Genomic DNA, 108,505 nt, shown 5'->3' with positions numbered 1-108,505 from the left:
AGCCACTACAGTCATCCACGTGCGTAATGTCGTTGCCTTTGCCAACGTGTTGGCCGTGAAGGTGAAGTGGTCAGATCGGGTCTACAGCGTTTGGAAGGTAGCACCTATAGAGGTTTTTCTTAGACCAGTTTTAGGTTCGAAGCAAAGATACAGAGGAGTGTGTCCCCTGCCCCCACTCATGCACAGCCTGCCTCTCCCATCCTCAACATCCCCTGCCAGAGGGTACATTTGTTACCACCGATGAGCCCACACAACACGTCATCAGCACCGAGGCCGTAAACATCAGGGGTCACTCGTGGTGCTGTGCCTTCTGCGGGTTTGGACAGATAATGATATATATCCAACATTTTGGTCTCACAGAGTAGTTTCACGGGCCTAAAATTTCTCTTTGCTTCCCCTGTTCATCCCTCCTCCCCAACCCATCAGCCACTCATCTTTTCAGTCTCCAGTTTTGTCTTCTCCACAAAGTCATACAGTTGGAATCGTATGGCATGCAGCCGTTTCAGGCTGGCTTCTCTCACTTAGGAGTGTGCATTTAAGGGTCCTCCATGGGAGCGCCTTGGGGGGCTCAGTCACTTAAGCCTCCGACTCTTGATTTCAGCTCAGGTCGTGATCTCACAGTTTGTGAGCTCGCTGAGAGCACAGAGCCTGCTTTGGGTCTCTTTCCGTCTCTCTCTCCCTCTCCCAAAATAAATAAACTTAAAAAAGAAAAAAGGATCCTCTATGTATTTTTGTGGCTTGACATTCCGGCTCTCTTTAGCACTGAATAGCATTCCATCATCTGGAGGGACCACAGTGTATTTTTCATTCATCTACAAAGGACCTTGGTTGCGCCCGAGTGTCGGCAATTGTGAATAACGCTGCACTAAAAACATGCACGTGCAGGTTTTGTGGGGTCATAAATGTCGGACTCCTCTAGGTAAATCCAAGGAGCATCACTGCTGGGGACAGTGGCACCCACTGCGGATGGTGAGGGTACACTCAAGCTTTGCGAAAACTCTCCACACCATTCTCCCAAGTGGCTGTGCCACCCTGTCCCTACCAGCCAGCTGTGAACCAGAGGTCCTGGCGCTCCACGCCTCGTCAGCACTCGGTGGCGTCGCTGTTCTGGATTTCCGCCCTTCACGCAGGCATGTAGCGGTATCTCATTGTTGCTTGACTCTGCACGGCTCTGAAGGCACAGGGCGCGGGGCACCTTCTCACGTGCTTGCTTGCCAGCTGCGGGATGCCTTCAGCGAGGTGTCCGTTAGGGCCTCCGATCGATTTGTTTTTTGGGCAGATTGTTTCTCATTGTTGACTTGTAAGAGCTACAAAATATTTTGGACGACAGTCCTTTATCAGCTGTCTTGGACAGGACTTTCTCCGTTTTTCATTGTAATGAAGTCCAGCTTACCAATTCTTTCATCGGGCACACCTTTGGTGTTGTGTCTGGAATATCACTGCCACACCCACGGTCATCTACGTTTTCTCATTACCTCCCACAAGTGGTCTAGCTCTGCATTTTATGTTGAGGTCTATGATCTATTTTGAGTTAATGTCTATAAAGGGTATGAGGTCCATATCTGGATTTTTTGTTTGTTTGGTTTTTACATGTGGATGTCCTTACAAATTTTGTTTAAGCAAGCTCCAGGCCCAACATGGGGCTCAAACTCACGACCCTGAGATCAAGAGTCTACCGAATGGGCCAGCCAGGCATCCATATGTTTTTTAGTGAGGAATTTTTGAGAGAAGACATAGGTACTGAGCACTGAGTCAACTAAGTACTTTGTTGGAGAGAAGAGAGAGCCTGGAGAAGATATTTACAAGCCAGTTACCAAAGAGGCACAAAGAACAAAGTGTTAACCAGGCTGGGGTTAGTGTCCTGTTTTAAATTAATCTAAGATTACTGGCAGTTGTGGTTCTAGCAAATGTGTTTACTGGGAAGGGTAGGAGAGAAAGAAGAAACTGGGGGCACTGAGAAACTAGAGAAACAGACTTCCAGCCCCAGAATCATTAACCATGTGACTAGACTTCAGTAACGAAATCTATTGGACAAACCTATACATTTAAAATATACCTAGGGGCACCTGGGGTGGCTCAGTTGGTTGAGTGACCGACTTTGTCTCAGGTCATGATCTCACGGTCTGTGAGTTCAAGCCCCGTGTTGGGCTCTGTGCTGACAGCTCAGAGCCTGGAGCCTGCTTCAGATTCTGTGCCTCCCCCTCTCTCTGCCCCAACCCACTTACATTCTGTCTCTGTCTCTCTCAAAAATAAAGATTAAAAACAAAATTTTTTTTTAATAAAAAAAATAAAAAAGAATTTGGGAGCACCTGGGTGGCTTAGTCAGTTGGGCATCTGACTCTTGAATTTGGCTCAACTCACGGTCCCAGGGTCATGGAGTCAAGCCCCACGTCAGGCTCTGCGCCGAGTGTGGAGCCTGCTTAGGATTCTCTGTCTCTCTCTGCTTCTCCTCCCCCAACAATTGCACACACACTCTCTCTAAAATTAGAAGAAAACAGGCACCTGGGTGGCTCAGTTGGTTAAGTGTCCAGCTTCGACTCAGGTCACGATCTCGCGGTTTATGAGTTCAAGCCCCATGTCCGGCTCTGTGCTGACGACTCAGAGCCTGCTTCAGATTCTACGTCTCCCTTTCTCTCTGTCCCTCCCATGCTCATGCTCTGTCTCTCTCTGTTTCTCAATAATAAATAAACGTTAAGGGGCGCCTGGGTGGCGCAGTCGGTTAAGCGTCCGACTTCAGCCAGGTCACGATCTCGCGGTCCGGGAGTTCGAGCCCCGCGTCGGGCTCTGGGCTGATGGCTCAGAGCCCGGAGCCTGTTTCCGATTCTGTGTCTCCCTCTCTCTCTGCCCCTCCCCCGTTCATGCTCTGTCTCTCTCTGTCCCAAAAATAAATAAATGTTGAAAAAAAAAATTTTTTTAAATAATAAATAAATAAACGTTAAAATTAGGGGAAAAAAAGAGGGGGGGGGTCCCTGAGTGGCTCAGTGGGTTAAGCATCCGACTTCAGCTCAGACCATGATCTCATGGCTTCTGGGTTTGAACCCCACCTTGGGCTCTGTACTGACAGCTCAGAACCTGGAGCTGTTTCGGATTCTGTGTCTCCCTCTTTCTCTGCCCCTCCCTGGCTCGTGATCTGTCTGTCTCTCTTAAAAATAAGTATTTAAAAAAATTTTTTTTAAATTAAAAAAAAAAAAAAGTATAGGTGTAGGGTAAAAATAATTCTATACACCTGAATAAACACCACCCAGGTCAAGAAAAAGACCACCTCCAGCATTCCCCAAGCCTCAAGTGCCCTTCTGGACACTCCCCTTCCTTCCCCTAACTCCTGTCATGAAATTGCAAACTCACGTCCTTCTTTTCTGCAGGTGTATAGACATTATTTCATTTATGCCTTTGTACGCATCCGTAATGTTCCGTGACAATCTTTTCAAAAGGAGGTTCAGTGCGGTGGACAGAGTTCAGACTCTGCAATCAGCAGGACCAAGTTTTAAATGTCAGCCTGCTGGATACCTCCTAGATGTGTGACCTCCTTCAGGCCTTTCCCTCGCCGGCTTAAACAAATGCAAAGGCCCACGCTTCCCAGAATTGCCGTCGGGATTGAAATCACAGACTCCATGTTTATTCAACAAGTTTACTGGGACCTGTTGGGACCTGTGCCCGGTAGAAAACAGACATGAATCAAACCCAGTCTTCACCCTCAAGAAGCTCACAGTTTGGAAACAGGTAACTACAAAAATATCGCAGCCAATAAGTGCTTTGAAACAGGGAGGGAAGTAAGAAGGTGTAGTGTTTATAAATCCGGACTCAAAACTTAACCGCAGAGAGAGGGAGGAGGGTGTTGAGGCCTCCCGCGCAGATGTGAGCATGGGACCATCTAGAAAGGCTCTTTCCACAGATGCAGCCACGTCCCCCTAGGTCTCTGGAGTTCACTGCAGGCTGGCCCACTGCAGTGAGGTGTAGACCACCTTACCGTCAGGCTGAGGAGAACATAGGAGCAGCGTCTTTTTGACGCTGGTTCCCAGGCGGCCGGCAGAAACCAGGTCCTGGAGTGGAATGGGGTCCCCAGGAGCCCAGCACTGAGCAATGTAATGGGCGTGGAAACGAAGTGGGTCACCTGGGTGAGAGAGAGAGACATGTGGCAATTTCCAGGGGCAGAGGGCCGGAAGATGCTGGAATGTCCATAGGTAGGACATGGGAACCATCTTCGTAATCGCTATGAATATTTAAAAATAACTATTCTTGGACCCAGCAATTCCACTCGTGGAATTTTTTTCTTACAAGGATAGCACCCCTAAAATGCAGAATAAAACTCTTCACCCTGTTATCATTTACAACCGCTAAGAAACAGAAATAACCAAGCCACAGACTTGTTAAATTCAGGGTCTCTCAGTAAGACTGGATAGCATACAGCCTTTAAAATCGAAATGGTGTACCAACTTGGAAAAGCCAATGATACAGTGGGACAGGGGCAGGAAGCTGCCACACACCAACAGCATAATCGTCCTTAAACGACAAACCGAACAAGTAACTGAATATGTCACTGTAGTGATGTAAGAACCAGGATCACAAAGTCAGGGAAAGCCGTGAGGAACACATAGGACATCACGTCAATGTCCAGGGAGAAGTGACTCCAAGAGACTAAAAGAAAAAAAGAATTTACAACGGGACGGAGTAATGAATAGATGGGGTAACAGAGTTAATACAGCAAAGGGCCACACAGTAAATATTGTTTTGTGGGTCATGTTACAAGTACACACCTCGCTCCTGTAGCACAGCAGAAGCCACAGACCATATGTAAATAAGTGCATCGGCCTGCGTCCCAGTAACTTTCTCTTTAAAAACTGGTGGGCCGCATTTGATGGGGGCTGCAGTGTGCCCCTGGATTAGATAAATGTGATCGAGCAGAGTAGGAACCAGTGGGGCACGACACAGAAGATTAAGTGGTAGGTAATGGAAGTCTCCAAGAGCAAGGCTACGAGACATCCCATCTGACAGGGGAGTGTCATGGCAACAGGAAAACAAGGCCCAGGCTGGCAGCTGGGCCTCCAGCAAGAACCCGGCCAGGAGCCAGGCATCTCTCTGGCTGGTATGACACCTGCTGAGAAGGAAGCATCAAAGACTTGAGAAGTTACCCCAAAACTGTTCTTAGAGGCTTACTGTCTTTAAAGTTCAGGAGGATTTACTGTTAGAAATATTTAAGGGGCACCTCGGTGGCTCAGTTGGGCAAACGTCCAACTTCGCCTCAGGTCACGATCTCGCGGTTCGTGGGTTTGAGCCCCACGTCAGGCTCTGTGCTCAGAGCCTGGAGCCTGCTTCAGATTCTGTGCGTCTCTCTCTACCCCTCATCTGCTCGCGCTCTGTCTCTCTCAAGATAAATAAATGTTTAAATATATTTCAGGGATCCAGACCTTGACTATTAATCTTCAGGGGACAAGGATTCCACGTATATTTCATATACTGAGTATGTATCGTTTTAGAAATATTGATCCACTAGAGCTAACAGGCCAGTCTTGTGATTCAGTTTCAAATGTGTGATCGAGTTATTGGTGGAGTCAAACTTTTTTTAACCTGAAATTTTGTAAGTGTATTAACAGCATTAGAACATATAAACTTAAAAAGCACCCCATTTGTAGTTTTTTAGATCTGAGTTAGCGGCAAGTTCTATAACCAGGAAAACCATTTCCCTTAAAAAGGAAAATATATTAAAATTTAAAATGCAGCTTATCACATTGAAAATTACTTAACTCCTTTTGCAAGTGGGATCAAACTTAGACTAAGAGTCCCCTTAAAATCTGCTAGACTGAAAAGATTTATAAATTGAACTGGAAGCTTCAAAAAGAACTGGATATTAGCATTCATATGATTAGTAAACTGACTATTCATTTTCAAAACCAAAATAATCTCTTACATACGGGAGTCTCACACACACACACACACACACACACACACACACACACAGCAGCAGCAGCAGCAAAGTAATCAAAGTGTGGTTATCTGCAGAGCACAGGGCAGGCACACTGTCCTGGGTTCCTAAGCCAGTCCCTTAGTTACGTGTTCAGTCTCAGAAGAGACGCAGGCCCTCGCCTCACCTCAGACACCCCAGTCGGTCTCCAGTGAACAGCTAAGACCTGACTACTTATCAGGTGCTTCTATCTTTCTACATTCTCAGGAGGAACAAAGAGGTTGATTTTCCTGCAGACTGATTTTTCTTAACCTTTCAGTTACACAATAAAGGCACTCTTACTACAAATTCAAAAATTAACTGATACAGCAAAAGGCTCGTGTTCCTACACCTGATGCAAATTCCCTCCCAGAGGAAACCACTGTACTTGGGCTGGAGTCCGTGTTTTCACACCTTTTCCCACTTGTTTGATAGGATTCTCTTCATCTACTCACACCATTTTATCTTAAGTTCTGTCCACGTTCTTTCACTGGAGCCGTAATTTTTAATGCTACTTAAATAACGTGCATAAGACTGCACGGTAACATAAAATATTTACCATACACGTTTTTGACAAGTGGTTCTTTTCCTCCCCCTTTGGTCATCTTTTCATAAATGTACACGGACCTACATTACTCTGACGACTAGCACCAGTGTTTAACTGCTAACCCATTCATAATCATCCTGGGGGCACCTGGGTGGCTCAGTCGGTTAAGCGTCCAACTTCAGCTCAGGTCATAATCTCGAGGTTCGTGGGTTCCAGCCCCACGTCGAGCTCTGTACTGACAGCTCAGGGCCTGGAGCCTGCTTCGGACTCCGTGTCTCCCTCTCTGCCCTGCCCCCGCTTGCACGCGGTCTCTCAAAAATGAACATTAAAAACAATTTTTTTTGGGGGGGTGCCTGGGTGGCACAGTCGGTTGAGCGTCCGACTTCAGCCAGGTCACGATCTCGCGGTCCGTGAGTTCGAGCCCCGCGTCAGGCTCTGGGCTGATGGCTCAGAGCCTGGAGCCTGTTTCCGATTCTGTGTCTCCCTCTCTCTCTGCCCCTCCCCCGTTCATGCTCTGTCTCTCTCTGTCCCACAAATAAATAAACGTTGAAAAAAAAAATTTAAAAACAAACAATTTTTTTTAATTCTGCTTGTTTTCTAACATTTCACTACTTTAAAGGATCCTGTGATGATTTCTTGTATGTTCTGTGCACATATCTAAGTGTCTCTAAGTGAAATTTGGGGGTCAAAGTAAGTGCTTAATGAAATTTACTAAACTGCCCTCCAAATGAGCTTGGGTTCCCAAGTGTCTCCTGTCCTTCCACGGGTTTCAGACGCTGAGAAAAGGCAAAAAGGAAACATGCGGACTGTGGAGGGGTTCTGAAAAAAGGGGCCACAACTGGAGGTCCCCACCCAAACTCACCAGGATAGACCAGGAAGTCACCCCCAAACTTGCCAGCAGCACTGAGGAAGAAGCCTCGCTCCCACAGGTCTCTGTAGATGCTGTAGCGAAGTTCATGGAGAGGACGGCCAGCATGGGGCCAGTCTTTGGACTGGACGCGCCAATCCAGGGGTCTAGCCTTGATGGGTCGGGGCCTAGCAGTGGCCAACTGGACCAGCAGGGCGGACCTGGGCAAGGGGGCCACCCCATCTGAAGGCCCTGGCTGGGGAGAAGAGGAACCTGGGGGAGGTGAATCCAAGAGAACTGGGTGAATTCAAGGACGACGTCTTTTCATCCCCCAGGGAGTCCCAGGCCGGGATTCCAGCCAGGATTCCCAAAAGACCTCTCCCTCCCTTCCCCTGGTCCCTGGACTCCAAGTCTCAGCCTCACCTGCTTCCTCGTGCTCTCCAGAAGCCTGGCTGGCACTGGCCTCATTCTCCGCGGGAGCCTGGTTCGCACCCGCCTCCTGGCTCCCACCGGCCTCCTGGCTCCCGCTGCTCCCTGATTCCTGTTCCAGCCTCTGCTTCTTCGCAGCCTGGCCCTCGGCAATCTTCTCTAGGAGCTCCTGACGACGAGTCTCACGGGCCTCGGCTGCCAGGGCGCTTTGCTCCTGGAAGTCTTGCTCTTGCTGGCGTTTGAAGGATGCCAGAGCCTGACAAGTAAGTCAGCGAGAATCCCAGGATCCAAGTATATCCCGCTTTAGAAAGCCAGGTATCCTGACCCCCTGACCCCTCCCAACCTCAAAGCCCGAACTCGGGGATGCCAATCTCCTGCACCCACATTCTTCCAGAATCGAGGACGCCCTGACCCCTCCCACCTTAGGGACCGAACCCGCGGAGTCCAGGTGTCCTGCCTGTACTTCCGCAGGTCCAGGGCGTTCGCGCCCCCGGCCCGCCCCTTACCAGGCTGTGTTGGCGTGGATCCGGGCGCGGGGCGCTGACCAGGGTCACGGCACCGATCTCGGCCAGGAGCCGCGCCTCCTCCGGCATCAGCAGCAGCGGGAGGCCCAGGCGCGAGTTCTGGCGGGGCCCGCGGGGCAGGGCGCCCACCGTGCGGCCCCCCACTCCCAGACGCTCCCGCAGTGCCTGCACCGCTTCGGCCCCCCATACCAGGGAGCGGCCGTTCGCCACCTCCACCACCAGCATCCTCCTGCGGGAGCCAGGGGGACACAAAGGTCACCGACTTAGCGCTCCCACCGCTTAGGGGTGGGGAGTGAGGGGGCGGGGGTTCAGCGGGGCCCCGCCCCTGAGCCTCGGGGGTGGGGCCTCGTCAAGGCAGCCTTTGCCACCTGCTGAGTCTCCAGGCCGAGCCCCGCCCCCTCAGCGATCCCGCCAGGCCCCGGGGCCGCCGAGACAAGACCCCGCCCTCCGCCGAGTCGCCGGGGCCCCCAGGACCCCGCGGTCGGCGTCCCGGCCATCTCGCCTTCTGGCTCCGAGACAAGCCTCCGCTAGTGCAGGGCCACGCCCCCTTCGGGTGGCTCGGAACTCGAGCCCGCCCCCTTCCGAAGCCCCGAGGCGCGGCCTCCGGGCCCCCTCGCACTGGGTCGGACGCCCACGACAGAAGGCCCGCCCCCGCCCGGCGCCAGATTTCGGGCATTCGGACCGCCTCGACGCGGCCGAACTCGCAGCCCCGCCCCCTCCCGAACGCAGCGGTCCCGCGATCGGGCATCCTCGGCTCCCGTCAACCCCGCGGCCAGGCCCCGCCCCCTCCGGCCTCAAGCACTCCCAGTTGGGGAGTACCCGCCCCACTGAGCAAACCCCGCGGCCGGAAGCCCCTCCCCCTGGGCACCACGGTCCGTTCTCCGTCCGGGCGGGCTCACCCCCTCGTCAGCGCTCCCCTCAGAATGCGGCACCGTCCTCTGACAGAACCAGTTAGTCACCTCGTAAACACCAACTCGCAGTCCCGGCGGAGCCACCCCCTACGTAGCGCGCCACGCGCTGCTTCCTCCACCCCTCCGCATCCCGACCCCCTGCGTCAATTTCGTCACACCGCCACCTCAGCGAAGCGGGAAGTCTGGGATCCGCCCCCAGCGGCGCCGTAGCCCCGCCTTCCTCGTAGAGTGGAACACCTTGGCCCCGCCCTCGCGAAGGGAACGTCCCGCCGCTAGGGTTCCGCCACTGGAGAAAGTGAGGCTTATTACCCTGGCCCCGCCCTATGGTGACGTCATCCCCGGGCCCCGCCCCCTCCGGCCGGGATGCTGTTCGTTCCGCCCCTTGAAATGTTCCAGATCGCTGCCTCCTTCGTGTTGCCTAAGTCTGTGGCCCCGCCTCCTTCTCAAAGAACGAGACTTCGCCTATCTCCTAACCTGGGTCACTGGTACCCAAGTATGCTCGAAGGAAACCAACGATATGACCCCGCCCACATCCGGTCGAGGCTCTTGGCCCCGCCTGCACCCGAACGGAGACCTCCGAACGGAGACCGAAGCTTGTGGCCCCGCCTCCAAACTGCCGCCGATTCTGCCCGAAGGAACCCGAAGCGGAGACCCCGGCTTCTCCCGGCTCCGAAGCGTCCGTCCGAGCCCGAAGCTCCGGGCCCCGCCTCTTTACGTGCACTGGGCTCGGCTGCCGAGGCGTAAAGGTGCAGCCACGGGCTGGAGCTGTCGGGTGCCGGTTGCCGGCCGCTTCCCTGCCCGGCCCGCAGCCTGACGGGGCAGCACATCCGGCCCGGGACCACGACAGAGCAGCGCGCGCTGGGCCGGGGAGGCGTGGCCACAGCCGGGGCGCCCGTGGGCCCGGACCGCTGGGCCGCCTCCCGCCCGGCGGGCGGCGCGGAGCCAGGCCCAGGTGGGCGAGGGCACGGGCGACCTGGGGTGAGGCGGGGGCTGCGGACCGGCCGGCGGACGGGGGCGGACTCGGCGCCGGGAGCGCGGCCGAGCAGGGGGTGGTGTAACCGCCTGTGGCTCTGCCGGAGCCGGTCTGACCTGCGCTGGGGGAGTGGGGACGTACGGGGTGGGGGGGCGCCCTCCAGGCTTTAGGTGGAAGAAACGTCTGCACCTTGGATGGAGGTGGAGGCTGGAGTCTGGGTGCTCAGAGAGGGAGGGCCCGAGTCCCTGGATCCTTCCAGGAGGAAGGGGCTGGGAGCTCTGGAATCCTGGGCTCTGCAAGGGAAAGGCCTGGGACAAGGGTTGTTGCTGGGTTCTCAGCGAGCGATGACTGAATCCGTGGGTCCCCAATGGGGGTTGGGGGATTAGCTTCGATTTCTGCGATCGCAGGGGGAGGGGCCGGATTCCTGGATCCTCGGAGGAGGGGCCGAGAGGTCTGGATTCCTGGGTTCTCGGAGGAGGACTGGAGGCCTGGGTTCTCCAAAAAGCGGGGTTGGGGGTGTATTGCTTTATCCTTGAAGGAGGAAGGTCCTGGAGGTCCGGATTCCTCTGTTCTCAGAGGAGAGGGGCTGAGGGTAGGGCTCCACGATCCTCCACACTGGGGACTAGAGGGGGTGGGTTCCTGAATCCTGTAAGGGTGAGGCGCTGATGGCCCGGATCCCTGGGTTCTCACAAACCCTCTGCCCCTCCCCCAGACCATGTCGCCTGAAGAATGGACTTATCTAGTGGTTCTTCTTATCTCCATCCCCATCGGCTTCCTCTTTAAGAAAGCTGGTGAGTCAGGTTCCCTCCCTAGTGGAAAATTGGGGGGTGGGGGGCACCTGGCAGGGGACTCCCTGGAAGGGTCCAGGCTTATGCTGTCCCTTCTCCCCGCAGGACCTGGGCTGAAGAGATGGGGGGCAGCAGCTGTGGGCCTGGGGCTCACCTTGTTCACCTGTGGCCCCCACACTTTGCATTCTCTGATCACCATCCTTGGGACCTGGGCCCTCATTCAGGCGCAGCCCTGGTGAGGATTTGGGGGGGGGGCGGTGTGGAGGGAGAACAGAGGGGGAGGAAGCAACCTGTTTCCTTTTTGGGTCTATCTCCCTTTCTGCCTTTGTCTCTGGGTGTCTCTTTTTATCTCTGGATTCTCCGTGTGGTTTGGTCTGTGTTTCTTCCTGTCCGGCCTTTTTTTCTGGGTCTTGTCCCTGCGTGTTTGTCCTGGTTCTTAATATCCGTATCATGTATTCGGGAGAACGGGGGACCGGTGGGCCGGCCCTGCCACCATTCATATTTGTATTACGTCTCCCTTTCTTTCTCCGTGTTTCTCGCCTCCCTCGGAAAAAAATGGAGGCCTGAAGGGTTTTCACCCTAAAGCTTATCTTAACCCCTCCTCATTCTCTTCTCGGTTGTGGCGCATTTCTGTGGGGCTGAGCCCCCTCTTGCACTGGTTCGGTCTGGCTCCTCCCGTCCTTCCCCCCCTTATCTGTTGGGGGGGGGTGAGGGAGGGCTTGTAGCTAGAATCTGGGGGAGGCGGAGTCGAGGTCCCTGTACCCAGCACGCTCGTCCTCCTGCTCTGCCCCAGCTCCTGCCACGCCCTGGCCCTCGCCTGGACCTTCTCCTACCTCCTGTTCTTCCGCGCACTCAGCCTGCTGGGCCTGCCCACTCCCACGCCCTTCACCAATGCCGTCCAGCTGCTGCTGACACTGAAGGTCAGACGCCCCTCCACCCCTCTCTTGGTGCCAGGGAAAGGCCCGTCTTCTCGTCCTCCTCCACACCCACTCTCGGGGGCAGGAGGCAGGAGGGGAGGTGGGATTTTTATCTCCGGAGCACCCCCAGGGGCAGGACTTCACCTCTCAACTGTTCCCCGGGGGGGGGGGGGGGAAGAAGTAGTCCCTCCTTTCCCCGCGCCAAGTAGGGTAACCGCGGCCAAGTGGTGCAGGTGTCGTTTGGTCTTTGCCGTGTGCCAAAGGTTGAGCTAAGTGCTTTACGGATCAGTTCTCTAGGAGTGCATCTTGGTAGCAAGCCATTTAGCCAAGGAGGGGGAAACAGCTTTGGAGAGAAGGCGCTTCTCTGAGGGTACAAAAACAGGACACCCGTGTCTGGCTCGAAAGCACCTGGGGAGATGGGTGAAAGCAGGTTCCCAGGCCCCACCCCAGACCGAAAAGTCCCGAGTTCCTGTGTGCTGGGCTCCGGCGACATGTCACACAGGACACAGGACAGTCACGTGAGGTAGCGAACCAGGTCTCCCGAGCATCTTGTGTTCTCGGTGGCCCGGGATGCAAGGGCAGGCCGGAGTTGGTTGGCTGAGAGTTGGAGGAAGAGCCTTTCGGCCTGTAGGAACAGCAGGTGGAAGGGAGCAGGCTGAGCCCGGTGACTGGGCGCCAGCCACAGCGAGCGTTCATCGAGAGACGGAAGGGGAAGGGGAGCGGGGCCAAGGTGAGGGGTTTAGGCTTCCCAGGGGGCCCAGGACCCACCGGAAGCGGTTTTGGGGTTTGTCGCCAGAGGAGGTAAGGTGACCACACTGACGTGTTTGGAACTGCGCCCTGGATGCCCACAGAGTTGCCGCGGGGAGCGCGAGAAGGGGTGAGGGCAGCCTCCTTGATCAGAGTCCCGCTGACCAGCAGTGGTGGCCTGACCCAGGCCATCGGTAGGCCAGTCAGAGCCCCCGCAGCAAGTGCCGCGTCGGGGATACTTTGAGGAGTCCTTCTTGACAACAGTGTGGGTGGGCGGGGGGCGGAGGAGCCAGAGGGGACAGTGAGGATGCTGGGCCAGCCACGGGGAGCCGGTACCAACCCTGGGGACGAGAGCGGGGCCGGTAGTCGAACAGAAAGGAGAGTGTCGTGTGGAGTCCTCCCTCCGCCTTGAGAGGATGGACCAAGGGACACGGCCCAGCCCTCACACCTGCCTTCCCCCCTCTGGTCCTGGGGCTCCCTTCTGGCAGAACCCAGGGGGAAGCCGGAAGGCCGGCTGAGGCCTGTGGCTGCCGTGTCGGCCTTGGGCCTGCGGAGAAGGTGGAGAACAGGCCTGCAGGGGCAGGCCCGTCACGTTCGGCCTGGGGGCTGGGCAGCAGAACGGAGGCCAAAAGCTACAGACTCAGAGACCTACGGTAGATTTGGGGAGTAAGGAAGGTTCCCCGCCTGAGCAGTTAATTGCCTGACGGTGGCATTTGCCGAGGGGAGAGCGCCGCCTCTGGGGAACGGTAACGTGTTCCGCTCTCGAGGCCGTGAGTTTGAGGAACGCGGTAGGCTTGTATTACTGACAAGAGGCACTTTGAATGGTTTTGGGGATGGAGGGAGGAGCCCAGACAGGGTACAGCTTGGAGATCATGAGAGCGTGTGTGGTATGAAGCCACGGCCCGCGGGAGAACACAGAAGGGGGAACGAAGAGACGGAAAGGCCCAGGAGGCAGTGCTAGGGAGCACCTGTGGCCAGAAGCCGCCACCCTGCGACTCTTGACTCTGGACGCCGAGAGCCGCCCGTGGACTAGAACCTCAGCTCCCCGTGGCTTCCCTTGGCTGCAGGAAGGTGAGGGTGAGGAAGGCCCGGGGTCTGATCTGTCCCCCACCCGTGCCCCTTCCTCCCAGCTGGTGAGTCTCGCCAGTGAAGTTCAGGACCTGCACTTGGCCCAGAGGAAGGAAATGGCCACGGGCTTCAGCAAGGGGCCCAGCCTGGGGCTTCTGCCTGATGTCCCCTCTCTGATGGAGACGCTCAGCTACAGCTACTGCTACGTGGGAATCATGACAGGTGAGTGTGGCTGCGTACCCATTCCTGCCTCCCTGCATCTCGTCACCACTGCCTGTCCCCATTCTCCACCCGGACTTTGGTGCCTGTTCTGTGATCCTGCCTCTGTTCCAACATCTGCTCCTTTTTTTTTTTTTTTTTTAATATTTATTTATTTTTGAGAGAGAGAGACTGAGTGCCAGTGGGAGAGGGGCAGAGAGAGAGGGAGGCACAGAATCTGAAGCAGGCTCCGGGCTCCGAGCTGTCAGCACAGAGCTCGAGGTGGGGCTCAAACTCACGAACTGTGAGATCATGACCTGAGCCAAAGTCAGATGCCGTGCAGGTGCCCCAGCATGTGCTCCTCTTGAGGGCGAGCATCTCTGCCTGGGTCTACATCAGACTCTCCCGCTGGCCCTCCAGAGCAGAGACAGACTGTTCTTGGCCTCAGTGGTTCCTTGTGGCTTCTTGGGAGCAATCAGGAGACAAAGGAGCAAGGTCTATGCAACCCTGATGTTTCTATCACCCAAGGAACAAATACATTGACATTATGCTCCCATTTTTAGCGTCCGAAAATATTTTCCATTAATGTTGATGTCCTAGGAGGTTTTCTGTCCTTTTTTCCTAAGATTTTTTTTAAGTTTATTTATTTACTTTGAGAGAGAAAAAGAGCACAAGCAGAGGAAAGGCAGAGAGAGAGAGAGAAAGAATCCCAAGTAGTCAGCACAGAGCCTGATGCGGGGCTCAAACTCACAAAGTGAGATTGTGACCTGAGCTGAAATGAAGAGTCGGACGCTCAACCGACTGAGCCACCCGGGTGCCCCTAGGAGGTTTTCTTTTTTATGACAGCTTTATGGAACCGTAACTGATATGTTCACCCACTTAAAGCTACATGCAGCTCAGTAGTTGTTAGCATAGTTACAGACTTGTGCGGCCATCACCACCATGTCATTGTAGACATTGCATCGCCCCAGAAGGAAACTCTGGGCCCTGTGGCCATCGTCCCTCAAACCGCATCTGCCCCCAATCCCTGGGAACCACTGACTGACTCTCTGTCTCTATAGATGTCCCGGTGCTGGTCATTTATGAATGGAATCCTACTCTCTTCTCTCTGTTCTTTGTGACACGTAAGGCTGTCACTTCCGTTAATCCGCACCTGCTCCCTCCCTGGGCCAGGCCGCCAGTTTATCTCCAGCGCTACCACTGTCTCCTGTTTTCCACCGGTGACCCTCTGCAGCCCCCGCCCTGCTCAGGGGCCAGGGTAAATGGCATCCCAGCACCTCTCTGTTGGAAGAGCCTACAGCGGTTTCCTGGCTCTTAGAACAAAACCCTGAGTCCTCCCTGCCTGCAACCCTCTGACCTTTTCTCAAACCACTCTGTTCCTCTCCAGTTGCACTGCCCTACTTCCTCCTTCTTCATGCAGAGGTCACCCCCCACCCCCCACCCCTCGGGTCCCGCCTATCTGCCCCTGTGTTTGCCTATCTGCCCCTGTGTTTCTTGGGGACTTGTCTCCATACCCCCCACTCTCCAGCTCTTTGTTCCTCGCTACTTAGCGGTCTGTCCTTTATCTTTTTCTCTGAGTCCTTGAACTCCCCCTCTCTGGTTTCTTTCTTTGCTTTCTTTCTTTCTTTTATTTTTAATGTTTATTTATTTTTGAGAAAGAGAGCGCAAGCGGAGGAGGGGCAGAGGGAAAGGGAGACACAGAATCCAAAGCAGGCTCCAGGCTCTGAGCTGTCAGCACAGAGGGGCTTGAACTCACAAACTGTGGGATCGTGACCTGAGCCGAAGTCGAACACTTTAAGGACTGAACCACCCAGGCGCCCCTACTTTATTTTTAAGTAATCTCTACACCCAAAGCCCCACGTGGGGCTTGAACCACGACCCCCAAGATCAAGAGTCTAAGACTCGCTGGTTTCTTGTCCCTTTCTCTCAGAGTCTCCCTCCTCTTGTTCCCGGTTACCTAGCCCCACCCCCTCCCCCACTCCTCAGCGCCCAGTCTCAGCCCCCACCCCCCCACCCCCCCCCACCTCCAGACCAGTCTCTGACGGCTGCCCCTCCCTCCCGCCACAGGCCCGTTCTTCCGCTACCGCACGTACCTGGACTGGCTGGAGCAGCCCTTCCCGGGGGCCGTGCCCAGCCTGCGGCCCCTCCTGCGCCGAGCCTGGCCGGCCCCGCTCTTTGGCCTGCTCTTCCTGCTGTCCTCACACCTCTTCCCGCTGGAGGCCGTGCGTGAGGACGCCTTCTACGCCCGCCCGCTGCCTGCCCGCCTCTTCTACATGATCCCCGTCTTCTTCGCCTTCCGCATGCGCTTCTACGTGGCCTGGATTGCCGCCGAGTGCGGCTGCATTGCTGCCGGCTTCGGGGCCTACCCCGTGGCCGCCAAAGCCCGGGCCGGGGGCGGCCCCACCCTCCAATGCCCACCCCCCAGCAGGTCAGGCGGCGGGAGGGAGGCTTCCCAAGACCCGGCAGGCCCCGTCAGCACAGGCTGGCCCTGCCCCTAGCAGGGAGGAGAGCGGGGGAGCAGGGGGTGCAGCTTCGCCCCCTGCTGTCAGTGGAATGTCGCCCCTTGGCCACCACCGCCCACCTACCCCTGCCCTAGGGAGCAGTACTCTTCATACCTGCCACTGCCCCCTGTTGCCAACGCTTGTCACCTCGTGGGATGGTGAATTGCTCTCTGTTGCTAGGAAAAGGTGGTATCTCAGCAACCGTGTGCCTCCCCTCTGTTGCCATGGAAGTGTCACCCCGGTAACCCGGTTGTTCCTGGTTACTTGGGATACCATCTTTGGGCTGTGATGGGGCCCACCCTTTGTCGCTAGGGAGATGGTTACCTAGCAACTGGACTGCCCCTCTTTGTTAGGGGGGCGCTTCCCTAGCAACCAGGACCTGCCCCTTCCTGCTACAAGACTCGCTTTTCATTGCTATGTAAATGGCGCCCCCTAACCTGCCCTTGGTTACTAGACGCCAGCGCACAGGCCCCCAACCATGTGATGTCCTCACGTAACAGCCTGCACTTTCTGAGGACATGGCGTCCCTGACCATGCTGTCCTCTGGCAGACAGGACACCGCTCCCAGCAACCGCGGGTGGCTTTCCTACCACTGCTGAGGAAGTACCCCAGTAACCGTGGACTGACCTTGTTCCTAGTGCCACCCCCCCCTCCTCGTTCTTGAATTGCTAGCCTGGAACTAGGGGCTATCTTGTTGCTAAGGAAGTGTTGCTCTCAGGTTGCTAGGGAAATGATGCTTCTAACCACTGGGACTGGACTCCACCTCCCCACCCCACCCCCCACTTCCCCCCTCCCCCATCCGCGGTTCCTAGCAACCGTCGGTAGACCTCCGGTTACTGGTGAGGGCGTCCGCCAGAAAATGGCAAGCAGGAATTGAAGGCTTTTGTAATAGATGGCTCCCCTCCCATTCTCAGAAGCCACCTACCCTGGGGTGGGTGAAAGATGTTCGCCGCCACTGGGACTGTTGGCACCAGTGATCCAGGAGCCACTGTAGTGCTGAAGGTGACACTTAATAATCATAAAGACCAGGAGGGGCCCTTTCTGGAAGCGTTTCTAAACATCCTAGGCCTTGTTCCTAAGGAATACCCTTTCCCTAGCAACAGAGACCATCAGGTGTCACGTGGGCCTCAAACATCTCCCTAGCAATCATAGACCACCGCGTTGTTAGGGATGCTACTTCCCTAGCAACCACAGTGTCTTGACAACTTAGGACCACACTGGGCGGCTGCTCTGAATACAGTGAGCTTGTTTGCCCTCCCCTAGCATCTGAGATCCCTGAAGGGTCAGGTTGCTGAGGACTCGTAGCTTAGCAACTGTAGCCCCTCAAGGCTTTTCGTTGCCGTTGTAGCCCTGAGACCAAGAGAAGGAGGACCCGTTGTCAGTGAACTGTTGTGCCCCCGCCCCCAGTCTTCGTCCGGGAAAAGGCTCCCTCTGGGCTACCCTCCCCGGTTGCCCTAGCAAATGTGACAGCCAGAGCTCTGGCCTGGCCGCGATCCCCTCCTTAGCATCCGGGGCTGGGACAGTAGCCAGCGTCGGGAGGGGGCCTGGCTGAGCTGCATGTCTGTCCCCCACCCTCATCCTCCACCCCCCCCAGTCCGGAGAAGGCGGCCTCCCTGGAGTACGACTATGAGACCATCCGCAACATCGACTGCTACGGCACTGACTTCTGCGTGCGGGTGCGGGATGGCATGCGGTACTGGAACATGACGGTGCAGTGGTGGCTGGCGCAGTACGTCTACAAGAGCGCACCTGCTCGCTCCTATGTCCTGAGGTGAGCGCGCCTGCCCTGGGAAAACACGGAACTACACCTCCCAGTAGCGCCTGGGGCTGCTTGTGGGCTCCCGGCCGGGCCTCCGCCCCAGAGGGTCATGGGAGTTGTAGTTTCCTGAGCCGGTTCCCAGCCCCTGATTTGCATTGCTCTGGGGTAAATCGTTCCCTTTCTCTGGGCCTCAGTTTCTACTTGTGGAAAGTCAACATCTTCGGACAGAAGCAGTGTACTGAATCCTGTGGACTCTGGCCAGACTTTCTGGGATCCTGGCCCAGCCAGACACAGAGAACCTTAAGTAGCTAGTTGACCTGTGTTTCCTCAACTCTTAAATGGGGGTGATGCTGTTATCTTACTTCAGAGATTGATGAGAGGTTTAAGCGATGTGAACATACCTAACGTGAGGCCCGCCAGGTGAGTAGTCACCGTATAGTAGCTTTTATTCATTATTCATCCAATACTTCTTGAGTGGAAACTTGAGTGTGCCAGACATCGTTATGTTTACAACCTTAGGACGTAGAGCTTACTACCCTGGTTTCAAAAAAAATTTTTTTTTTTTAATTTTTTTTTTTTTTCAACGTTTATTTATTTTTGGGACAGAGAGAGACAGAGCATGAACGGACGAGGGGCAGAGAGAGAGGGAGACACAGAATCGGAAACAGGCTCCAGGCTCTGAGCCATCAGCCCAGAGCCCGACGCGGGGCTCGAACTCACGGACCGCGAGATCGTGACCTGGCTGAAGTCGGACGCTTAACCGACTGCGCCACCCAGGCGCCCCTCAAAAAAAATTTTTTTAATGTTTATTTGTTTTGAGAGAGAGAGAGTGTGAGTAGGGGAGGGGCAGAGAGAGAGGAAGACACAGAATCCGAAGCAGGCTCCGGGCTCCGAGCTGTCCACAAAGAGCCTGATGCAGGGCTCGAACTTGTGAGATGATGACCTGAGCCGAAGTCAGACACTTAACCGACTGAGCCACCCAGGCTCCCCGCCTTCATTTTAGAGATGAGGGAACTGAGGCTCAGAGAGGTTAGGTAACCTGCCGAGTGTCACTCCGCCTTCCCAGAGCCACCAGATGAGGTCAGGACACAGCTGCAGAGATAGGAGCTAAACCTACCTGGGTGTCCGGACTGGGCACAGCCTGGGTGTGGGGATGAGAACGTGAGGAAGTGAAGCGTGATGCCAGGTGATGGCTGTGAGTGACTGAGCTGGGAAGACTGGGCAGGAGGAAGTTTCCGGAGTGGCTCGGGTGAGGGAATGAAACTTGGGTGGAGCCCCACGGACTCCCAGGTGACTGTCAGGCTTCAGTTGGGGTTACTGGATAGGCGGTCAGTTACGGGACTCTGGCGCAGAAGGAGGAGACGGTGTGAGAAGCGGGCGCTCAGGTGCCTTCAGGTAGCGGTACCTAACGCTCGGGCTGAGCAGCAGGTCAAAGCAGCGGGCGCTCCAGTGTTTCGGTTAGAGGTTCTCGGCTGGGGGCAACTGTGCCACACTCCCCGGGGGCATTCGGCAACGCCTAGGAGCCCTTTGTGCCGTAACTGGGAGATGCTACTGGCAGCCAGTGGTTACAGGCCCCAGACGCTCTTCAACACCCTGCGCGGCACGGGACGGCCCCCGCTCCAGCACAGAATGATCTGGCCCCAAATGTCAGTAGCGCTGAGATTGAGAAACCCCGGTGTAGACGAGGGACGAGGAGGAGCCGGCCTAGATGGAGCCGATGAGCTAGGAGGACGGTCAGGAAAGCAGAGAGGGATCATTTGTGTCGGGTGATGTCAGGAGCTTCAGTACAACAAAGGCTCGGGCTTGGGTGTGACGGGAGGGTGCGGGGGAGTCTCCAGCAACCTTGACGGGAGCAGTTTGGAGGGTGGAAGGGAAAGCCAGCTGGAGTGGGTTCCAGGGAGGACGGAAGCGGGGAAAGGCTGAGGGGGAGCACGGACTGTTCTTGGGAGAGTGTGCAGGTGGGGAGAGCAGGTAGGGACCACAGCTCAGAGTTCAGGTGCCTGTGTGGAGTTCAAGGTGCCTGGTGGGCCGTTTATGTGCCTCCCTTCCACCCTGTTTCTCCCTGTCGGAGAACGTCTCTTGAAATGCTCCCGACCCGGGGAATTCTGTCTCCACCATTGGCAGAAAAGAAAGAACACGGTTTTGTTACTAAAGAGCTAGCGTTGAGCCAGCCTGTGTACCCCGTAACCCGCTAACGAGATTACCAAAACGAAAAGAAAGCTCGCCTTGTCGTCGGAGCCACCTGTCACAGTCCCCTGCACAGCATGCTCCCGAGAGAAACGATAACCTGTCCTCAAGTAAGAGGAGCCACGACTGCCATGATGCACGGTCTCCTGTTCTGCCCAAGTTCAGTTGGTAATGGGGTAGCCACCTGTGCTGATCGTCTGTACCTGAAGGAAGAATGCAACTAGGTGTCCAGCAGGCGGTAGCGTGATGCCAGGTGCCTAGGATGAACCCTCACAGTGGCGGGGAGACAGGGGCTCCAACTCCCATGACATTTATAGTTCAAAGACTGGGTACCACCACCCTCCAGAAAAACATTCGTGGACTGTGTTTTCTTAAGGCTTATTTCCAAGCCTTTCCGAACGTTTCCATCTATATCCGAAGGACGGAGAAAAGTTTCTGAAGCACTATGTTTTTTTCGTGGAAGTGGCTGAAGAAGAGAGAGAGGGGAAAAGGTCTCCCTTTGGGGCAAGAGTGAAAATTCAGCCTTTTTACGGACTCTATGCCTCCAAGGATGGGGGGCAGCATTATTGTGTCCTTAGGTTCAAGCACCCTGATGTGCCCCAGGGAAAGGCTGATGCCCACAGACAAGGAACAACCCACATCTCCATTCCAGGCGGAGTCCTCTGTGGTGATTTCTGTGTCTCTGAGGAAGGAGGGGCCGGAGCCTGAATTTATAGCATTTTGGGGTCCAGAGAGAGAGGACACCGTGGCTAGAGATGACTGAGTCTTCGTGAATCAGGAATTCCACTCTTAGATCCCCAAGACGAAGTGGCTAGGGGCTCAGGTTCATGGGTCTTGAGGGAAGCTGTGATAAGAGGGCATTAACTGGGTTCCTGAAAAGAGAATAGTGATTCCTGAGTCTGAGGGAGGAGGGGGCCGGGGGCCTGGACTCCTGGGTCTGAGGGAGGAGAGTGGAGTTCAGGACTCCTGGGTCTGGGGGAGGAGAGGCTGGGGGGGTCAGGACTCCTGGTCTGAGGGAGGAGGGGCTGGGTTTCTGGGCTCCTTGGTCTGAGGGAGGAGGGGGCTGGGGGCCTGGACTCCTGGTCCGAGGGAGGAGGGTCTGAGGAGTCAGGACTCCTGGGTCTGAGGGAGGAAGGAGATGGGGGCCTGGACTCCCGAGTCTCACGGAGGCGGGGCTGGGGGTCTGGGCTCCTGGGTCTGGGGGAGGAGGGGCTGGGGGTCTGGACTCCCGGGTCTGAGGGAGGAGGGGTTGGGGGCCTGATCCTAGGTCTGAGGGAGGAGGGGCGGGGCTGGGGTTCAGGACTCCTGGGTCTTAGGGAGGAAAGCCTGGGGTCTGGACTCCTGGATCTGAGGGAGGAGGGCCTGGGGAGTCAGGACTCTTGGGTCTCAGGGGTCTGTGGTCCTGGGTCTGAAGGAGGAAGGAGATGGGGGCCTGGACTCCTGGGCTGGGGGTCTGGGCTCCAGGGTCCTGAATCCGAGCCCCTCCCCCAGGAGCGCCTGGACCATGTTGCTGAGCGCCTACTGGCACGGCCTCCACCCTGGCTACTACCTAAGCTTCCTGACCATCCCGCTGTGCCTGGCGGCGGAGGGCCGACTGGAGTCGGCCCTGCGGGGGCGGCTCAGTCCCGGGGGCCAGAAGGCCTGGGACTGGGTGCACTGGTTCCTGAAGATGCGCGCCTACGACTACATGTGTATGGGCTTCGTGCTGCTGTCCCTGGGAGACACCGTCCGGTACTGGGCCTCCATCTACTTCTGCGTCCACATCCTGGCCTTGGCCGCCCTGCTGCTGGGGCTGGCTTTGGGCGGGGGCGGTCCGGGCCGGAGGAAGACCGCGCCCTCGGCCGCCGGCCTGGCCCCAGAAAAGCTCCGGGAGGAATAGGCTGCCGCGGCACCCCTTGCCAGTCGGCCCGCCCACCAAGCTTCTTGCTTGGGAATCCTGTGACCCCGGCCGCCGTCTCCTTTCCCAGAAAGATCGCTGGAGCGGCCAGGAACCTGGCGAGGATTCCCGTCTCCGCTCCGTACCCTGCGTCCGACGGAGCCGGGCTGCAGCTCTCGCTGCTTCCCCGCCCTCTGCCCTCTGCCCTCTGCCCTCTGCCCCGAGGGCTCAGGACAACCCTCGACCACCCAGGTGTCCCTGCCCCAGCTTCCGGAGAGAGCCGCACTCCCCCACCCCGCCAGCAGGGGCCGCCAGGCACACGGCTTCTTGGGCACACGTCCTTTTCCTGGCACAGGGTGTGGGGTAGGAGCTTCGGGGCAGGTTCTGGGAGTGGGGAACATCCTCCCGGGGCTTTCGTCCCACTTGTACCAGGATTTCAGACCCGGAAGGGAACATAACCCTCCCGTTTCATAAGGGGGAAACTGAGGCACGGAGGAGCAGGCCTGCGGACATGGTTCTTGCAGCTTCCATCTGAGCCACCTCAGGGTCCCAGCGCACCTGTCACCCTCCTGTCATTCTCTGGCCTGAGACACGGTCAGAATGTGTGAGCCTCCGCCAATAAAATGTTTCGCAAAGACCGTACGTGTCCCTGTGGGTGATCGACGGGCGTGGGGCTCGTGGCGCCGCACTTCCAGGGACCGCGCTGGCGTCCGTGGGCCTGTTCCCAGGACGTTTCCCGGCAGCCGCCCTGACGCTGAAGTGCTTGCTGTCCTCCCACCACCGCCACCTGGTGGCCAGGTGCGGACCTGCCCGGGGTCCCTTCCTTACCTGGGGCAGTCCCCGCCCAGCCGGCCGCTAGAGACGGAAACAGTCGCACCTGGGGCCATGGAAGCGGGCCCGACGTGGGAACCGGAGGCCTGGGGCTCCTCCGGAGGCTGGCCGGCACCCCGGGGGGCCAGGGCAGGTGGGGGGGGGCGTCCTGAGGGTAGCAAGGAACGGAGGCCTGGACTCCAGGGTCCAGAGGGCAGAAGGGGGATGGTTTCGATTCCCGGCTTTCTGGGTGGGGGAAGGGAACCAGGGCGTGGGACTCCTGCGTCCTGGGGAGGGGTCTGGAGGTCCAGATTCCAGTCTCGGGGGAGGGGGGGGGTGAGGGTTGCAAACTCCTGAATAAGAGAAAAGGAAGTTGAAGAATGGGCTCCTCAGCCCTGGGAGGCCCACATTTGGGTGCTTGCAGAGGGGCTCTGGGTCCTGCACTCCCAGATCTGAGGGAGGAGGGGCTGGGGGCCTGGACTCCAGGGTCTGAGGGAGGAGGGCGTGGAGTTCAGGATTCCTGGGTCTGAGGGAGGAGGGCATGGGGTTCAGGGCTCCTGGGTCTGAGGGAGGAGGGGCGGGGGGGGGGGTCAGGACTCCTGAGTCTGAGGGAGGAGGGGCTGGGGGCCCAGACTCCAAGGCCTGAGGGAGGAGGCCCTGTGGTTCAAGACTCCTGGGTCTGAGGGAGGAGGGGCTGGGGGCCTGGACTCCCGGGTCTGAGGGAGGAGGGCGTGGAGTTCAGGATTCCTGGGTCTGAGGGAGGAGGGCATGGGGTTCAGGGCTCCTGGGTCTGAGGGAGGAGGGGCCAGGGGGGGGTCAGGACTCCTGGGTCTGAGGGAGGAGGGGCGGGGGGGGGTCAGGACTCCTGGGTCTGAGGGAGGAGGGCATGGGGTTCAGGGCTCCTGGGTCTGAGGAAGGAGGGGCTGGGGGCTGCGAGTCCTGCACCCTCCCAGCCCCCGCTCCCCTGCCCCAGGCCCCTCGCTCTCCTCTGTGCTGAATGAGCTCCCCAGTGCCGCCACCCTTCGGTACCGAGGACCCGGGGTTCTCCCCTGGGGGGCATCGGGGGAGGAGGAAGAAGATGGAGAGAACAACATCCAGGCCATGGCCGAAGCCGCCCAAAAGGAGCTGGGAGAACCCATCCCCTCCAGGGAACTCCCCTGGCCCATGCAGGCCCGCCGGACCCACAGGTGAAGCTCACCTCCCGCTTCCTACCCAGCTGTGGGCCGAGTCTACGCGGTGTCCTCTGTCTCCCCCTGCCTGTGTCCCTGCTTCTCTGACTCCGGGGAGTCCTGCCTCCCCGACCCTGGGACTCCCTTCTCTAGCCTCCGGGCTCACGTTCTCTGTCTCCGCTCTCGCTCTTTCTCTCTGTGTGTTCCTCTCTGCTTGATGTGTGTGTCTCTGTGTCTGTCTCCTGCCTACTGACGCTTGTCACTGCTCCTCCTTTCCCTGCCGCCACAGAGCTGGCCGGGCTGGGGGACGATGCCTGGTCAACAAGGGGCTCCCGGCGCTGTCCGGAGTACAGCCTTCCCAGGAAACCTTTCCTAAGCCCGCTTGGCGTAAAGCTCAGACCATGTGGCTCTTTCCTCAAAGCAAAGTGCGGCGCTGGAACTTTCGGAAGGCGCGGGAGCGTCGTGCATTCCTAGCCCCGAGCTGCACGACGTCAGAAGCAAGTGCCAGGGCCGTCTGAGGACGGGGCCCCGCGTCCTGAAATTGTTCTCTGCACCCCTTCCTTTCGGCTGTTTGTGGAGGTTCCCCTACACGGGCGGGCTTGATTAAATCTTGGGCCAAGGGCCATCGAACCCCGCCTCCAGCCCCGTTGCTCCCCCGGGAGGTCGGGGGTGGGGCTGCAGGTTCCAAGCCCCTCCCCCCTCCACACCTGCGGGTGGTTTCCCTGGCAAGCCCCCCCCCCACTCTTACCTGGAGTCCAAAAGTCACCTCGTTTCCGCCGCAGACGACACCAGGATCTCTTCACTTGGTCTCCCAAGGGTTTTTATCGCTCCGCGCCAGGAACAGGGACGAACGCCAAACCAAACCTTCTTTCCTTTTCACTTTTCCTTTATGATACCTGCCTCCAGACAAGTGCAGGAGGCACCCTGCGCAGCCCGGGAGTACTCCCACGGCGAGCGCCCGGGCAGGCTGCACCCGGAGCAGGAGACTCCGCCCTGGGGAGCACCCCCACGTGCCCCTGTCACCCCCCTCTCCCCACACAGGTCCTGTGTGACGATCACTTCCCTGCCTTCCACCCGGGGCGCATCCCTAAAGAGCACGGCGTGAGCGTGCTTGTTCTGGAACTCCCAGTAGACCCCTGCACCCTCTGATTTCCGCCTGGCTTCTTACGTGTCTGCTCCTATCGCTGGAGAGCATCCCAGCCCGGTCCCACTGGTGGGGTGCTTCGCCGTTTGGGGGTGCCCACTCGGGGCTGCCAGGCCCTTCATTTTCTGTCTCTGAATCTGTTTCTGTACCAGGCAGAGCCATGCCAGGGACAAAGTGGCCCAGAGATCGGGTTCCAGGGTGGCCCAGTGGGCCCTGCGGCTTCGGCGGTCCAAGGAGAAGACCCAGGAACGCCTGCACACCTTGCAGCCCTGGGCGTGGACGCTGAAAAGGATCGGGGGTGCGGCAGGGCTGAGGCTGCTGGGGCGGGCCCACTCCTGGGTCTGAGGGAGGAGGGGCTGAGGGGTCTGGACTCCTGGGTCTGAGGGAGGAGGGGCTGAGGGGTCTGGACTCCTGGGTCTGAGGGAGGAGGGCTGGGGGTCTGGACTCCTGGGTCTGAGGGAGGAGGGGCTGGGGGTCTGGACTCCAGGGTCTGAGGGAGGAGGGGGCTGGGGGCTGGACTCCTGGGTCTGAGGGAGGAGGGGGCTGGGGGCTGGACTCCTGGGTCTGAGGGAGGAGGGGGCTAGGGTCTGGACTCCAGGCTCTGAGGGAGGAGGGTTGGGGTCTGGACTCCTGGGTCTGAGGGAGGAGGGGCTGAGGGGTCTGGACTCCTGGGTCTGAGGGAGGAGGGGCTGGGGACCAGGACTCCTGGGTCTGAGGGAGGAGGGGGCTGGGGGTCTGGACTCCTGGGTCTGAGGGAGGAGGGGCTGGGGGCCAGGACTCCTGGGTCTGAGGGAGGAGGGGGCTGGGGTCTGGACTCCAGGGTCTGAGGGAGGAGGGCTGGGGGTCTGGACTCCTGGGTCTGAGGGAGGAGGGGCTGGGGGCAGGACTCCTGGGTCTGAGGGAGGAGGGGGCTGGGGAACTGGGCTCCTCAAGGTCTGAGGGAGGAGGGGCTGGGGCCTGGACTCCTGGGTCTGAGGGAGGAGGGGGCTGGGGAACTGGGCTCCTCAAGGTCTGAGGGAGGAGGGGCTGGGGACCAGGACTCCTGGGTCTGAGGGAGGAGGGGGCTGGGGGCTGGACTCCTGGGTCTGAGGGAGGAGGGGCTGGCGGCCTGGACTCCTGGGTCTGAGGGAGGAGGTCTTAGAGGACCGTGACTTCTGGGTCTGAGGAAGGAGGGGGCTAAGGGCCTGGACCCCTGGGTGTGGGGCAGGGGCTGGGGGCCAGGACTCCTGGGTCTCAGGGAGGAGGGGCTGGGGGCCAGGACTCCTAGGTCTGAGGAAGGAGGTTCTGGGGGACCATGACTCCTGGGTCTGAGAGAGGAGGTCTTAGAGAACCATGACTTCTGGGTTTGAGAGAGGAGGGGGCTGGGGGCCAGGACCCCTGGGTCTGAGGGAGGAGGGGCTGGGGCCTGGACTCCTGGGTCTGAGGGAGGAGGTCTTAGAGGACCGTGACTTCTGGGTCTGAGGAAGGAGGGGGCTAAGGGCCTGGACCCCTGGGTGTGGGGCAGGGGCTGGGGGCCAGGACTCCTGGGTCTGAGGGAGGAGGGGCTGGGGGTCTGGACTCCTGGTCTGAGGGAGGCAGGGCTGGGGGTCTGGGCTCTTGGGTCTGAGGGAGGAGGGTCTGGGGACCAGGACTCCTGGGTCTGAGAGAGGAGGGGGCTGGGGGTCTGGACTCCTGGGTCTGAGGGAGGAGGTCTTAGAGGACCGTGACTTCTGGGTCTGAGGAAGGAGGGGGCTAAGGGCCTGGACCCCTGGGTGTGGGGCAGGGGCTGGGGGCCAGGACTCCTGGGTCTCAGGGAGGAGTGGCTGGGGGCCAGGACTTTAGGTCTGAGGAGGGAGGTTCTGGGGGACCATGACTCCTGGGTCTGAGAGAGGAGGGGGCTGGGGGTCAGGACCCCTGGGTCTGAGGGAGGAGGGGCTGGGGAGCAGGACTCCCGGTTCTGAGGGAGGAGGGCCGGGACTCCAGACTCAGGAAGCAGCCCCCCGCCTCTGTGGCGCCCCCTGCAGGCCAGTTTGGCGCCGGCACCGAGTCCTACTTCTCGCTACTCCGCTTCCTGCTGCTTCTCAACGTGCTGGCGTCCGTGCTGAAGGCCTGCATGACACTGCTGCCCACCTGGCTGGAGGGGACGCCCCCGGGTCCCCCTGGCCCTGACACCTCCTCACCCTGCGGCTTCTACAACCCCGACCCCCAAGGCCTGGTCACCTTCCCCACCCACCTCTTCAGCTTGCTCTCGGGCGTGGTGAGTGCCTGGGTCCCTGGGAGACCCACCCCCCCCACCCCCCCCACCCCCCCCCACCCCCCCCCACCCCCCCCACCCCCCGAGCCTGGGTGCCCCACCCCCCATTGCCTAGCCCCACGGTGACCTTTCCCTCGGCAGGGTTTTCTAGAATGGTCTCCTCTCTTCTATGGGTTCTACCCACCCCGCCGACACCTAGCGGTCGCCTACCTGTGCTCCGTCTTTGTCATTGGCCTTCTGCACCTGGTGCTCATCCTCCACCGGTCAGTGACACCTGGGACCCCGGGGAGGGAGTCGTGGTGCTAGCAGACCCCTCCCCCAGAATCCGGAGTCTCCCTCCGTGATCCTTTTCTCTCAGTTGGAGTTGAAATCACACTTAAAAACGTTTCATTCGTGCTAAAGACCAGTGACAAATTGGGAAGCTTCTCCTTCCCGTGGCTTCAGAGTCTAGAGCGGGAAGGTAAGATCTTAACCACACAAATTTAACGACATCTTTTCTGGAGGGGAGCATGCTTTGTAGGAAACAAACGGGTGATTCACTCGTTCCGGCAACAGCTGTTTATTAAGCACCTACTACGTGTCGGCCGCCGTGGTTCTAGACACAAACAGAAACCAGACAGAGTCCTGTCCTGGGGAGCTGACGGTTTACCAGGGGGAGACAGGTGATAAGTAATAAGCCGTAAATGAGTCAACGACACGGTGCGTTAGAAGGTGAGGGGGGCTCCGGACACAGATGCAGCAGGTGAGGCGGGCCGTCGGTGAGAATGCGCCAGGCTGCTGCATTTAGGGGTCCCCCAGGGATGCCTGGATGAGACGAGATGTTTAAATAAAGGCGTTGAGGGGGTGAGGGGTCTGGTCAGAGAACTACCCGGGGAATGAGCACTGCAGGCAGAGAGCACAGCCAGAGCAAGGCAGGAGCAGGGATGCGTGGCGGAGGGTGCACGGGGAGGTGGGGAGAGCCACGGGGGATGCGCCCCACTCCGTAAACGATGTGGCTGCTCTCCAAGCGCCAGGGGACTCGTTGCAGGCTCTTGAGCAGATCACCCCGATCTGATTTAGGTTTCAAAAGGCTTCCTCTCTGGCTCTGTGGTGGACGGAGGAGGGAGAAGGGGGGGCAAGAAGGAGAGAAGGGAGGAGAGTCGGGGATGCGCAAGTAGCAGGTGCAACAGTGACGGGGGTGTGGCGATAATCCAGGCAAGAGACAGTGGTGGTTTGCTCCGGGCCGGGGTGGTGGCAGGAGTCAATTTCGGATCTCTTTCTCCCCTCCCCTCCCCTCCCCTCCCCTCCCCTCCCCTCCCCTCCCTTCCCCTCCCTTCCCCTCCCTTCCCTTCCCTTCCCCTCCCTTCCCTTCCCTTCCCTTCCCGTTGAATTTCTAGCCTCCCCCCTCAGCTTTCTTGAGATATCATTGACCTAAATCACACTGCCTAAGTTTAAGGTGTTCAAGGTGCTGATTTGATACATTTATGTGTTGCAACGTGAGTCCCACCCTGGCATCAGGTGACGCCTGCACGTCTTTACATTATCATGTCTTTATTTATCTTGAGAGAGAGTGCGCGCTCGCAGGCCGCAGTGGGCCAGAGGCAGAGAGACGGTGGGGGGCGAAGGATCTGAAGGGGGCTCTGAGCTGTCAGCACAGAAAACGTGGGGCTCGAACCCACAGACCGTGAGATCATGACCTGAGCCAAAATCAAGAGTCGGGGGATCAAACGACTGAGCCACCCAGGCACCCCTCTACATTTTTCACTTTAAAAATATCACACATATCCAGAAACATGCAGAAACCAGAGGGTAGGGCTTGGTATGTTCCCATGAATATCAAGAAATGGAACATGGGGTGCCCGGGTGGCTCAGTCGGTTGAGCGTCCGGCTTCGGCTCAGGTCACGATCTCATGGTTCGTGGGTTCGAGCCCCGCGTCGGGCTCGAGCCTGGAGCCTGTTTTGGATTCTGTGTCTCCTTCTCCCTCTGCCCCCCCTCCCCTGCTCACTCTCTCTCTTTCTCTCAAAAATAAACATTAAAAGTTTTTTTAACTTGAAACAAAAAGAAAAGGAAACTGACCAGCCTCCAGAAGCCCCTCAAGATCTCTTCAAGCTCCCACGTTTCTCCCCCAACTCCCCCCCCACCATGCTTTGTGTCAACACCGTGGACTGCTTTCACCTGTTCAGCATACAAGAGGGAGGTTCTCCATGCCTGTTGAGCAGGGCCCAGAGGATTCCCAACGACTGGTGGGTTGGGGGTGGGGAGGTGGGAAGTTAGGAATCACTCCAGGTGTTGAGCCTCTGGAAGGGGCAGCGCCGTGGTCGGTCGGACGGGGAGAGCTGTGGAAAGGGCAGCACCCGCGGGGGGTGTGGTTTCGGCCGCTGATTCTGAGATGGCTTTGGATGCACGAGGGGAATGATGACTAGGCAGTCACATGTGGGCTCTGGAGTCCGGTCTGCACTGGAGACGCAAACGTGGGACTCGCTGGCATTCAGGCAAGCCTGGGGGTTCTCTCAGGGGAGGAGAAAATAAAGTGGAGTGCCGTCTAAACTCCAGGCACTGTGCCAGGGCCCAGGGATACCAGATGAAGGTCCCCCACCTTTGTGCGGCTCACAGTTCAGGAGGGGAGATAAACTGCGAGATAAATAAAAAGCCAATTTTCTGCTGAAAAGCAAATCAGCTAGGGGCACCTGGGCGGTTCAGTCGGTTAAGCGTCTGACTTTGGCTCAGGTCACGATCTCACGGGAAGTTCAAGCCCCGTGTGCTGACAGCTCAGAGCCTGGAGCCTGCTTCGGATTCTGTGTCTCCCTCTCTCTCTGCCCCTCTCCTGCTCACACTCTGTCTCTCTCACTTTCAAAAATAAATATTTAAAAAAAATTTAAAAAGCCAATCAGCTACTTCAGTTTGGGAGCCTCATCTAGAAACCAGATGGGATGCTATGATCGAGGTGATAGGACAGGGAGCTGCAATTTTTTCTCGATAAAGGCCAGATAGGAAATATTTTCATCTTTTCCGGCCACACAGTCTCCGTGTGAATTAAACTCCGCTGTTGTCCGGCTAAACAGCTGTCGACAGTAAGTAAATGAGTGCACGTGGCCGTGCTCCAATAAAGCTTTGTTTACAAAAACTGGCGCCGTAGTTCGCCACCACCCCGTGATAGAGAATGGGCGGGGACCCTCGTTAAATGGAGCGGTCAGTTAAGGACTATCTGAGGAGGCGACCCGTACAGAGAGCCCAGAAAGATGAGGAGGAATGGGCCAGGTGAGCGGCTAAGACCTGGACATTCCGGGCACTGGAAACTGCAAGGGCAAAGGCCCTGTGGTGAGAAGAGGTTGGAGTGTTCTGAGACTCGAAAGGCAGGGGTGGGGGGGAGTGGAGGGGGAGGGACAGGATTTGAGCTTCAACAAGTAGGTGGGGGCTGGGTCAGGTGCGCGCTGGCTGGCTGCGCGATGAAGGGGCCTAAACGTCAGAACAAGGAGAAGCTGTGGAATAGGTTTTAAAGGGCAGTAATGTCTCATCTGCATAAAAAGAGGGTTCCACGGGCACAACAGAATGGATTCAAAAGGGCACGGGTGGAGGTAGAGACCAGGTGTCAGTCCTTCCATAGGTGTCCACGGAAGGGGAGCTGGGGGCTCACGCCAGGCCGGTGAATGTGGAGACGGAGCCTCCTGGTCCGCTTTTTTCTGCGTGTCTGTCCCCCCTCTGGGTCTTTGCCCCACTTCTCCGAGTCTCTGTCCTCCTTTCTCTGGGTCTTTCTCCCCCAACCCCCTTCTCTGGACATCTGTCCTTCTGAGTCTCTGACTCCTTTCTCTAGATTTCCTCTTCCTTGTTTCACTGTTTGTCCCCCTTCCTGTGAATCTGTCCCCTTTGGGGTCTCGTCCCCTCTAAATTTCTGTCCCTCCCCAGGGTCTTTTTCTGTCTCACTCTGGGTCCTGTCCCCTTCTCTCTGGAGCTCTGTCCCTCTCTACTGGGTTTCTTTCTCTGTCTCTTTGGTGTCTGTGTTCCCGAGTCTGCCCCTGAATCTCTCTCTTGGTCTCTGACTCCTACTCTGCTAGGTAGCAGCTCGCCAGATGCCCGAGGCCCTAGGGTTCGTCTTCCGTTTGTCCCATAGGAGGGGGCTGACCTTCCACATCCTGTCTCCTGGCCCTTCCCTCCCTTAGCTCCGTGTCAGGACTGAAACAGACGTTGTTGGCTGAGTCCGGGGCCCTGACCAGCTACAGCCACCGCGTGTTCAGCGCCTGGGACTTCGGGCTCCGTGGGGATGTCCACGTGCGGCTGCGCCATCGCATCATCCTGTACGAGCTGCAGGTGAGCGTGGGGGTCTACACTCACACAGGGACCGGAGGGGGCGGGGCCTCGACCAGGGATGCGGCTCGCAGAGATGCCGGCTGGAGCTTTCTTCTAAGGAGGCGGGCCTTGGGAAAGGAGGGGGCTGGGAAGAGGCCACAGTAGAAATGCCTGAGGTCAAAGGGCACAGGGAAAAGCCAGCAGCAGGAAGGCTGCGGGGCCTGCAGCTCCTCGGGGTAAGATCCAGGCCAGCAACCGGGAACTGGGCGCGGGGCGGGGCCTCGGAGGGGCGGGGCGTGGGGTCTGGGGGCGTGGCCCGTGGTGCTGGGTGGGCCTCTGGAGGGGCGGGGCCGGGAGATCTAAATGGTGACCTAGAGGACCATGGAGGGGCTGGGACAAGGATTACAGCAGTCCTCAGAGGGACGGTGCTGTATCAGTTCAAGTTGAGCAGGGGCTCTGGACCACCGGCCGGGCCTGGGGGGGACTGAGCCCAAATGCCCGTCTTTCTCGGCTTCAGGTGGAGCTGGAGGAGGCCGTGGTACGGCGCCAGGCGGCAGTGCGGACCCTGAGCCAGCAAGCCAAGGTGTGGTCGGTGCGGGTTCTGCTCAATCTGCTGGTGATTGCACTCCTGGGAGCAGCCTTCTACGGGGTCTACTGGGCTACAGGGGCCACTGTGAAGCTGCAGGTGCGGAGGGTCCTGGGGGAGGGGAGTCCTGCGGGCCTGGGCTCACCTTTCCAAGGTTGCAGGGCCTGAAGTCTAGAGTTCCTGCGATCTTGGAGAGGAGGGAGGGGGGTGTATGTTCGGACCTCGGCCTTCGGGGCGCTGAAGGAAGAAGAGGCTGGGGGAGGGCGCTCCTCCAGAGCCCCAGAGCCTCTCTGCTTGGTCCACCTTCTCTCGCAGGAGATGCCCCTTGTCCAGCAGATGCCACTGGTGAAGCTTGGGGTGGATTACCTTCCGTCCATCTTCATCTCTGGGGTCAACTTCTTGCTGCCACCTGTGTTCAAGCTCATCGCCCCGCTGGAGGGCTATACCAGGAGCCGCCAGATTGTTTTTATCCTGCTCAGGTTCTAGCCTTTGCAGGGTGGGCGGGGGGGATGATGGCAGGGCTGGTCTGAAGGGCGCTGGCTGTAGTTCATAAGGCACGGAAGTCCCCAGGATATGGGGCCCAGTGAGCTCTGTATTCAGATCCTGACGCTTACAGAGCCTCAATTTCTTCATCTGTGAAATGGGGAGAGTGGTGAGTGTGTCCCGCACAGGAGGGGCCCAGCACATGGTGAGCACTAGTCAGTGCTGATTCCCCTTCCTCTCCCTTCCCTCCATCGGCTCCGCCAGGACCGTGTTTCTCCGCCTGGCCTCCCTGCTGGTCTTGCTCTTCTCTCTTTGGAATCAGATCACTTGCGGGGGCAACGCTGAGGCTGAGGAGTGCAAAACCTGTGGCTACAAGTACAAAGAGCTACCGGTGAGAAGGAAAGAGAGGGGCCCCAAACCCTGGGCCCCCCTGAAGGAGAGGAGGAGCTGGGTGGGTCCAGACTCCGGGTTTAAAGTGCTAGAACACCCCTCCTCTTGAGGACATGGGTAGGGATGTTCGAGAAAACTGAGGATCCCCAGAGAAAGGATTGCGAGGATCTCATAGGCTTGCGATGTGGAGACTTGGATGCTTGGCCCTTAGCTTCCTGGGTCCTGAGGTCTTTCTGACCCGTGACTTCTTTCCTCAGTGCTGGGAGACTCGGCTGGGGCAGGAGATGTACAAACTCCTGATCTTTGATCTGCTAACTGGGCTGGCTGTCATGCTGCTCATCCAGTTTCCTCGGAAGTGAGAGCCCCGCCCCTCGCGGTAGCTCCGCCCCTTTCACAATCCCGCCCAGACACGCAGACCCCGCCCCCTTGTCACCTAGTTCCTTCTGGCCCCGCCCCCACCCCGCCCTGGGCCCCCGCCTCTGGGCACACCCCCTCCGGGACTTTGAAAGCTCCTCCCCCCCTTCCCTTCTGATTGGTGGGTGGGGCGGTGGAGGCGCCTCTGACTCGGCCCGGCCCCGCCCCTCAGGCTGCTCTGTGGCCTCTGTCCCGGGCCGCTGGGACGCACGGTGGGAACCCAGGAGTTCCAGGTGCCCGACGAGGTGCTGGGACTCATCTACGCGCAGACGGTGGTCTGGGTAGGGAGTTTTTTCTGCCCTTTACTACCTATGCTCAACACGGTCAAGTTCCTGCTACTTTTCTATTTCAAGAAGGTGAGGAGTGTGATGGACTTCTGAGTCCTGGGGGAGGCGGGTTGCGAGGGTCCCCAACCACTAGATCCTGAGAGAGGAGGGGTCTGGAGGACAGACTTCTGGATGTGGGAGGAGGGGTCTAGGGCGTCTTTTCGGTCCGAGGAAAGAAGGGCGCGGAATCCTGGGTCTGATAGCAGCAAAGGTCTAGGGACTTATGGGGGCACCAGGGACCCAGACTCCTGGATGGTGAGAAAGGACAGGCTAGGGCTCAGATTCTTGTGTCTCCGATTTCCCCCTTCTCCCCCCAGTTCACCCTTTTCTCCACCTGCTCTCCGGCCTCCCGCACCTTTCGGGCCTCCACGGTGAACTTCTTTTTCCCCTTGGTCCTTCTTCTGGGTCTGACCATCTCTGCTGTTCCCGTCCTTTATAGCATCTTCTTGTAAGTGTGAGAGGCGCCTGCCTCTTCCTCCCTCCATCCCTTCGCTGTCATCCAGGATTCTGAATCTTGACCATCCTTGAGCACTGTCTCTGACTTCTTCAGGATCCCACCTTCTAAGCTGTGTGGCCCCTTCCGAGGTCAGTCGTCCATCTGGGCCAAGATCCCTGAGTCAATTTCCAGTCTCCCTCGGATCACCCAGAACTTTCTCTTTTTCCTGGGGACCCAGGCTTTTGCTGTGCCTCTTCTGCTAATCTCCAGGTGAGCGGGCCCAGACTCCTAGGTCTGAGTTTGTGTATTCTGGGGCCCCCGCTGCCTGTTTCTAAGAGAGGAAGGGGCTGGGGACCCAAATTCCTGAGTCTCAGGAGGAGAGGATGGGGCGTGGACTTGTGGGTCTGAGGGAGGAGGAGGAGGAGGCGGCGGCTGGGGTCCCGGACTCCTGGGTCTGAGGAAGGAGGAGGCTGGGGGTCCAGGTCTCTGGTTTCTAAGGTGCCATGCATTGAAGATAGTCTAAGAGCGTTTCGGGTGTGGCTTCCATTGCTGTCTCCTCCAGCATCCTGATGGTGTATACCTTGGTCTTGGCTAACTCATATGGACGTCTCATCTCTGAGCTCAAACGCCAGATAGAGACGGTGAGCCAGATCGGGTTCCTGGGAATGGGTCCTGGATATGGAAAGAAACAGTGGGGAGAGGCGTCTCACCTCTACCTCCCTTTACCCTTTACGTAGGAGGCGCAGAATAAGGTCTTCCTGGCACAGCGCGCTGTGGCACTGAGCTCGGCCAGCGGGGCTCTTTGACCTCCCCTACCCTTGCTCAGGACGATGTCCCACTTTCTGACCCAGACCTGCCCCCCCAGACCCTTTGTAAGCCTCCGGCACATCATCTGTAAAATGGAGGAAGTGGAGAAAACCCATGCCCTTAACAGCCTTGGGATTCGGGGATTCCCAGGACTCTGAAGCTCCCCCACCCTTGGACTCCAGTGAACGTCTCTCTTTTATCAATAAAGATGGCCCAGCTTGCAAAGAGTTGTTTGTAAATCGCGTCCTGCAGCGGGGCGGGGGAGGAGTCGGGCACAAGCCAATCAAGTGAATTGGCCTCGACAAGACTTGACAGACGTGCCAGCCAATTAGCGGCCGCGTCCGGTAAGCTTCAGCGCGGGGACACGCGATTGGCTCAGAACCCTGGTAGGAGGCGGTCGCTAGGCTACACCAACCCAAATTCGGGCATCTCAGCTAGTCAGCTCTCCTTACGGACTTGGGGGCGTGGCAATCAGCCCAGGCCCAATCCGTAGCTAAAACAGGAACAACAGGGAGGGGCACTCTCTCGCCAATAGGAAGTGGTTGGAGGCGGGCCTGCCAGTGGGTGACCGGCTACGACGCCATGAATATCTTGCCCAAGAAGAGCTGGCACGTCCGGAACAAAGACAATGTCGCCCGTGTGCGGCGTGACGAGGCTCAGGCCCGGGAGGAGGAGAAAGAGCGTGAGCGGAGAGTGCTGCTCGCTCAGCAGGAGGTAAGCCCCGAGCGCGGCCGGAGGGGAGTCCCGGGCCGATCGCGCAGGCGCTTTGGGATTGGCCGGAAGTGGGGGTGGCGCGCAGGCGCGGTGCATCCCGTGAGGTAGGAGGGGTTGGGCGCCGCTGGAGGCGCGTGTCCACCTGTGCCTGTGTCCACCGTGCGGGGCCCGCCTAGGCCTCCGCTTTGTCTTGGTGTCCCCCACTTGTGTCTTTCGCGAGGCTGAAGAGTGCCTGGTACAGAGTAGCGGCCTGTGAAAAGTGAACCCCTGAGCAGTTCAAGGAAACTCGGACTAGTTTGCCTGCACAACCTCCCTGTTGAGCGTCTACTGTATGCTCGCCCGGTGCAGAGCATTTGACCTGCAGTCTCTCAAGCTGTGGGGCGAGCCCTCTCCCTGCCCTCCCCGCTCCAGGGGCTTTCCGTGTAACTCCTAACCTCCTGCTTATACGTAGTTTTGTTCTTTCGTGAATCTGATCCTCAAAGCTGACTGCACCTCGAGATGGGCTGGGCTTTTAAAGTTAACCTATTGGTAGAGATTGCACGCCGTGGTGGATGGAGCCCTGCCTGTAATCCAGATCGCCTGTTGGCATACTTTGGGCTGTTTGTCTCCACCCGAGATTGGGAACCCTGCTGGTTGACTGTTGGGGAAGGAGGCAGCTTACAAACCAGGTGTCCCGCATTCCCCCACGCCCTCCGCGGGCTGGGACAGGTGCCTCTTCTGAACCCCCAGCACTAAGGACCGCGTTTTCTGTGGTCCAGCGTCACACCTATGTGAATCGCATCGAGGTTCTCAATGTTGTGCCTGTGACTGACTCTTCCCCAGGCCCGCACAGAATTCCTACGGAAGAAAGCCAGGCGTCAGAACTCACTACCTGAGCTGGAAGCAGCAGAGGCAGGAGCCCCGACTCCCGGCCCTGTGGACCTATTCCGGGAGCTGCTAGAGGAAGGGAAAGGGGTGACCAGAGGCAACAAAGAGTACGAGGAAGAAAAGCGACAGGAGAAAGTAAGTTGGGCTCCCACCTCATGAGTGATGGGTGGGGCTGGGGGCGTCTGTCCTCCCGTGTGACTAACAGGAGTATGGAGTGAGGGTGGGGATTAAGTGAGCTGATAAAGAGGACCCAGAGGGGTCCCGGAACCTAGCACTCAGAAGTGCTGTTTATTGCCATCCGAGCCTGCAGCCACTTGGAAGTGGCTGCTAGTTGCAGACCCATTGGCCTGGCGTCCAGGCCCTGTTGGGGTTTGGGAAGTGTCCAGGAGCTTTGTCGGCCTAAAGCGGATCCTGTCGGTCACCTACTCGGGGATTCCCACCCAACTCTGAACTTGCCTCCCTCCTTTGCGCCTTGCTTGCTGCTTTGTCTTCAAATTGTATCCTCAAAGATGCCTGCCTTTGAACCCTACAGGAGCACCACCTGTCCTTCCCTTCTGTGCTTTTTGTTACCGAACCTGCACTTGTGCCCAGGGCTGGAGGCTCACCTGTGCTGGTCTTTTGTGTCCCTAGAACATAGCAGAGCTGGCTCGTGACCTCTCTCCAGCACCTGTTGGCTGAACTGGTTCTGCCTCGCCCGGGAGCCGTGGGCGTCCTGGTATCCCCTGTAGGCCTCCCTGCGGGAGCCATTCTTGACATCCGCACCTCCCTATTTTCTGTCCTCTCAGGAGAGGCAGGAGAAAGCTCTGGGGATCCTCACATACCTGGGCCAGAGTGCTGCGGAAGCCCAGACTCAACCGCCTTGGTACCAGCTCCCCCCAGGGCGGGGGGCGCCCCCACCTGGCCCAGGTCCAGATGAAAAGATCAAGCAGCGCCTGGACCCTCTGCGGGAGATGCAGAAGCACTTGAAGAAGAAGAGGCGGCACAGTGGTGATGGTGGTCACAGCAGAAAGGGAAAGGAGGGGCCGGACAAGCAGCGGCCGGAAGCGTAAGGAAGCTGGGCGCGCGGCGTCGGGGGCTGGCTGGGCAGAGGGGTGGCCTGGGCACCGTGTCTGGGGGTCTGCAGAGCAGTGAACTTTCAGTCTTGAGTGTGCAGTGGCTTCCAGACACTGCTGTGGTAAATCGAGGGATGTTGCCTCGTTTTCAAGATTTTGCTCCTTCTATGCTAAATAGTAACAGATAAAACCCACAGGCACACAAAGCTCTCGGGGGTCCTTGAGACCAGTTTGAGAACTACGGGGTCACTAAGAGCAGGTTTGTGTCCCTGGAGGACAAAGCCCTGAGCAGAACTGGCATACAGTCTCCTGTCTTCTACAGAAGGGGAAACTGAGGCCCCAGCTGTGCTCATCGTCACAGCTGATTGCTGCTGGGTGCCCCTCCAGATCGAGAGCGCTGTTCTTAAAGATGGGGGTGGTAGGAGCCCACACAGGGGGAGGCTGAGGTCTTAACGCACTGCATGAAGCCAGCTTCCGGCCCGCAGGCACGGGGTCCAGGTGGCAGCTCCTTGGGGGGGGTGGGGGGGGGGAAGGGGCACTCTGGGGCCTATGAGCTTTTTAACCAGACTCCTGTGCCCCCAGACGCCCATCCCTGGACCAGCTTCGAGCTGAACGTCTCCGGCGGGAAGCAACAGAGCGTGCTCGGGCAGAGGCCCTGCTGGCCCGAGTGAGGGGCACGGCCCCCCCGGAGGAACAGCCTGTGGAGATGGACGAACGGCGGGGGCGGTACAACTCCCAGTTCAACCCCCAGTGGGCCCGGCGCCCTGCCAACAAGACCCCAGCGCTTACGGACTCCTGGGGGGATAGGAGAGGCCGCAGCTCCCAGCCGTCATATAAAACTATTTATTCATAAATATTTTCCAAAATGAAAATAGGTTTACCAAAAAATGTCCCTCACTGGGGAGGGGAGGAGGGGGCAGCCCTCGCCCCCGGGCCCCCAGGGTGGGGCTGCTTCCTGGGGATGAGGGCTGCCCCACGGCCTGGGGCCTCCCCCAGTCTCCCAGGGCAAGGCCCTCACCTGGGCAGGGGGATCAGCATGCGGGGGGGAGGGGAGGGTGGAGGGGGGGGGCCGGTGTCACTGGAGGTCCCGGTCCTCCAGGTAGCGGTACTCAAAGGTGAAGCCTTCCTTCTTCCGCTGGCCCCACTTCTCGTAGTCAAAGTAGATGTAGGTGCCCTGGCCAGGGGAGAAGGTGGTCAGTGAGTGGACGCAGAGGTGGCTGGGGACCTGGGCTGGACCGACAGACCTAGGGGACAGATCTCAGGGCCAAGGAGGGGCCAGGCACGGGGCCCAGGGCCCTGCATGCACCAGCTGACTCCCTCCACCCTCACCAACCTCTTCTTGGGCAGGAAAGGTCATCCTGCCCACTTTAGAAGAAACGGAGGCACAGAGAGGACGTGCGCTAGAGGCTCGGCCTCATTTACAAAGTGAACTAGGACTTCTCACGACGGCTGCAGCTTGAGCACTGAGCTGGTGCTTGGTGCTCGAAGTCGGGCCTAGCCTCTAGTCTTCGCAAAACCCTGTGACCGTTCCCCCGTCCTAGAGAATGGAACAGGCTGAGTCCATATCCAGGCACGCCGTCGGGACAGACGTTTTATTGGTGACAGTGCTGGGGTGGGTATTGCTGAAGGATCGATGCCTTGAAAGGTACTTGGAAGGTTACTTGGGACCAAACCAGGATGGGACAGTAAGTCTGGTCAGTGTCAGAGACGCAGTTGGGGGTGGGGGGGGGGAAGCGGGGGACTGGTTCTGAATGAAGGTCTGAACTGCTCAAAGAACCTGAAAGAACCGGGGGGGGGGGGAGGGAGGGGAACCGAGTTCTGAGGACAAGGACCCTGTCAATACTTGGCATCAGGCAAAGATTTGGAAGAAAGCACTGGAACATGGCCTTTAAGTTATTTGAAACAAAGTACACCAGTGATACTTACTAGGGAGCAGGCACCATTAGGTACTTACAGGTCATTAACTCATTTAATCCTTGTAACAACTGTGTAACGAGGGTGTGTTAACCCCATTTTTACACGTAAGGAAATGGAGACTGGTTCAAATGACTTGCCCAAGGTCACCTAGCTAGAGCCATGTAGTCTGGCCCCAGTGGTGTGCAAGTGGGGGTTTCCAGTTATCAGAACATAGGAAAGTCGTTAAATAAAACGGTTTCCCCATCCGTGTTTGCTAGTGAGTCCCCCGCTCTGCCCGGTGTGGGGGGACAGGAGGGGAAGGAGACCGACCGCCGAGCGCCCTGTGTGAAGCGACCTGTGCTCAGAGGTGGGAGAAGCCACACGTGCCACCGTGCCTGAGCAGGTGCCCGGCAGAGGCATGGACCTTGGGGCTGGGAAAGGCTCCCCTCCGGGCAGACGGTTAGGCTGGGCCCCGAGGGGTGACGAGCCAGTGGCGGGCAGGATGAAGAGGACAGTGGTCCAGGTGGAGGTGAGGGCCCCCGGGACAGAGCTGGCTGCAGGTGAGGGTGTGGGAGGGGGGCCGGCCCGCAGGCAGGGCGGGGCACAGGGAGGGGCCCTCACCTGCTCAAACTCATCAGTGATGGTCTTGGGCTCCTCGTGCCTCTGGAACCACATCATGTACTTGGTGTGGAATCGCCAGGACTGCTTCTTCAGGGCCTTGGCTGCCAGGTACTGTGCCTTCGTGCCCTGGGGGAGGAAGGGTGCGGCCGGGGATCAGGGGGCCCCCAAGCCGGTGGGGGCGAGGGGCACAGAGCATCGGGGCTGACCCCGGGCCCCGCCGAAGACCGAAGTTGGGCTGGATGGGGCGGACGGGGATGGGCTGGGGCACGGAACATACCAATGCTGGTCAGGAGGAGGAAATGGCTTTCAGAGAGGCTTTGAGAAGGAAGAGAAACTAATGCGTGAGGAGCTGAGAGGAGGCGGTCTGGAAAGGTCCCCCAGGAGGGATGCAGGGGGGGTTATGGCAACTCCCTGGGGTCATGCAAAGTGGCCTCCAGGGAGCAGTGTGAGGCCGGGAGACTGAACTGGGGGCCCCCCTGCAGTGGCCCAACCTAGCCCCCCACCCCAAGGCGGACATATCTGTGCTGCAGTGGGAGCGGGGACAGGTTTGCCTCGGGGAGGGACAGGACTGAGGGATGGGGAGGGGGTGCGGTCCCAGGGGCCGCAGAGGGGCACCCACCTCACCCCTCCAGCCCGAGGGGGGGACGGCGGCGGTGGCGGCGAAGCCGGGGGGCCCGAGGCTGCCCCGGGGGCCCTGCTGTACCTCCAGATAGTAGAAGATGAAGAAGAGGGTCTCGGTGGACAGGCGCTGGTAGAACTCCACGGTGTCCGAATGTGGGGGTGGCATCTGGTGGTGGTAGGGGGGCGTCGGGCAGGGGTTCCGAGGGAGGTACTGCCTGTGGAGGAGCAGGAGGACTAGTTGCAGTGCCCAGCAGTCCCTGCCATCTCAGGGGTGGTGGGTGCAAACCCAGACCCCCCCCCCCCCACCTCAGGTGAATGGGAGCTTCTTGGGCACCTGGTCACCCCAACAGTGAACTCAGCCCCGCCCCCCACAGTGGACAGCCCCAAGTTGGGTGCCCAGTAGTGAGGAGGACCACCAGCAAGCTTTACTCGACCTCTCAGGACCGGGGAACCTGATCCCCACCATGGCCGCCGCCCTCACACTCGGTGCTGGGTGCCAGCCCCTCACCGGATGCGCTCGGAGTCTGAGGGGTGGGGCATGTGATGCCAGGCGGCCTCCTCCATGGCCTGCTGGTACAGCTGCTCCTTGGTGAGGGGTACGGGCCCCAGTGGACACACCCCCAGTGACAGTGGGATGTTCACTTCCGACAGCTGGAGGGGTGGTTGGGCTGAGGCTGGAGGCGCAGACGTGCTGCTCAAGATGATGTCTGTGGGGAAGGGAGGGGAGGGCAGGGTGAAGCCGGTGTGGGGCCTGCCCTTCCTCACCACACCACCCCTACCTCGCCCAGACCCTCACCTCGCTCGGTTAAGTGCAGCGTTGGCACGGGGTCCTCGATGCCGGAGCTGATGGCTGCCCGCTCTGCCATGGACTTAAGAGAGCTCAGAGGCTCGGGAGCCTGGGGAGAGGGGAGAGCTGGTACTCCCCTTGCCAACTCTGCAGGAGGCTCGCTCGCCGAGCAAAGGCCCCCCGCCGCCCCTAGCCCTGAGGTGGGGATCCACCAACAGAAGTGCCCAGTGAGTGTGGCCTCTGCTGTGCACAGGGACGCCCGGCAGCACGCCCTTCTCCAAGTGTGCCCACTCCCAAGTGGCGCTGCTGAGGGGCGGGGTCTGCACCCACCCACCCTGCCTCTGGCCAGCGTAGGACCAGGGTCAGTCTCCTGCCGCCTCTGGAAACTCCACTCCTCACTCGCTAACAGCCTGGCCCAATGCCACACTGGGGCAGGTTCCGACCCGCAGCCCGCCTGCTCCTCCCCACTGCCCGGTCACCAGGCCTGGGGTGCGGGCCCTGAATGTCCCTGTCCTCTCCCACCCCCTCCCTCCATCCTGCTCTCAGCAGCCCCAGAGGGACCTTCCCAGCCACATCCTTTTTTGTCCTTTCTCTCGTCAGAACCCAGTGTATTTTTTCAACACCCTAAAAGCTACTGATCCCTTTTCTCCAAAAAGATGCTCACTCCGTGAATTTCCCAGCCAGAGTACGTCTGAAGCGTGAGTGCTTGCTCTGGGCCACAAGCCATTCCAAGAGCTTCAGTAGGAGGCCGAGCCTTTCAGAGCCCCCTCGTATTTGGGGGTTTCTCCAGATGAAGGTGCACAAGGCAGTGTGGGACTTGGACTCTTTGTGGAACTGAGATTAATTAAATGCACCAGCCCAGGAAGTCACTTCTGTACCTTGCTCCCATTTCAGACCTAGGGGCTCAGGACACCACTGCCCTCCCCATGGACACCCCGCCACCACAGCCTTGCAGCCAGCCTCCTTTCCCCACTACTGCGGAGCCTTTGTGCTGATGTCAGCCCCTCCTAGAACTCTGGCACAGGAGAACCCCTCCTTCCTCCATTAACCTTTCCCATTCTGGGTCCCTGGAGATCTGTCCCCCTTAGAGATGTGCCCCCCGAGGCCTTGCTGGGGTATCTTACCCAGGTCAAGTCAGAGGTACCTATGTGGGGCCACATCACCCTCTGCCCCCCCACCCCCTTACAGTCACATGAGGCTTCCGGCACAGAAGGTGGGACCTGGGTGCATTCACCCAGCATGAAGCATGACCCAGAGCGGATGTCAGTAAAGGAGGGTAGTGAGCTAGATGGTGGGGTGTGTGAAGGAGTGAGGACTGGGGACAGAGATGGTGGGGGGGAACCCAGAGAGCACAAGCGCAAGTACAACCAGTAGCAGAAGAGAGAGTTGGGAGGCCCTGAGGGCAGGACGGTGGAAGAGCCCCGAGAATAGGGGAAGGTGCCGGGGGCAGGGAAAGACCCGGAGAAAAAGCAAGCAGGCAAAGGGGAAAGAAAGCCAGAGCTACACAGAGTGAGGGACAGGGCAGGGAGACCTGCAGGAAGGGGACAGTTAACACCTACAGGGAAGATAACGGCGTCAGGACACAGAAGCTTGGGGCCCACCTTGATCTCCGGGGCGGTGCTGAACTGTGGGGGTCCGTTGAGCAGGGCGCCAGCTGCCTTGGCCTCGCTGAAGGTGGGTGTCGGAGAACTGGGGGGGTTCACAGGAAGCGGCACCAGGAGGCTGGGACCCCCTGTGTTGTTCCCTGAGCCTGGGGCCACACCCCCAGCCCCTGTTGGGGCTGCCGCACTGGGTTCCTTCCTGGGAAGGGGAGAAGGGGAGAGGACTCAGGGGATAGGAGTGACTGATGATCAGGGGAGGGAGTCAAAAAAAAAAAAAAAAAAAAGGAGGGAGAAAGCCCAGAAGGTGGGGACCCATACGGGGGTCAGTTCCCCTCTAAGAGCCACAGAGCTGGGGAGCCTGGATTCTTGGGGGCCCTAACACAGGCCGTGTGGCTGAGGGTTCACCAGCAAACACACAGTCTTGTGCAGTGGTCCATGGAAGAGGGGGGTGTGGGCAGGAAGCGTTCCACCCACGGAACAGAATGCCCCCCACTTGGGGCTGCCCGTCTAGAGCCTGGCAGTCAAGCAGACCCAGGGAGCAGGTCTTGCCTGCGTCCCTCGAAGATCAGAATCTTTCTGGGGCAATCTTCTGAGACAGGGACCCACGGCAAAGGTTTGGCCTGAGAACTGGAGCCACAGCCCCCTCAGGGGAGTCGGGAAGGCCCGGCGCGGGTCACAGAGAAGGGATTGTGTGGGGACTCCAGGAACAATCCTAAATACCCAAGGCGTGCCTGGAACGCTGCATAGGGCACAGCCCGGGGACTGATGTTGGAGGGACGTGGGGACCAGCACCCAAGTAGGTGGAAGAGGTCCTGGCAGGCCAGGGCAAGGATAGAAGCTAGACACTCACGTGGTACTGGGAGGGGGGTTGTGGGGGCCAGACGGGGGGCCCAGGGCCTGGCTGCTGGCACTGTTGCCCCCACTGCTGCCGAGAGCCACCTCGGCCGGGCTGTCTGCCACCACCGAGCTGTAACCTGAGGGAAGGAAGGAAGGAAGGGGGAGTGACAACGGGCCGCCCCAGGGCCACCCCACCCCCCACAGCCCCCCTGCTTACTGGTGGCACCGTTCTGCTTGCCGGTGCCTGCCCCTCCGCTGCTGTTGCTGCTGCCTCCGCCGCCCCCTCCCCCACCGGGCTGGACGCTGGGGGGCCGGGGCTGAGTGGTGCTGGACCCACTGGGGGCCGGTGGGGCCACAGCCTGGGCATAGGGGGCGGGGGTGCCTGAATTGTGGCTGGGAGCTGGGCTGGCCTTGGGACCCAGGGCACTTGAGGGCGCTGCTGGCGTGGAGGCCCCGTTGTTGCCAGGGGCGGTGCTCAGGGCGGAGGCGGCGGGCGGGGGGCCAGACGGGTAGCTGGGCGGCACAGCTGGGGATTGAGGGTGCTGGCTGCTGTGGACGGGCTTGGAGCCATTTTTGGCTGGAGACTGTGGGTGGGGGAGAAGAGGATCAGGACCCAGTGGGCCGCCAGGTCGGCCAGGCCTCCCGCACACAGCCCTCCCCCAAGCTGGGCTCCACGGTCCTCGCTGGGCCTGCTGCCCCCAGCTGTCCCCTCCTGTGACCTGACGCTCCAGGCTGCGATCACCACCTTCATGCCGAGAACACTGGCATTCTAGCCCACACCAGCGTCCCACACCCCGCGTGGACGCCTCTGCACAACATCCCACAGGGCTGCCACGGCCTGCGCATCAGGGAGACGAACCCGCTGACAGACTAAGTCTGATGACAGGGGAGAAACTACAGCTGGACCCGACTACAAGTCCAAGAGAAGGAGGAAAAACAGCCCAGAACTGGCCAGTTATTCTGAATGTCACCCAAAGGGTCAGAAAAGCAACTTGAGGGGCCACCGCTGACCCCCACCCCAGAAAGTAGAGGAACGAAGTGCCCAGGGCACACCCCGCAGCCAAGCTATTTGCCAGGCAAGTGCCACTGGCCAACCAGCACTCCTGTCCTCAGGTGGGGACCGCCCTGGCACCTCGCATGCCACACATCAAGGGGTCTTGAGACCGACTCCCTCCTGGTCCCCCGAGTCCTACACAAGCCTCATCAGTGACAAGCCACCAGGCTCCTGCCTGACCGCCTCCTGATGAGAGCAGTGCTTCCTACAGTGTGTGCTCTGGCCCCGTGCTGGCGGGGTGGGGGGTGGGGGGTGGGGGGTGGGGAGGGGCTCACTCGGGGAGGACAGAAATCCCGTCAATAGCACAGCCAAGGCTTGTGACGAGGCCCACGGAAACCTGTTCGATTTCAGACCTATCGCCTCTCCAGCCTGTTGGCTCTACGAGGTGGGGGTCCCTCAGCCTGACCCAGCTGGACCACCTCTAGCCACCTGCAAGCTTTTGGTGTTGACTCACCCGTGTCACCTGCCCCTTCCCACACCAGACAAACCTACATCCTCCTCTAACGCACAGGGCGGGTGCCACATGCCATCCCCTCAGTCCACATTCACAGTGGCCCTCCTCAGGGCTCGAGAACCAATGACAGAGTCACACCCACCTGGCTGACTTCACTGTCCGTGGAGCGCCCCCTCTTCTTGTCATCCTCAGAGTTTTCCTGAAGGAGGGGAGGCGCCTTTGGAGACCCGTGTCCCCTCTAGGCCCCAACCAACCCTCCCAGGACCGTTCCAGCACCTGTGCCCTTAACCTCACTGGGGAGCCCAGGGTCCTGGTCTCCTGGGAGCCTCTTCCAGACCCAGCAGCCCCTCTCCTTAGGGAATCCAGCCCTGGATCTCCCTGCCTAAGCTGCCCTGCTGCCAGGCCTCCACCGCTGGCCAGGGACCCCACGACACTCTATGGCCCTACGGCCTGGATCCAGGACATGGGGACCCCACCCCCTCCCGCACGCCGTGTGCCCGCGTCCTCACTGTGGTGCAGTTGGCCGGGCTGGGTGGGATGGGAGAGCTGGAGGTGGTGGAGGTGGGTGTGCTGCTGGACTGGTTGAAGATCTCATCCTCCATGTGACTGTGGCTGGGGGGGGAGGTGGCGACCAGCGCCTGTGCTGTGGGGGCAGGGAGGGGCGTGCTTAACAAGCTGGGACGCCCCCCCACCCGGCCCTCACTGCCCTGTGCCCACGGGCCGGCCCCGGGCCTCACGAATGTCCTCGAGGTCCAGGTCGTCATAGAGAAACTCGTTCTCCTCGAAGTCGGGGTCCTGGGACGAGTCAACATAGTACTCGACGTCGTCCTTGATCTTGCGGATGGCATCCACAAGGATGGAGTCATTGTCCAGCATGCGCAGGATGGTCTCCAGCATGCGCACGTGGTAGCGATGTTTCTCGATGTGCCGCTTCAGGCCCTCGATCCGGTCCTGCTTCTGCTGGCGAGCCCAGGGCCAGGCTCAGGGGCTGCACGGCTCCTGCCCAGGCCCCTCCTGCCCCCACAGAACCTGTCCTCAGTCCCCGACCCCCGGAGAGACCCAGAGGCTCTGCTCCAGCCCCTCCTGACACAGGCAGTGTGAAGTCCACCCACCCTCTGACGTATGAGAGGCGCAGGGACCCCCAGCTCCCACCCAAACATCCCTGGAAACCTCTAGAAGACCAGGCAGGCCTGTGCTTCCCTACAATGCGGCCCTGACAGCCCAGATCTCTCAAATGCAGCATACCCCACACCCCCCCATCTCGCTCTAAGGATAATAACAATGCCCAATTAGGGGGGACTTGCCGAATGCGACCGTGATCACCTTTGTAACGGTCTGTCATCACACCTGCCCACCCTATGCATACACCCAAGGGAATCCAGAGTTGGCAGCTCAGTTCTTCCTCAGGCTTCTGGTCTCTATCCCCCAGCACCTCCACAAAGACCTACTGTGTCACCCCTCTAAGCTCCAGCTTCCTAAACAGCTCAGTCTCAGACACCCAAATCTGGTGCACCTCCCACTGCCCCCCACCCCCGGACCCAGCTCTCCGTTCCCTGTACTTCGTGTGCCAACAAGTGCACATGGTTTGCATCCCCCTGAACCCACACCCCACAATCTGGAGTCTGTGAATATGGGCCCCTAGATCTGGCTTTGTCCTCGACTGCTCTCCTCGGGCCAAAGGAGCGGCTCCCGCGTCCCACCTTGCCTCCGCCTACCATCTCGGCCCTCGGCACCCTGCATGTCCATCCACTCTCTTGCCTGGTCTGCGACCCCAGAACCCAGCGCGTGCTCCCTCAAACCACTCCTCCTTTTCATGGCACCACTGTTTGCGGAGGCGGGACCCCTGAGGCTGCCTCCCCTCCACATGCCACTCTCCCCAATTCGCCAGCCCCTCTCTGCCCTCTGGACGCAGGGTCCCCCCACTCACATCCTTGTCACCCTTCTTTTTGCGTGTCTGCACCGACAGGGACTCCACTTCACTCTCAAACTGGTCCACCTGCATGTTTAGGGTGTCGATGGTATTCTGCATGGGGGGAGGGAGTGGAAAGGCAGGTGGTCAGCCAGAGACCCCACAGTTGCCCGGCGACCAGGGCCCTGCAGCCACTTCTCCACCCGGACTCACCGTGAGCCACTGGCCAACCTCCTCTTTCTCCTTCTGGGCGGGGTCCACCTTCTGTGCCAGGCCCAGGCCCTCCTTGCTGTAGGCTTTGGTCTTGGTCTCTCGCTCCACAACTTTGAACCGTTCCATTTGCTGTGGAGAGCATGGTTGGCAGGGGTTCCAAGAAACCCTCCTCTTCCCAGGACCCCTAGGGACCCAGGAATCCAGCCACCTCCCCCCCCACCTCAGGTACCCAGCTTTGGGCTCCTACCGTCTCGATGAGCTTGCGGTTGTCTATGAGCTGCCTCTTGTCCTTGATCTCGTTGGACGCTACCCATGTCTTGATCTGGTCCCTCAGCCGCTGCAGGTGGGAAAAATCGCGATGGTCACACTGCCCCAGGACGTGGTTACTGAGGCTGCCAGCCCCTCCTCCCTGTTCCCTCTGCCCTTAGGACACAGAAATCCAGGTCCCCAGTCCCCTCACTTGAAGCTTCTTAATCTCCTTCTTTAGGTCAGCCTCATACTTCTCTTTCTGGTTCGCGTTGGCTGCATTGTGGAGCTGAGGGATGAAGAGAACACAGGTGTCAGTGTGGGACTTGCTGCCCTCATGCCCACTCCAGCGGCAAAGCTCCGGTCTCTGAGGGCTGGGGACTCTGGGGACACCCCCTAAGCCATCTCAGAGCTGCTTCTTAGGTCCTCAGCACCTGGACCCACAATCCCTCTCCCTGGCCCATGCCTAGAGATCCAGAACCTTTTCCCGTGCTCTCCTCCCTGGAGACCCAGATTTGTACCTTCTGCCAAATGTCTTCGAACTGCTCCACGCCCTCGGACACCTTCTTGAGGCAGCGATCAATCTCACCTGGCAGGGGAGGAAGGAAGGCTGTTAGCATCCTGCCCGGGCAGCAGGCATCCAAGGAGCTGTGAGGACAGCGAGCACGTGGCCACGCAGGCAGTGGGCAGTCAACCCGGTACCTTGGAGTTTGCGCTTGTCCGCCATCTTCCCTGCCCTACAGACGCACTCTCTTCATACTCTCCTGGAGACGGACGCTGCTGAGAGATAAGGAAGGAACACAGGTATTCTCTGGCTGGTCCATCAGAGAGACACGAACGACACTGGGAACAGCAGGGCGTGGGGGATGGTAAAGGGAAGACGCGTTTACAGTGTTAACGACTGAGACCAGGCCAAGTTCCACCACTTATGCAGCCTCAACAGCCCAGCATGGGGGGCTGAATGAACGTTCTGGAAGAAACGTTCCACCAGAACACTCTGGAAGTTTGTGGAAACAAGGAAGCAGACATACTTTTTGTGTAACTCTCACCCAGGCAGTGAAAAATTGCTGGAGCACAGAACACCTTCTCCCCAGGTGACACTCCAGAAGATGGTTTAGGGCAGGAAAAAGTCAAGCAGCACATCGCTGAGTGCTGGGGATGAAGGCACGGGGCCTGGAGGCCACCCTCCCACAGCGGGGCAGGGCACACGGGTGACTAGAGTCCTGACACCAGAGAAGCTACCCCTCAGACAGGTCAGAGGAGAGTCTGCAGGAAGAAGAGCCTGATGCCGTCTGTGCATGAACTGTAAGGGATGGAGGGGAAGCGCCAGGGGTGGGAAATGCCTGCCATTAGGAAGAACTACTTCCCCCCCCCCCGTTAGGAAGAGCTACCCTCCTCGCTCCCCCGCCCCCCCTCACCGTGACAGGGCTGGGACCAAGCAGAAGAGGGCCTCACGGCACCAAGTTTACTCCAGAGCAGGAGACGATGCTCCTGACCCAACGCCAATGCCGAGACTTAGTCGTATGGGAGCAGACCACAAGGCCACAAGAGTGCCCGGAAATGAGTGAGGTCTCACGGAGACGAGGGTGAGGGGCCTCCGCTGTGAGGCAGCGATCTGCGCACGCAAGTACACATTGGATGCGCTGGTAACGCAGACACAGGGAAACACAAACCTCTAGGACGTGTGCCCAGTACCTAGAGATAGGGCTATCTTCACCCTCAAAGTACACGACACGCGGAAGACAGAGCTCAAAGAGGAGTCACCAGGAGCTCTGGCCCAGGGGGAAACCAGAGCTGAGAGCCCGACACCAAGACCAAGGGAGATCCAGGGGGTCTCCTGCACTGCCCGAGATCACCCCCTAGAAACAGGGCCTGACTGAAAAGCAAGGCTCCCTGAGATAGGGGGGCTCCCACTCTACAGGCCCAGGGCAGGGGGCCCCACAGCAGCCTGGACTAAACCCAGGACTGAGCCTCAAACCACGGGGAGGCCATACCAGGAGGGTCCCTGCCCACCGGGAAGGACTTGTCTCAGGAACAGTACTTCCCGGCCAACAGCACTTCCTGCAGTGGATCTGTGCTGCCCGTGCCACTGGACACGGAGAACGTGGCTCGTGCACCGAACAAGTGGAATCTTTCATTTGTATTTCAACTGTTTCAATCACACACAGCTGGTAGCTCCCGGTGGGATGGTGTACCAGAGAGCACGCTCTAGAACCAGAGGCCCTGAGCTGGTACCAGCATGGTCCACAGGGGCCCACTGTGGACAGCGGGGGCTGTGACACCTTAGACCTGAGGGAGCATCAGTCTCCTGGAAGGGCCCACCAAGAGAAGAACAGCACCCCGGGCCCAGGCCCAGGCCCAGCTGCCACACTGAGGTGGGGCCCAGTCCCCACACAGAGAAATGCCAGCTCCAGGGCAAGGCGGCCAGAAAAAGGACGGAGGAGACAGTTGCACAGAGGGGACTCAAAGCCTTTGATCTGGGAGCTCAGGACAGAGCCAGGACTCCCAACACAGAAATGCCTCTTCCCGCCTGGGATCAGGGACAGGGACGTTAACACAGGAGTTTGCACCCCTGCCTCCGGTCCAGAGGGAGGGAATGCCTACCTTCTATCCCTACACGAGGCACTCCACACCGAGGGGTTGGGACACCTGGCTCAATGGGGAGGTGATACCCCTAAAAGGGGAACAGACTGGCAGCAAGAAGTCCTGCAGGAGTCAGAAGCAAGGTGCCAGGGGGACAAGAGCCCCAGCCTGGGGAGGTGAGGTCTCAGACCCTCAAGCGGGGAACAGCTGAGGTCCAGAGAAGACAACACCAGGTCTGGGGGAGGCACCACGGGCCCAGGGTACCTGCACCCCCTAGACAGGGCGGATACAACGGGGGCAGGAGCCCCTCCCTCTAAAGAGAGACCCCACTTCAAGACACCTTCGATCCCCCAGCAAAGGACCAGAGAGAAAGAAAGCCTGGGCCCTGAAGCGGAGGTGCCACCATGGAGAAGTTCCATTCTTAAAGGGCTGGGAGCCCCACTGCTCTTGGGGGGACCCAGCAAGACCCCGCAGCAAAAGGTGGCCGAGACAGGGGGCAGCTCAGGCACCGAAGAGCCTGTATGCTCATGGCGAGGGGTCTCCAACAAGACAGGGGAACCTGGGAACCAGTCTCTGTCCATGACAGCAGATCCCCTCGAGGAGCAGTGTGCCAGACGCCCGGGGGGCCAGCAGCCATGTAAATGAGGGACACAACTGATGAAGGAGAGCCCCCGAGACCTGACCGCGGGAAGAGGATGCAGACACACACAGGCCTGGCAGGGACCACACAGGAGGGGTGGAAGGCCTAGTCCTGGGAGCTCACACCGGGGGAAGGGGGGAGGATCCCTAACCCTGGGGGCTGCCATGTGCCCCCAGACAGAGGCTTCCCACTGAGCCAGGAGCTCGGCCACTGCGAGGTGATGCTGGAGGGCCATCCTCACCGAGCACCTGACACTGTGGAGGAAGGACGTGTTAGGTCCTGGGGTGGAGGTACTTATCTGCCCACTGGGAGGCCCAACACCAAGGATGGGGGTGCCTGGGAACCGCACTGTGGAAAGCTGCCCACAGCGGGGTCTCTCCCCCACCACACGGAATCACGTCTCAGCCGAGAACAGAAACCTTGGTCCCCCACAGCGAGACCCCACTGACAAGTGCACCAACACCTGAGAGGCAGGAACCTCGACCCTGGGGGGTGGGCGGGGGCAGCGCTGAGAAAGTTTCCTGCCCCTGGAGGACAGAACACAACCCCAGCCAGCACAGCCCACGTGTCACAGCACGGGAACCTCACATCTAGGAAGCTATTCCCCCGAGTGTGGGAGCGGGGAGGGCGAGCCCCGGATCCCATCAAGTTCACACACTCGCGGCCAGGGGACCCAACACAAGCACCAAGGGGGGGGCGGGACCCCAGCCTTCTGGAAGGACTTATGTGAACGGGGGACAGAAGACTCAGACGTAGCAGCAGCAGCAAAGGGACACGCTGGGGGCAGTCCCCAAACAGCGGGGGCGTCAATGCTAGGGGAGGGGACAGCCCTGCTCGGAGAAGCTAGCACTGCTTAGAATCAGAGGTGCTTGCACTGCCAGGGGCAGGACACCGTCTGCAACCCGGCGAAGGCAGGAGCTTTGGAAGGTGTCACCAAGCCGCGAGGAGGCTAAGTGGGAGTGACACCACAGGCCGGGGGCTCGGGGCCACAGCACCAGCGGCGGACACGCAGCCCGCCCCGAGCAGGTACCGCTCAGGACAGCCCTGACCCCCGTAGACTTCTCGCCGCAGGGGAAACTTTGGGGGCGCGCAGGGGGCCGGGCCCCGGGAACGGAGCCCCCCGCCCCGCCCGCGGGCCTGGCTCGGGGTGGGGGGGGCCCGACCCCCACGTGAGGGCGGCCGCCTCGCCCAGGAGGGGCTGCGGCCGAGGGGGGCGGGCACCCGCGGCCGGGGCGCGCCCGTCCCCGCGGCGAGGGGCCGAGGCCGACGCGGAGGGGGCGGCCCCGCGCACCCGCACCCCCGCGGAGGAGCCCGGCGCCGCCGCGGGGCGCGGAGGGGGCGCGAGCACCGGCGGGCACCGGGGCCGCCCCGGTCGGGAGCCCGCGCCGGGGCCGGGGGCCCGTGGGGGGTCGGCCATGTCGCGACAGGCGGCGGTGGCGCCGGGGCGGGAGGCGGCGGGGAGGGCGGTGGTGGCGCCGGGGGAGGAGGGGAAGGGGTCCGGCCCAGTCGAGCCTGACGCTCTCACCACAGGAGCTGGCGCCGCCGCTGAGGAGCGTATCGCGACAGGCGGGGGAGGCGAGCGCCCGCCGCCTTTTTCTCGCGCCCCGGGCCCGGGCGCTATCGCGATAGCGGCGCGAAGCGGAAGTGGGGTGGGGGGAAGTGGGCCCGGGGTTGTTCTGACGACGGGGTCGGGGCTCAAGGGAGGCCGCGGCGTCTGCCGATGGCTCCGCGGAAGCTGACCGGGCCGGTCCAAGATGGCGGCGGCGGAGGAGGCCTCCCTCCTCTCTTCTCGTCTCTGGCGCCGACCCGCCCCCGAGCCCCGAACGGAGGCCTATGATTGCTCCTGCGGCACGTCGCTCTTGCCCCTCGGACGCGCTCTATTGGCTCTTGGCAGGGATGCAGCCGGCCCCCTCTTGCCGAATGGGCAATCGCTCCAAGGCGCGGCGTTCGATTGGCCTCCCGCGCAGACTGCTAGGATTGGCTCTGGTTTTCTTCCCCGCTCCTCCTCCTCCCCGCCTCAGGGCACAACACGCCAGCGCGAGGGCCCGTGCGTCAATCAAGAGACCATTGGCGTGCTGATTGGATACACCCGCCCCCCTCTCCTAAACTAATTGGTCGGGGGGAGGAGCTAGGCTGATCAGGGGCGGGAAGTCGTCCGTCAAGTTTAGAGCCATTTTTAATTGGTTCTGAGGGGATATTCTGCCCCGCAGCCATTGGTTGGCTCCGGAAGTGGGTGGGGAAAGCGGAGGAAGGCATGGAGCGTGGGCGTTAAAGGCCGAGCACCTAATGAGAGCGAGACAGGTACCTTCAAGCCGGGGCCGAGCTGGAGTCGTCTGCCACTCAAAACAGCCCTGGGGCCACCGGGGAGGAGCTGGGCAAGAGGGCCCACCCCCTTCCCCTCGTTGGCCCTGGCCGTTGCCATTCGCCCCAGCGTATCCTGCAACGCCGCGAGGGGGTTGGTGCCCGCCCCTGAGGCGTGTGAAACGGGGCGCAGCAGGCAGCGTCGGCTCCTGGACACATCCTTCCGCATCCCTTGTGTCCCTGCTGCGTCGTCTTCCTGCAAGTGTCTGTTGGGCATATCTCTGAGTCTCCGTACGGTGAACGGAGGGAAGGAAGCAGTGGCCAGTGCCCCAAGTCACTGGCACCTCGCATACCCATGGCAGGGGCATGGCGTTTCTGTCCTGCCTCGGCCTAGTTGTGCGGTTACTGTGGGGCACTGTCCTCCGCAGCCCGCTTCCTCGGTGTTGTGGGTACGCTGCAGAAGGGACAGAGGGGGCTACCCCATCCTCTCCCGCTCTCTGCTCTGCGCTCCAGCGGCGAAGACTTGCCGACCTCGTGTGCAGGATCCACTTTTGCACTTCTACCGTCGTTTCCACGATAATTCCAGTTTGCCCTTCCGGGGTTTGCATTCGCAGAAGTACAGCGACTTGTTTGCTGAATGAATACGAGGGATGAAGTGTGGTTGACGACTAGGTAGGCAGTGGTACCCGAACCACCCACGAGGTATTTGCTCCGGGTCACATAGTCAATACGTAAAAAAGATAAACCCAAGGAAGATGCAATTAAGAGCCGCATCTGAATCATCTGACAAGGGGAGATGACTAGAAATGCAGTGTTCTTAGGCCCACACGGACCTGAGGAGTGAAGCCTAGAGATCTGCGCTTTTACACACTTCCCTGGGGTGTGTGTAACATGCTTACTGGGGTTTGAGAGTCACTCATCAAGAGCTTCGCTCTTCAAAGTGTGGCCCTTGGATGGAGCAGGGCCTCTCAGAGGTCTTGGGAACCGTTTGAAGACTTGCTAAAATGCAGATTCTGGTTCAGCAGATCCCAGATTCTGGTTTTTGACAAGTTTCCAGGTGATGCTGATGGTCCACACTTCGCACTTGTGAGTAGCAAGGATTCAGATCAGTGGTTCTCAAAGTCGGCTGCAATTAGAATCACCTGGGTGGCTTGGAAAAAAAAAAAGCCAGCCTCTCAGGGCTTACCCTAAATGAATGAAATCTGAATTTTGGAGGATATGAACCAGATAGTAATTTTTAAATCTGCTTAGATGATTCCAACATGCAGCTAATCTAACAGAGAATTTTATGGAGCAGTGGGTTCTCAGTGACGTACCTGGACCAGCAGCATAAACACCACCTGGGAACTTATCAGAGATGCACATTTTTTAGCTCCCCCATAGACCAACTGAATCAGAAACTCTGGGCCCCGAAACCCTGGTTTTAACAAGCCATCCAGGTAATTCTCAAGCATGTTCAGTTTTGGGCATCTCTGTTCTAAGACTATGCAGGACTGCAGCACCAGGTGACTCCGATTCTTTCTTGGCTCTGGCCACGGAGGTGGAGGCTCCGAAGAGGGCGGGCAGGGCGCCCTCCCCCGGGCAGAGCGCCCTCCCCCGGGCAGAGCGCCCTCCCCCGGGCAGAGCGCCCTCCCCCGGGCAGGGCGCCCTCCCCCGGGCAGACCCATCAGCAGAGATCAGCAAAGGCTGTCACTTCCAAACAGGGCTCATCTAAAGACTCCAGGATAAGCGTGGGGACACAGCTAAGCGACCTAGGTAATTTGGCCGGCCACTAGAAGGATCCCCCGGGGTGATGTAGACTCTGATGTGAGAGAGGAGACTCAGAGAGCTGCTAAGGTCCACAGACTGAGCCCTGAACTGAGACACACTTAGAACAAGTGTGATGGGGGGCGGCCCAGAGAGAGGAACAGGAAGGGAGATCTCAGCTAGGACCCAGCCGGCTAGAGCCCCAGGGAGAGAGCGAGAGATGGAGGGGGGAAGGCGGGCACAGGTGCAGGGCGGGCTGCGCACCCACCTCCTGGGTAACTAAGAGGGGCACTGCCCTCACGGGTCAGTGACCAGGCTCCGGCACTCTGTGGAGCCCGGCTCCAGAGCACAGCAGACGGCCCCCGTGTGGGGCTCTTCCTGAATTAGCTCTTGCAGGGTAGCTGCTGGGACTGCCTCTGCTGCCAGCGTTGTCCCCACCTGCCTATAGGCCACGTGCCCCTCAGCCAAAGTGAAGGAGACCTTGGCTGAGCCCCGGTTCCAAGACAGCCTGGGGGCTCCGCTTGCTGAGCTGGCAGGAACTCTGACGGCACTGAGTCCCTGCCAGCAGGGAGCCTGTGTGCTCGGCCCCATCGGGGCTTGGCTCACCAGTCCACACACCGGACCCTGACGGGAAGCCCAACACCGAGCAGGTCCTGGGCGTCCTTCACGTCCTCACGAGGGGCCTGTGGCATGGAGGCTTGCACACCTGAGACCCCACAGCCACCCCGGCTGGCCCGTTTTCAGGGCTGGGGCTTTGGGCAGCCGTATCACTTGGGAGCATCAAAACAATGGACGTTCTCCAAGTGGTCTGGAGACGGAGAGGGCTCCGCTCTTCCTGGAATCCAGGACAGGGAAGCAAAGGGCCAGGTTGGGGCCCAGACACCACCTGGATCGGGAGCCCCAGCTTTGTCCCCCAAGCCCCACAGCGGACTCCTCCAGTCGTGCAGGTGTTTGACAAATGATCACTCCCCAGAACAGAACCTGATGATGTGCTTTTAATTGCACTTTTTCCAAAAGTATCTCCCTTTCTACGTAAAAAAGATGAAGCGTGACGAAGACTGGCTCTATCCCCCAAGATGGGGAGGCCGTCTTGGCGCGCAGGGGGCCGGCTCCTCCCATGCCTCCTCGGACAGTCCTGGCACGGGGCTGCTGAGGGACACGCCCAGCCCGATCCTGACCCGGGTCCCTTCGGAAGGGCAGGGCCCGTAGCTTCAGGGGCAGCCACCTGGGTACAGTCCCTCAGGTGGACATGATGCCGCTCTTCTCGCCCTTGACCTTGAGGAACTCGGCCATGCTGGAGAAATACTTCTGGTTGGCCTCGGCCACCTTCTTCTCGGCTGCTTGCGGGTTCACAATCTCCAGGCCCTGGGCAGGCGGGGGAGGTGACGATGGGGTGGGGAGCTGGGCTGGCCGCTGACAGGTTCCCCCCCACCCCGCCTCCCGGCCCAGTGAGAGGATCACGAAATGTCAGGGAGCCCTTCTCAATGGTCCTGGGGCCCCAGGTGATGGGGACAGTTTGCCAGTCACCAAACTGCCCCCGCCCCAAAGGAGGACCTGGGCATCTGAATATTTAACAGGTCCTCCAGGTGATTTTAAAAACACAGTTTCAGAACAGCCAACCCGGTTTGGTTCCTGAGTAAGGAAACTGAGTCACAGAGTGAAGCGGCTCCCCTGCCGCCGTGCTGCGAATCACACCAACCCCGGTAGGGACAGTGACCCGCGCTGGGGGCCCCACAGTGGCTGGCACCTTTCCCAGTATCCTCCACACGGTAATCCTCACCTTGCGGCTGAGGCCTCCCTGGGGGCCTCCAACCTGACCCCTCACCCCCTCTTCTCCGTGCACTTTCCACTTTCCGACAGGCTGTGTATCTTACCTACCTGACCTGCCACCCCATAAGGTCCACAAAGGCAAGGCTTACTGCCTGGTGTCTGTGGTTTTACCCCCGGCCCTTCCAACGGTGCAGGGGACTTAGGTGCTCAGCAGACCCTTGCTGACAGAGGAAAGCTGTTCTGTTTGATGCCGTGGGACACACCAGCCCTCTTTTGTGGGCGTGTAAGCCAAGGAAGGGACGGACGCAGTGGCTCCATCCTGTGCACTGGCCGGGCTGGGACCTCACCCTCCCAGCCAGCTATGAACCTTCTTAGGAGGGCCTGCGGTTGTCCCAACCACCCAGCACCTCAGGGAGGGGCTGAGCCCGCTCGAGGTCACAGGGTCGCCCACAGCCTGAGTCTAAAGCCAGCCTGGGCTTGCTGGCAGGACCGTGTCCCTTCTGTCCCTGCTAACTTGAGCACCGGGGGGCCATGCCCTCCAGGGGCTTCACTGATGCCCTGTCCACACCAGCCCCGTGAGGAGCTCGATCGTGTGCCTGTCTCACAGGAGAAGAGGCTGAAGTCCAGGGCTGCTGGGAAAGCTGGGAGTGGAGCCGCCTGACTCCGGCGTCCAGTACCTGGAGTGGGGTGAAGGCCACACTGGAGGCTGTCCCTGAGGAACGGTCGCGGATGGTGGACTTCCCTCCGTACACCACACTCTGCTTCTGCAGTGTCCGCTGTGGGGAGGTGGGGGCAGGGGACGTCTGGGCTTGCCCCGGGCTTGCCCACCGGTGCCCCCTCACCCCTGGACCCGCCCAGGCCTGGTCTGTACCTGCAGTGTCTTGGAGATCCTGGCTTTGGTGGCCTCGTTCACCTGTGTCTGCCGTACCCGCCCGCTGCCTGATTTGCCCAGATGGCCCAGGCTGAAGCCCAGGTCCTCCTGGTAGGCGTCCTCCTCGATCTGGTGGGAGGAGAAGGCATCCGGAGTTAGCCACCCTCCATCAGCTAGACACCCAGGCATTCACCTGATTCAGGTGCCTGCGGGGCCAAGATGACCCCCGAGAGGGGCCGTGTGTGCACGCACACGCGCGTGCACGGGGTCAACAACCGAAGCCGGGCTCGCAGACCAAAGGACACTCGAGCTAGTTCTTGCAGGACCAGCAGGGTGATGCTCAGAGAAGAGAGTGGCGGAGGTGAAGCCAGGGGAAGGACATGTACGGGAGGGCGGGGGGCGGGGGGGATAGGGCTGGCACAGAGTGCTGTGTAGGGGTGCATGGATGTGGGGGAGAGACCGGAGGTGGGCGTAGTGCCCCAGCAGAGAGGAGAAACGTGGCAGGGGACAGAGGGACAGCGCTTGTGACAAAGACGACCCCTGAGGCCCCGCAGTGGGAAAGGGCGAAGTGTCTGGGTCGGGGTTCTGACCTCTCCAAAGCTCATGCGGTTGGCCTGCTTCCGGATCTCGGTCAGCCCCAGCCGCTCCTTCATCTTGCGGTACCTGGGGATGGGCACCGGGGGTCAGCTGGGGGGTGAGCCCCTTCCCTTTCCCTCCCCCCTGACCCCGGGCCTCGGGACCCACCTGCGGCCGCCTCGCTTCTTGCGCTGCCCGTCCAGGGGCGCAGGCAGCGGCTTTACCTGCTTCACAGGGGGTGGCTCCTGCCACTTGTCAAACTTCCGCTCGATCTCGTCCTTCAGCTCGTAGCCCACCTGGGGAGGGCGCGAGGGTCCCATCAGGGCCTGGGGGACCCGTCCGCTCTCGGGCCCAGACTCCTCACTGCGCTACACACACAACTGTCTCCTCGATGGGGGTGCAGGCAGCCCCTCAAATGCAACACAGCCAACCCCAGGCCCGCGCCTCCTCCCCAGCCTTTGGCCCCAGCCTCTGCAAGTGGGGTCACCCGGGAGCCTCACCTCCGTGCTTTCTCTCCCAGAAAGCTCTTCCTTCAGAGAGACCCCAAATGCCACCCCCCTCCAGCACCTCTGCTGCAGCGAGGTCTCTGCAGGACCCACCCCGCCCCACCGCCAGGCTGGGGCCTGCGCACTGGCCGCTCCCTCCTCCTGGGTCTCTTCCCCCAGGCACTCACGGGAGCTGCTTGCTAGCGTGACCCAGGTGTACGTGCGTTACACCTTCACCTCTTCAGAGAAGACCCCGCCCCCAACATCCTGGTTCAACAGGGCCCACCTCCCCCACCAGCCCGGCACCCTTTGACCCCTACTCAGCAGTGACACGGCGCCCCTGGACACAGCACAGATGTCCCTGGCCCCCTCGCCCTGCCCCCAACCAGAACGTGCATGCGCACACAGGTCTTTGGTCTGAGCGGCTCACTGCGGTACCCCCAGCATCTCGACCAGCGGTTGAGAGGAAGAGAGAAAGGAGGGAGATCACAACCCTGAACACTGTGCCAGGCTGGGTGTCTGGACGCCAGTGCACAAGACACAAAACACATCCCCTTTCACAGAGCGGGTCTGCTGAGGAACACAGAGGCGAACTGAATGACGGTCTGGATGGTGACAGGTCCTGGTGCAGCAGGCAAAACCGCCCCACCAGGGTGTCCACATCCTCGTCTCCGCTCCGGATGGAACTTTGTGGGTGTGATCAGGTGAGAAATGTGAAGACGGGAGACGATCTAGATGGCCAGCGTGGGCCCCACGTCATCACCGCGTCCTTAAAGGAGTCAGAGGAGGACCCGTGGAGACAGGCCTCGAGTCAGGGAGAGACAGAAGACGCCACGCTGCCAGCAGTGTGGACGGAGGAGGGCTGCGAGCCCCGGGCAGCAGGCGCCTCCAGAAGCTGGGAAAGGCAGGGGGCAGATCCTCCCCAAGAGCCTCCAGAGGGAGGCTGTGCCAGCACCTGGATCTCAGCACAGCGGGACCCTCGGCGGACTTCTGACCCACAGGGCTGGACGACGACACTAATACACGACACCCCCCCCTCCACACACTTAGAACAGTGCTCGTGTGTGCTGGGTCCCCTGATGGTGCCTCCCCCCAGGACACAGGACACACCACAGACCCACACAGACGCCCGCCCGTGCCTCACCTTCCCCTCTGTGCTCTCGTGGAAACTGTCCACGCGGGCTGCCAGCGTGCACTTGGCGGCCACCAGCCGGGCCGCTTTCCGTCGGAGATCCTGGAGCAGCAGGAAGGGGCAGAGTCAGTGAGAGAATTCGTTTGAGAGCCCTGAGCATTTCAGAAGCCACAGGCACCAGGGCTCACCCTCTGCCCACCAGCACTTCACCGTCCCTGCCACGTGTTACTGTGAAAACCTGTAATAACGTGTTACCGCCACAAACCATCATCATTGCTGTTTTCTTTCAGCCCACTTTTCAAAAACTTGAGCCCCTTTGCACAGACATCTATACTACTGCAGTGGAAGACTGTCACATACTAAAAAGAAAGTGATTAAAATAGAACACATCCATCTGTGCGTCAGAAAATCGTGTCCTGTGCCACGAAAGGCAGGTGGCCCATGATGTGAGATGCACCAAGATGGCACACGTAAAGCCACAGCCATGTCTCGATAAGTAGCGACAATAAAGTTGGCAGTGGCTTCGCGTGGCGGAAAGCAGCCTTGCCCTAAGAGTTCCGGCCTGGCCCTCAGCTCTGGGAGGTAACCTTTGTTGGCCTGGGACCTTGGACAAGGCAGAGACCAACCATGTGAGACGCTCAGGGGGGTGTCTGGGTTACAGGATCTCAGTCGACCTGGAACCCAGATCAGCCACCTGGGCTACCCAGTCAGGTCTACACAACTCAACCCCAGAGAAGACTCCCAACTTGGGGAGGCTCAGTGGGGCTTCCCTGGTGGCGGTTCCCCCGCACGCTGTCACGTGTGGAGGCCGGGAGTGACGTGGGCAACGGGGAGAGGAGGTCTGGAAGTGCCGTGGCTGCTACTTCTGGCTCCGACCCCACCCACTTCCTCCCTCGGCTGCTGGGAGTCTGTCCTTTCGTGACAAACCACAATTCAAGTGCGTCAGCTCAGTGAGTCTGCACCTCCCTCTAGTGGGTTATTGAAGCTGGGGGTGGTTTGGGGACCCCTGCACCTCACGAGCTAATGCTTATGTTGCTTCTTATGTGCAAGCGTGACCTGAAGGTGTTGCATACATTAAGAGTCCTAATCACAACCCTGGGAAGCAGGTTCTATCCCCCCCATTTTACAGACAGGGAGACTGAGACACAGAGCTCACATCTCTTGCCCCGTTGTTAATCCCAAGTCCAGCACATCTGCTCCAGGGCCCTTGTTCTTACGCTCCATGTGACCCTGTCGTCCGAGCTCCTAACCACTGTTGTCAGCTGTGACCAGTGGGAACCGGGGAGCAGAGGGGCAAGTTGCTGAGGCTCACACTGCCCCCTGGACAAGGCTGCTTCTGCCACAGCAGAAGGTTCCACGGGGACCACGTGTCAGGGCGGCTCACCGGGGGCAGAGACTGCACGATGTCGCTGTGGTAGATGTAGCCAGTGTGGGGCAGCACAGAGGTGGACGAGAAGCCAGACAGCGTCTTGCGCTGGGCCCCAAGCAGCATGATGTTGCAGGCGGGCATCTTGGAGAGGTTGGTCAGGCCCCCAGCCACGCCTGCGGCAGGAGAGAGGGAGGGAGGAGGTCAAAGGAAACACGGCACTTGTTTGGGGGCTCACCGCACACTTCGTGCCTTAACCTGAGCGTCTGGTTGAGTTCCCGAGCTGGCCCTGCTAGGGAGGGCTGATGGGTCCCGCTTCGGAGGGAGGACTCAGAGGAGGCCCAGAGAGGTGAAACCACCTGCCTGAGGGTGCACAGTGCGGAGGCGGCCCAACGGGAGCCCCCAGAGTCTACAGAGCTGCACGGCCCCTGCTGTGTTAGAACAGCGGCCACCAGGCTGGGGACGCTCTGATGACGGGGCCTGGTGTCAGTCACCCCTGGGTTCCCGTGGGCTTGTCTCCAGGCCCAGCGCAGAGAAGCTGCAGATAAAAACGTTTACCTTTCACGGGGGACTGCTGTGTGCCAGGCTCCGCGCTAGGCGTCTTTAAGGATTAGGTAAGCGATCAAGGCATGGTAACTCGCAAGTGAGAAGAGCGCCGCCCGCCCAGAAGCTGACATCAGAGTCCCCAGAACCTTGGTGCTGCCTTATAGGACCGAAGGGACTTTGCAGACACAGTGAAGGACTTTGAGAGGGGCGGGAGGGAGGGGAGGATTCTATGAAGCACAAGGGTCCTTGTAAGCTGAAGGGAGAGGCAGAGAGTCACAGGGATGTGAGACAGGAGATTTTAAGGTAGGGAAAACCCGGAGCCAAGGGTGCAGGCAGCCTCTGGAGGCCAGGAAAGGCCCGGAAGTGGACTCCTTCCGCTCCTTCCTCCTAGAACCTCCATAAAGCAATGCAGGGGCCGGCCGACACCTTGATTTCAGCCCGGAAGTCACAGGCAAGTAGCACACCGTCAATCACCACTGGGGAAACTGAGGCACGTGAAGATGGGAGGTCAGTGAGGGGGAGGCAGGATCCACACCTGAGGTGATCTCGCCCCGAAACCACCGCAGCCCCGCACACGCCTGCCACTCCAGGCTGCGCTAGGAGCTGAACCGTGTCTCCCCAAATTCCTGTGTCGAAGCCCCACACCCACGACCTCAGAATGTGGCTGTGTTTGGAGACGAGGCCACGAAAGAGGGGATTCAGGGGGAATGACATCACTGGATGGGCCCTGACCCAGCACGACCGGTGTCCCCACAAGAAGAGAGGACAACACAGACGCGCAGAGGAGAGGCCAGTTGGGCAGACGGCCCCCTGCAAGCCGAGAACCCAGCCTGCCGACACGCTGCTCCCGCCTTCTGGCCTCCCAGCCTCCAGGACCCCGTGACAACGAACCTTGGTTTTTAAGGCCCCCACTGCCTGCCGCCCCCGCCTGTGCTACTTTGTTATGGCAGCCGAGCAACCTAGCACACAGCTGCTCCACCCAGGTCCCCGAAGAGCCCCTCAGCTGAAGGGGCTAGGAGCCCGAGGGGGCGCCTGCTCGGAGACCGCAGGGAGTCTGAGGAGGCCCACCCTTCAGTCCCAACCCGTCATCAGGACTGCTGTCCCCATCTCATGGATGAAACCATGGTCCTGACGGCTCACACCGCCTATGCTGGGCAGCCCAGGGGTCTGTGTGGAGCCGGGAGCTGCCGGGACGTGCCGGCCGAGCAGTGCCGGGGTCCCCAGCAGCCACACCACCTCCTCCGGGCTGGTCAGGCCAGCCCTCCTCAGGGCCACCATTCTTTCTGCGGGTCTGCAGGACAAGCAGGCTGGCCGACCTCTGTGATCTCCAGGAGGGATGACAGGGAGAGAACAGGGCACGGGGGCCCTGGGCCAGATGCCCCGTTTCATACATGAGGGGTGTGGCTTCCCCACGATCACACCGTCCAAGGTCAGCCCTCTGCCCCCACTCTGCCCCAGGACCTCACCCATGATCTTCGCGGCTGTGGATGCCCCGATGATGATGGAGAGGTTGGGCGCGATGAAGGACATCCGAGACTCCACGTACTCGTAGATGCGGTGCTTGGAGGCGTTTAGCTCCAGTGCCATGTCACAGGCCTCCTCCAGCCGCTCCAGCTCCTCCTCCGACAGCTGCTGCCTGCGGTGGTTCGGGACTTAGGGATGTGGCTGGGACGGACCCGGCCCCTCCTGGGTATCCTACCTGACGGGCACAGGAGCCCTGTCCTTCTGGCTGTGTGCTCATGCGCAAACGCACGTGTGTGCACACGTGCACATGTACACATAGCGTATATGCATGCACACAAGTGTGCACATATACACGTGTAGCCACAGCATATATGCGTGCGTGCACATGTGTGCACATATATACGTGCACGCAAGCATATAGGGGTGCACACATACGTGCGTAGGTATGACGTGTATGCATGCACGCACGTGCGTGCGCGTACACGTACAGGCACAGCATATACACGCGCACGCACATGTGTGCACATGTACATACAGCATATATGCATGCATGCACATTGTGCACATATACACGTGTACGTGCAGCATATGTATGTGCACGCACACGTGCACATATACACATGTAGGCACAGCACATACACGTGCGTGCATGCATGTGTACATATACATGTGTGGGTATGGCATACGTGCACACACAAACGTGTGTGCACATATACACGTGCAGGCACAACATATACGTGTGGATGCACGTGTGCGGCCTCAGGGCTACTGTAAGTACTATTAGCCCGGAAGCGAGGGTTGCTGGGAATCATAGGTTTTCAGTCAGCACCGCTTGTCAGCCCGGGCCGGCCCCTCCTCATCCTCCAGGCCTCAGCCTCGCCGAGCACCAAGGTTCCTGCCCTGCTGCTTCCCTCGGGCACCATCACCAGCTGCGATCCACCGAGCCTCCCGTCCACCTCTGGCGCTAGACAGCAGCCCCCCAAGGGGACCCCACCCCAGATTCTCAGCAGCGTGCCCAGCACACCCTGGCACCAGGAAGGTGCCAGGCTAGTACTTGCTGAAGGAAACCACAAAGGTGGGCTGTCATCACTATCACTTTACAGAGGGGACCCGAGGGCAGGATGGCGAAGGGACCCGGCGGCCACAGAGCTGCGAGCCGGCAACCAAACCGGGCCATACCCCTCCCTCCCTCAGTTGCCCCGTCGCGCTTATGGCGCACAGACGAGGGACCGTGGAGCCCGCCGTAGGCCCCTACAACCAAAGCCCAGTGGGCTGAGGCTCAAGGCTGCTCCCCCCAGTGGCGAGCTAAGAGCCCAGTATTCTCCCACTAGAGACCCTGGCCCCTGCATGAGGCTGAGACGTCACCTCCTCCAGGAAGCCACCTGCCCCAGTCTGGAGAGATGCCCCTCCTCTTGCGCCCCAGGCCACTCGGCACCTGTCTGTGCTCTGACACTCGCCCTCCAGCCTGTGACCTGCGTGTACACCTGCCTCTCCCCAGACAGGAGCTGCTTTGCTGAGTTCTCTATCTCTGTCCTCAGAACAGTGCCTGGCGCTCGGTCAGCATTTATTCAGTCAACAGAAGTGCAGCCTGAGGGAGGTCTCCACGCCACAGGGCTGTTCTGGAGCTAAGGACACGTTCTTCTCTTGGACACGGCACGGATGCCACAGGGGCAGGCAGACACCAAGGGCCCCAAACCAGGTCCCTGCCTTTACGGACACCTTCATCCCAGCGAGGGGGAACGTGCCCGCGACAAACGCTTGTAACCCAGGCTGGCCCTCTGCCTCACCACTCAGGACCCCCAGGCCCCACACTCACTCCACACGCGTGGGACAGAAATGAGCTGTCCTCCTGAGACAGACACCCGCCCACTGGGACCCTGCGACCCTCCTCTGCCATTAGATGGGCCTGCGGGGGCCCCGGTGACTCCTCGCCCCTGAGCACGCACCCCTGGGTGGTGGAGGCGGTGACGCTGACGACCATGATGGTGGCGTTGGTCAGGATCTGCTGCAGGTTCTCGTTGTTCTTGCACTTGTCCAGGCTGTTGCCCAGCTCCTGGGGGCAAGAGGGCAAGAGAGGGGAGGCCCGGAGACTCAGGGAGGCCCGAGAACCTCTCCTGCTCATGCAGCCACCCGGGTCTCTTCTGGGGACACTGGCAAAGCTGGGCTCTGTACACAGAGGACCTCCTACCAGTTCCAAGAACTTCCCCGCTGAGGGCATCAGCACCACAGTGCTGATCCAGGACCGGCCACCCAGGGAGGCCCCGCCACCCACGTCAACTCGGAGCGCAAACACAACCATGCTGCTTCCCTGCACGGACGGCCCCCTACCATCCTCCTCCCCTGGACTCACGAGGGGGCCTCCTCGCCCGTGTCCCTGCCTTCACCTGGGCCTGACCCTCCCAGGGCTTTCCTGTAAGGCCCAAAGCCTTAGAGGTCAGATGGCATCCGGCCTCACCAACTTTGTCTCCCCACCGCCGACCGCCTCGGGGTCCTGGTGCTCTTAAGTTCCCCCAAGTCTCTGCACGGCTTCCCCTGCATCAACCTTCAGATCTCCACTCAAGTGCCACCTGCTCCAAGCACGGCCAGAGAAGCGCTGGCCGACACGGGGCACCCCCTCATCTCCCTCCCTGCTTCCTCGGCCTCAACCAGCTCCGGCCCTTCTTGGGAGGCCCACCCAGGGAAGGAGTGGGCCTGGAGGTGGGCAGAGCAGCCTTGAGAACATTCCTTCCAGGCTCCACCCCTTTCTTGCTGGGAAGCCTAGAGCAGCTCCTGGCCTCAAGAGAACAGGGAGGGCAGATGAGGCCTTGGGAGCCGTGGCTCCAGGCCGCTCACCTGCTCTCTGTTCCCAGTGGCCGAAGGCTGACTGAGGGGAGCCTTTCCCCTTAGACCCGGGGGTCCAAGGGCAGGGCCCTGCCCCCCATCACTCAGTTCTTCCTGAGTCCCCACTTTGGTGCACTCACCTTGACCGTGCGGATGTAATCCAGTGCGTTGGGGACCAGGGACTCCAGTTCGGGGAATCGCTTTGAGTACTTATCCCGGATGAACTTGTGGATGATGTCTGAAGTGGACAGAGAGGCGAGGTGTCTGATGAGGGGGCAGGCGGACTCCGCTGGCTGTCCCCAACATCCACTGCCCCTCTTCCCTTAGTGACTGAAGCCCTGAATTTAGCGGGGCTCACGGCCACCCAGCAAAAACGCCGTTTCCCTGCTGCACGCAGCCACGTGAGTTAGTTCTGGTTTACGACACGTGATCTGAAGTGACATGCAATTTCCAGGTCACCCCTTAGAGAACTGTGCCCTCCTCCTCCTTCCTCTTTTGCTGGTGGGATGTGGAGGTGGGCAGTCACCTCGGACCCTGACACAGGTGGCAGATCAACAAGACAGAAAGGGCCTGACACCAGATGCCGCGACTTTAGGCCTGGGGTCCTCACCCAGACTCTCACATCACAGGAAAACACACTTCCTTCTCAAATAAGCCACTCTGCTACAGCAGCCGAACCTGGACTTGAACCAAATGAGGAGTCTGGGGGCAGGACCCTGGGGAGGCCAGTGGGGAAGGCGACCAGGATCCTGCCTCTGCCCTCCTTGGGGACTGGAGGGGGCCGTGAGGGACGCCAGGCAGGGCCATCTCTGCTCGCCCTTCAGGGCACTCACTCAGTTCGTTCTCGATCTCCACGGTCAGGTTGTTAGCGTCCACGATGACCCGGTATTCAGGGGCCGCCTCGACTGGTCCCATCACTGTGAGGGGGAAAAACAGCCTGGGGGTGTGTGTCTAGGCTCCCGCAGCTGGGGGGAGACAGGGTGTGGCTGCAGGGGCTGGAGGAGTAAGCCTGGAGGTGGGTGTGAATGTCTGCAAACCTCCCATCTCTCCCCATCCAGTGCGCCCTCCAGGCGTCACGACCCCATCTTGCCCTGGAACTAACCCTCCGGCGGCTCCCCACACCAAGAGGCCACGGGCCTAGCTCCCCAGACTGCCGTCTGAGGCTCCCAAAAGACAGGAAGCCCTGGGAGAACAAGAACTGCGTCTGTTTCCCAGGGCTGCCCCCTCCCTGTGCCCAGAACAGCGCCTGGCACACTGGTGCCACTCCGGGGTATCCGCCGGCCTCTGCACCGTCCCAGCCCCACCCTCTCATGACGCCCCAAAGGGCTGACTGCAGTGCCTGAACACCCAGGGCTGCTTTGCTCTCCTCTGGGCCTCTGCATATGCTGTTCCCTCCCCTTGGTACATCCCTTCCTCACATCGGTTTCTGAAACGTTCCTCTCCAGGTTTCAACAACGATCACAACAACGATGGTGAAGGTATCACCATCAGCAGCAGGAGCAGCGGCTGACACACACAGGACTTACCCTGTGTCTCCCACCGTCCCAAGCATCTTGCAGGCATTAACCTCTTACCCACAACCAGCCAGAGGTGTGGGCGTCAAACTAGACCAACGTTGCACAGAAAGAAACGGAGGGACATGGCCTGATGTCACAGAGCCAGCAGATGGCAGAGCTGAGATCCGGCCCCAGAATCCACATTCTTAACCCTGATGGCTCAAGTGTCTCTACGTCCCTAGGACTCGGAAGGCACCCCGGAATCCTCTCTGCTCCCTCGGCACCCCCGCGTATCCATTAGACACAACCGCCACCCAGTGCTGAGATGTCCCGTGCCCGCCTCCCACTCTAGACGCCTGGTGACATCAGGTCTGACTTAACCCTGAGCCTGACCCGACACGTCACTTTCACTGCTCCCCACAGCTCGTCAGACGGAGAAACCCCCTAGCCTGGTGTTCAAAACCCTGCAGGATCTGGCACTTTCTTCTGCCGCCATGAGCACAGCAGATAAGCGAGGCTCTACACACACAGCTCCTTCCCAGGGCACGCGGCCGCTGTTCTCCGTCTGGTGTGTGGATTCACACTTCAAAGTCCATTTCAGGTACTGGCTCTTCCCTGGCCCCAGAGCTGGGGTCAGCCCGCCCCTCCAGCGGCTCCAGAGTCCGGAGCCCCCTCCATCCCAGCAGGTGCTGCCCACCAGCAGCTGCCTGGGCCTGCCTGTCAGCTCCGCCAGAGACTGAGCTCAGAGCGGAGAGCTGGGCGGATTCCCCAGGGCACCCGGTGCCTCCAGGGGCCCGCCACTGAGTGCCTCAGAAAAACTTTAAAGGAAAGAAGCAAAGAGCGGGGAGCGGGTCTGACCACACCGCTGCTGTGCCTGACAGCGTCCCGTGGCCGCTTCAGCAGTAAGTTCCATCCCAGAGCTCCCCCTTGGCAAGAAGACCGTGCGGCAACATGAGCAACCTGTCAGAGCTGAGCTGAGCGCTCGAGACACCCCAGCACTCCCGGAAGCTGGTGCTCCGATAACTGCCCGCTGCAGGGTCACTCACTACTTACCGAACGATACCAGTTTTCCACACACGATAGCAGTAATGTTCCTTCTCTTTCTTTTAAAAAAAAGTTTTTTTTACATTTGTTTATTTTTGAAAGACAGAGAGAGACAGCACAAGTGGGGGAGGGGCAGAGAGAGAGGGAGACACAGAATCCGAGGCGGGCTCCAGGCTCTGAGCTGTCAGTACAAAGCCTGATGCAGGGCTCAAACTCACAGACCGCTAGATCATGACCTGAGCCAAAGTCGGACGCTTAACCGACTGAGCCACCCAGGCACCCCACCTTCTTAAGTAAACTGAAGGAAAAAAGCACGCTGGTTTAGAGAAAAATGTAAATAACGAAACGAGTGGTTTACGGAGGTGGCAAAACCCTTAACCGGACACGTGAGTCACTGACACTTGAGAAGCCTTGAGGGGAGTCCTTCTGCAGCAAGTAAGCGCTTGGCAAGAACTTAAGAAGTGTCAGCTTCATGATGCAATGTATTCTCAGGAGAGAAGGGAACCAGGTTGGGATGCAAAAGAAAAAGGGGCGCCTGGATGGCTTAGTCAGGTAAGCGTCTGGCTCTTGGTTTCGGCTCAGATCACGATCTCCCAGTTTTGTGAGATTGAGCCCCGTGTCAGGCTCTGTGCTGACAGTGTGGAGCCTGCTTGGGATTCTCTCTTTCTCTCTCTCTCTGTCCCTCCCCTGCTTGTGCGCTCTCTCTCAAAAGTAAATGAATAAATATTTAAAAAAAAAAAGAAAGAAAGAAAAGAGAAAAGAAAAGAAAAGAAAAGAAAAGAAAAGAAAAGAAAAGAAAAGAAAAGAGGGCTCTCAAAAAGTTTGAGAAGGAGGCAAGCCGAACTTTCAAAGCTACAAGCAGCAGAGGAACCAAGGGGCGGGGCAGGGGAGGGACGTGGGAGGGGGAAGTTACCTTCTGAAGCTTTGGCTTGCTTGCTGATATACTCCTCGATCTTCATCATGATCTCAGCAAACTGCTCAGGGAAGACAGGAGAGTCGGAACTCGGAACTCTTCAGGAAGAAGAGCTACTGCGCACATCACCCCTGCGGGGAGCCCCTATTTACAGCCCGCTCACCATCTTGCTGTCCCACAGCTTGGCGATGCTCTTGACAGAATCCCCGGAAAGATCCAGCTGTGTCTCCTCCTGCACATCCTCGATCGCCGGCTCCTCTTCTTCCTCCCCATAGCTTCCTCCTTCCTCCTCTTCCGCCGCTTCCTCAAGGTCAGCCAGAAGCTCATCTGCCAGAGACATGCTGAGACCTATGGGAAGGGAGAGCGAGGTCCCCCCTTCATTAACAAGAGGGGGCTTCTCCCCAAGAAGGCCCTGGTCCTTACTGGATCGACCCCACGAGCAAGCAAGCTCCATAAGGACAGGTGTTTTCATCTGCTTTGTTCTTCAGCTTCTAACTGTGCCTGGCATGTAATAGGTGCTCAATAAATACCCAGTGAATCACTCCATGAACAAACCTCCCAGAACCAGGTGGTCTCCGGTCATAGCTCCCACCACCTACCCTTCTCACACTCACGTCACTGGGCAAGACACAGCACGCCCCTCACGCCACCACCTAAGGCTTAAAAAAATTCACATCCTCTCTTTGAGATTGGACGTCTCCTAGGATCCTTTTTTCTCCTATAACAGAGACCCCTCCCCAAAACTGTAGGGCCCCAAAAGAGTGACAGATATCCTAAAATATTGATCTCCCTAGACAACAGGGCAACCAGGTGGGGCCTAAGGTGTCTAGAGCCCCCAGGCCGGTCCCCTCTGGCCATGAGCAGCCTCCTCAGGTACTCCAAGCGCTGGACAAAATTAGTATTTTCTTTGAGTCCCAGAGGGTGGAAAAGAATGGGAAACACTACTCATCAAGATACAATCCCACTGTTTTTTTTTTTTTTTTAACGTAAAACACCTCTCCTCCTTCCCGTTCCTCCTTCCTTTCCCTAAAACAACCCCCCTTCCTCATTTCCTTCCCTTCTACACTGCCGTCCCTGAAAGGAAGTATAAAAACAGAGGCTGCATGGGTAATGTGTCGAGTGAAGCACGCTGGGGGCTGGGCCCCCGGGAGCAGCGGGACTCGGACACCGGGGGCCTCACGGCCAATGTAAACGCGCAGCCGAGGCGCAGCTGCAGACACGCCTGGCCAAGCGGCCAAACATGTTGTCAGGTGCTCTTTCTTCAACAAAAGAGATTCAGAACTTTGAGGCAGAATCTCTGTTTCAAAGTTTCCATGCGATCATTTAAGTGGATAATTTAAAACTATAACCCCCCGAAATCCCCGCCAATACAGGCCAAACCCAACGGATCACGGGACAGATTTGGCCCCTGAGGCGGCAGTTGGGGACAAGCCTCAGAAGTCCAGTTGCACGTATGAGACCCTCCTGCCTCCCTGCGCACGCCGGCCCCTGGCCCCAGGAATCAGGGCTCCCGCCCTCCCCGCGTCCGCAGCGCACACACCTCTTCCCAGCCGGCAAGACGGTTTCTAGGCGAGTCGCTTCCCGACAGCGGTTGACGCTCACCGATGACGTCTCAGCTTCGCGCCGTCGTCGCGGTAAAGCTGCGCTCTGATTGGCTCCCGCCCCGGGCTGCCTTTGGAACAACAACTTTATTAGCTCCTGCCGCTAGGCGGAGAAGCGGTGAGTCCGAGAGGAGACGGATCTGTCTGGTTTACGGCCTGCCGAGGACTGAGGCTGCTAAGTGGAGAATCGCCGTAGCCGGGCGAGAAGGTGCCGAGACAAGAATAACGACGGGGGTGACTCAGACGACTAGGAGAGGAGTGCGACGAGAAAGCAAGGCCTTTAAGCCGGGACTCGGGGTGGAGGTGGAGGGGGTGGGGAGTGAAGCCGGAAATAGGGAACTACTACCCCCAGAAGGCCTAGCGGCTAAGTCCCGGATGCCGTGGCCGTAAAGCCTGATGGGACAAGTAGTTTTGCGAAAGACTTAACCTGGAGGTTTGCGAGGTTGGAAGTTCTGAGACCCGCGGCGTCCGGAGAGGGAGACAGACATGGAACTGGAACAGAGAGAGGGGTGAGTGGCTTTGCATAAAACTACGACTCCCAAGAGACATTGCGGTTGCAGCACGTGCAGCCGTCTGCGCTTTTAGCTGAGGGTGGTTGGGTATTGTAGTTCATGCAACTGCTTTCGCTTAGCGCTCTTAAGGGACCAGGGTCTGTGCTGGGCCATCCGCGGGGAGAAAGCTACGGTCTGGAGTTTTGGATCCTAGGACCAGGGGTCGGGAGCCTGGGCTCCTGGATCCTGGGACGAAGGGCTGGGGGCTTGAACTCCTTCGGATCCTCGGGGAGCAAGAGTCTGGAGGTCTGGATCCTGGGACGAAGGGATGGGGCTCGGACTCCTGTGGGACTCTAGGATCTGAAGGATCCGGAGGGGGCTGGGGGCCGGGAGTTCAGGGTCCCTGAGCCCCCTGACCTTGCAGGACCATGGCAGCTGTGGGCTTTGAGGAGTTCTCAGCGCCGCCAGGCTCAGAGTTGGCGCTGCCTCCGCTGTTCGGTGGTCACATCTTGGAGAGCGAGCTGGAGACAGAAGTGGAGTTCGTATCTGGGGGTCTGGGCGGCTCTGGGCTCCGGGAGCGAGATGAAGAGGAAGAGGCCGCCCGGGGACAGCGGCGGCGCCAGCGAGAACTAAATCGAAGGAAGTACCAGGCGCTAGGTCGGCGCTGCCGGGAGATCGAGCAGGTAGGTGAGTGCGGATTCCCCGGCTTGGGGGCCCCTTGGCCTAAATAACCACCCCTTCCCCGTCTCTGCCCATATGCCAGCTTTCCTTACCTAGCTGAATGAACCTTTCATTCATTTATTCATTCATGGTTCGTTTGCTCTGCGCCTGTTACCTGTCGGGCACATGCAAAGCACCTGGAGAGCGGTGTGCTCACCAGCGACCCTGACCACCCAGATCAGCTCACTGATGTTTCCTACGTGCCTCTGGTGCTCCCGCTGATCAGGCTTTTCAAGTCCCCCTTACCCCTCACGTCAGGCTCTCACGTCCTGTCCATCCTGCCTCTTCAATCCCACTTGGATCCTTCTCCTGTCCATCCCCATGGCTCCTGCCCCAGACACAGGTTCTATACGCAGCATCACAGCATCAGCTTCCTTGGTGAGAATGAGGAACGCACCTTTGGCAGGGACCAGATCTAGAAAGGCCAGGAACACCAGGGCACGAAGTTTGGGTTTGGTTTTGTTTTGAAGGGAGGAGGAGCTCCTGAAAGTTTTCAAACGGAGGGAGGAACAGGGTCAGATCTGGGTGTTTGAAAGACTGAGCTGGGTTGTGTTAGTGTCACAGGCCTCCTGTCACCAGGTACTAAGTAACGGCAATGCACCCTCCCGTAGTTATGGAGGCTGGAAGGGCAAGGTCAGGGCAGCGGCGGGCTTGCTTGCTGGCAATCATGGTGTTCCCTGACCGGTGGATCTCTGCCTTCATGTGGTGTTCTTCCTGTGTGTGCCTCTCTGTGCCCCAGCTTCCTCCGTTTGGAAGGACACAGTCATGTTGGATTAGGGCCCACTTAGTGACCTTTGACTCCAACACCTCTGTGAAGACCCTATGTGCCAAGGTCATGTTCTGCGGTACTGGGAGAGTTAGGACTCCACCCACACCATCCAACCCCTCACAGTGGTGATGGGGAGCGCTGGAAGAGGGGCGGCTGGTGTAGTGGCCCGGGCAGGACGGGACGAGGTCTGAGCTGGAGCGGGGGGTCAGGAGGCGGCAGATGGAGACCGCGGGTGGGCGTTCAAGCCGTCTTAGGGTGAGGAGTGCGTCAGGCTGCCTGGAGCAGGACCTCGGTTCACCCAGGGCTGGCTGGCTGTGTGCTCTGACAGGAGGTGTTGGAGGACCACAGGGCAAGTGGGAGGGAGCAGTCAGCCCCGTGTACTAAAACGTCCCCCCTGAAGCTGCACTAAAGCCCAAGCTGTGTACGCCCAATGGCAGCTAGGATGTGCACAGGACGCAAAGAGCCATTTGGTTTTATGTATGTGTGTGCGCGCAGGCGTGCACTAGATGGTTTGTGGACAGATCGGGTGTAACGTACACGAACCAGACAGCATACATCTCGAACTAGACCGCGGTTGCCTCCACACCGTCCTTCAGCTCACCCCGACCTTCCTCCCTTTTCCACCGCTGCTTTCTTACTCTTCCCCCTGGGGACTGCTCTCGGGGATTCCACAACAGCAGTGAAACATTTCATCCCGGGAATCCTGCATTCACAGGGCTTTTCAGTACCCGGGTGGTGCCATCAGAGCGACCGCTGTCATAGGGGAGCACCCACCGTGTGCCAGGCTCGCCCAAGGCTTTCCGCACAGGGCATCTCCGGGCTCCCCGCTGTCTCCACCCACTCCACGCCCCACCCCTGCACTGCCCCAGCTGGCAGTGGGGACCCCAGCCCTGTTTAACACGTCATGCTGGTGTCCACAGGGACTCAATCATCTGCTTAAATGGAGCCGGCATTTGAACTTCTGCTCTTAGCCCCACCGCCCCACTCCCCATTAGGAATAGGTGGTGGTGTTATTCCTGTTTTTACAAATGCAAACACCTGAGGCTCAGGGAGGTTCTAAGGAACTGGCCCAAGGTCACCCAGCAAAGTGGCAGGCTGGGGTCGGAGCCCACATCTTCTGACCCAGGGGCGGAACCTGCTCATCTGTGTCTCTCTGATGGCGCTGAGGTAGCCAACTCCTGCCTAATCTCCAGCAAGTTGGCCTGTTTGGTGTTGCGCGACACTTGACATGACAGAAAGTCACGCATTTATTAGCAAGTATGCGTGGAGCACCGCCTCTGCCAGGCTCTGCTCAAGGCACGGGGACACAGGCACAAGTCCCTGTCCTTCGGAGCTTATGTCCCGGTGGGGGAGACAGACGGTGAGCAAGAAGAAAAGTGGGTGGGCGAGAAGGCAGTGAGGAGTGTGGGAAGGAAACGAGCCGAGGAGGGGCTGGGCGCCCAGGTTCTGGGGGGCAGGGAGAGGGTGGTGCAGTGTAGTGGGAGGTCTGGGTGGACTCCCTGGCTGGGAATGTGTGAGCTCAGACTTGAGGGAGCGGGGCAGGCGTGTGGGGGAGCCCCCAGGACAGAAGGAGGCCCACGGGAGTGGAGGGGATGCAGGGAGAGGGGCAGGAGAGGCTGTGTGGCCGCTCCCGGGTCACGGCACGGCACGTGTGGAGTAAGCGACGGGAGTCCCGGTGACCCGCGCGCTCTGCTGCCTCCCTGCAGGTGAACGAGCGGGTCCTGAACAGGCTCCACCAGGTGCAGAGGATAACCCGGAGGCTTCAGCAGGAGCGGAGGTAACCCCTTGCATGTCAGGCCGGGCCCCCTGCCTCCGCTCCCCGCTGTTGCTTCCGCCACCTCTCGGGCTGCGCTTGCCCCCAGCGCTTGCCGCTTGCCACGGCCGGGAGTGGAGTCGGCCTGGCGGGGAGAGGTGGGGCGGGGGGGGGGGGGGGGAGGAGAGGCGGGGCGAGAACGAAGGGGCGTGGCGTGAAGCCACGGGCTTGGCTTCGGGCGGTGTTGCTGCTGGGGGACTCTGAGCCTGCTTCCTGTCTCAGTTGAATACCCACAGGTGGCGACTTCACCTGAAACTTCATTAAAGTTGAAATTTAACATCTGTCAGGACACACTTAGTTCCTTGAAATGAAATAGAAAATTCGCAACATCAAAAAGTCCGTTCCTGTGTCACTGTCACCACATGCCAGGTGCTCCCCAACAGCGGCAGGTGGGCAGTGGTGACTACAGTGGATGGTGCAGGTGCGGGAAGTTTCTGGGTGCACTTCCGGAACACTTGTAACACCGTGGCAAGGCCACCTAAGCGCTGCCAACCCTCGATCCTGTCTGCAGCTCTGGACAGTGTCCACCCACTGGACAGTGACTTCTGGTCACCTCACAGGCATCCAGAACTAACCCTGATCTCAGCCCCCCAGCCCCCCCCCCGTCTGCTCGCGTCGGAGACTGAACCTTCCCAGCTGCTGCTTTCTGTCCCCCCCTCATCTGCTGCAACCTCAGAACAGACCCAGGATGCCAGCACCCTGGGCCCAGGGACATGGCTCCTTGTCCAATTCCTGCCACCCTCTCCCTGGCCTCTTAACCTCTCCCAGGTCCCCTGTCCCAACACCCTGGGTGAACCACTTTTCCTATCTGCACCAGTAGCCAACATCCTCTTTACAGTAGAACCAAGAGAGCTTACGAAGCCAGCGGTGGCCTGCGTGGCTGAAACATCACAAGGTTGGGAAGGTATCTGTAGCTGGTAAACTCCCCTCAACAATACACATCAGTCAGGACGGTTCACCGTCTGAACCATCTATCTGGAGCTCAGCCCTGTGGTTCTCACAGTGTGGTCCCTGGACCAGCAGCGTGGGAACTTGCTCTTGGCTCAGGTCATGATCCCAGGGTCAGGGGATCAACCCCCTGCATCAGGCTCTGTGCTGACAATGCAGAGCCTGCTTGGCATTCTCTCTCCCCCTCCCTCTCTGCCCCTCCCCTGTGTGCACTCGCTCTCTCAGAAAAGAAAAAAAAAAAAAAAAAGTGCCACTATGTAAAAACGGTAAGGCAGTTCCCCCAAATTTAAGAACAGAATTACCATGAGATCTAGCAATTCCGTTTCTAGACGTGTCCCCAGAAGAATCGGAAGCAGGTCACTAGCAGAGGTGTGCACACCCAGGATCCTAACAGTATTGACAAGAGCCTAAATGTGGAAGGCCCCAAGCATCCGGGTATGGGTGAGCGGAGGAACAAAATGTCTGCACGTGAGAGTATGATTCAGTCTTAAAAAGGAAGGAAATCCCACCACAGGCTACACCGTGCACGAGGACATTGTGCTTAGGGAAGCAAGCCTGTCCCAGAAGGACAAGATACCACATATACGAGGCACTCAGTCAAGGTCACAGGGGCAGAAAGGAGAATGGTGGTTGTTTAATGGGGCAGGGTTTCTTTCTGGGAAGAGGAAGAGAGCCCCGGAGTCGGATGGTGGGACGGTTGCACAGCAGTGTGAATGTACCTAATGCCGCGAAGCTGCACACTTAAAAACGGTTCCGCTGGCAAACCGTATGTTATGAATGTCTTAGCATAATTCTTAAACACTTTTTTTAGAAGTTAAAAAAAGATAAAAAGTAAGACGGACCAAGTCACTTCTCTGCTCAAAACCCTGCAGAGGCTCCCAGCTGAGTCCCCAGCACACCCCCTGCTCCTGCCTCAGGGCTGCTGTACTCACTGTGCGTTCAGCCAGAAAGGCTTTCCTGCCATTCCCTCGCCTCCGTGAGGCGGCCCCCACCGTCCATTTGAGGTTCAAGCCCTCTTCCAAGTATCCTTGTATTCTCCTCCCTACTTTTCCAGCTTACTCTTTTTTTCTTATTTTAGAGCGAGCACGTGTGCGCTGGCGGGGGGGGGGGGGGGTGGGGGTGGAGGGGGCCAGGGGGAGAGGAGAGGAAGAGTGAGAATCCCAGGAAGGCTCTCTACACTGTCAGCACGGAGCCTGACGCAAGGCTTGATCCCATGACTCTGAGATCATGACCGGAGCCTAAATCAAAAGAGACGCTTAGTGGCCTGAGCCGCCCAGGCGCCCCACAGCTTACTCTGCTGTTGATTGGCTGATGGTCCCCCTGCAAAACTGAGCTCAGTGTGCACAGGGGTTTCGTTTGGTTCCCCGATGTGTCCCTAGTACTGAGAACACGGGTGCAGAGCTGGTGTGGACACACCATGAGACTGCATGATAAACACTCCTCCGGGCGCCGGCCCACAGGTAGCATTCAGAGCTTAAACAAACAGAAGAACCCCAAAGGCCTGGAAGCCGAGACGGAAGCGGAGAAGGCGGCATCAGCAGGAGTGCCCTGCACCTTTCTCTAGCCCTTTGGTTCCTGGTAAAGAACTCAGCCGACGCAGGAATGTTCTCTGAGCCCGCACACTGAGCACTAGGAGACACCACTGTCTAGCTGCAGGGTCACCCTCACAGCCACCCGCCCACACAGGGTTGTTGCGTCCTGTCGACAGTTAACAGTGAAGAGAGGTCACCTAGTGTGGCCCAGGGTCCCGCTGGCTGGGCAGGTATCAGGCACTCAGGTCTCAGATTTGGGAGCTCCGAACCCCTTTCCCGACCCACCGGATGCTGACGCTGTGCCCCTGGGGGCCTCTCTCCGGAGCAGGTTCCTCATGAGAGTGCTGGATGCCTACGGCGATGACTACCGCGCCAGCCAGCTCACCATCGTGCTGGAGGTGAGCGCGGCCTCCTGGCGGGCCGGGCGGGCTGGGCGATGGGATGCAGCCTTCATCTGCTGCCCCTTCCCCCCACCAGGACGAGGGCAGCCAGGGCACAGATGCTCCCACCCCTGGCAACGCGGAGAACGAGCCCCCAGAGAAGGAGGGGCTGTCCCCGCCCCGAAGGACACCTGCACCCCCGGAACCCAGCAGCCCGACCCCTGGTGAGGGGCCCAGCGGGCGCAAGAGGCGGCGAGGGCCCCGGGATGGACGCCGAGCCGGAGCTGTGCCAGAACTGGCCCCAGTGCAGGTGGGACCAGGGCTCCTGCTTTGTGACAGTGCTGTGGGAGCCGGGCCCTGCAGCCCATGCAGGCTCAGGGCTGGGGCAGCTGGAGGAAGCAGGTTGGGCTGCAGGGGCTGGGATGGGCAGGGAAGGAGAAAGCTGGAAAAAGCCAGGTGGGGACTTGGGTGGAAAAGGAAGGAGAGAGACCTGGAGAAGGGAGGGGTAGGAGGGGGGCAGGAAGGAGGATGGAGAAGGTTGGGAGAGACCTGGAGGAGGCTGGGTAGGGGGCAGGTCGGAGGACTGGAGCAGGTGGGGACAGAGGAGGAGGAGGATCAGAGAACAGGGGTGGAAGGGAAGGCAGGGCTGTTGGGGTTCTCCCCGAGGTGCCTGAGGTTGTCTGAGGAGGCAGAATGGTGAGGCCAGCGGCCTTTCTCTAGGTCCCAGGCCTGCTCATGCCTGCCCCCCTCTCCCCCAGATTAAGGTGGAGGAAGACTTCGGCTTCGAAGCAGATGAGGCCCTGGACTCCAGCTGGGTTTCTCGGGGGCCAGACAAACTGCTGCCCTACCCCACTCTAGCCAGCCCCGCCTTTGACTGACCCCCCTGCCTCCAATAAACTGACCCACAGACTTGCCTTGGCCACCGTCTACTGTTTCCACCTCTGATCACACACAAGTTCAGATTCTGGGGTCGCTTTTCACATTTTATTGGCCACAGGGGAGGGGGCCTCCTCCATGTCACCGGAGGTGCTCACAGTTTCTTCAGCCACTCCAAGCTTGGACCCTCAGGGTCCTGGGGGTGGCTGGGCACGTCAGGCATGTTCCCATCATCTCGGAGGGGCACTGTGGGGCAGGATGGTGGCCCACTGAGACCAGCAGATCTCGGGAGGCCCATAGAGAAAGGCTAGACTGGCAGTTTATACCCAGAGAGGGAAACGGGACCCCAGGGGAGAGAGGGGACACAGAGGGATGGGAGAGCAGAGAGGGCAGAGACCCAGAATGACAAAAATCCAGAAAGCAACAGAGAAGGAAACCCAGAGAGGAATACAAATCTGCAATGACAGAAACTCAGAAGTGTAAACACTGACAGGAAATAAGTTTTATGGCACGTGGTTTGGATCTCAAAAGAAAAAAACAAAGTCCAGCCTGCACTGCAGAATCTGTCCCTGCTGAGGAAAGATCCACCCATACTTACTCCTCCCCCAGCACAGGGAAGTCTACCCCCACCCCCACCCCTTCCGGGCAGCCCTCCTTCCAGCTCACCTGGATAGTTGTAGGGCGTGGCCTGGTTGATCATGGTGGCGTATTTGGTGAAGGGGCTGATGGCGGGCAGAATTACAGCTGTGGAGAGACAGGAGTGAGGCCCAGGGGACAGTGGCTCTGGGGTGGGGGATTGGGGGTGGTCAGGGGCAGAAGCTGAATCTTGGCAAAGTAGGAGTCAAATGCATGGGAGGAGGGGAGCAGGGAGGTCCTGGCCCCTCCAGGAGGCCCCTTGGCACTCTGGGATCCCCATTTATCATCAGGAGAGGGGGTGGAGGGAAGAAATAGGGGTGGTCACCGAATGAGTGCAGGACCATAGAGGTGGTCGTGAAGCAGCAGGGGTGGTAGAGGAGGGGAGCATTTTGGGAATGTTCCAAAGAAATCATGAACTGTAACAAAATCAGGGAAAGGGGGGTTGTCATTGAGAAAGGATTAGTCTCTGAGAAATTACAGTTCACCTAGGGTGGGAGCCAGGAGTCCCAGAGGGAGTATAAAACAATGTTCTAGGCCAGCACTGTCCAAAACAAATGTAAGAGCCACATCTTTAATTTCCCACCTTCTAACACTCACATTAAAAATAAAGGATACAAATGAATTAAAAAAAAATTTTAACTTGGTACATCCCAAACAACTCAGCATATAGTCAACATGCAAAAAGCTTGAGATATTTTATATACTCGTCCTGTTCCTTGCAATCTGGTGTGTACTTTCCACGAGCGTAAAAGTGCTTCTCAGGTGCTCAGTGGCTAGTGTGGCCGGTGGCGGCCGTATGGGACAGGGGCTCTAGAACCTTACCCAGTGTGTGGCCCACAGATAAGCCGTGCTGACAAGGCCTGGGACCCTGATATAAACGCTGCATCCCAGACCTATGCAATGACAGCCGGCGAGTGACCCCCAGTGCACGCTGAAGTATGAGTAGCCTTGTTCTAGAACAGAGGTTATCCATCAAGGCAGCACTGAGGATTTGCAAAGGATACAGGTTCCCCTGCTCCACCTCCACCCCACTCAACTCCACACTGAATCTGGTTGATAGCGAGTGTGGAAATTGGGTACGATTCGGATATTTTTACCGCTCCGGTGCTTTTAATGGACACCCAGGGCTGAGAACCTGTCCCTTAGAGGGATCACGGCCTCTTGGGTAGGTGTGTACGGGTGGGAAGGGGTCATAATATTGGTGAGGGGGGTAGGCAAGGGGTCGGCGTGGGGGCGCTGACACACGAGCGGAGCAACAGAACGTTGAGGGCGGCGACGGGGCCTCGGAGCTCCAGGATGGACGCAGGTGGGGAGCGATGGGACCTTCGGCGAGGGCGGGGAATGGGGGTAAAGCTGGGACGCCAGGTGGGGGCGATGCACGCTCACGCACCGAGGCCCGCGATGGTGAAGGACGCGACCAGCACCGGCTCCTTGGCCCAGACATCCTTGAGGAAGGCGGTGAGTCCTGGAGCGGGGGCGAGGAGGGTCACCCCTGCAGGGGATGCCCCTGATGACCTCTAACCCTCTCGCGCCACCCCCACCCTGAAGGAGCCCTCTCGTGATCTCCGCGTCCCCCGCTAACCCCGACCCCTCCGCCTCTACCGGGACTCGGCCCTGCCCTACCCCCGACACTGCTCGGGGCTCCCGGAACCACCCGGCCCCGCGCGCCTGCGGCGCCAGCACTTACTCCCGGCCATCTTGGTCGCGTCGGCGGCGGCGGCGGCGGCGGCAAGAGCGCGGAGCACTCTGGGAGTTGTGGTCCCTGCGCCGGAGGCTTCGCTGAATCTGCGCGTGCGCATTGGCAAAGAGCAGCTGTCCTGGGCCGCGGCGAGGACGCGGAGTACTCTGGAACTTGTGGTCCCCGCGCGCGTCTCCGCAGTCTGAGCCCGCGCGTGCGCACTGCCGCAGAACAGCTGTCCGAAGCGGTGGCAAGAAAGGGGGCGGCGCTGCAGGTGTAAGTGCAAACCTGTCTCTTTCGCCTAAGAGTCACTCCCGAGCTGTACTCCCAGTCCTCCAGCTGCGACCCATCTAAGGCGGAATGCAATAGTCCTCAGTTTAGAGTTTGCTCAGGAAAGCCCATTTTATAGATGGAGAAGCGGAGGCTGGGAGAGGACAAATGACTGAACTATCATTTGAGGTCGCAGCTCAACATCAGTTCGTCCTGGAAACTTTAACTCTCATCCCAGAAGGGTTAAGGGCCTTCTGTGGATTCTCTCAGCGCCATATGTGTCCTCCATAGTCGCTCACCTTTTTCTCTTTTCTTTTCTCTTTCCTTTCCTTCCTTCCTTCCTTCCTTCCTTCCTTCCTTCCTTCCTTCCTTCCTTCCTTCTTTTCTTTTCTTTCTTTTCTTTCTTTCTTTCTTTCTTTCTTTCTTTCTTTCTTTCTTTCTTTCTTTCTTTCTCTCAACTCACACGGTCGGCCTCTCTCTTTACATCAGCCTGGGAGCTGCTCTAGGGCAGTAATAGGGTCTGACTCCTCTCTGTGCCCCCAGAATAGTGCAGCACAGGGTCTGGCACATAATAAGTGCTAGTTGTCTTTTTTTTTTTTTTTTTTAATTAGTGAACTGCCCATTCTCCCAGCTTTTTCCACAGCACCATGGGGCTGTGACTCTGTCACCCAGAGGCCCCCACTTCCCTCCTCTCTTCCTTAAACAGAGCTCTGACTTTCTGATATTGCATTTCCTGAGACGTTAGAGGGCACGGCTGAGCCCTGGCTCCTACTTCTGCTCCAGCCGAGATCTGCCCACCATGATCCTGGTGCTGATCCTGCTGCTGCTGGCCCTCTGTGAGCTGCTCCCCCCTTCTCCCTGGGTCCCAGGCTGGCTGGGGTGCAGGGAGATAGGCTGTGTGGAGCAGGTGTGGGGCAAGGAAGAGGGCTACTGAGTCTCCCTGAGGGCAGGTACAGGATAGTCAGGCAGCACTAGCTGAGGGTCCCGAATTCTAGGCCAGAATAAGGGGACAGGGCAGGGGGCCCAGATCCTTGGGTCCTAAAGCAGGAGGACACATGGACCCTGAATTCCTGTTCCTGGAAGGGAAGAGGAGGGAGTGGGGACAGGATTCGCTGGGTGTGGAGGCAGGAGGATGCTAGGGTACCTGAACTCCTGGGGATAGCAAGTGTAGAATCCTAGATTCTGATGTGGGAGGGGATGAAGCCAGACCACTTGGGTCTCTGGGGAGAAGGGAGCTGGGGGCCCAGACTCCTGACCCCCAGGGAGGAGACCCTGTGGGCTCAGATTACTGTCTCCTGGAAAAGGGGAAGGGAGTCCAAGGGCCTGAACACTGGGTGTAGAGGCAAGAGGGGGCTGGGGCCAGACTTCGGGCTTCTGAAGTAGGTGAGGACTGAAGTCCACAGTTATGGCTACCGAGAGAGGTAAGATCCTGTTTCCCAGAGGAAGGAGGGCCTGGGGACTTAGGTTCCTGGGTTCACAATGAGATAGGGATGGCAGCAGCCTAGGGCTTTGAAAAGACTTAGCCCCTCCACCTTCCGCAGGGCCTCTGTGTGATGCAGACATCACGCCGACTGGTGAGTAATACCCTCCATCTGTTCACCTGTATGCTGCTGACAGCCCATTTCCAACTACTCAGATTTCCTCTTGGTGCCCAGCTTCACCCCAGATTTCCGTATTTTCCTCCCTCCCTCCCTTCCCTTCTTTCATCTTGTCTCCCCTCTCCTTCCTTTCTTTCCTTCTAACCTCACTCCCTTTAGTGACCAGGATAGGTGAGTCAGCTAAAGAGATGTAAGCTTCACCATATTATTCATTGACAACTTTGAACAAATTACCGCTTGCTGTTTCCTTCTCTGTGAAATGGGCTTTCCTGTGGATGTAATAAAATCACCCACGTGTACGGGTCGCCTGTCTGGCTCAGCGGGAAGAGCATGGGGCTCTTGATGTCGGGGTCATGAGTCTGAGCTCCTTGTTGGGTGTAACGATTACTTTAAAAATAAAATAAGGGGCCCCTGGGTGGCTCAGTCGGTGAAGCATCTGACTTCGGCTCAGGTCATGATCTCACGGTTCGTGAGTTCGAGCCCCGCATCGGGCTCTGTGCTGACAGCTCAGAGCCTGGAGCCCGTTTCAGATTCTGTGTCTCCCTCTCTCTCTGACTCTCCCCTGCTCATGCTCAGTCTCTCTCTCTCTCTCTCAAAAATACGTAAATATTTAGGGGCGCCTGGGTGGCGCAGTCGGTTAAGCGTCCGACTTCAGCCAGGTCACGATCTCGCGGTCCGTGAGTTCGAGCCCTGCGTCGGGCTCTGGGCTGATGGCTCAGAGCCTGGAGCCTGCTTTCGATTCTGTGTCTCCCTCTCTCTCTGCCCCTCCCCTGTTCATGCTCTGTCTCTGTCTGTCCCAAAAATAAATAAACGTTGAAAAAAATTTAAAAAATATGTAAAGATTAAAAAAAAAAAAAGAAGAAATAGGATCTCTGGCAATGCCAAGTATTGCCCCATTTGGAACCCTACATCCACGAGAGTAAGATTCTCCACCCTGAGATAGCCTTGGGTTTCTTTACAGGTTTTGTCTTTTCTTTTCTTTTTCATTCCTTTTCTTTTCCTTTCTCTTTCTTTCTTTCTTTCTTACCTTTTTTTACTTATTTATTTTGAGAGAGAGAGAAAGCACGAGTCAGGAGAGGGGCACAGCGAGAGAGGGAGAGAGGGAGAGGGAGAGGGAGAGAGAGGGAGAGAGAGGGAGAGAGAGAGAGAGAGAGAGAGAGAGAGAGAGAATATCCCAAGCAGCTCCACACTGTCAGCTTGAAGCCCAATGCGGGGCTCAAACCCACAAACCGTGAGATCATGACCTGAGCCGAAGTTGGATGTTCAGATGGCTGAGCCACCTAGGCACCCCTCTTTTCAAGTTTTCTGATTGGTGAGATCTCTTCTTTCTCTGAAACCTCCCCCACCACATGACAACTTCAAACAAGAATCACCTGGAAAACAACTGATACCTTAGCTATCAATTTATTTTAAATTATTATTTTTTAATGATAAATCTAACATATATTCATGACTTAAAAATTATTACCAAAGGACTTAGAAACTCCCTCTTTCACTTCCCCATCTTCCTTAAATAAGCTCTGAATCCTTATTTAAAAAAATCCCCATGCATTCAGACACATGTATGTATTTATATACTTCTTTGTTTTCTTGCTGAGGCAAAATTGATATTTCATGACCTACGATGTTCTGCCTCTCACATTTTTCACTTTACAATCTGTGTTGCAGATGTTTCCATATTATTATAACTAACTCTGCTTTTTAAAAAAATACCGTTTAACATTTGCTGATTTATGGTAGGATTCTATTTTATTGGTCTTATTGATGTATATTTAGGTTATTTCCAGTATCCTCCTCCGGCCCTACCCCAATCAATAATTCAGCGAGTGCTCCAGTATTAGCTTTTTGTGCCCATATAGCTACATTTGTGTAGGGCAGAACAGGAATTATTGGGTTGTTTGTCATTTCCTCTGTGTATTTTGATAGAAATGGACAAATTGCCTTCTCAAAAGGTGCACTTAAGTGGACCTAACTACTCGTTTCATTCTGTCTTCACCCAAACAGGATATAAACCATTGTTTAAATTTTTGACAAGCTGATACACACACACACAAAAAAAAATCTTAACTGTTAATTTTTTGTAATGACTACTACTAACATTAAGCAACTTCCCCTCCCCCCGCCATGTGTTTTAATCAGTTGGACTTCCTCTTCTGTGTACTGCCTTATTCATATAATTTGTCCAATTTTCAACTTGGCTGGGTTTGGGATTTCTTTCTCTACTCCTTTTTAAAAAATGTTTATTTTTGAGAGAGAGAGAGAATGGGAATGCAAGCGGGAGAGGGACAGAGAGAAAGACACAAAGGATCTGAAGCGGGCTCTGCACTGATAGCAGTGAGCTTGATGTGGGACTTGAACTCACCAACTGCAAGATCGTGACCTGAGCTGAAGTCAGACACTCAGTCAACGGAGCTACCCAGATCCCCCTCTTTCCATACTCTTAATCTCTGTGATTAATGAATAAGTCATTTCTGTCAGGGCTGCTGCTTGTCTTCTAGCTTATTTCTTCTATTCTCATACACAACTTTAAAAATTTGAAGTCATCAAATTAATTAACCTTGTCTCTCCTGAGTTTTTTGTTTTATGTTTTAAGATAGCTGTCTCTGCCCCCAGGACAAATATATTTTCCTGTATTTTCTTCTCATACTTTAACAGTAAAACAAAACAAAATAAAACAATGCAGGTCTTTAATTAACCTGGAGCTGGTTTGGGGGAATGGTCTCAGGTACAGATACAACTTTTTTTTTTTTTTCTACCCAAATAGATAGCGAGTTCTGGCAACTATTGAAATATGTTGACTATGTTAAAAATAGTCAAGAGCAATTTAAAATTGCAGATTTCTGGGACCCAATCCCTTGACATTATGTTTAAAAACCATGGAGTAAGGGGCGCCTGGGTGGCTCAGTCAGTTAAGCATCTGACTTTGGCTAAGGTCATGATCTCATGGTTCATGAGTTCAAGCCCTGCATCAGGCTCTCTGCTGACAGCTCAGAGCCTGGAGTGAGTATTTTAAAAATTAATTTAAAAACCCTTGGGGCGCCTGGGTGGCTCAGTCGGTTAAGTGTCCGACTTGAGCTCAGGTCATGATCTCGCGGTCCGTGGGTTCGAGCCCCGCATCGGGCTCTGTGCTGACAGCTCGGAGCCTGGAGCCTGTTTCGGATTCTGTGTCTCCCTCTCTCTCTGACCCTCCCCTGTTCGTGCTCTGTCTGTCTCTGTCTCAAAAATAAATAAACATTAAAAAAAAATTTAAAAACCCTTGGCTCAGAGCTTGGCATAGTGCAGGGCAAGAAATAGGATCTCTGGGGGCACCTGGGTGGCTCAGTCAGTAAAGCATCTGACTTCAGCTCAGGTCATGATCTCATCACAGATCATGAGTTCGAGCCCCGCATCAGGCTCTGTGCTGACAGCTTGGAGCCTAGAGCCTGTTTCTGATTCTGTCTCTCTCTGTCTCTTTCTCTGAGAAATGAACAAACATTCAAACCATGGAGTAAAGCTTAGGAGTTGCCCTGATGCTCTGACTTGTAGCTAGTGTTGACAATCCTTGACTGGAGTCAGTGCCTCCTGTTTTGCAAGCAGGAAACTGAGGATGAGAAAGAAGCAGTGATCGCCCCGCCCCAGGTGATTCTCTTCCCACCCCATCTCCTCGGGCTCTCAGAAAGCCCAGGGACCCAGGCAGCCCTGTTTATTCAGTCCCCCCAGCCTCATACCCCAAGCCGTGGCTAGGGGCTCAGCCTGCCGCAATTGTAACCCCTGGGGTCAACGTGACCTTGAGTTGCCGGGCACCTCAACCTGCCTGGAGGTTTGCACTCTTCAAGTCTGGAAGGATCATCCCTGTGCTGTACCGGGGCGTGTCCATGGAGCTGGCAGAGTTCTTCCTGGAGGAGGTGACCCCAGCCCAGGGGGGCAGTTACCACTGCTGCTACCGGAGGCTAGGCTGGGGTCTGGGTGTCTGGTCCCACCCGAGTGATACGCTGGAACTGCTTGTGACAGGTGAGGTCCTGGGGCGGGGAAAAAGAAGGGACATTGGGGCAGGATGAGGGAGGGAAAAGGAGGGACGGACATACAGGGAGAGAGAGCTGAAAGAGACATAAAGACAGGCTTCTACAATGACACAGAGGGAAAGAGCTACATGGGGAGAGAAAGAGAACCAGAGAAGCAGGGGTGATTCTTAACAGGGAGGACTGTGCCCCCCAGGTGATCTTTGGCAATATCCGGAGACATTTTTGGTCGCCGTGACTGGGGAGAGGTGTGCTACTGGCATCCAGTGGGTAGAGCGAGACCAGAGATGCTGCAAAGCACGGGGCAGCCCGCACCCTCCTCCCGTAAAACAAAGAATTATCCAGATTTATCCAAAATGTCACTAGTGCTGAGGTTAGGAAACCTTGGGAGAAACCCCGAACCAACAAGGAGAAAATACTGGGGAGACACTGCCTCTGAGATTCAGGACAGTAAAACACACGGGACGGGGGGAGAGAAAAACACAGAGAATTTTGGTGAGGCAACAAGCGGAGAGAGAAAAGGGGACATCGAGGGAGATGGAGATGCGGAGAACACAGAAAGGCATACTTGGGGACGAAGACACAGGGGGAACACAGGGACAAGGACGCAAAGGGCACAGAGATCCACGAGGAGGCAGAGAAACTGAGGGAGACACAGGCAGAGATTGAGAGGGACGGACAGACTGAGGGAGGGGAGGGGGGAGGGGGGATGAGGAGGGGAAGGGGAGGGGAGGGGGCGGGACGGAGGGAGGAAGAGGCCGAGGGCGGAGGGGGAAGGGGGAAACGAGGAAGGGGGAAGGGACCAGGGAGAAGAAGAGGGAGCCCAGGAGGGACCGGAGGGAGGGAGGCCGAGGCGGCAGGAGGAGGGGGAGGACGAAGAGGGGCGAAAGCCGGGGAAGGGGGGTGGGGGGCGCAGGGCCGCACCAGCGCTCGCCCCCGTCCGTGCCCCTCGCAGACGAGCTGCCGCGCCCGTCGCTGGTGGCGCTGCCCGGCCCGGTGGTGGCGCCCGGGGCCAACGTGAGCCTGCGCTGCGCGGGCCGCCTGGGGGGCATGAGCTTCGCGCTGTACCGCGTGGGCGAGGCGGCGCCGGTGCAGTACCGCCGCTCGGCGCAGCCCTGGGCCGACTTCCCGCTGCGCGGCGCCCGCGCGCCCGGCACCTACAGCTGCTACTACCACACGCCGTCCTCCCCGTACGTGCTCTCGCAGCGCAGCGAGCCGCTGGTCATCAGCGCCGACGGTGAGGGCTGCGCGCGGCCCCAGCCCCTGCTCCCGGACCCGCAGCCCCTCCGTGCTTTCCATCCTGGGGGTCCGCGCCCCCAGCCCCTTCTCATGGGACCCGGGGATCTGGGCCCCAGGTTCCTCCCTGCTCCCCAACCCGGGGGTCCGGGCGCCTAGCCCCTCCCTGCTCCCCATCCTAGGGGCTCGGGCCCCCAGCCCCGCCTGCTACCACCTGGGGGTCCGGGCCCTCAGCTCCTTCTCATCCGACCCGGGGGTCTGGGCCCCTAGCCCCTCCCTGCTCCCCAACCCAGGGGTCAGGTCTCCCAGCTCCTCCCTGCTCTTCAACCCAAGGGTCCCGCCCCCCAGCCCCTCCCTGCTCCCCGCATCCTGGGAGTCCGGGCCCCCAGCCCCTCCTGCTACTCACCTGGGGGTCTGCGCCCCCAGCCCCTTCTCATCTGACCCCGCGGTCGGGCCCCTGGCTCCTCCCTGCTCCCCATCCTGGGGGTCCCGACCCCGGGTTCCTCCCCGCTCTCCAGCCCAAGGGTCCAGGGTCCAGGCCCCTAGCCCATCCCTGCTTCCCAACCAGGGAGTCTGGGCCTCCAGCCCCTCCCTGCTCCCCACCTGGGGGGTCTAGGGCCCTGGCTCCTCCCTGCTCCCCAACCTGGGGGTTCAGGCCCTATCCCCTCCTCCCCAAACCCAAGGGTTCAGGACCACTGCTCGCACTGACCCACCTCAACTTTGAGACTGGGAATTGTGTCTGCAGTCTCACCCTGGAGGTTAGAGACCAGGAGGGCAGGGCAGGCCGAAACTGGGTTCGGAAGCTGAAGACCCCTCTTCCTCGCTGCCCTGCAGGCTCAGGCTCCTTGGACTACACACAGGGCAACCTCGTCCGCCTGGGGCTAGCCGGCCTGGTGCTCCTCTCCCTGGGCACGCTGGTCTTTTTGGACTGGCGCAGCCGGAGTCGCATCCCATGTAGTGTTCGGCCCTGAGTCCTGGAGGACTGGATATAGATGCCCTGAAGCGTGAGAAGACTTTCCAGAGGTGGCGAGAAGAAGCAGGGATTCCCGGGGTTGGACCGGCCCTTGCAAGAGCCCCACAGTTGGGCTGAGCCCAGCTGCTGAATAATAATCTGCTTCATACTGTGTGTTCTCCCTCCCTTCTGGGCCAGTACCTCCTAGATCCGTGGAAGGCTCTATCCGTGGTTAAGGCTTCCCAGTCACAAGGCCTGGGTTCGATTCCCAGTGCTGCTGCCTCCTCGCTGGGATACTAGGAAGATGACCTTTGCCAAGTCTCAGTTGCCTGGACTGTAAAATGGGCTCACTGATACTACTCACTTCCTAGGATTATTGTAGGATTAAGTGGGCGATACGCACAAAGCCCTTAAAAGCGACTGGCCCATAGCAAACGCTCAATAAATGTTAGCTATCGGATGAGTGTGGTTTCTACTCAAGGCTCAGGGCTGGAATGAAGTCACAGTCTTTTTTTCCATGGTGCCAGCTCCAGCTCACCTTGTAAGCAATTCGCTGCCACTTCCTTTGTGACATCATTCCCGGTCGCCAAGCAAACCTCTTTCGAACCCCTGCTCAGACCTTCCCCGAAGGTGGGCCGAGGTCAGATCAAGTGGAACTTCTCTAATTACAGCTTCATTTGCATGCACTGCAGACTGTTTTCTTGAGCCGTCATTAGGATTAAGAGGCATCCACTGCCAAGGCAAAGGCAAGGGCGGTGTGCACAGTAGACCTTTGACGTGGACATTAGCACGTTGCACCTGGCCTGTTTCCCCGCGGGCTCTTGGCTGCCTTCGAGGTTGTCAAAATAACGTAAACCGTTCCTCACGCAGCCTGCTTGCTCTCCCCTCTTACCTCTCTGGAAGGCCTGACTACATTCAAGCTTCTCCTGTAAAATGGAATGGAAAATGGTGGAATAGAGGGGTGGCCTGAAGCTCCCCCCTAGTCATGCGGGAAGTCAGTGGCGCATCAGGGAGGCTCCCCCTGACTTTGTGCTTCCACTCATTTCTGGTTCCTTTGCTTTTCAACCACCCTCTCGCTCATGTCTCGTCATCCATCCACCTGCTCATTGATTCTCATCCTTCTTTCCTTCCATCCCTCCGTCCCCTTTGCACTTGCTCTCATTGGATTTTCTATCCTTTCTTTTGCCCTTACCCATCATTCATTCCTTCTTACACCCATTCCTCCCTTTATTAATCAGTTAATCAGCTTATTAATCCAGTCACCTATTTACTATACTTATTCAGTATCTATCAACCAACCGATGCATTTAATTCCTTTTTAAAGATTTTGGGGGGCGCCTGGGTGGCTCAGTCGGTTAAGCCTCCGACTTCGGCTCAAGTCATGATATCAGCGTTCGCTGGTTCGAGCCCTGCATCAGGCTCTGTGCTGACAGCTCAGAGCCTGGAGCCTGCTTCGGATTCTGTGTCTCCCTCTCTCTCTGCCCCTGCCCAGCTCACACTCTGTTTCTGCCTCTAAAAAATGAATAAAAAAACATTTAAAAAATTAAAAAAAGATTTTGGGGCACCTGGGGGGCTCAGTTGGTTAAGTGTCTGACTTTGGCTCAGGTCATGATCTCACGGTTTGTGGGCTGGCGCCCCGCATAGGGCTCTACGCTGACAGTTCAGAGCCTGGAGTCCCTCTCTCTCTCTGCCCCTACCCCCTTCGTGCTCTCTCTCTCTCTCTCTCTCAAAAAGAAATAAACATTAAAAAAATTTAATTCTGGGGCGCCTGGGTGGCGCAGTCGGTTAAGCGTCCGACTTCAGCCAGGTCACGATCTCGCGGCCCGTGAGTTCGAGCCCCGCGTCGGGCTCTGGGCTGATGGCTCGGAGCCTGGAGCCTGTTTCCGATTCTGTGTCTCCCTCTCTCTCTGCCCCTCCCCTGTTCATGCTCTGTCTCTCTCTGTCCCCCCAAAAATAAATAAACGTTGAAAAAAAAAAATTTAAAAAAAATTTAATTCTTGGGGCGCCTGGGTGGCTCAGTCTTGGTTAAGCCTCCGACTTCGGCTCAGGTCATGATCTCATGGTTTACGGGTTCGAGCCCCACGTCGGGCTCTGTGCTGACGGCTCAGAGCCTGGAGCCTGCTTCGGATTCTGTGTCTCCCTCTCTCTCTGCCCCTTCCCCACTCGCGCTCTGTCTCTCTCTCCTTCAAAAATAAATAAACATCAAAAAAAATTTTTTAATTGAATTCTTCTGGGGCGCCTGGGTGGCTCAGTTGGTTGGGTGTCTGACTCTTCGTTTCAGCTCAGGTTATCATCTTACAGTTCGTGGGTTCAGTCCCTGCATCAGGCTCTGTGCTGGCAATGCAGAGCCTGCTTGGGATTCTCTCTCTCCCTCTCTCTCTCTACCCCTCCCCTGCTCGCCCTCTCTGTCTCTCTCAAAATAAATGAATGAAGTTAAAAAAAATTTTTTTTAAATAATTCTTCTTTAAAGATTTTATTTTTTGGGGTGCTTGGGTGGCTCAGTCAGTTAAGTGTCCGACTTCGGCTCGGGTCATGATCTCACGATCAGTGAGTTCAAGCCCCGTGTCGGGCTCTGTGCTGACGGCTCGGAGCCTGGAGCTGCTTTGGATTCTGTGTCTCCCTCTCCCTCTCTGCCCCTCTCCCACTCATGCTCTGTCTCTCTCAAAAATAAATAAACATTAAAAAAAAAGATTTTATTTTTTAAGTAACCTCTACACCCAACGAGCCACCCAAACTCACTCCACCGACTGAGCCAGCCAGGTGCCCCAACTTACGCATTTACTTATCCAACAGGCCTGAAGAGCCCTTCTTCCTAAAGTGGGGAGAGGGGAAGGGGAAGGTGGAAAATGTAATAACAACAGAGAGGGATGTGCGCCCCACCGAAATCAGGCATAAAGCAGGAAAGGCACATATGAGTGCTGAGTGGCGAGAAGGGCTTGGAGACGGAAAGTGTGCGTGGGAGGACGAGAAAGGCATCCAGGGGAGGCAGGTGAAAAGAGAAGACTACTGATGGCTAACGTTATTCATAGAATGTTACTGGTGAGCAGTCGTGAGAGTACTAACTGCATTCTCTACCAGTGACGGTGCCTCTGCACCGGTCGGTCCGCCGGGCAACCCCCATCATCGCCACCAGCCCCCTGCGGCCTGTGTGTGTGTCTGGTCTGGGACTTCAGAGGGCCCTTGCCGTCAGGCTGTGGGGTTTGTTCCCCGTGGTTGTGCCGCAGCACCAGGACAGCAACAGTGACGACAGCCGTCCCTTCCAGTCTGTGGAGTCAAGTCTTCTTTGGTCTCCTTGGTCACTTCCACTTCTGAATGAGGAAGAGGAAGGGGAACGTGATCACGTTTAACAACTGCAAAGCAATTTACCGTCCCTGAGGCGGTGGTTCCTGGTATCCATCACCCACAATTGCTCAGCACTTACAAGGCGTTCCTAAGGAGGGCGTGACAAATCTGCTCCCCTCCCTCCTCCCTAGTTCCTCTGGCCGGGTCCTCCACTCTCAGCCTTCTGGCCTCAGAGTAGATGTCGTTTCAACTGCCAACTTTTGCCCGGCCCACGTGTGTTCCGTAGTGCCCTGTCGTCCCCGAATCGAGTACTTGGACCGTGTTCTGATTCTCTCTCTCCCAGACTAGACCACAAGATCCTCCCAGGAGTGGCCAGGTCGTTTCATCACTATGTCTCCAGGGCCTGGGAGGGGTCTTAGGAAGCACGCACGGTGTGGCTGGGTGAGCTCAGCACGCTGAAGATTAATTATCTAAGCGGGCTCTGTACTTTCGCCCTTGGGCAGCAAGCAGAATCACGGCACCCCCAGCACCTGATGTCCCAATTCCTGTAGCCTGTGAAAATGTTACACATGGCGAAAGGGACTTCCCGGGTGTGATTACGTCAAGGGTCACGAGGGGAGGTTATCCTGGACTATTCAGGTGGGTTCCATGCAGTCACGGGGGTCCTTATTAAAAGAGGGAGATAGAGGGGTGCCTGGGTGGTTAAGCGGCTGACTTCGGCTCAGGTCATGATCTCACAGCTCGTGGGTTCGAGCCCCGCGTCGGGCTCTGTGCTGAGAGTTCAGAGCCTGGAATCTGTTTTGGATTCTGGGTCTCCCTCTCTCTCTGCCCCTCCCTCACTCATGCTCTCTCTCTCTCCTTCAAAAATAAATAAACATTAAAACAATTTTTTTTAATTTAATTATTTGGGGCGCCTGGGTGGCTCGGTCAGTTAAGCATCCGACTTCGGCTCAGGTCATGATCTCATGATCAGTGAGTTCGAGCGCCGCGTCGGGCTCTGTGCTAACAGCTCGGAGCCTGGAGCTGCTTCAGATTCTGTGTCTCCCTCTGTCTCTCTGCCCCTTCCCTGCTCACGCTCTGTCTCTCTCTCTCAAAAACAAATAAATATCAAAAAAAATTTTTTTTTAATTTAATTCTTCTGGGGCACTTGGGTGGCTCAGTGGGTTGGATGTCCAACTCTTGGTTTCAGCTGAGGTCATCATCTTGCAGTTTGTGGGTTCAGGTCCTGCATCAGGCTCTGTGCTGGCAATGCAGAGCCTGCTTGGGATTCTCTCTCTCCCTCTCTCTCTACCCCTCCCCTGCTTGCTCTTTCTGTCTCTCTCAAAATAAATGAATAGTTAAAAAAAAATAAAAATAAAGAAAAAGAATTCTTCTTTAAAGATTTTATTTTTGGGGGCGCTTGGGTGGCCCAGTTGGTTAAGCGGCTGACTTCAGCTCAGGTCGTGATCTCATGGTTCGTGAGTTCAAGCCCTGTGTCAGGATCTGGGCTGACAGCTCAGAGCCTGGAGCTGCTTTGGATTCTGTGTCTCCCTCTCTGCCTGTCCCCTGCTCGTGCTCTCTCTCTCTCAAAAAATAAACATTAAAACAAATTTTCTTGGGGCGCCTGGGTGGCGCAGTCGGTTAAGCGTCCGACTTCAGCTCAGGTCACGATCTCACGGTCCGTGAGTTCAAGCCCTGTGTCGGGCTCTGTGCTGACAGCTCAGAGCCTGGAGCCTGTTTAGGATTCTGTGTCTCCCTCTCTCTCTGACCCTCCCCTGTTCATGCTCTGTCTCTCTCTGTCTCAAAAATAAATAAATGTTAAAAAAAATTAAAAAAAATTTCTTTCAAAAAGAAGAGAGAGGCAGCAAGGTCAGAGTCAGAGAAGGGAACCTAGAGACAGAAGCAGAGGTCAGCATGAGGCAGGGTCACGAGGCCAGGAACGCAGGCTCCTCTAGAAGCTGGAAAAGTCAGGGACCTGGGTCTCCCCTACAGCCTCCAGAAGGAAGGCAGCCTCTCAACCCATTTTGGACCTCTGACTTCCAGAACAGAAAGATAAAAATTTTATGTCATTTCAGGCCACGAGTTGGTGACAATCTATTACAATAGCAAAAGCAAAACTAATACTATTAGCTTCAGCAGAAACCTCTTTTCCTTTTGTCGCAAACCTGGGCCTGTTCATCCTTAGGATGTGCATTTTCGGCCCCGAGCCCTGCTTCCCCTCCCAGTTCCCATTCACCCACTTGGGACACATCTGTCCAATGCCCACCTCGCGTGGGGCACTGTGCTGGTGCTTGGGGACACAGCACACACACCCTGCTCTCATGAAGCTCACCCAGGAAAGCACGGGCCAAATTGGTAGTCGCCGTACTGATCAGGGAGCACTTTCAGCTGCTGTAACCAAGAGACCCCCCCCCCAGTCCCCGCCAAAGAAAAAGAAAACCATGTAATTTGATTTCTCTGTCACTTAACAATATATAGATGAAACAGTCTAGGGCTGTTTATCAACAGCTTTGTTTTTGTCAGTATGTAGCTTTCCTAGGTGGTTCTGAGCCAGCACGAAAGGAGGACCAAAGAGAGACAAAGAGAGACAGAGAGGGAGGGAGGGAGGTATCGCACACAATCATTTTTTTTTTTTTACACAATCATTTTTTAAAAATGGAGGGGGTTTCTATTACTTAAAGGAAGAAAGGAAAAGTGGATGCTGGGAAACCATTTGCCTCTCCATCAGTACAACCAGAGCAAAAACCAAGAGGCAGTTTTGAAAGCCTCTAATAGGATTTGATCCAATCAGTGGAGATCTCTGATGGCTTTGCTGAAGAAGTGAGGTGAGATCTGAAAGTTGGGCAGACCTTAACTAGACAAAGAGGGGCTGGAAGGGTGTTCTAAGCAGAGGGAACAGCCTGTGCAAAGGCTCCCTGCGGAGGAAGCTAGGGGGTTGCGGTTGGGAGACCGAAAGTTGTGTGCTGTTGCCACCTTGTGGTCACATCATGTTCCTTGATGGGTAAGGAAATCCCTGAACTCACCGGCGCGTCACAGGACTATTCTGGCTGGACGAGTGTCACTTCCAAGCTGGAGCATTTAACTGTAAGAACTCCCTCCTCCCCACTCTGAGTTCCCTCTTGTCGCAGACCGGCAGCGTTTGAGATGGTGGCTGGTCCACTGGCCCGGCACCCTGCAGGCTTTTCCTACACCTGTCTCCCTGCCTCCCAGGCACTCCTCCTGGGAGCCCATCCGTGTGACCATCTTCTCGCACACCGGTCTCGGTCTACTCAGGCTCTTGTGAAATGCCACACGCTGGGTGGTTTGAACAACAGAAACTTATTGCTAGCAATTCTGGAGGCTGGGAAGTCCGAGATCAGAGTGCCAGCATGGTTCTGGTGAAAGCCCTCTTCCTGGCTTACGGGTGCCCTCTGGTATCCTCACATGGCAGGGGGAGAGGGAGAGAGGGAAGGAGACAAGGAGAGCAGGGGGGGAGGGAGAGAGGTAAGGAGAGAGGGAGAGCAGGGGGGAGGGAGAGAGGGAAGGAGAGAGGGTGAGCAGGGGGAGAGGAGGAGAGGGAGAGAAGGGGGAGAGGTAGAGAGGGAAGGAGAGAGGGAGGGAGGGAGAGCAGGGGGAGAGGGAGAGAGGGAAGGAGAGAAGGAGAGCAGGGGAGAGGGAGAGCAGGGGAGAGGGAAGGAGAGAGGGAGAGCAGGGGGAGGAGAGGAGAGGGAGGGAGGGAGAGCAGGGGGAGAAGGAGAGAGGGAAGGAGAGAAGGAGAGCAGGGGAGAGGGAGAGCAGGAGAGAGGGAAGGAGAGAGGGAGAGCAGGGGGAGAGGAGGAGAGGGAGAGAAGGGGGAGAGGTAGAGAGGGAAGGAGAGAGGGAGGGAGGGAGAGCAGGGGGAGAGGGAGAGAGGGAAGGAGAGAAGGAAAGCAGGGGAGAGGGAGAGAGGGAAGGAGAGAGGGAGAGCAGGGGGAGAGGGAGGGAGGGAGGGAGGGAGAGCAGGGGGAGAGGGAGAGAGGGAAGGAGACAAGGAGAGCAGGGGGGGGAGGGAGAGAGGGAAGGAGAGAGGGAGAGCAGGGGGAGAGGAGGAGAGGGAGAGAAGGGGGAGAGGTAGAGAGGGAAGGAGAGAGGGAGGGAGGGAGGGAGAGCAGAGGGAGAGGGAGAGAGGGAAGGAGAGAAGGAGAGCAGGGGGGGAGGGAGAAAGGTAAGGAGAGAGGGAGAGCAGGGGGAGAGGGAGAGAGGGAAGGAGAGAAGGAGAGCAGGGGAGAGGGAGAGCAGGAGAGAGGGAAGGAGAGAGGGAGAGCAGGGGGAGAGGGAGGGAGGGAGAGCAGGGGGAGAGGGAGAGAGGGAAGGAGAGAAGGAGAGCAGGGGAGGGGGAGAGCAGGAGAGAGCGAAGGAGAGAGGGAGAGCAGGGGGAGAGGAGGAGAGGAAGAGCAGGGGGAGAGGGAGAGAGGGAAGGAGAGAAGGAGAGCAGGGGGGAGGGAGAGAGGGAAGGAGAGAGGGAGAGCAGGGGGAGAGGAGGAGAGGGAGAGAAGGGGGAGAGGTAGAGAGGGAAGGAGAGAGGGAGGGAGGGAGAGCAGGGGGAGAGGGAGAGAGGGAAGGAGAGAAGGAGAGCAGGGGCGAGGGAGAGGAGAGAGGGAGAGCAGGGGGAGAGGGAGGGAGGGAGAGAGGAAGAGCAGGGGGAGAGGGAGAGAGGGAGAACAGGGGGAGAGGGAGGGAGGGAGGGAAGGAGAGAGGGAGAGCAGGGGGGAGGGATAGAGGGAAGGAGAGAAGGAGAGCAGGGGAGAGGAGGAGAGGGAGAGAAGGGGGAGAGGTAGAGAGGGAAGGAGAGAGGGAGGGAGGGAGAGCAGGGGGAGAGGGAGAGAGGGAAGGAGAGAAGGAGAGCAGGGGGGAGGGAGAGAGGGAAGGAGAGAGGGAGAGCAGGGGGAGAGGAGGAGAGGGAGAGAAGGGGGAGAGGTAGAGAGGGAAGGAGAGAGGGAGGGAGGGAGAGCAGGGGGAGAGGGAGAGAGGGAAGGAGAGAAGGAGAGCAGGGGCGAGGGAGAGGAGAGAGGGAGAGCAGGGGGAGAGGGAGGGAGGGAGAGAGGAAGAGCAGGGGGAGAGGGAGAGAGGGAGAACAGGGGGAGAGGGAGGGAGGGAGGGAAGGAGAGAGGGAGAGCAGGGGGGAGGGATAGAGGGAAGGAGAGAAGGAGAGCAGGGGAGAGGAGGAGAGGGAGAGAAGGGGGAGAGGTAGAGAGGGAAGGAGAGAGGGAGGGAGGGAGAGCAGGGGGAGAGGGAGAGAGGGAAGGAGACAAGGAGAGCAGGGGGGAGGGAGAGAGGGAAGGAGAGAGGGAGAGCAGGGGTAGAGGAGGAGAGGGAGAGAAGGGGGAGAGGTAGAGAGGGAAGGAGAGAGGGAGGGAGGGAGAGCAGGGGAGAGGGAGAGAGGGAAGGAGAGAGGGAGAGCAGGGGGAGAGGGAGAGAGGAGAGAAGGAGAGACCTGATGTTTTCTCATGTCTCCTTTTAATTGTTTTTAAACGATTTTTTTAATGTTTTTATTTTTATTTTTGAGAGAGAGAGAGAGACAGAGCAAAAGCGGGGCAGGGGCAGGAGTGAGGGAGACAAAAGCAGGCTCCAGGCTCCGAGCTGTCAGCACAGAGCCCGACGCGGGGCTGGAACCCACAAACAGTGAGATCATGACCTGAGCTGAAGTCGATGCTCAACCAACTGAGCCACGTGGGTGCCCCTAATGTCTTTCTTTTTAAGTTTATTTTTGAGAGAGACAGACTGTACTCTCTGTACAGAGACAGAGTACAAGCGGGGGAGGGGGAGACAGAGAGGGAGACACAGAATCTGAAGCCGGCTCCAGGTTCCAAGCTGTCAGCACAGAGCCCAACGCGGGGCTCGAACTCACGGACTGTGATATCATGACCTGAGCCAAAGTCGGACGCTTAACCGACTGAGCCACCCAGGCGCCCCAATTCCAGCCAATTTAGAACATGCATAGAAGCAAAAGGAAAAAAAAATATTGAGCACAATTCCACCACTTGGAGAATAAACACTTAAAAAAAATACTAGATTTACCCTTCTAGATTTTTCCATGCACACGTCAGCTCCTGCCCATTGCCTGGGTCCACTGCCTGGGTTGTCTCTCTGTCTGCACCTCAGCCAGGGTCCCCGAGCTCTTCTTAAGAGCCCCTTCCCACGAAAGATCTAATGAGTAGAAGATTTCACAAGAGATTTCACCGAGGAGGGAGTTCAATCATGTCCCCCCAGCAAACAGTTTTCAAACCCACCACAGAACTTTCTCTTCTTCAGATTCCTTGTCCGCCATGCTGCCTGCCACCGAGGGTTCTTTTCTCTTACCTCCTCTCTGTAGGGCCCGTTGTCTCGTTCTCCCAGATCCTCATCCGTCCCTGATGCCTTGTGACTTCTTCCCTCTCGGGGAAGTTGTGCACATCTCTTCTGCTTACATCCTATGACCAGAAGGACCTACGGTTCCCCAATGGAGAGAGATGGGTCTCTTATTCTGGACTGCTGGGGGCCCAGCTCTTTTCAGCCACTTGGCAAAAGGGGACAAAGGCTAGCAATTTCTCCCATGCTTTGCATATTCATGGACGTGCCTTAGCAGTGGGTGATTGCTGTGCTGGGCATGAAGTCTGTGCGAAGTGGCTTGAGAGTGTGTTGCAATAATCCTTTCCTAACAGAGACCAGAAGACACAACGTGTGGGTAGGTAGAACAGAGGTTTGAAAAACTGGGAGCAAAGCTGTTCCTGCCTGTCCTGGAGTCAAGAGAACGTTTTGGCTCACCACCAACAGCAAAACTCAAGGAAGATCCTTGGAGGAGGCTTGGGGGGGGGGGCGCCATGATGCCCCAGCTCCCGACCTGGCTCCGCACTGGGAAGCCCTGCGGGGGCAGAGCTGGAGTTGGTGGGACCTTCGGGGGCAGTAGGGGGGTGGGGGTGAATAAGCGCAGACTAGAACCTTCCATTCCCTGAATACATGTTAGGTACAAGGACGCTTTACACACATTTTCCTGTTTCCCCAAACTCAGTCATCCCTGAACTGCCCAATGAATGACATTGTGCCCTACGTCTGTGACATGTCCCGGGTTTTCACATTAGTATTTTTATGCTCAACTCTATTTTATTATTTAAAAAAGTTTTAAAAATATTTTATATATTTTTGAGAGAGAGAGAGAGAGAGAGACAGAATTCGAGTGGGAGAGGGTCAGAGAGAGAGGGAGACACAGGATCCGAAACAGGCTCCAAGCTCTGAGCTGTTAGCACAGAGCCCGACGCGGGGCTCGAACCCATGAACTATGAGATCATGACCTGAGTTGAAGTCGGACACTTAACCAACTAAGCCCCCAGGCACCCCTATTTTATTATTTAAAATTTTTTCAACGTTTTTTTATTTATTTTTGGGACAGAGAGAGACAGAGCATGAACGGGGGAGGGGCAGAGAGAGAGGCAGACACAGAATCGGAAACAGGCTCCAGGCTCCGAGCCATCAGCCCAGAGCCCGACGCGGGGCTCGAACTCACGGACCGCGAGATCGTGACCTGGCTGAAGTCGGACGCTCAACCGACTGCGCCACCCAGGCGCCCCCCTATATTATTATTTAAAAAAAAAATAAGTTTATTTATATTTGAGAGAGAGCGAGCAAGTGGGGGAGGGGCAGAGAGAGAGAGAGAGAGAGAGAGAGAGAGAGAGTCCAAGCAGGCTCTGCACTGTCAGCTCAGAGCCTGGCGCACGGCTCAAACTCATGAACCCTGAGATCACCACTTGAGCCTGAACCAACAGTTGGACGCTTAACCGACTGAGCCTCCCAGGCTCAACTGTACTCAACTCCATTTTAACAGATCTGTAAAACTCATGCATTAGTGGGAAAATCCGTGCCCCTCATCCAAAACAGACCCGAACCGGCCCCAGTTTTCCCCGGTCTTGTTTCTGAGAGGTAGCAGTGAAGCCGGAAGCTATGTTCAGTCGAGCACCCGGCTGCGGCATCTTCCAGGGGCTTGGTGGAGAACGAGCTGGGAACCGAGAAGAGAGAGACTTTCTCACACAGGCTCAGTGATACCCTCCTGGACCAGGAGTCACCTTACATCTCTTAGAGAGCTTCTCCAACATAGTCCTCTTCCCCATACTGCATTCGAGGAATCTGAAAATCAGCCCTGAAGTCCATGCCAAGGCCACTCAGCTACTAAGCGGAAAAGCTGAGCTCGAATTCTGGTCTGCGCAGGGCCAAAGACCATAATTCTCCATGGAACCACACGAGGGAACTGAAAGGGTCCGATGTGGGGGGGCGGGGAGGGGAGAGCTCTGGGGTGGAAACATCTGGAGGCTGAATAAAGGGAGTCATGGTTAGCACGACCACAAGAAGGTAAGTGAACAGTGAATCCCTCTTAGGAAATGTCCGGCAACCTTTTCAGAAGGGCTCTGTGGCCACAGGGTGTCGGTTCCACTCAACCGGTCAGAATGGCCCTCATCTTGCGACCAGTGTTGACGAGGATGTGGTGCAAAGGGAGCCCACGTGCTCTGTTGGCAGGAATGCACACTGGTGCAGCCACTGTGCGGAAAACAGTTTGGGGGCTGGTTCCTCAGAAAGTTAAAAACAGAACCACCCTGCGATCATTCACCCCACTTCGGGGCTGTGTGTCAGAAGGAAATGAAAACAGGAAATTGAAGGGATATCGGTGCCCCCACGTTCATTGCAGCGTTATTCACAAGGCATGGAAGTGACCTAAGTGTCCATCCACTGACACGAAGAAAGAAGATGCAGCATGTTACATACAAGAGGATGTTATTCGGCCGTGAGAAAGAAAGAAATCCCACCATCTGAGACAACACGGAGGGACCGTGAGGGCATCGTGCTCAGTGAAACCAGTCAGAGGGAGAAAGACACTGGACTGCTTGTATGACCTCACTTGTATGTGGCACCTAAACATGTTGACTTGTTGAAACACGACGGTGGGATGGTGCTTGCCAGGAGCTGGGGGTGGTGGGGAGAGGGAGATATGGATCCAATGGTACATGCTTGCAGTTCAAGGACGAGTGAGTTCTGAGGCTCTAACGTACAGCATTGTGACCACAGATGGCAATACGGTATTACGTGCTTAAAAAAAAGTCTCAAGATAGTGCCCAACGTCCCTGGTGTGTGTGTGTGGGGGGGTGGGCAGAACCACTGTTATACGCTAATCAAACTAGAACACCTATAAGAATGTGCAGGAACATATTTCTTGGGGTGAGTTTGGTCCAGATCTGAAAGTAAGGCCCCCAGAGGGGAAAAGTGGGGGATATACACTTCATCCTTCCAAGTAATACCAATCTTAGATTTCTGAGATTTACTCTGGGGCACCAAGGAGATGACTCACGGCCAACCGTAATGTCCGAGATGCGTTTCGGTCATACCTTGAGGGCAGACAGAAGTATCTCAGCACAAAGGACTGTGTTCTCAGTGTCTAGATGTCGCCTATCATAGGGCAGGGATCTCCCCACCTCACTCCACGTCCTGACTCCCGGGAGCTGTGGATACCTTCCTTTACATGGCAGAGGAGATACATACAGGGTGGCAGGTGGAATTAAACTTATCAGTTGACCTTGAAGTAGGGAGCTTCTTCTGGATTACCTGGGTGGTCACAGTGTAACCGCAGGGTCCTTAAAATAGCAAAGCAGGCAGAAGAGGGTGCCAGTGCACCAACCATTGATAGTTTTAAAGTCAGAGGGAGGGGCGCCTGGGTGGCTCAGTCGGTTAAGCCTCCGACTTCAGCTCAGGTCACGATCTCGCGGTCCGCGAGTTCGAGCCCCGCGTAGGGCTCTGGGCTGATGGCTCAGAGCCTGGAGCCTGTTTCTGATTCTGTGTCTCCCTCTCTCTCTGCCCCTCCCCCGTTCATGCTCTCTCTCTGTCCCAAAAATAAATAAATGTTGAAAAAAAAATAAAAAAAAAAAGAAAGGGGGTTGCCGGATCATATACTACTTGTGCTTTTAATTTTTTAAGGACCCACCACCCTGCTGTTCTCCATAGTGGCCACACCATTCTACATTTCCACACCCAGTGCACACAGATTTCTGTTGGTGTGTTTCTGAAATGGATGTTTTTTGACCCTTGTGTATTAGGGCCAGTTTTGAGGACTGAGTTTGTCCAGGACAAGGGGAGGGAGAGAGGCCAGCAGGAAGCAGGCATCCTCCCGGATGGGGGTACTGAATCCCCCAGGGTTGATATGGGGCCAGTCATAACTGCACAGGGCACTGACCAATGAACCCAGATTCTCCCAAACCACACACGGGGCAGGCATTCAGGGCCTCTGAGAAAAACCACACGGGGTACGAGATTCTGAAGTCAGTGGACCCGCAACTCACTTCTCTCGTCTGTCAAGTGGGGGGGGGGGACAGTGATGCATACATCTGACCATGAACTTCTGTGAGAAGGAGACATAATAGTAATCAATTATAAAGGAGAGTTGGATGATTGTATTAGTCATGGCACTTGGTTCCAAGTGAAAAAAACACCGATCTCGAAGTGACCTAGAAAAGGTGACATCCTTGGAATTAAAGGGGTCATTCAGGGCTGCCCAACCCGGCACTACTAACATTTGGAGTTGGATAATTATTCTGCGGGGCAGGTGAGGAAGAAAAGTGCATCCTGTGTAACATAGGATGTTTGCAGCATTTTGGATCTCTACCTACTCCACGTTCCCTTTTCCAGCTGTGACAACCATGGAGTGTCTCCAGACACTCCAGATGTCCCGCAGGGGGCCAGACTGTGCCCGGCCAGACACAGCTGGGATCCAGAGCTAGTGAATCTTGGGAAGCATGAGGATACCACCTGGCTTCACAAACTAGAACGAGGGACTGGAGTCTTGCCCAGATTCTCTTCCTTTCTGACACTTGTGTCTTTATTGTACCTGTTTCCTTCTCTTTTAAACTTTTTAAAATGTTTTTATTTTTGAGAGACACAGAGCGTGAGCGGGGGAGGGGCACAGAGAGAGAGAGAGGGAGACACAGAAGCTGAAGCAGGTGCCGGGCTCCGAGCTGTCGGCGCAGAGCCCGAAGTGGGGCTTGAACTCACGAACCACGAGAGCATGACCTGAGCCAAAGTCAGATGCTTAACTGCTTTATGGACTGAGCCACTCGGGCACCCCTGTTTCATTCTCTTTTAGTGGGGACCAGTTCAAAACAGACAGACAGACAGACAGACAGACTGGGGAGGGCTGTGAACAGTCCTGGTTAGCTCAGCCTCTAGATCGATCCTAGGAAATGCTCATGGAAGGATGCCATTCAAGAAAACCCAGCCCCATCCAGGGAGACTGGAATGTAGGAGGGTAATGAACAGTTCCTAAAAGAATGAGAGTTGCTACCCTTTGATCCGATCCTATGGGCTGAAGGTCTGTGTCAACCCCCCCCCCCCAACTTCATGTTGAAATCCTGACCCCTAATGTGACAGCATTAGGAGGTGGGGGCCTTTGGGAGGAGCTTAGGTCCTAAGGGCGGAGCCCTCATGAGATCGGTGCCCTTCTAAAAGAGACCCCAGAAACTCCCTTGTCCCCTTCCTCCATGTGGGGCTCTATGCTGCCCCCCTGGTCTCGAACTTCCCGTCTCCAGACCTGTGAGAAAAAGGTGTCTGCTGTTCATCGGCCCCCTAGCCTGTGGCATTCTGTTAGAGCAGCCCCAACGGACTAAGCCGACGAGGGAGAGGTACGCCCAGCAAGTGTGTTTGCTTCAGAGTCACAGACCCCCAAACGGAGCAAGAAAATCCCAAGGTCCGGATGTTGATCTGGAGCCCATTGGCCACACGGGGTAGAGGAGAATGTTTGTCTCTGCCCCCTGCTGGGGCCATGGAGCCCAGGAGTGAGGCAGGGAATTCTCACATCTCACCCGCTTCATGCTGTTTTCTAGGTCAGCGTGAAGGACATTCCATGTCCCCTCCAGGGAGAAGTAAGGCAACTGGGGGAAAGGGGAGAACCACCACACAACCAGGGATGGGCACCCGTCACTTGGGTACATGGCCCCACTGTCTGCAAGTGTGTGTACGGACTCTTGAGTTGCAGATAATTATAACCGCTTGGATTTGGGCTGGGGCCAGTACCTAACAAGCTACCTGCCTACACATTCCTTAGCTTCCCTCTGTCTCAGCTTCCGTATCTGTCAGGGGTTGATAGTAGTACCTACACAAGGGACTCGTGCTTGGGATTTTGAGGAGTTATTTTACCTAAATCCCTCCTAAACTGTGTCCGGTGGACCGCAAAATATTATCTAAGGATCTGCCATTATTATCATTATGAAACACCCAAAACTTCCTCCTCTGACTACTGAAGGAGCTTTATCAAGAACTCCATTCCTCAGGGGAGACTTTCCAGGAAACAGAGAGCCTGCATATCCCTCGGAAGGTACCAGTAAATATCCTTATCGTTATAATGAATGATAAATATTAGTGGAAAATTCCACGACCTGTTAAGGGCTTCCTGGTTCTAAAAAAGCCCATGGGTGTGTGTCTGTGTCTTTAACTCAGTTCAACTGTACGTGACACGGTTAAGTACCGATGAGATGGTCTTTCCAAAACAGGATGATAAAACAGAACGGAAAGAAAAATACCACAAGCTAGATTGGCTCTCTGTAGGAGGGGGAAATTTTACATAATTTTGGGTTCTTCCACAGCTGGTGAATCATTTTTTTTTCCCACTTCTTTATTTATCCTTGGCATATGAGGACACTTCTGAGTTTCTTCCTCGATGGTCATAAATATTGCTGCTTCTGACATGAATACATCAGTGACAGGACACTTCACCAAGAAGGACCCGGGAAGCTGTTGTCAAGTTCAACGTCGACCTTTCCTGTCTTCCTTCAGCCACGGTTCCAACCCTGGCAACTGTCGCCAAGGGCAAGACTGAGGAAGAGAGGAGGACATCATGGCGGGGAGGGGGTGTTTGGCAGGCAGACGACTGGGTACAGGTGCACTGGCAGATTATTGAAAATGGAGCCCGAGGGTTTCCCTTTGGGATCCCCCAGAGCCTTTTACAAACCCTCACAGTTTTACGCGGCTCTTGCAGGGGCCAGAACCATGAAGCTGCAGCTACACCCCCGTGTTTGACTTGTGGGGACGTGAGCGTCACCTGACTGGCCAAGGGCGGGAGGCGGGGAGAAGGTGGGCGGCAGGAATCCTGACAAAGGACAAGGAAAGAGAAGTCCCTCACTTTTGGGTCACCTCTTATTTTCCTCAGGCCACTGGTTGTCCCCTGGGGGCGATTTTGCCACTCGGCAGCGTATGGCAATGTCTGAGACAGTTTTGGCGGTCACCGCTGGGGGTGGGGGATGCTTCTGGCATCTAGGAGGTAGAGACCACGGATGCTTCAAAACACCCTATGACACAAGGACCCCTCCCCGCGAAGAATCATCTAGCCCCAAATATCAGTGGCGCCCAAGAGGAGAAATCCTGCTGTAGACCCACCGTCCAGTTTCCAGTTAGACACCAGAGTTCTTGCAGGGATCTCACAGGTGGAGACCATACTCCCCTCCAATTCCTGAAGCCTCGAATTACTTCAACTACGTGCCCCAGACCAGTAGCTGTTTCAGAAAATACTTACCAGTGATACTGGCATCACCTGTCTTCCTTGAAGGCCGCTTGTGATGTTTGGGTTTGTTTTTTTTTTTTCTCCCTTTATTCCGGTTTGATTTGTCTCCAGGCTCCCAGAGATTTCTTCGGAGCCAGACCCCAGGGTTTCGTGGGGTTTGCTCGTCATTTCCGAAGTTGGAACAAGACGAGTGCAGTCTCCGGTTCGGAGGACAGCAGAATGCAGCTGGCGGTGGGGGAGGCTGAGTCGGCAGGAGGAGGCTGGGACAAACGGTGTCCCACCTCCTGACGGTGTGGCTGTGCAGGGCAGAGGTGAAGAACCATAGGCGGTACCACAGGGAACAGAGGAGACAGTGGTCGGGAGTCCGCAGGCTTCCCAGGCTTGCCTTCTCTGAAGTGTAAGGCTGAGGGTAGGGGTCGCGGCTTCAGGCTCGAGGAGGCGGGGCCCACACAGCTGTGGATGATAAAGGCAATGAAGAGTCATGTGGTGTCACCTCAGTAGAGCTTTGTGAAGCTCGGCTCTGCTACTCACTGGCTGTGTGACCCCGGGCAACTCTGGAGCCAACAAGCTAGAGACCCCGGGAAGAGGTGACGTCGAGTCTGAAGGCAGCCGGAAGCCGAATTCCTTCATCCTCAGAGGAGATCAGTCTTGTCTCCTTGGACCTTTGACCTTTGATTAGAGGAGGCCCACCCACATGATAGAGCGTAATCTGCTCCCTCAAACTCTACCGCCTTAGATGTTAAACACATCTTCTTTTTAATGAATTGACTTAAGATTGCATTTGCTTTATTTGACTGTAATTCCAGTGTAGTCAACATAGAGCGTTATATTAGTTTCAAGTGCCAGCTTCCTGGCCACCATTCTAGGCTCGTATTAGACCCAAACAACTGGGTACCGCGGCCTAGTCGAGTTGACACATAAAATTAACCATCACACCCGCCCACATGAGTCTTGGGGTCCTTGAATGGGGTCTGGACATTTCTGGAATACACTCACCTTCTCTTTCTGCATTCCATCTTACTTGTTTCCTAGCTAAACCTAAAACTCACAAAAATTTCCCTCCAGAAACCAGCAAGACAACGGATGAGGATTAGCTTTCTTTTGGGGCACCTGGGTGGCCCAGTCAGTTAAGCGTCCGACTCTTGATTTCAACTCAGGTCACAATCTCACAGTTTGTGGGCTCGAGCCCCGCATCGGGCTCTGCACACTGTCCGTGGCACTGTCCGTGCGGAGCCTGATTGAAATTCTTTCTCTCTCCCTCTCTCTCTGCCCCTCCATCACTCTCTCTCTCTCTCTCTCAGAATAAAAAAAAAAAAAGCCTAAAAAGAAAAGAAAGAATTTCCTTTCTTTTGAGAAATCTGAAAAAGTACTATCTAGTAGAAATAACAGTCAAATAGCAGATACTCACGTATCCACCACTCATAATTATACTTGTTCACATTTTTTTTTCTTTTTTTCAACGTTTATTTATTTTTGGGACAGAGAGAGACAGAGCATGAACGGGGGAGGGGCAGAGAGAGAGGGAGACACAGAATCCGAAACAGGCTCCAGGCTCTGAGCTGTCAGCCCAGAGCCTGACGCGGGGCTCGAACTCACGGACCGCGAGATCGTGACCTGGCTGAAGTCGGACGCTTAACCGACTGCGCCACCCAGGCGCCCCTATACTTGTTCACATTTTGTTGTATTTGCCCCAAAGCTGTTTTCTTTCCACAAGATAAAAAAAAAAAGAAGTCCTGGGGCGCCTGGGTGGCGCAGTCGGTTAAGCGTCCGACTTCAGCCAGGTCACGATCTCGCGGTCCGTGAGTTCGAGCCCCGCGTCAGGCTCTGGGCTGATGGCTCGGAGCCTGGAGCCTGTTTCCGATTCTGTGTCTCCCTCTCTCTCTGCCCCTCCCCCGTTCATGCTCTGTCTCTCTCTGTCCCAAAAATAAATAAAAATGTTGAAAAAAAAATTAAAAAAAAAAAAGAAGTCCTTTTTCTCTCTCAACATTACTTCTGTTATTTTTCCCCTTTCCAGAACTTTCCGCCCTGAAGTTGGTGTTATTTCTGTGCAGATATTTACACTTTTACTACATAGACATGCCTTTGTAAACACAGCATAGAGTTTTACATTCTATTTACAATTATTTAAGTTTAAAATTTAACTATAGGGGGCGCCTGGTTGGCTCAGTTGGTTGGGCAGCCGACTTTGGCTCAGGTCACGATCAGGTCTGTGAGTCTGAGCCCCACGTGCTGACAGCTCAGAGCCTGGAGCCCGCTTCAGATTCTGTATCTCCCTCTGTCTCTGCTCCTCCCCCTCTCACACTCTGTCTCTCTCTCTCAAAAATAAA

The 108,505-nt window shown here is 57.6% G+C and overlaps 9 protein-coding genes and 1 long non-coding RNA gene across 21 annotated transcripts; 5 read left to right on the top strand and 5 right to left on the bottom strand.

The window, feature by feature from the left end:
• Nucleotides 1–3,614: 3,614 nt before the first annotated feature.
• On the bottom strand, nucleotides 3,615–9,332 carry TSEN34 (tRNA splicing endonuclease subunit 34). Of its 2 annotated transcripts, none has more exons than XM_047100992.1 (5): nucleotides 9,185–9,332; nucleotides 8,268–8,514; nucleotides 7,756–8,017; nucleotides 7,348–7,605; nucleotides 3,615–4,111 (listed from the first exon to the last, which is right to left on the bottom strand). In XM_047100992.1, exons 2-5 carry the CDS (start codon nucleotides 8,508–8,510, stop codon nucleotides 3,924–3,926), a joined length of 951 nt encoding a protein of 316 aa, XP_046956948.1. In that variant the 5' UTR covers nucleotides 8,511–8,514; nucleotides 9,185–9,332; the 3' UTR covers nucleotides 3,615–3,923. The 2 variants fall into 2 exon arrangements, with proteins under 2 accessions (XP_046956948.1, XP_046956949.1); XM_047100993.1 differs by having other exon boundaries at nucleotides 9,245–9,326.
• A 465-nt stretch (nucleotides 9,333–9,797) lies between these two features.
• On the top strand, nucleotides 9,798–22,848 carry MBOAT7 (membrane bound O-acyltransferase domain containing 7). 4 transcript variants are annotated; one of them, XR_006965974.1, is made up of 9 exons: nucleotides 9,798–10,148; nucleotides 10,882–10,960; nucleotides 11,063–11,192; nucleotides 11,751–11,877; nucleotides 13,752–13,911; nucleotides 15,955–16,315; nucleotides 17,983–18,159; nucleotides 18,342–18,567; nucleotides 21,826–21,935. XR_006965974.1 is itself a non-coding variant. In XM_047100990.1 (8 exons), the coding sequence occupies exons 2-8, from the start codon at nucleotides 10,885–10,887 to the stop codon at nucleotides 18,457–18,459; spliced, it is 1,149 nt and encodes a 382-aa protein (XP_046956946.1). In that variant the 5' UTR covers nucleotides 9,798–10,148; nucleotides 10,882–10,884; the 3' UTR covers nucleotides 18,460–18,718. The 4 variants fall into 4 exon arrangements, 3 of the variants coding, with proteins under 3 accessions (XP_046956946.1, XP_046956945.1, XP_046956947.1); XM_047100990.1 differs by lacking the exon at nucleotides 21,826–21,935 and having other exon boundaries at nucleotides 18,342–18,718; XM_047100989.1 differs by lacking the exon at nucleotides 18,342–18,567 and having other exon boundaries at nucleotides 9,802–10,148; nucleotides 21,826–22,848.
• On the top strand, nucleotides 22,811–35,497 carry TMC4 (transmembrane channel like 4). The gene is made up of 15 exons (XM_047101001.1): nucleotides 22,811–23,174; nucleotides 23,994–24,207; nucleotides 25,486–25,631; nucleotides 27,337–27,569; nucleotides 27,708–27,829; nucleotides 31,704–31,851; nucleotides 32,348–32,515; nucleotides 32,732–32,895; nucleotides 33,164–33,290; nucleotides 33,547–33,644; nucleotides 33,876–34,059; nucleotides 34,347–34,477; nucleotides 34,580–34,735; nucleotides 35,028–35,106; nucleotides 35,203–35,497. The coding sequence occupies exons 1-15, from the start codon at nucleotides 22,811–22,813 to the stop codon at nucleotides 35,269–35,271; spliced, it is 2,403 nt and encodes an 800-aa protein (XP_046956957.1). The 3' UTR covers nucleotides 35,272–35,497.
• LENG1 (leukocyte receptor cluster member 1) lies at nucleotides 33,979–39,550 on the top strand. The gene is made up of 5 exons (XM_047100999.1): nucleotides 33,979–34,059; nucleotides 35,808–35,986; nucleotides 36,809–36,988; nucleotides 37,639–37,898; nucleotides 38,488–39,550. Exons 2-5 carry the CDS (start codon nucleotides 35,855–35,857, stop codon nucleotides 38,756–38,758), a joined length of 843 nt encoding a protein of 280 aa, XP_046956955.1. The 5' UTR covers nucleotides 33,979–34,059; nucleotides 35,808–35,854; the 3' UTR covers nucleotides 38,759–39,550.
• Nucleotides 38,735–53,146, bottom strand: CNOT3 (CCR4-NOT transcription complex subunit 3). Of its 7 annotated transcripts, none has more exons than XM_047100971.1 (18): nucleotides 52,893–53,144; nucleotides 48,847–48,924; nucleotides 48,666–48,733; nucleotides 48,359–48,433; nucleotides 48,146–48,235; nucleotides 47,899–48,027; nucleotides 47,704–47,799; nucleotides 46,514–46,736; nucleotides 46,286–46,419; nucleotides 45,919–45,975; nucleotides 44,486–44,852; nucleotides 44,282–44,405; nucleotides 43,432–43,630; nucleotides 41,840–41,939; nucleotides 41,552–41,750; nucleotides 41,042–41,258; nucleotides 40,423–40,548; nucleotides 38,735–39,079 (listed from the first exon to the last, which is right to left on the bottom strand). In XM_047100971.1, exons 2-18 carry the CDS (start codon nucleotides 48,869–48,871, stop codon nucleotides 38,981–38,983), a joined length of 2,328 nt encoding a protein of 775 aa, XP_046956927.1. In that variant the 5' UTR covers nucleotides 48,872–48,924; nucleotides 52,893–53,144; the 3' UTR covers nucleotides 38,735–38,980. The 7 variants fall into 7 exon arrangements, with proteins under 7 accessions (XP_046956927.1, XP_046956928.1, XP_046956929.1 ...); XM_047100972.1 differs by having other exon boundaries at nucleotides 41,126–41,258; XM_047100973.1 differs by having other exon boundaries at nucleotides 41,126–41,258; nucleotides 46,514–46,733; nucleotides 52,893–53,143.
• A 3,241-nt stretch (nucleotides 53,147–56,387) lies between these two features.
• Nucleotides 56,388–71,525, bottom strand: PRPF31 (pre-mRNA processing factor 31). Its single transcript, XM_047100988.1, has 14 exons — nucleotides 71,438–71,525; nucleotides 70,061–70,245; nucleotides 69,898–69,958; nucleotides 67,278–67,361; nucleotides 66,585–66,682; nucleotides 65,571–65,677; nucleotides 63,627–63,796; nucleotides 61,633–61,790; nucleotides 60,261–60,350; nucleotides 58,800–58,927; nucleotides 58,646–58,718; nucleotides 58,056–58,184; nucleotides 57,862–57,960; nucleotides 56,388–56,779 (listed from the first exon to the last, which is right to left on the bottom strand). Exons 2-14 carry the CDS (start codon nucleotides 70,235–70,237, stop codon nucleotides 56,654–56,656), a joined length of 1,500 nt encoding a protein of 499 aa, XP_046956944.1. The 5' UTR covers nucleotides 70,238–70,245; nucleotides 71,438–71,525; the 3' UTR covers nucleotides 56,388–56,653.
• Nucleotides 71,526–71,596: 71 nt separating this feature from the next.
• On the top strand, nucleotides 71,597–79,063 carry TFPT (TCF3 fusion partner). Its single transcript, XM_047100997.1, has 6 exons — nucleotides 71,597–72,007; nucleotides 72,414–72,672; nucleotides 75,185–75,255; nucleotides 78,100–78,169; nucleotides 78,249–78,461; nucleotides 78,910–79,063. The coding sequence occupies exons 1-6, from the start codon at nucleotides 71,985–71,987 to the stop codon at nucleotides 79,027–79,029; spliced, it is 756 nt and encodes a 251-aa protein (XP_046956953.1). The 5' UTR covers nucleotides 71,597–71,984; the 3' UTR covers nucleotides 79,030–79,063.
• A 58-nt stretch (nucleotides 79,064–79,121) lies between these two features.
• On the bottom strand, nucleotides 79,122–81,477 carry NDUFA3 (NADH:ubiquinone oxidoreductase subunit A3). Its single transcript, XM_047101000.1, has 4 exons — nucleotides 81,351–81,477; nucleotides 81,054–81,128; nucleotides 79,694–79,771; nucleotides 79,122–79,273 (listed from the first exon to the last, which is right to left on the bottom strand). Exons 1-4 carry the CDS (start codon nucleotides 81,460–81,462, stop codon nucleotides 79,182–79,184), a joined length of 357 nt encoding a protein of 118 aa, XP_046956956.1. The 5' UTR covers nucleotides 81,463–81,477; the 3' UTR covers nucleotides 79,122–79,181.
• An 850-nt stretch (nucleotides 81,478–82,327) lies between these two features.
• On the top strand, nucleotides 82,328–89,855 carry OSCAR (osteoclast associated Ig-like receptor). 2 transcript variants are annotated; one of them, XM_047100995.1, is made up of 5 exons: nucleotides 82,328–82,447; nucleotides 83,153–83,185; nucleotides 86,900–87,199; nucleotides 88,163–88,444; nucleotides 89,278–89,855. In XM_047100995.1, exons 1-5 carry the CDS (start codon nucleotides 82,411–82,413, stop codon nucleotides 89,412–89,414), a joined length of 789 nt encoding a protein of 262 aa, XP_046956951.1. In that variant the 5' UTR covers nucleotides 82,328–82,410; the 3' UTR covers nucleotides 89,415–89,855. The 2 variants fall into 2 exon arrangements, with proteins under 2 accessions (XP_046956951.1, XP_046956952.1); XM_047100996.1 differs by lacking the exon at nucleotides 82,328–82,447 and adding an exon at nucleotides 82,568–83,032.
• Nucleotides 89,856–92,109: 2,254 nt separating this feature from the next.
• LOC124527749 (uncharacterized) lies at nucleotides 92,110–99,190 on the bottom strand. Its single transcript, XR_006965960.1, has 3 exons — nucleotides 98,975–99,190; nucleotides 98,693–98,821; nucleotides 92,110–92,703 (listed from the first exon to the last, which is right to left on the bottom strand). It is a non-coding gene; the product is annotated as an uncharacterized LOC124527749 (long non-coding RNA).
• Nucleotides 99,191–108,505: the final 9,315 nt, after the last annotated feature.

Source organism: Lynx rufus, unplaced genomic scaffold (genome assembly GCF_022079265.1).
Source record: "Lynx rufus isolate CCGP_SWC_20201006 ecotype Redwood Valley unplaced genomic scaffold, mLynRuf1.p SCAF_54, whole genome shotgun sequence".
Classification (NCBI taxonomy): Eukaryota; Metazoa; Chordata; class Mammalia; order Carnivora; family Felidae; genus Lynx; species Lynx rufus.
This window is presented reverse-complemented; position numbering and strand designations above follow the sequence as displayed.

What these genes read in the sequence shown, in the direction of transcription:
- LENG1 (XM_047100999.1), top strand. Translation starts at nt 35,855, where the DNA reads ATGAATATCTTGCCCAAGAAGAGCTGGCACGTCCGGAACAAAGACAAT. An exon ending in AAGAAAAGCGACAGGAGAAA is followed by an intron (nt 36,989 to 37,638) that starts GTAAGTTGGGCT and finishes CTGTCCTCTCAG; the next exon opens with GAGAGGCAGGAGAAAGCTCT. An exon ending in GACAAGCAGCGGCCGGAAGC is followed by an intron (nt 37,899 to 38,487) that starts GTAAGGAAGCTG and finishes CTGTGCCCCCAG; the next exon opens with ACGCCCATCCCTGGACCAGC.
- TMC4 (XM_047101001.1), top strand. Translation starts at nt 22,811, where the DNA reads ATGTGTGAGCCTCCGCCAATAAAATGTTTCGCAAAGACCGTACGTGTC. An exon ending in CTGGTGCTCATCCTCCACCG is followed by an intron (nt 27,830 to 31,703) that starts GTCAGTGACACC and finishes TCCCTCCCTTAG; the next exon opens with CTCCGTGTCAGGACTGAAAC. An exon ending in CTCATCCAGTTTCCTCGGAA is followed by an intron (nt 33,645 to 33,875) that starts GTGAGAGCCCCG and finishes CCCGCCCCTCAG; the next exon opens with GCTGCTCTGTGGCCTCTGTC.
- OSCAR (XM_047100995.1), top strand. Translation starts at nt 82,411, where the DNA reads ATGATCCTGGTGCTGATCCTGCTGCTGCTGGCCCTCT. An exon ending in TGCAGACATCACGCCGACTG is followed by an intron (nt 83,186 to 86,899) that starts GTGAGTAATACC and finishes CTGTTTATTCAG; the next exon opens with TCCCCCCAGCCTCATACCCC. An exon ending in GCTGGTCATCAGCGCCGACG is followed by an intron (nt 88,445 to 89,277) that starts GTGAGGGCTGCG and finishes GCTGCCCTGCAG; the next exon opens with GCTCAGGCTCCTTGGACTAC.
- TFPT (XM_047100997.1), top strand. Translation starts at nt 71,985, where the DNA reads ATGGAACTGGAACAGAGAGAGGG. An exon ending in GAACTGGAACAGAGAGAGGG is followed by an intron (nt 72,008 to 72,413) that starts GTGAGTGGCTTT and finishes CTGACCTTGCAG; the next exon opens with GACCATGGCAGCTGTGGGCT. An exon ending in GCTGCCGGGAGATCGAGCAG is followed by an intron (nt 72,673 to 75,184) that starts GTAGGTGAGTGC and finishes GCCTCCCTGCAG; the next exon opens with GTGAACGAGCGGGTCCTGAA.
- PRPF31 (XM_047100988.1), bottom strand. Translation starts at nt 70,237, where the DNA reads ATGTCTCTGGCAGATGAGCTTCTGGCTGACCTTGAGGAAGCGGCGGAA. An exon ending in GGAGATCGAGAACGAACTGA is followed by an intron (nt 66,683 to 67,277) that starts GTGAGTGCCCTG and finishes TGTCCACTTCAG; the next exon opens with ACATCATCCACAAGTTCATC. An exon ending in ACCGCATGAGCTTTGGAGAG is followed by an intron (nt 58,185 to 58,645) that starts GTCAGAACCCCG and finishes TCCTCCCACCAG; the next exon opens with ATCGAGGAGGACGCCTACCA.
- TSEN34 (XM_047100992.1), bottom strand. Translation starts at nt 8,510, where the DNA reads ATGCTGGTGGTGGAGGTGGCGAACGGCCGCTCCCTGGTATGGGGGGCC. An exon ending in ATCCACGCCAACACAGCCTG is followed by an intron (nt 8,018 to 8,267) that starts GTAAGGGGCGGG and finishes CTTACTTGTCAG; the next exon opens with GCTCTGGCATCCTTCAAACG. An exon ending in TGGAGAGCACGAGGAAGCAG is followed by an intron (nt 7,606 to 7,755) that starts GTGAGGCTGAGA and finishes CACCTCCCCCAG; the next exon opens with GTTCCTCTTCTCCCCAGCCA.
- NDUFA3 (XM_047101000.1), bottom strand. Translation starts at nt 81,462, where the DNA reads ATGCGCACGCGCAGATTCAGCGAAGCCTCCGGCGCAGGGACCACAACT. An exon ending in CGCGACCAAGATGGCCGGGA is followed by an intron (nt 81,129 to 81,350) that starts GTAAGTGCTGGC and finishes CCCCCGCTCCAG; the next exon opens with GACTCACCGCCTTCCTCAAG. An exon ending in CTTCACCATCGCGGGCCTCG is followed by an intron (nt 79,772 to 81,053) that starts GTGCGTGAGCGT and finishes GTCTCTCCACAG; the next exon opens with CTGTAATTCTGCCCGCCATC.
- MBOAT7 (XM_047100989.1), top strand. Translation starts at nt 10,885, where the DNA reads ATGTCGCCTGAAGAATGGACTTATCTAGTGGTTCTTCTTATCTCCATC. An exon ending in AGCTGCTGCTGACACTGAAG is followed by an intron (nt 11,878 to 13,751) that starts GTCAGACGCCCC and finishes CCTTCCTCCCAG; the next exon opens with CTGGTGAGTCTCGCCAGTGA. An exon ending in GCTCGCTCCTATGTCCTGAG is followed by an intron (nt 18,160 to 21,825) that starts GTGAGCGCGCCT and finishes CCCCTCCCCCAG; the next exon opens with GAGCGCCTGGACCATGTTGC.
- CNOT3 (XM_047100967.1), bottom strand. Translation starts at nt 48,871, where the DNA reads ATGGCGGACAAGCGCAAACTCCAAG. An exon ending in AAAAGAAGGGTGACAAGGAT is followed by an intron (nt 46,737 to 47,703) that starts GTGAGTGGGGGG and finishes TGGGCTCGCCAG; the next exon opens with CAGAAGCAGGACCGGATCGA. An exon ending in TCAGACTCCGAGCGCATCCG is followed by an intron (nt 41,259 to 41,551) that starts GTGAGGGGCTGG and finishes GCTCCTCCACAG; the next exon opens with GCAGTACCTCCCTCGGAACC.